The 121,695-nt window shown below is 42.4% G+C and overlaps 2 protein-coding genes across 3 annotated transcripts in view; both read right to left on the bottom strand.

Moving 5' to 3' along the window:
• SLC14A1 (solute carrier family 14 member 1 (Kidd blood group)) overlaps nucleotides 1–10,714 on the bottom strand; it is a 33,820-nt gene extending 23,106 nt beyond the window's left edge. The window contains exons 1-5 of the mRNA XM_006144404.2: nucleotides 10,575–10,714; nucleotides 8,967–9,029; nucleotides 6,763–7,102; nucleotides 2,194–2,350; nucleotides 1,445–1,634 (exon numbers count right to left, since the gene is read on the bottom strand). Of these exons, the coding sequence (XP_006144466.2) occupies nucleotides 1,445–1,634; nucleotides 2,194–2,350; nucleotides 6,763–6,984 (569 nt within the window). The 5' untranslated portion in view covers nucleotides 6,985–7,102; nucleotides 8,967–9,029; nucleotides 10,575–10,714. The remainder of the gene's footprint in view (nucleotides 1–1,444; nucleotides 1,635–2,193; nucleotides 2,351–6,762; nucleotides 7,103–8,966; nucleotides 9,030–10,574) is intronic.
• A 22,609-nt stretch (nucleotides 10,715–33,323) lies between these two features.
• SLC14A2 (solute carrier family 14 member 2) lies at nucleotides 33,324–91,971 on the bottom strand. Of its 2 annotated transcripts, XM_027770261.1 has the most exons (16): nucleotides 91,825–91,971; nucleotides 87,405–87,597; nucleotides 84,775–84,922; nucleotides 83,433–83,567; nucleotides 80,995–81,044; nucleotides 80,313–80,487; nucleotides 54,855–54,977; nucleotides 52,598–52,680; nucleotides 51,158–51,317; nucleotides 50,283–50,472; nucleotides 49,820–49,948; nucleotides 48,458–48,650; nucleotides 45,236–45,383; nucleotides 43,868–44,002; nucleotides 38,136–38,185; nucleotides 33,324–34,347 (listed from the first exon to the last, which is right to left on the bottom strand). In XM_027770261.1, the coding sequence occupies exons 1-16, from the start codon at nucleotides 91,914–91,916 to the stop codon at nucleotides 34,147–34,149; spliced, it is 2,205 nt and encodes a 734-aa protein (XP_027626062.1). In that variant the 5' UTR covers nucleotides 91,917–91,971; the 3' UTR covers nucleotides 33,324–34,146. The 2 variants fall into 2 exon arrangements, with proteins under 2 accessions (XP_027626062.1, XP_006144469.1); XM_006144407.2 differs by lacking the exons at nucleotides 54,855–54,977; nucleotides 80,313–80,487; nucleotides 80,995–81,044; ... (2 more) ...; nucleotides 87,405–87,597; nucleotides 91,825–91,971 and adding an exon at nucleotides 69,663–69,736.
• Nucleotides 91,972–121,695: the final 29,724 nt, after the last annotated feature.

Raw genomic sequence — 121,695 nt, 5'->3', positions numbered from 1 at the left:
TTATTTATTTATTTATTTATTTATTTATTTGAGGTTTTTGCTATAGGGCGTGTGTGCTTGCCAGAAAGACAGAGAGAGACAGAAAGACAGCGAGAAATCATCCCCCAGGAGGGATAGCCACGCTGCAGTTCCTTCTCCTTCATTCTCCTCTCAGGATCTTGGGTACGCACATGCACGTGTCTGGTGTGAGTTTAAGTCACCGGGTCCAGGACTTGAACCGTGGTTGACTACATGGGAGTCCAGCAACATAGCCATTATGCTAACTGCTGGTCCCAGATTAGAAGACAGTTTAACCTACCATATAAAATCACCCTTTCAAGGGAGAAAATCAGCATCCTTGAAATTGATGAGAAAGTGGAGTACCTGCTGATTCTCCCTGAGAACCCCCTTAGGCAATTTATAGAATGTGTTACAAGAGCTTAGTTGTGTAATAACCATCCATTGGGCATTATGCAGAGATCCTGGACACCTGGAAAACTGGCACCCTCTCTGAAGGAACGTGTTAGTCAGGAGCCATCTGCTGTCCTGGTGAGAGCTCATCACTTCTTCCATGGCAGATCAATTTATGGCAGATCAATTTATAAAGTACATGCTGGTTTTTTGTTTGTTTGTTTGTTTTGTTTGTTTGTTTTTTGTTTGTTTGTTTTTGAGAGATTTTTGCTATAGGATGCATGCACTTGCTGGAGAGACAGAGACAGAGACAGAAAGTGAAAAATCACCCCCACCCCCACCCCAGGGAATGGCCACACCACAATCCCTTCTCCTCCATTCTCCTTTGGGGATTTTGGGCACACAACATATCCAGTATGTTTTAAGCTGCTGGGTCTGGGTCTCGAATATAGTTGACTATGTGCGATTCCAGCGATATAACATTATGCCATCTGCTTGTCCTGAAGTACACGCTGATTTCAATTTAATGAAGATATCAGAAGTCTCACAAATGCTCCTAAGTCAGGCTTGCTAACTTGGAATTTATGATTATTCTCTCCAGAAGTTGAGCTGACCTTTGCACTATCTATGAAAAAATAAGTTTGTTAAGCTAACAATGGAAATCAGATATAATGGGGGTTAGTAAACCACTAAAGCTTTCATGAACTCATATATGCATTTTTGCCCAAACAAAATGCTGATGACTAATCATTTTATTAATCTTGAAAGAAGATTCCTTTAAAATCTCTCCTAGGAATAACTTGGAGCTTGGTTCTGGTTATCAGGTACTGCCATGAGAATCTGGTGTTATTCAGTCTGACCCCTTACTCAGACACAAAGAATAATAATTTATGAGTGGTTTACTGATCTCTGACTAAAGGCAAATATAAAGAGTGATGTGGACAAAAAGGTGGTTTCTCCTGGGAAGGGTGTGGCTTTATTATTGCTGCCTGCAGTCACTGGTGCACTCTCAGGTCTCCGAGTGAGAATAGTAGGCTTGGATGGACATGCCTACCTGTCCTGGCTAAGTAACAGGGCTGTCAGAGTAGATACCACTGTTCCCACACAGCCATTGAGAGCCAACCACGGGTTCTGGATCAGAAGTACCACCAGAATTAGGATTCCACTGATGGGGTTGCTGACAAACACCACTTGAGATATGCCCCGCAGAATCCAGTCGATGAACTGGAGTACCACAGGTTTGTCTGGAAGAGATGAAATGAACAGAACTAAGGAAACAGCAAGGCTGATGATGCTCCTGCCCAACTCTACCCTGAGCAAGACATCTAAATCCTCAGGAGATGAAGCTTATGTTTGATATTCCTTTAAGCTTTTTCTCTTTGAATGCTTTGCCTCTTTAGTGGCACCCAGATCCCTAAAAGCATCTTGTTTCTTTATGATCAACCCACACTTCCCCTACTAGAACCTAAGCTCCAAAAAGCACGTAATGTACTTATTTATCCTCTCAGAAGTACAGACTCTTAAGTCAAAGGAATGAATTACAGTAATAAAATTTTAGATTTTATGTATTGGAATTACAGGATGAAGTCGAGTGTCCTCCTTTAATATGAGTAGAAACTAGCCACTGTCTCCACAAAATAAATTTGAAGAAGGTTGCAGATTAGAAGATAAAAAAGTAGAAAAATGGGGAATAAAGAGATAACTAGTTTGGGAATATAACTAGAGATATAAGTGGAAGTACCACCAAACTATTTGCCCTAAAATCACTTCTCCCATCTATCCAAGGGAAGAAAGCACCCATACCTTTAAGCCAGTTGGAAAATTCTCTCATATCACCAGTGACGTAGCCAAGAGCCTTGGGGATGCACCTTCTCCCCTGACGTGGTGAAACTTGGTTTTCACTCTGGTCCAATTTAACTGTAGTGGAGAGGTCCTCCATGGCTATCTCTTCCTTTGGCTCCTTGAGGAAAGGACAGAGTTCATAAATATTCTTAATGGAGAATATTTTAGAGTGAGTAGCTTTGGGCCTGATTAGAGTAGCCACAATGATTTAAAAGCATATGGACTGTGATGTCCCAAGGGACTTAAAAAGCAATGCTTCCCTCTTCAAATATCATCATGGAGGTTGTTATTCAAGTTCATGTGCCTCACTGCCTTTGTCATCAATATATCTTTTTTTTTTTTTAAGAGTGATTTTTGCTATAGGTACATATGCTCACCAGAGAGACAGAGAGACAAAAAGATGGAAAGTGAGAAATCACTTCCTAGAGGGGATAGCCACAATCCCTTCTCCTTCACTCTCTTCTTGGGGTTTTGGGTGCACATGCACATGTGCCTGGCTTGAATTTCAAGCCACTAGGTCTGGGACTCAAACTGCAGCTGGCCATGTGAAAGACCGGCGACATAACCATTATGCCATTTGCTGGTCCCTGTCATTGATATCTTTAATGCTACCAGGAGAAGGGCTATGGTCTTTAATTTCATGCTTTTTTTTTTTTTTACTTAAATAAATATTTAGTACCTATTTTCTGCACTTGAGGAGCACATTTTAGTTGAGAAGACTAAAAAATAACCCATGCCAACATAGTAAGTCAAATAATAATATGGGAAGAGCTGAAGTTAAGTGTTTCAGCTTCATGTTATCAATTAAAAGAGCAAGAAATCAAGTTACAACATAACCTGCTCACTACTGTATGCAGATCAACTACCTTTTGCCAAATGGAGCTAAATTAGCCTAAGTAGCCCTTGTACTTGGGTGATAAATTGGCCCAAAGCAGTCTCCTTAGATACTGAACTGAAACATAGCTTGATGTACAAATTATAGCCTTACCTAAGACTATACTCTGGTATCCTAGAAGCTGAACGTCAGCCAATCGGAGCAGCTGGGCTTCAGTCAATCACAGGCTGCCAACTGACCAGACCATGACACTGTAAGGCAATGCCAACTGTAGTCAATCAGGTTGGTTTTGCATGTCACTGCCTTGATTTATATGTCACTTCACTTTCTTTGGTTATAAATGGAGGCTGCACACATAGTCAGGTAGAATGTTCTGAGCCAAGTTTTGGTCAGAAATGCTGCCCATCTCTTGCTCAAATAAACTGTTTAATGGGTCTCAGAGTTCTTTTTTGACATTTCCAGGACAAGCAGTCTTTTTAAATTAAAATTTTATTTTATGGGTCAGCAGGTGGTGTGATGGTTTAGGTGCTGGGTCCCATACGGCTGACTTCATGATTCAAGTCCCAGACCTGGTAGCTTGAAAATCAAGTAGGGCGTGTGTGTGAGTGTGCCCAAAATCCCCAGAAGTAAATGGAGAAGAAGGGACTATGGAGAGGCTATCTACCCTGGGGGTTTATTTCTCACTTTCCCTCTCTTTTTGTCTCTCTCTGGTGAGTGCACATGACCCAGAGAAAAAAATCCTTAAAAAAAATATTGCACAAAACAAACAAACAAAAATAAGTTTTATTTTAAAAGTCTGAGAGAAGAGGGAACCAGCAGTTAGCGTAATGGCTATGTCGCTGGACTCCCACGTAGTTGACCGCGGTTCGCGTCCCGGACCCGGTGGCTTAAAACTCACGCCGGGCACGTGTGTGTGCGTGCCCAAGATTCCGAGAGGAGAATGGAGGAGAAGGGATTGTGGCGTGACCATCCCCCCCTGGGGGGTGATTTCTTGCTTTCTGTCTCTAATGTCTCTCTCTCTCTGTCTGGCGAGCGCATGTGCCCTATAGCGAAAATCTCTCCAAAAAAAAAAAGTCTGAGAGAAGAAAAAATTTAGAATAGTTTGTGTGGGTTGACACAGCCTAAGAAATTTCCCACCCCACATTGTCAGTTCAAGATTGCTCGAATTTATCTTTACATCATACAACTGCCCTAGGTATTTTTTATTTTTGAAATGTGTTATTGGGATCAGCAGTTACTGTAATGGCTATGTTGTTGGACTCCCACGTAGTCGACCGCGGTTCGCGTCTGGGACCTTGTGGCTTAAAACTCACTCCAGGCACATGTGCGTGCATACGCAAGATCCCAAGAGGAGAATGGAGGAGAAGGGATTGCGGTGTGGCCATCCCCCCTGGGGGGGTGATTTCTCGTTTTTTGTCTCTCTGTCTCTCTCTGTCTGTCTGGTGAGCGCACGTGCCCTATAGCAAAAACCTCTAAAAAAAGAGAAAGAAATGCATTATTAAAATGTATAAGAACAGACAAGAATGATACCCCACAAAGGTACAGAAATAAGAAAAAGTGGAAGTGTACAAAACTATTGTCCACTTACAAACCAAAAAGTTGAAATCTGAGGATTGTACTATATTTGACTGTCTAGGGCATCACTATACTAAGCATGCCTGGGAAGATATGAACACTAACCATGACTTGTCTTCACTATGGAACTATTCACTTTTCATAGAAGTATATACACACTTGAAAAACGACAAGAATATGGTAATATGGTATCTTACAGACAAAAATGAAGGTTTCATGGTGCCAAAGGTAGATACAAAAGAGTATCAATGACACAATTCCAGAGGTAGGCAGAGAGAGAAGGACAATGACCAAACTACCCTGAGTGTGCTGGAAAAAATCCTAACACAGCCAGGTCAGTGTGGAGCAGGGAAACACCAGAAAACCAGAAGACTCCAGAAGACATAACTGGAATGTTAAAGCCGTAACCCAAAAGATACAACCAAAGAAACACCCAAAGCCCGTGCAGATAAACCAGTTCTTCTTGTGGCCAGGCTGTAAGCAAAGGGTCCTCAGTGCTATATTTGGTCCCATGATTGTTCCATTTATCATGTACACCAATTGCTACTAACAGAAAATAACTCTAGTTTTGACTTTTATTAATCTCAGTATGAAAATCAATGTGGGGAACTGATTTATTACTAACGATTACACTTTAGATTGTATTATTTCATTGCTCAACTAAACATCCTGCTTTTTAAACAATGGCAAATGGTTAATCATTGCGCCAAGTCGAATCTATTTATACAGTGCACTTCAGACCAACTCATTTTGTATTAACAAAACAGTGTTTGACACCAACAGCTGAGAGACTTCCAAAGGATCTTTATGTTAAGAAATTCTTAAATTGAAAATTGCTGGAAGTTAGGAATCAAACTAAGTCCATATATAGTCCAAATGGCTCCACAGTTAAAGGTAAAAAAAAAAAAACTGAATAATTAAACATTTATGAAAATAGCCTTTTATTTCACAGTCTAAGTGATGGATGTCATTATTTTCAGGTAGTTCTCTCCTTAAAAAAATCTTATAACTGAAAATGTTGCTTGGTAAGTGCCTTCCTCAGCTACAGTGACCATTCTGAAAGTCATACCAATTTAGGAGACACATGAGGCTTCAGCCCAGGCAACAACAAAAAGCTCAAAGATACTGGCCTGGCCTTGAGTTTCTGTAACTGAATATACCAACGAGGTCCTAAAGTGGCAGCAATGGAAAACATGGAAGTGGTATTTTCCATCAATGATATAAACAAGTATATGGGCTATTTTAGAATAAACAAATTCACCTTATAATTTCCAGCATCTATTTATGTTAGAGGGTTTTAAATTCCTCATCACCTCAGATTTTGGAGATATAGATTCGAAACCTGATAATATAACTGGCCAGACGTGATTGAGAACCTGAATGACCTGAGTCCTCTCTTGAGACGCCCAATGCTAAGATTAAAGATTAAACTACTTTTATCCAAATCCACAGGTCAGTTTAGAGCAGGCTTATTGTGATTTGTGTGGCTAATATCTACATACTGGGATGGGTTGTAGGGCTATACTGTCCTAGACAGGGGAGACTTCTCAGGACTTGGGCATACCCCAGGAACCATTTGTCCTGAACTGCTAAACCATTCTGGAGCTCTAGGGAGCTCTGACCATTTTCTATAGGACTAAGTAAGGCATGAGGACTGGTTAGGAGAAATTCATAACTTAAAGTTGTAGTTCACCAAAGAATTTTAGTATGAAATCTTTGCATTTCTTCTGGGAATGTTAAGAACCCACACATCTTAAATTGGGAAAGCAAAGCAAAGCTATGGAGCGAGGACCTTACACTGATGCGCAAACACGTCAGTTCTCAGTAGGCTATTATGTTTCAACTGAGAGGACCATAAAATAAATGGAACTCTAATCAAATGGAAGAAGGACAAATGTAAAGGTCCAAGCCATTTCCCAGCTTTCGACCAACTTTTGAATCAAGAAAGAGCCAGGCGACCCTTTGGACCAAGATCCCTGTGCCTCTGGTTCAGCCCACATACTGATCAACACAGCTTGGGGACCCTCACATCCCAGGCTCTTCTCAGAAAAGACACATCCACCAGAGCTTGGAGCAGCGCCCAGGTCCCGAGAGGCAGAGGCTGCATGGAGGAAGCATACCTGTTCTTGCGGCCCATCCGCCAGGGCCAAGCTTAGCTGGGTGAAGCCTCCATGTTCTGGCTCACCAGCTTTATTTCCAAAAGGGTCCCTCCAAAAAGGACCATGACGGGCATCAGCAGCGCCACCAACCAAAGATTGTCCATTCATCCTTTTTGTCCGTCCAAGACAAAGGGCAAAGACATGTGAAGAGGCAGGACAAGTGCTGGACCCAGATGAACACATGAAAGGCAAGATGGAGGATGGCGGAGGCTTGCCTGGTGGGTTTCCGGTGGGAGAGGTGTGGCCCTCCCAGGGGGCTTGTAAAGATGAAGGCAAGGCGGACTTCCCCAGCAGCTAGGAGCTTGCAGTGGAGGAGAGACAATGAACCGACTCAAGAGATTGAATATTCATTTTACTTTACTTGGGGGTTAAAAATGGTGGTAAACTATCTCGCACAGAGCCGAAGCACAATTTCGTTCCGCGTTTCTCCACCAGCAAACGGTTGGCCGATCAGAAGCCTGTTCCGGGGGAGTATGGGAATCAAGCTCTGAAATGCTTGAGGCAAACTCTTAGGGCTCTATCTTGAGGTCCAACACCAATGCAAACAAGCTGCCATAGGCTTGTTCTTTACCAAACGCAGAAGAAGAGGGTCTAGTGTGGATTCTGTATTCTGTAATAATATACTACTTCTTATGCACATTAAAAAGCCCTGTTTAAGGCACTGCTAAATAGCATTTTTTTTCTTGTATCTAAGTAAGAATTCTTAAAATTTGAACATCACTCTAATAATAACCAATTCTTAGTTTTAGTCAACAAATAATGCAGTTTTGTGTATATATATATATATTTTTTTTTTTTTTCAAAATTAACTCCCGTTGCATCCAGAATGATCATTTTTCCTTGAGAAGTTCCAGAAGTATGTGTGGCATTTTTTCTTTCTCCCACTTTTATTCATCCCACCTTCCCTCCCCCTGTTCTTTTACTGACTTGGCTTGAAACTTGAAAACTTGCACTCTACCAAAGTGACTCAGGAAAATCCACAATTGTGGAAAGCATTTATAACATGTCTTAGGAAAAAAAACTGTGTGTTTATCCATGGTAAACTGATTAGCTATATACCAAACAGTTGTGTCTGAAGGTTGCATTATGAATATTTTTGTTTGATAAACAGTAACATTAAGAAACTCAATGGTAGGGTCGTCATAATATACAAGACTTTAAAAAAAAAGAAATAAGAAAAATATGAAAGAAAAAAGGGAAGAGAAAGATGAGCAGGGGCCATCACATTCTCTCAGTGTAGCTACCTCCACTCTCTGCCCCTCCTGGTGCCTGCCTTTCCTCCGACCTCCTAAATCACACACATCTTGGAGAACCACATCCTTGAGCTCAACATCAATATCACTAATTTTTCTTTTTAGAGTTTTTGTTTATAGAAGCCTTTGTTTTATAGAAGATGCATGAAAGAGAAGGCTGCGTGGGGAACCATCCATGCACAGCCAGTAAGTGGCAGGCAGAGTGAGCCTCCTGAGTAGGAAAGCCCTGATTGTTCTGTGTCTTCTAGTTTGGGGCCAGACATGTGAATGCCTCCCAAGATTCCATCTGAGTCAACAGATAGACAATCAGCAGCTTCTGTATGCTGGAGCCTGCAGTGTATGCTAGGGCCCATTGATGTGCCTGTCTTAGTGACTGCCTTGAAAATACCCTGGGCTGAGGGCGGAACAACAAAAAGAGGGTTCTGCCATCTGCAATTTCACCTTGCACCCTTACCGGAAGCAGTTACTCTCCACACAAACATCTTCCCGTGCCTCAAATGAGCCTCACTTTCCTGCATCACTGACACGTCTTCAGTGAGGCTTGTGCGTGTTGAAGTTAACATCCCAAGACTATTCTAGAAACTGCACCAGATGAGCTTTCCAGCAGGAGTCAGAAACCACTTTGCATAACCCGGATCACTAATGAAATGAGGTAGTGCTTCCTATTCTACTATGAGGTGTATCAAGAGTTCAACTCAACAGACATTCCCCACTTAATTATATGAAATGAAACATTCTATTGTCAGCTTATCAGAAAGTTGTACAATTGAGAGACCTGAAAATCGTCAATTTTCCATGCCTCAAGTATCACTTTTAAAATAATAGAACGTTTTCGATATAAATAAAAAAGGCATGTAAACATTCATACTGTGTTAGAATAGACTTCAGCATTGTAATTTATGTGGCACTTACTATAATCTCTTTTTAGGTAGCTTTTGGCTTTAAACGGCAGGAGGTGATCAGTTTTGGTAACAGCTGTAATCAGAAACAAAGAAAACGCTGTCAGGTATTTCTGTCTTCTCTCTAAGACACTTTCCTCCTTGGAAAGACACTATTCCTTGCAGTCTTGAGTATCACTTGCCGGGAAGAGCAGCTACAAGGAAACCACCAAATGTGTGTCTTCAGTTGTCGTCAACTAGTCCTCCCAATGATCCACAAGCACAAGCCCTTCAACATGATGGCACACGCAGAAAAGCCCATAAATCTCTAATTGGGAAGGGCCATTCCCAGCACTCTACTTTTTTGTTTTGAATCCAATAGATACTTGTGTCCAACTAAATTATTTCAAGAAAACAGCCCCAAGCCCCTGCTGGCGTCGGCACACTCAGAGTCACTTGGCTCTGTGAATGGATATCTTGCCGAAAACCACGTCAGCTCAGGTGCTGCTTCCACCTTGCTTCAGAAATCACAAACTAAGACTTTGCTTTTAAGCTTCTGGGGAGATTTCCTTTTATAAATCGCTTTCTAGTCTACCAGAACTCTGACTCTACTGCTTCCATTCAGTTCTGACAATCTGAAACACACACACACACACACACCCAGCATGAGTTTTAAAATTGTTATATTATTAAGTGGGGTCATACAATGTCTCTCCTTCATAGCCTGACTTAATGTATATCGAGTGTCTGCACTCTATGACAGAAACTGATTGACTAAAGGATATAGAAGCAGAGTAAATGGGTGTGAATAACAGCTATAGTGTGTGTGAAAGAATAGAGTCTGAGGAAGAACATTTAGAAGAAAAATGGAGAGGCAAAGCATTAATGGGACAAAGAAACGAGGTATTATGTGTTGAAGATAATTTTATAGTTTTATCAACTGGACTAGGGAGAAATGTTCATATGTTGGAATATTCACTTTGTAAGCTAAATAATGTGATTGAATGTATAAAAGAAAATGAAATAAAAATATTTAAATTTTTTATTATCATAATCTTGTTTATATTACATTGAATCACATATAACTTTATAGTGTATTATGTTTCTTTTTCCAGAATGAATACCATTCATATTAGTCAAAACAAAGACATTAAAATCCCTATCATCATCATCCAATAGCTTTTCATTTTTTCTAGATTATTATTATTCCAATTATTTTTTAAACATTCCATCACTATTTATCATTTTGCTTCTAAAAAGACTTTACCCAACATGAAATACTTCTCAGACCTGTCCAGTTGAGAATACTATATACATCATCAACAGGTAATAAACCGTATCTGAATCCCACGAATGTCATGCCTCTCTATTTGCTCTCTTGCTATCCTTCATACTCTTCTCTTCTCCCACCCTGTTCCACACTGTTTTATCATCACTAACTATTTTCACTGCTTTTATGCCCTCCAATATTTCTATCTCTACCATAAAGTGCGAATAGAATCTGACACATATTGAGACTGTTTGAAAAAGACTATCTCAAAAATTGCTTGGAAAAAAAAAGAGGGAAAAGTACAATAATTAGAGAAGGCAACCCCCAAACAGTGAACAGTTGGAAAGTAATAGAAATGAGAAGGGTACTTACACTCCAGCTGGCTTCCTAGTGGCAGAAGGAAATGGCTGATAAAGACCTCTGGGCTCTATGAAAAGGGAGAGTGTTCCAGAGGAGATAGTGCTGGGAGGGAGGGAGGCACCTAACAGTTTTTATACCCAGAGCCCTGCTCTGCATATCCGTGGACAGAGCTTTCCCCTCCCACTTCAGGCACGAATGCCAGAGCGGTGCTGGGGAACTGGTCCCCTGGCTTTGGTACCTGATGTCTCTTTTCCTCTGTTCTTGATAGAGTGCCAGCTGCTTTGCCTTGGTTTCCATGGCATTCTTAGGTCTTTGCCCACTGGAAATCCTACTCAGACTCTTCCTTCTCCACAGTTGCCCCTACCCTTGCCCTGAAATATTTTGGGAAAGATTTGTACCTGGAGAGGATCAACATAGTGTCACTTAAACTAAAAACCATGAGGCAGGTTGCTGCAGAGGGGACTCGGGACCTAAGTGGCTGCTGGTTGCTGAGATGGAATTTTCTCTTCGACTTGACACAATTTCTGCACCAGCGTTAAGAATCCAGCAAGGGCCTGCGGGGTGTAGTGGGAGGGTGGAGAGGATGAGGTGTATACAGGTGATTTCTGTAAACCAACCCCCCTTCACTCCAGTGAGAAGAGAACGACATTGCAAATATTTCCTAGAATGTTCCTCTTTGCAAATGAGAACGCTGGGACAAACTCTGATGCCATTTAAAGGGAGACAAACATTTCATAGCTGGAGATTCCAAAATTGAGTAAAAACAAACAAACACTTTTCTTTCCCATTCTTGTTAAATTTCAGTTTTGCGGCTTGCTCTGTTTTTGGCAGAAATCTAGCTCAGTCGCATCTCTGTGAGCACAGAATGAAAGAAAAAGTCCCACAGAAAGGCAGGCAGGTGTCACAGGTCTTCCTCCCAGCCGGCTTCCCACCCTCCTGGACTTGCAGATCTTCTGGCTTTCAGAGAGGCAGCCAGGGACTCTCTGGCTCCACCCTCTGGACACTTGCCAGACCGCAGGGTTCCTTTTCTGCTTAGGGGTTGGACCAGACCCTGCCCCCCTCCACACCCCCGATGTGTACTTGGGGCCTGGGAGGGAGCCCAGAGATCCAGGTTCATGATTAGAGTTTTGAGGCTTGCACACGCCTCCCTCCATCACATTTTTCCTGGTAAAGTAAGAAAAAAATAAGCTAGGGTTACCTTGAAGGAGATAAATGAAACTCAAAAGGGCAGCTGAGGGACGTGCTTTGGGAATGTGAGGAATCACACTAGTGTTTCCAAGAGTTCCTTATACAAACGAGTCACAATTCATCATAGTATTAATAGTTATAATAATAATATAAATTACCACAAACGGCCAAGCATTCGCTGTCTGTTGGCACTGTGTTAAACACTTTAGAAGCATTCAACATTTAATCATCTCCAGGACTCTATGCAGTCAATACTACTACTCCTATTTTGCATGTGAGGAAACTGAGGCTCAGAGAATTTTAATAACTTGTTCCAAGTCTAACATTAAAGTTTGTGCTTTTACCCACTCCGGTGTTCTTATTTCCAATGTCTACCCATAGTTTGCTTTTCAATAATCCATTCATTAACTTGCTTAGTGAAAGGCTGCATCTTGGGCCACAAAATACAGCCTTGCCATGCGGTTTGCACAAGGTAGTGCAAAGCTCGTGGGATTACAAGTCAGGTAAAGCTGAGTTTGAATCCTGGTTTTGTCCTGTACTAGCTTGGTGTCTTGAGGTATATTACCCTCTCCAGACTTCAGATTTCTTACCATAAAGTGGAGTAAGTTTGCTTTCTGGCACATGGTGGGGCCATCATTCTGTCTGCCTGGCTCACTCAGTATTGGTTTGCCTGGATTCATGAATGGGACCTTGTTGCTGGTTGCTGTGACTTTGGAGAGAATCCCCCACTGGAGACCAGAGAGACAACGGGGCACCCAGTACTGGGAGCATGTATGTGTTTTTAGGTGCTTTTAAATAGGCCTACTTGCACAATTCAATGGCTTTTTCGCAGTTCTTCCTCCAGTACCTCCTGGTGCCGGTATGGAGTACTCTTTTCTGGGTGTTTGTGCCCAAACTTTGTTTTCTGTGCCTCAGCTCTCCTGCTGCTCCTGTGTGTGTCCCGCTCTGTCCCCGATCTCACTGAGTTCACCTTTCATCTCCCTGACTGGCTGTATTTGCAACTGAACATACATAGAGCTTCCCTCTTCCTGAACTTTCTCTGTGGAGAAGTTCTCCTTGGAGTTTCTGCCCCTAGGAAGTTTTCTCTCCTCTCTTCTACCACTCTCTGTCCTAATCTATTTGGATTTCCCAGTGGACTCCTGGAACTGAAAGCAGTGTACAGCTGTACATGTAAAAGAAAATAAGAACTAGATGAAGAAATGGAGGTAATGGAGAACAGAAGTATAGATAATGACATGATTTTAATATTTTTATGGTGTCATCCATTTGTAGCTATACTATTATATATCCCATATGTTATATGATATACATGGTATAATATGTAACATTCATAAGTGTGCATTGTTTGACTCAGACACTATTAAACGGTATTCCATTTTTGGGGGGGAGAGGTTTTTTTTTTTTGCTATAGGGCGTGTGTGCTCACCAGAAAGACAGAGAGAGACAGAGAGATAGAAAGCAAGAAATCACCCCCCTGCCCCAGGGGGGGATAGCCACACCACAATCCCTTCTCCTCCATTCTCCTCTCAGGATCTTGGGCATGCACGCACATACACCTGGCTTGAGTTTAAGCTGCCGGGTCTGGGACTTGAACTGCAGTTGACTATATGAGAGTTCAGCGACATAGCCATTACGCTAACTGCTGGCCCCAGTATTTTGTTTTAATGCTGCTTGATCTATCTATAGGCACCTTCAGTAATTGTGATTGGGTAGCACCCATACTGGAAAAGTTCAAGAGAAGAATGTCACAGAAGGCACTTCTTCAACTTGAGTAGAACTTTTCTAAGTGGGGATAAGAGAGTGCTAGAGGAAAACGTTCCCATTCTTCTCTATCTCCCTACCCGTGACAGAGGAAGCAACTGCCAGACTGGAACAGAACGTTCCCCTGCAGTGTGTTCTGAGCCCAGACGCTTTGGTTTGGTAAACAGTTAGACAAAAAGGCATCAGATGAGAGCCAAAATTCTCCCTGACCCAGAAGGGGTCACTGCCACTTGGAGGGGCACCCATTGCAGTAGTGGAGCCAAGGGGCAAGCAAGCATGTGTGCAAATGTCTCACTCAAACTTCCATCACCAGGTCTTGCCAGGGGATTGCGGGTCATGGCAGAAAGAGAGGTATGTATGTTTTTAGCCTCTAAATGCACTCCTGCAAATAGTTCCAAATAAGGAGTGAAAGGGTCTCAGTAGTAGGGAGCACCTAAAGAGATCCCGAGACTGAGGAATCACCACCCCCGTCTACAACTTTAATCGGGTGTCCACATGTGCTACCTTTCCATCTTTTAAATGAAAATCAGACCAGTGTAATGCCATAATGCAGGTCTCTGATGTCCTCGGTCAGTGCCTGGAAGTGTGCAAGTTGTGCGCTGCACAGATGCACCGTGTTTAAGGGACCACCATTAGCACCCTAGACATTGTGTATTTATCACGGTAAAATCCCTGCAGATGGCCTTAAAATATCTTCAGAAGAGGGGCACCAAGGTACCTTTGCACAAAGGGTCATATTGGCTATCCAAGCCCTGCTAGTTCTGCTATTTCTTTAGAATTAAAAAAATAATAATTTCCCAGTGAGGAAATAGGGAGGAGGGTAGAAGGAGAATCTTTTGACTGTTTTTAGACTTGGTTGAGGAGGGGATTAAAGCATTGGGAAAAATGAGGGCTAGTGACCAGCATGGCCACATTCCCTGAGCCCTCTCCTGAGGATGACCCACAACCCATTAGATTGTTTCCTTGCTGTGAAAAAATGTGATATTGGCGTCAGGTTTAGGAAGTTAAGCTTCATTTTATGATTGTGTGAGGAAGAGAAGGTGGGATGACCTGACACCCCCATTGTATCTGTGGCCAGGGACTAGCCAAAGGTACAGGTTCCTGGCAAAGACTCAGACACTAGAGGTTGAGTGGGAGGGGCTGAGGCCCACTGCCAGCCAGGTGTCCAGGATCCAGGTCACTCACCAGGGGGTCTGGCTGGGACCAGGTGGGTATGTGAAAGTGAGGCTTCACCATGGAACCGGGGAGGTGGCAGTTGGCTTGGGCTCCCATAGTTGTCCCAACCAGAGCCTTAGCATCTGCTGGCTGCACAGTTCTGTCAGCTCTGTTGTTCAGAAGTGCCGTTGCCTTACTCATTGGCAACCAGAGCTAAAGAAGGATTCAACATCTCCTGGCTCTCACCCCTCCTCCCATTCTTCTGGCTTTTTTCCTTACTGTTGGCATCTGCCAAGGCTGGGGTGGGGGCCAAAGGCAAAAGGAACTTACGGGAAGACTATTCAACTGCTGATCCTATCAACCCGCTTGAAGCTGGACCTTACTGCTTCTTCACCGTCTAGCGTGGGTAAGTTGAGGTATTACAATTTAATTGACCACAGATTCCTATCAGAGCCTTAGCAACCCTCAGTATGATAGTGTTGATCTAAGAAGCATGGCTGTGCAGGCACACTACGACAGAGGAGCGTTCAGATGCACCACCGACACGGCATACTGCTTGCTGCTAAAGAATAACCCTGACTCCACATTTTATTCAAAACTCAAATTTACCCCATTGGAATAGTCATTATTATTTGATATAACATCTCTTTGAAAAATCAGCTAAGAATGATGGCACCTTTTTATGTGTGTGTATATATATATATATATATATATATAATTTATTGGAAAATAAAAATTCAATTTCTCATTTAAAGATAAGATATAAAAATGGTGATTGAGCTAGAAAAATGGTTCCTAATTAATTACAACCCCCTGCTTTTAAATAAAAGATGGAACTCCCAATACTGTTGTAATTCTCTCAATGGTGACTTTGTGTCCAGTAATGGAAGAAGCCAGATTAGAGTTCAGCTTCTTGGAACCTTGGTGCCTTCTCTTAACTGAGGTGTTAGCTGGAGAATTTGAAATAAAGGAAGCAATAGGATGTAGATTCCCTATTACAGAGGTAGGGTATGACCATTCTCTTTTGTGCTCCTTTGGTAGAATGGCATATTTCTCATTGTTTTATTCACTTTTCTTTACCTATAGTCTTTTTCTCATTCAATTGATTTTGTTTATTTTTTCCCAACGTCTGAACAAGAGACATATCTGAACAGAGGGTTAGTATTTAGTTATGCCAGGCAGTTGGGATGAATCGATGAATGTGAAGCCAAAGAATTTATTTCTGAGTAGGTTGATTAGCTTGCTAGCCCCCGGAAAGCATGACATACTCAGACACTGCCCAGCTATGCACGAAGTATTGGCCAAGGTCACAGAATGGGCCAGAGGGACATGGATTCTTTCTCTATACAGAAGAATGCCTAAGATGTGGCTTAGGTGATGTTATCTTTGAAAACAAGAGTCTATAGTCTTGAATTAAGCCCAAACATGAAACTGACAATGAATAAAATATTGCCACATGAGGGGAAAATCCTGTCAGCAATTGAAATAAGCATATTGATGTGATAAGCAAAACAATAGCCTCACTATATCTATGTGGGCTTTTAATGTCCAGCATCATTTAGAGGCTTTGCTTCTTCTTTCACAGAACCTGGGTCTATAGAATCTCAGAGGGAAAACTGACTGTCATGTAAGTCTGACAACCAATTATTCGATAGCTTTTTATCTCCATTATATAGAAAGAAGATGCTAACATTACATTAATAATCATCACAGGGACCAGCATATAGTGTAATGGTTATGTCACTGGACTCCCATGTGGTTGACTGTGGTTTGAGTCCTGGGCCCGGTGTCTTCAAACTCACGCCAGTCACGTGTACGTGCATGCCCAAGATCCCAAGAGGAGAATAGAGGAGAAGGAACTGCAGCATGGCCATCACCCCTGGGGAATGATTTCTTGCTTTCTGTCTGTCTGTCTCTGATTCTTTGGCAAGCGCACATGATCTATAGCAAAACTCTCTCTCTAAAAAAAAAAGAAGAAGAAAAAAAATCCATCATAGTTTTAAAAGGAGAACCAAAGTTACCCAAGTGCAACGATGGTGGTAGGTGAAAGACCCAGAGACTTGTTCAATGGCTCTCTGGAGATTTCTCTTTAAGGAGATGGTGGGCAGCTTCAGACTTTAATTTTTTTTCCCCAAGGTTTTTTTTTTTTTTTTTGGAGAGGTTTTTTCGCTATAGGGCGCGTGCACTCGCCAGACAGACAGAGAGAGACATAGAGACAGAAAGTGAGAAATCACCCCCTAGGGGGGATGGTCATGCTGCAATCCCTTCTCCTCCATTCTCCTCTCGGGATCTTGGGCACGCACGCACACGCGCCCAGCGTGAGTTTTAAGCCACCGGGTCCAGGACGTGAACCATGGTCGACTACGTGGGAGTCTAGCGACATAGCCATTATGCTAACTGCTGGTTCCCCCCAAGGTTTTTGATATACAGTGCGTGCATTTGTCAGAAATTCAGAGGGAGATAGTAAGAGGGAAAGTGAGAAATAACTACCTGGGAGGATGGCCGGGCCACAATTCCTTCTCTTCCATTCTCTTCCTGGATCATGGGCATGCACATGCCCTGTGTGTTCACAGAGGTCTCTGGACATGAACCCAGAGCCCTCTCATGTGGATCAGCCTTCAGTGTGTTGAGTTACTACTGCATCACCATCTGGCTCCAGCCCTTCATCTTGGTTATATGAGATGCACTGAAGCCCCTAGAAGAGTCTCAAGATTTTTTTTTTTCCTCATATTGTTCTGTTTATTTCTCCACTTGGTGTATTCTATCCCATTATTTAAAAATAATCCCAATCCTTAAATTAAACCCCAAACATAGTTAATTGTGGCCATTTTCTTTTATACTCCTATAGTAGCTTCACAATAGGTAAAGTATTCTCTCCTATCCCTTTGTTCAATCCCGGTGTGATTCCCTTTCTCCATTTTCTCTTGGCTACTAAACTTTCTTGTCCTCTGGGCCCATGCTATGTTTCTTGTTCCATCCATTCACTCATCTATCCATTGTCTAAGGTATGCCAAACACAGAAGGATTCATAGATGAATGAGATGTTAATCCCGGTTTCAAGGATTTCAGTTTGATGAACTTTTATGTTTTTCGGAATCATTTTTATAGCTCCTAAATGTGTGTTGCCCCGAGTTCTCTGCTCGTTTCTTTCTGCATTGTCACTTTTAAAGCTCCTCTTTCCTTTCCCATTCTACTCCAACTCACTAAACCGTGTTGTTTAACACGTTTATTGTAAAGAGTCCTGGAGAAGGAATCAAGAGATGCTAGCACTAACTTTGGTGAGACTGGCACTCCGTAGGTGCCTCACTTACTAAAAGAGGAGTTGGCCTAACTCGGTAATTAGTAGGCTTGTCTGCACATTAGAATTACCCTGGGAGTTTTTGAAGAATATCAAGAGGTCCCTCTCTTAGAGAGCCTAATGTAATTGGTCTGGGGTGTGGGAGTCGTAAGTGTTCTTGGTCATTCTGAATGTGCAGTCAAGGTGGAGAACCACTGGATTGAATCTATCCAATTCTAATTTTTGGACTCCAATCCCAAACAAGGGTATCGCAGTAAAATCAGATGAAGTTTGACAGACCAGGTTCAAGTTACAGCCAATCATAACACCCCAGGGGAAATGACTTAAACATTATGAGTCTTAATTCCATTGTGAAATTAATGAAGATTAATAATACCTATCTTGCCAAATAGAAAGATTAAATAAGATCATGGCATGTGATAGGCATTCAAACAAAGGTAATTTTTATTATTATTCCCCTTTAAAACAATCCCTGTTTCTGAGTTCCTTATTTCTTCCAATGGTGCCATCATTATCTCAGTTCTTAATCTCAACTAATGCTCACTGAGCGAATAAGAGATGGTAGATCCTGACCATCCTCATCATGAAGAAGTGGTGAAAGTTTAATCTCATTCACTCTGGTTAATATTCTTAAGTTTTGCTACTCATAGTGTAATGCATAGACCAGCCACATTGAGATCCTCTGGAACTTGTTTAGAAATGAGGAATATCATCCTCTCCCAGACTTGAATCAGAATCTGCATTTTAATAGATCCTCATGGCTTTGTGTGTACTTTAGTTTGGGAATGATCAGTCTAAAGCATCCTTGTCCTTGAGACTTGATGAAAAGGGATAAATTCAGGCCACTAGAGTGGTGATGGTTTACAAATTCCAGTGTCTTGGAGACATCTCACCATGGAGAGCCCAAGTGAATATGGTTGTCTTCCAGCTGGCAGCACCAAGCATGCTGTTACACACTGGGCCATGCCTGCTGAGGGCAGTACTCTAGGCAAAGCCATGTCATCCCATCGAACACCATGAAGTCATCCTATCAGCCCTACCCACTGTCTAGTGCTCATTGCTTCACATAGGCTCTGTGAGTGTCTCCTGGCCATCAGTCACCATGAAAGATCATCACAGGTCATGGAAGGGTGATGCTTGCACACATAGGGACAGGGATTCCTCCAACCAGGGAGCTTGGCAGCAGCTCTTGTGGGCCGGCCAGAGGCTTTTGCATCCTGCCATGCCCTATAGGGCTGATAACTCTCTGCACTGTAATAGCAACCTCCCAGGGTCCTAGAGATCTTCCCTAAGCATTTCCCTGGTGGCCCCCACTCCTTGATTCTCTACCTTGATTCCTTGGTCTTTTTAAATGTAGAGTCCCAGCAGTAACTTCTTCCACTCACTCCAGTATACAACTCCTCTGGCCAAAGCCCCCTGAGAGTGAAACTGTAATTTCATAGCATATATTGCAACAATAAAGTTGAATACACTTTCTCAAACACCTGCCTTCCCATTTGCTATCCCTCTTACCAAAGTGCAGGAGTGTCTCCCATTATGACTCACTAAGGAAAGGTGATAATTCAGGTGAGAACTGCAACTATTAGCATGCAATTCCTAATACATCTCTTTCTTCCCACAGCCTTTATCATTATTTGTAAATACATAATTCTGCAAGTCTTTGCTTTATTGAGCTTGCCTACCAGCCTATACGCTTCCTGAGGGGGAGAATCTGGTCTGGTCTTGTTCATTGCTATAGCCCCAGTTTCAGATTCAGTGCCTGGCTCACGGAGGTTCTCAACAGCTTTGTTGATTATATGGATGAATAAATGGGTGAGTGACTGACTCTTGAAGGGTTAGAATAAATTATTTGAGGTGAAAGGAGGTGGGACTTGGTTTCTCTTAAGTATAGCCCTCAGAACAGGGTTTAGCATTGACTGAGACATGTATTTCATGGGGCAATTCCCTGCCATCTGTGACACACACAGATGGCTCTTGCTCATCAAATCCTTCCTAGGCCAACTGGTCCCCCAAACATTCAGCACTCTAGTTTTGTAGCTATACCCCTGCATTCAGAGCCTCTAGCTTGCCTCCAGGGCCCTGAAATGGGTTGGCCCCCTTTCAGATGCATAGATTAGTCAGTTCCAGATGAGCCTAGTTCCAGGTGCATAGCTGAGCCAGCTCTGGGAACACCTGAGGTATTCTGAGGGTGACAAATAGAAAAGTAGTCTGAATCTGCAGTCTCCTCAGTGGAGATCAATGAAGATGATTCAGGTTAGTCCCAATTCCAACTGTCAAATCCAGGCTCAACTCAAACCAAAGAGGTCTGCACTCTTCAAGGACTGGGAATGGATAGCTCTTTCCCCCTTTCTGTCCTTGTCATAGCCTTGGCCAGTTCACTGTCCAAGTCTCTGGGGTCTTGATGTCTTCTCTCAGGCTGGAAGCCATCCTTTGAGGGTCCCTTCCAGTTAGCTGCCATTTGCTCATTCCTGATTTCCCATCCTAATGAAATATCTAGGCAAGTCCTCAGGACTTTCGGGGATGGTGTGAGACATAAGATAGTTCTCAAATCCTTATGTAGCAACAAGACATGGAAAACACTAGGGTCAAAGTTGAGGACCAGCAGTTGCCATAATGGCTATGTTGCTGGACTCCCATGTAGTATACCATGGTTCGAGTCCTAGACCTGGTGGCTTAAACTCATGCCAGGCACGGGCGTGCCCAAGAATCCAAGAGGAGAATGGAGGAGAAGGGATTGCGGTGTGGCCATGCCACCCAGAGGGTGATTTCTCGCTTTCTGTCTCTGTCTCTCTGTGTCTCTCTGGCAAGCACACGTGCCCTATAGCAAAAAACTCTCCAAAAAAAAAAAAAAAAGAAGAAGTCAAGGCTGTATATGATCAACAATTATGTTGTGAGTAGATGAGTGCTTTTTCTTCAGCCCTGAAGGGATTTGTAATGTCATCAGACTGAGAGAAAGACCTTAATGTAGTCTTCCAGGGAGGGGCAGGATGCCTGTCAAAATAAATCAAGAACCACTAGCTTTTAAAGTTCTATTAAATGATACTGGCTAACATGTAATTAAGGGCTAAATTGTAGGTAGACATGCTTTAGAGTTAAAAGAGGGTGGCGAGTAGTAGTTTCTAGAGTAGGGAGAGGAAGATTTACTGAAAATACAGGCCTAAGTCCCTTAAGGCTTGAGTAGCAGTTAGTGAAGGCAGGAAAAGAGAGAATGGCCTTCCGGGCAAAGACCTGAGCAGAAGCTGAGAGAAACCTGGCATGTGTGGGGCTGTGAACAGCCTTGTGATCAGAATGGAGGGTGTGTGCTGAGTCATGGCCCACAAATCCAGCCCTCACTGTGTTCACAAGTGAAGCTTCTTTGTTTTCATAAGCATCAGGATTGACAGAGCATGGGCATTCCTTCCCCATGTGATACAGGACACTGCCAGGCATTGAGTCCCCACTACCCCTCCAAAGGACTCAGCATCACATAAAGGAAAGGAAGAAAAACACACCATTAGAGAAGAACAGATGCAACAATGAAACCCTGAGGTGGTTTAAAATAGCAAAATTCTGCTTTGAGTTCTATAATATGGGAAATAAGAACTAGAGTGCATCAGGGTTTCTCATATAAGGTATTGGGCTGTTGGAAAAGTCATAATGCATTTTTGTATAGAAAAGTACCGAAAAATACGTCATGACTTTTTCGATGACCCAGTGTATGCTCAAGTGATAACAATAACAAACTGTAAGCAAATATTAAACACACAGCAGTTTGAGTCTTCTTAAAGTTTTGGCAAAATGAGCAAAATGGGCCTGTTCTCTATTTCCTGTGCATTTCTATGTTTCTTTGTGATAATGGGAGGGTTTCAAAAACTTTCCACTGGTCAAAAACCTCCTGAAATTTGGCAGATGCTTGACAACTGCAACTGACAAGGTTGTTTCTCTCACTGAGAAGCAATTTCAAAAATAAGACTGACTTGGGAACCAGCAGTTAGCGTAATGGCTATGTCGCCGGATTCCCACGTAGTCGACCGCGGTTCGCAACCCGGACCCGGTGGCTTAGAACTCACTCCGGGCGCGTACGCGTGCGTGCCCAAGATCCCGAGAGGAGAATGGAGGAGAAGGGATTGCGGCGTGGCCATCCCCCCTGGGGGGCGATTTCTCACTTTCTTTCTGTTTCTGTCTGGTGAGCGCACGCGCCCTAAAGCAAAAACCTCTCCCCCCAAAAAAAACAAACAAAAAAACAAACAAAAAGAAAAAAAAAACCCAAAACAGTAGAACAGCTAAATAATGATATACTGCAAGCCCAAGACTGAATGATCTATACCTACAGGCAATGGTATGAACAAGTCTCACATTGAGCGAGTCACAGAAGAGTATAGACTGGATGATGCCATTGGGGAAAAGTTCAAAAAACAGGCTGAACAGAGAGAAGTCAGCATATCAGTCATCACTGGAAGAGCCACAGGGGGACTTCTAGGGTGTTGATAATGCTCTATTTCTTGATCTGGGTGCTGGTTACCAGGGTGTGTCAGTTTGTGAAAATTCACCCAGCTGTATACTTACGATATGTGCAGTCTAATGTAAGTCTATGAACTTTAACACAATTTTTAAAACGACAGTATGAAGTGGAGCAAAGGCATTGGGAATGAGTTTGAGATGCCTGACCAGGCAGGCAGAAGTGCCCAGGAAGCAGATGGAGATGCAAGACTCTGGGCTAAAGAATTAGGGCTGGAGACATTGAATTTAGAGATGGTTTCCACAGAAGTGACAGAGAAGAGAGCATGGAATGCCTTCTGGGACCGGGGGTGGGGTGGGGGAACCAGTTAGAACAGCTCTTGGCCCGTTGGAAGGCAGTGGAGGACAGTGAGGAGGGCCATCTATCAGGCCTATTCAGGGCTTCCCCACACTAGGATCCTCTGCTCAGCTCTGCCAGCCATGATTTTACATTTTGTTTACACAGAAAGCAGATGCTCCTTCATTCCTTTAGATGGCACCATCTCCCATAAAAAAGCTGAAGAAAGGGTTGGCAGGGTGAACTGTCCAGGGTGAAGGGTGGTGTGAGGTGCCAGCCTAGTCTTCCACCTCCAGGGCACGTGGTGTCTCTGACCCTACATTTGCCCTACAAAAGGGACTTGAAGGCCAGCCTGAGGGGTGGTGGGCGATTTTCTGCCCAGCAATCCTTCCTGGGGTACAGGAACCTCTCAAGATCAAGGAGGGATGTTCTAGAATCTCTATGCATACACAGCAGTGACACGGTCTTGCTTGTTGTCCCTCTGCCTTGTGTGGGCTGCTGGGTTTGAGCTTTTCTGTAAGCATGTCAGGTTAGAAGGTTAGGGTGCCATCCCAAACAACTGTGTGATGGTGGGGGTGATATGCCAATAACAGAGCCAGTACATTTCCTCTAATGGAAAGGACCAGGGCAGGGGGCCTCCCCAAAATACCCACGTGAAGCAGAAACACAGAAGAAAAGTATACACATCGGGTCATCTAGCCTACTGCTTAAGGAAGCCAGACCTCACCTGGCCAACTGTGGTTCAAATCCTGGCCCCAGTGGCTTGTAAACACATGTGTATCTGAATCCCTACAGGATGGAGAAACAGAAAAGGGATTGCAGCATGACCATGCGCCACCGAGGGGCATTCTCTCCCTCTTTCCCTCTGTCTTTGTAAGTGCACATGCCCTCAGACAATGAAAAAAAGAAAAACAAAACCTAAAACTGTATCAAGATGTCACATGCACACACTGATGACAAGGTCCCTACCATGAATTCTCAACTATCACACATGGAAGGGCAGAAAGGACGAAATAGCTGGTTGGAGCAAAAGGAAGAAGTCTTTTACCCTCCCCTGAACTCCTGCACCTATTTTCAGGGCCCTCTCTCTGTGATAGGGTGCTGCCCCACCCCTCTATCCTTAGCTCTCCCTACTCCTCGTGGATGGTACCTGGTGTGTCAGTTACCCAGAGTCTTGAAGAATGTACTGTCCTTATTCCCACTCCAGAGACTTTGCCTGGGCTGGTGCCTCCAGCAAGAGGTACTTGGGAGTCAGATGGATTGAAATCCTGGTTCCGGAACTTCTTAGCATCATAATCTATAGATTTGGGACAAGTCCTATTAGCTTTCTTGTCTTTAAAACAGGGATGACCCTCTCAACAGTGTTGATGAGATGGCATGTATTAAGTCCCTACGGGGCTGGTAGGCAAGTATTACAGGTGTTCTCCATCTCGCTTCCATTAACCCCTACCTGGAGTGTCCTTAGGTCCACAACGTCTTATTCTCCAACGCTTACTAGCCATTTCACGCAATTGGGTGGTGCACCTGCCTCCTCTGAACCTAGCTCACGGCCAGGGCTCAGGAGTGCCCAGTGTGGCATCCAGGTGATCTGAGGACTTATGGTTTGGAAAGGAACAGTGTCCCCAGATCCTCAGAGTGACTTCCCTGGAGGCATTATGGCTTCTAGGATGTCTAAAATGTCTTCGAAAAGCTAGTAATTACTTATATATTTGAAATTTAATACCTTTTTTTTTTTTGAGAGAGATTTTTGCTATAGGTCATGTGCACTCACCAGAGAGACAGAGAGACAGACAAAGAGAAATCATCACCTAGGGGAGATGGCCTTGCAGTAATCCCTTCTCTTCCATTCTCCTCTCAGGATTTTGTGCACATAAGCACATGTGCCTGGCATGAATTTCAAGCTGCTGGGTCCAGGACTTGAACTGTGGTGACTTATTTGGGATTCTAGCCACCTTAATCACTACACCACCTGCTGGTCCCAATACCTCACTTTTTTAAAGTATATTTTTCTTTATTACTTCAGAGAAAGGGAGAGCCAAAGAAAGAGAGACAGGGTCTTGCCATGCCAAGAGCTTCCCCCAGACCTCCCAGTCAGCCAGTATTACAGATGTACATCAGTACAACCCATGTATTCTGGTCAAATCAGGATCTGAATCTGGCCTCACACGTGGCGCCAGTAGCACCCTTGGTGCCCTACCACCTGTGCCACTGTGGCTGGGCCTTGACAGTTCATTTTTACATCATCTGTTTAAGCAGTTCGAAATGCATTTTGAAATACAACTCTTGAGGGCCTTCTGGTAATATTGTGTGTTTTTGACCTGGGTGCTAGTTACATGAACGTGCTCACTTATGGCAAATTCATTAAGGAAGTAGTAAGCTTGTGATCTGTTCACTTTTCTGGATGTTATCTTTTAATGTTAAAAATAAAATCACAACTTGTTGTGGGAATACCAAGCCTAGTGACCACCTGCCCTGCTGCTGGACTTCATGACAGGCATTCAAGACTGTGATGACTTAATTGTGGCTCAGTGTGTAGGCAGCTGGACAGAGTTCTCGAGTTAGTCTGAAGGCACTCTTGGAGAGTGTTTTACAAGTTGCCAGTCCAGGCTAAGATTCAAACCGTGCTTGGTCAGGTGGGCTCCGACTCCCTTAATCAGAGCACAAGACCAGCCCATCCTACTAGCTTCAGAAATGAGAGTGGAAGTGAGCACAAAATACCATGAAAGCTCTGAGGAAGGAAACTTTGTCCCAACAATTAGACATGTTTTCAAACTAGTGGATTGGCCATTGAAGACCAAGTAAGAGTATTTTTGGTGGAAAATGTAAGAAAGGGATGGCAAAAATTACATGAACAAAACCAGCATAAAATTAAGGCGTACTGGGTCTGAGGCTCAGGAAGTATTCTAATGTGGAAGAGCTCAGTGTGTGTGTGTGTGTGTGTGTGTGTGTGTGTGTGTGTGGAGGGGGGTCGTGGTGGTGGTGAGAAGTGAGGCTAAAACGTAAGCAGTGGCTGGTGCAGGAAGCACCTTGTCTGTCAAGCTCAGGAACATGGGCTTTAGTCTTCAGGCTGATGGAGCCTCTCAAGGAGGCTAAGTATGAGGGGACTTCAAAAGTTTGTGGAAAATGGAATGAAAGAATTAGTGTATTTTGGTGCCAAAAAATTGAAGTCCATGCATAGTTTTTTTCATAATGTGTGCATTCCATGAACTTTGAGAAAGCCCCTTATAGGAGAGTCTACCACTGACTCCAGTGCCACGAACCCCACGGCCACCTTCACCATTCCATCCCTGCTAGCACACCTCCAGCACCACAGACTCCAATACCACCTTCACCACTACCATCAGTACTAGCACCAACTTCGCCACCACGCACCCCATGACCACTTTCACCATTACCATCGGTACCAATTCCCTATCAGCGGTTCCACCTCCACTACCAGTCTTTCTACTCCCACCACCAACTCTGCTTCCACTACCACTTTTACCACTTTTCCCTCTACTGTCAGAGTACCTGCTACAGTAACGGTCTTCAGAGAAGGAAATATCGTATTGCTAATTAGAGCACACTTAATTAGTAAAGAAACTTGAAATCATCCTTTTTTTTAAGTTTTTTTTTTTTTTTTTGAGAGATTTTTGCTAAAGGGTGTGTGTTTTGCCAGAGAGGCAGAAAGTGAGAAATTACTCTCGGGGGGTATGGCCAGGCTGCAGTCCCTTCTCCTTCACTCTCCTCTCGGATTTTGGGGAGCACACACACAAGTCTGGCATGAATTTTAAGCCATCAGGTCCATTACTCAGACTGCGGTCAGCTACGTGGGGGTTCATTGATATAAGCATTATACCATCTGCTGGCCCCTTTCCTTAAGGTTTTTGCCATAGGGCACATGCACTCGTTGGAGAGAAACAGAGAGCATTAATAAGAAAAGTGAGAATCATCCCCACTCCCTCCTTGGGGGATGGCCACACTGAAATTCCTTCTCCTCCATTCTTCTCCTGGGATTTTGGGCATCCACTCCCACATGGCCAGAGTGAGTTTCAAGCTGCCGGGTCCAGGACTTGAGCTGTGAGTGGCCATGTGGGAGTCCAGCACCTTAACCACTATGCCACCTGCTGACCCCCAATCATACCTATTTATTTATTTATTTATAGAGGTATTCCCTTTAGGGTGTGTGTGCTCACCAGAGAGAGAGAGACAGAGACAGAGAGGAAGTGAGAAATCACCCCCCACAGGGGGGATGGCCATGATACAATACCTTCTCCTCCATTCTCTTCCCAGGATCTTGGGCATGCACCCACATGTGACTGACATGGATTTAAGCCACTGAGTCTGGGACTTGAACTGTGGTCGGCTATGTGGGAGTCCAGAGATGTAACTGCTATGCACTTGCTGGCCCGATATCTCTTTTTTAAACAACTAGCATAGCCTAGAGAAGAAAGCTGAGTGAGCTGAATGAGAAGCATGGGAATTGAGCCAATCTCCTTTCTAACTTACCATCAGTGCTTGGGACGGTGCTTCAAAGAAAGTTACAAGGTCAGGACCAAAATCTACATTCCTGTATACACACATGAAAGACAAGGTTGAACGAGATCTTTTAACAATTTGTTAATAATAAAATAAATTACAATTTAAGATTTCTTGTTTCCTAGCAAAGCTGATCATTGCTTTGCCTCTATTAGTTCATTTAACCGTCAAAAAGATTACAATTACAGGCCCGTATTTAATTCCTTGTAAGGATGATAAACTTGCTCTCAGAGGCATTATCAAATTCCCCAGGCCCTGTAACTAAGAAGCGCTTTTCTTAGCAATGGGGCACTCTCATGTGATCCAGCGTCCTTTTGAGAATCACTGGGTGAAGAGGGGACAGATGATGAGACAATGCTGAAAACAGAGAGAACCTGCTGGTGTTAAAGAGCAGGAAGCGAACGGTGCTTTGTGGGGCTTTTGGGGGTACTCTGGCGCCCTCTGGTGGCAAGTCAAAGGTATGAAAAACAACTCTTGCTCAGTGTGCCTGAGTTAAGCAACCTAATAGGCTATGCAGGGTGCTCAATGTGCAAAAGGACACAGAAGTGGGCAACGGGGATGGAAAAGAGCCCTCTTGGTCCTAGGTGTCTCTCAGCACTGTTTCCCATTCCTCAGGGACAACAGGGCTTTCTCTCTTAATTCAGGCATGAGTGTGGGTTTCAAACTTTGGTGTGCACAGAAGTTGCTGGGAAGCTGAAGGATGTAGATTCTGGGATCCAGCCTCAGAGTTTCTGCTTATTTTGTGTACGGGGGACCTGAGGATCTGGATTTTTAACTGCATCCAAGTGATTCTGATTTTGGTAGTTCTTGGACTATGCTTTCAAAAATTAAAAAAGACAACAACACACTTTAATATTTAGCACTTAAAGAAATCGATAGATACTTCAGCAGCAAACCAAAAATGTGGCTCCTACCCCCAGAGTAATCCACAGGTTACTGTCTGGTTTGTGCTCCGATCTGGTTAAAGATAGAAGTTACAATTCCATAAATGCAAACCCAACTGTGCAGTTGGTTTAATTCTGAAAGATCAAATTAAAACAACATGCTAACATCCAAATCAATAAGTCTATCCTCCCAACACATGAGCTCTTTAAAAGTGTGCTCCTAGGGATGTTAACATGTGGCCCTGAAGAAAAGGTCTTCTCTTACAGCAGGGATGAAAGGTTCATCGAGGCCCATTGACTTTAATGTCTTCAAGAAGCCTATGGGAAGGAAAGATGCTTGACTTTATTTAGCTTAATATACCTGGATCTTGTTGAATCATGCAAATTTTTCCTTCCTTCCTTTCTTTTTTTTTAGTTGTATATTTATTAAGATTCATGACTGACCAGTTTTGGAAGTTGTATCTTGAAAGAGTACAGCTCAAATTTGTTGAGATCCAGAGTTTACAAATGGCATGGTAACAGGCCACCTCTGACCTAGAGTCAGGGGCAACCTACACTTGACAAAATCATGCTCTCTGGGTCTCCTAACACTCAAGATTTTTCTAGAGAATCTTCTCCCTACAGTTGTCCCACAGCCCAGCACCCCTTCACCCCTTCTACTTGAGGGGGTGTGTTGACTGCTCATTGACAACTCTTGGAGGGCTGTGGAAGCCATTCATCCCTGGCCTGCCCCCAGAAGTCCTGCTAGGACTTATCGGGATTGTGGCTGGGACCCCAGGACTTACAGATGCTCTACTGCCTGACTTGCCAACATCCCAGCCCTGTGACTCTTCTTGCCGTTTCTGCTCTGTGACAGTCTCTCTCCAGCATTATGGTGGGTCCTCATGACTTAGTCTGACCCCTCTAGGAGCAAGTTCTAGGGAAGGAATGAGAGCTACCCCCATCCCAAGAAGTTCATGGAAGAGTGGAGCCTTACCACACCGCCAAAATTCTGCCTTTTTTTTTCCCCCCCCCAAATTCTTCCTTTTTTTTTTTTTTTTTTTTTTTTACCCTTTTCCGGTTATTGTACCAGCTGTCCTGTCAGTACTTGCTCTCTCATGCAGCTCCGTGTTCTGCTTTTCTCCACCTGCTTTACCTCCTACTGCAGATGTCTACCTGCACAGGGCTCCCTGCAGCCTGTCTAGAAGGAGTGCCTTCTCCATCCACACCACCTGCCCATCTGTGTGTCCACTTGCAGCAGCGTCTGCTGTCCCCACCTTCCTGCCCTTTCGGCTCCTATCCCTACGTCTGGGACAGTCCTCAACCCCATCCCTGCTTGCTTACAGGGCACACCTGCTGCTCCTCACCAGTGGCCATGCCTCTTCGCCAGGCCAGCTCTGCCTGCGCCTGTGCCTGACTAAAAGGGCAAGGTGGAGGGGCTGGTGACAAACTCACTGTTTGCTCTTCTCTCCTAGGGCAGAGGCTGCTCACTCAGCAGGCTTCCAGGCTAATGTAAAACCTTGCTTGTCTGCTTTGCCAGCTGAGCCGGATGGTTATGGTTAGTGGTTTCATTTTTCTTCATCTAGTTTTTTTTTAGGGTGCAGGGACAGCCCCTAGCAACACTGAGAAAGAGACACCCTTCTGAAGATTCTCTGTGCTGTCGGTGGTCCTCCTGCCTCTAGGCATCCAGCAGTTCTTACCCCTTGGGTGGGGAGTCCACTACTTCCTGTCAAAAACCACCTGGGGCCAGAGGCTGAGGACTGAGGATTTAACATCCTTTATGACAAACTGACTGGCAGCAGTGTGGAGCCCAGGAAACAGAAACCTAGCTGTTTGCAACACTAGCTGCACGGTAGACTCACCCCAGGAGCTTTACAAAAATACCTGTGCTCAGGCTTATAAATATTGGGGACTTCATCTGGGGAAGGTCCCAAGCATCTGAGTCAGGTGATCCTAATCTAGCTAGGACTGAAAACCTGTACAATGATTTTAAAATCTTGACCTTGATTCAGAATTATCTGCAAAATCCAAGAGTTTGTTAGAGCTCTGATTTTTGACTCCCCAAAAATCTATGGATTTCAAATCTATGGGGGTTGAGATCCAGGGATTTCTGCTTTAATAAGCTCTGAGGACAGTTGCTATAAGCATAAGAGTTTGCAGCCAGTCCATTACAATGTTTGGTGGAGGAAGAAGTGGTGGTTGGAGGCAGCATCCTGTTTCTTTTTCTTTTTAAATTTTTTTTTATAATTACTTATTTATTTAATTAATTTTAATTTGACCAGAGAGGGACAGAGTGAGAAAGAGAGAGAAAGAAAGTGAGAAAACAAGTTTCCAAGTCTGGGACTCGAACCACGGTTGACCATGTGGGAGTCCAGCACCCTTAACCACCACACCACCTGCTGGGCTCAACAACATCCTATTTCCAAGTCTATACCAGTGGCAGCTCTTTTAAGTCCAGAAAGTGTAGGCTCCTGGTCCCACGTATCAGCATCATTTAAGAACTCAAAGAAATCCAAATTCTCAGACCCTACCTCAGATCTGCTGAATCAAACTCTGAGAACAGGGTCTTGCAATTGATGGTTAATAAGCTCCTAGGTGGGACCAGCAGATGGCATAATGTTTACATTTCTGGACTCCCACGTAGTTGACCACAGTTCAAGTCCCAGGCCTGGCCCCTTAAAACTCACACCAGGTGCATGTGCATGCATGCCCCAAATCCTGAGAAGAATGGAGGAGAAGGGATTATGGCATGGCCAGCCCCCTACCCCCAGAGGGATGATTTCTTCCTTTCTGTCTCTCTGGCTAGTGCACGAGCCCTATAGCAAAAATCTCTCTCTCTAAAAATAACTAACTAAATAACTAAGTAAACTTCCCTAGGTGATTCCAATATACACTTGAGAATTACTGATCTTTAATGCACCTTGCCTAAAACCATTATATGGTTTGGGAGTCCAAATTATAGAGAGTCCACGAGGACAGAATGGTCACAAAAGACTGTTTGTAGAGACTTGAAGTTATCGCCCTTCAGATGATAGCATGTTAGGGTTAGATGATGTGTACTGTTTCTTTTTTTTTCTTTTTTTTTTGAGAGGTTTTTGCTATAGGGCACATGCTCTCGCCAGAAAGACAGAGAGAGTCAGAGAGACAGAAAGTGAGAAATCACCCACCAGGGGGATGGTCACGCCACAATCCTTTCTCCTCCATTCTCCTTTTGGGATCTTGGGCCCACACACACATGCACCTGGTATGAGTTTAAGCCACTGGGTTGGGGACTTGAACTGCGGTCGACTACATGGGAGTCCAGTGACATAGCCATTACGCTAAATGCTGGTCCCCTGTTTCTGAGGATTATTTTCCTGAATACTATTCATATATGTTAGGAGGAGACTACAGACAGTAAGTTTTGAAGGCAAATTCAGACAGCTGGCCTGCCTGAGATTCTGAATATCTATTATAACCATGCCATTGTGGGTGTGAAACAGATTTCAAAGTAAGTCAGTGTGAATGAATGGAGAGGGAGAGTGGAGATGGGAAGATGTTTCATTCAATTACTCAATCAAGTATTTCTTAGGGCTACTACATGCCACCAATGGGAAAAATTGTGTGTGTGTGTGTGTATATGCATGTACATATATAGTACACAGGGTGTCCCACCCTATTTCTTTTTTTTGAGAGAGAGTTAATAATGTGTCTTAGTTCCTGGGATATTATCTTCATTGGTCTATGAAAGACTCTTCTCCTGAATGTTCGTAGGTATGCATGTCCTTTTATTTTTATACCCTACTCTCCATTCTCTCCTACATTCCAATAAACCTTTTTGTTTGTATGTGTGCTTGCATCTATTGCTATTTTTTGTGCCTGCTCAGATTTGTAGAGTTTGCTGGTTTCTGTGGTGTAAATACTACCACTGTGGCTGATTTCAAGCTTACAGGGTCACTGAATGGCTTTGGGAGAAATGCATTCACTTGCTCCGTTGGCTCTCAGTAACCAATGGAGCTGGCTCCAGCTCTGCACTGTTGATGCTTACTAGAAGTGCTGGGCCAAAATGACTACTCTGGGATCCTGTAGACATTGTACATTTTCATAGGTTGAATTATTTTACCCCACCTATTTCCACTTTTCTTGGCATTCTGAGCCAAGTCAGCTTACTTTATAGGCAAGGATATTGAAATATGTAGAACAGCTGAAGGGTTTTATTAATGGTCAGTCATCAGAATGGCATGCACGTGAAGGGTTTTGAGCTCTTAATAAAACCAGATTATAACACTTTGGTAGAAAATGCATGAAAACTGGTACTTTAATAGTTGTATGTCATCACTTGGAGGTCCTGGGGCAGCTGAGTGAGCTGTGAGCATAAACAGCCTTCTGGTGAAATTTCTGGATGCTTAATCCTCAGAGAGCAGTAATTCTGATCATTAAAATACAGCCCGAGACCTTCTTGGCCTCAAGGTGTGATCACAAACTCAGAGGTAGCCTCTGGAGTGTGACTCGTTCCCTGTTCCTATGTGGAGGATTTGTTCCCATTGAGAAGAGCTCCATTTTCCTGGAGAAGTTGTAATGGGCCTGGTATGGTCTGGAAGAAAAGTTTATGTGGCTCAGTGCTCTTGGGCTGGCAAAAGATGGTCAGGATCTCAGAGCAGGCAGAGAAGTGATAGATGTTGAAGCCAGTTTTTACTAAAGGATGGATTTTGGCAAAATATAATTCCTACTTTAAAGCTGTCATTTCCTCCTTGTCCTTCCCCTACCATGTTAAACTGGAAGTATGCGAGTGTGTGTGTGTGTGTGTGTGTGTGTGTGTGTATGTAGGCCCCGTGATGGTATGACGAGGTTCATTCCCTTCATCTAGGGAAGAAGTAGGAAGACTGGGATTCACGGCATTCCACAAATGAGTCTTGTGGTTTAGGAGCTCCATTTGCTATAGAGTGACTAAATAACAGTTACTGGTCATTCAAGAGTGGTCAGTTGTAAGTTACGGTACAAGGCTGAAAGATTATCCTCTAAAAAGTGAGATGGGTTATTAACAATCCTCCAGCAGCAAACCATGTCCATGGTTATTCTGATCATTTTTAACCCATCCTCATCTCTTCTCAGACACATGCTTAACTAAAAACTTAAGTGAGTGATATATGAGCCTTAAATGATAAGCAGCATTTTAAGAAGACTCTGATACCAATTTGCAAACTTAAACAGTTTAATGAGTGTATAGTGATGAATATTTTAAAAGGAAATACATTTATTTATCATTTGCATGTTGATAAAGATCAGTTTTTATCTTATGACATGTCCAGAAATACTCGTTATGTAAAGGAAGGTGCAATGGCATTTTCAGTCAACTTAGGTTCCTAACCTCATGTCAGGACAGCATCTTCTCTTGACCCCAAAGTAAATCTCCATAGAACATTAAGATTTGCTTGCCTCTTTTCCTGGTAACCTTTCCATCTTTTACCTAACTCAGCGTAATTATTCTTGGTCACATTGATTTTATCCCTTATAAGGGAGAGAGAAGAATCAACACTTCTTAGGTGGAGAGGGATTTCAAGTCTCTCCCTGTCACGAAACCAATAAAGAAATCGAGGTTGAGAGCAGGAAGAACTTATCAAGGTGGTAGAAGGTCATTAGTGTCAGAGCTGGGGCAGAGCTAGCCCTCTTGCCATCTAGGTTAACATACATTTCCTAGTACTGTGCTTTTACTACATTAAACTGAGTTGGGTGACCATGTCACCAATCTTTTGTTCTTGATGACTTCTCTTCAAGGATGTAGCTTATTTTATAAAAGAGGGCTAGTTCCCCTCAAGGGAGCTTTTGTGGAGTGAGTGATGGGTATAAAATCTAAACTAACCGTATCTTTGACAAGTGTTGTGCAATCATAGAACAGATGGGTTCCTAAATAGTGACTACACATACATTTCCTGTGCTTGGAGGGAGAGTCAGAGCAGACAAAGGGGAAGGTTAAGTGTCCTTCAGCCTGGAAAATGGAACAGTCCGCTGAAGGTTGAATTTGCAGTGATGTGCTTTCGAAACAGCCACTTAGGAGACATCGTAGGCCTGGTACTTTGTTATGGTTGATGCCCTTCTGCTTCTTTCCTGTGACAGGAAGTAGATGCGGTTGGCCTCTGGGTAGGTGACTTTGCTGAGTGGGAGCTTGTAGATGGCGGGGTTGTTGGTTGTCAGGAGCAGGAAGGTGAGTGCCGAGAGGCAGAAGGGCCAAGTGCAGGTTGGTAGTCCAAACTTGGGGGAGAGGAAACACATGAGAAGTCTTGGTTATATCAGATGCTTATGCTTGTTAATCAGCTCTTATCAATCACCTACAGCCCTGGATAGAGGTAGCGATACTTTGTGGGCCTTGATAAGGGGTTTTAGTTGATGACCAATATAAATAAAATCATGCCAGGGGTATTAATCTGCATTGCAACAGGTGAGTACACACTCTTCAAACATAGTCATTGGAACCCTCATAGGGTTAATATGCCATCATGTAGAAGTCATCAAGGCATAATAATATGGCTTTTATAGAAGACTAATTTTTTCTTTTTTTTGGAGAAGTTTTTGCTATAGGGTGCATGCGCTTGCCAGAAAGACAGAGAGAGACAGGGACAGTGAGAAATCACCCCCTAGAGGGGGTGGCCACGCTGCAATCCCTTCTCCTCCATTCTCTTCTCAGAATCTTGGGCATGCACACACACATGCCCAGCTTAAGTTTAAGCCACCGGGTCCGGGACTCAAACTGTGGCCAACTACATGGGAGTCCAGTGACATAGCCATTACACCAACTGCTGGTCCCTAGTAGACATGTTTTGTCTTAGAGTGGCTGGCCAGGTTATATTTCCAACTATAGGAATTATGGTCATTTTGTACCTTCTTCCATTAGTCTCTGTTGAAGGATTATCTTTGGCAAGAACTGTTTCTTTTCAGTCATGAATGATGGGACTGGAGATAAGCACCTGACTCAAACACAGCTTGTCATAGGCATATGACTTGGGTCAATAGAATCTCTCTCTTATGAACTTGAACTAAGAGGTACAGAGATGGTGTCCATTAAGTCTTTTGAACTGAAAGGAATTAACCAGTGACAAGTTGCTATTTGGGAACTATGTGTAGCAGAAGGGACCCATCACAGAGAGACAGAGGGAGATAGAGCTGAAAGATAGAGTGAGAGGCAGAGTTATGACATACTCCTGGGAAGCTGGAGGTGGATCATAGTGGTCTCCCTTCTCAAGGGCTTTTCTATCCCCAACTCCCTCTCTTGTGATGTTAGCCTGTGTTTTAGTCCTTGAGATGCCCTAGGGCTTTTTTATTTTTTCTTTCTTTCTTTCTTTTTTTTTTGTCATAGGGTGCATGCACTTGCCGGAGTGAAACAGGGAGAGAGAGAGAGGGAACGTGAGAAATCACCCTCAGGGGGATGGCCTTGCTCCCTTCTCCTCTAATCTCCTTTTGGGATTTTGGACATGCATGTACACACACCGGTATAATTTTCAAGCCACAGGGTCTAGGACTTGAACTGTAGTTGGCCATGTGAGAGTACAGTGTCTTAACCGCCATGCTACCTACTGGCCCTGCCGTAGGGCTTTTTAATACTCCTTCTTACTCTTTAAGATAGCGTGAGTAGATAGTTTGATAAAAAAAGAGCCTATAAATTCAATTATGAGGCAAGTCAAATTATGTCCTCTCTTCCCCAAATATTATTTTATATAAGCAGATAAAACATCAGATAATCCCGTAGGAGTAACAATGCCAGTCGTGTTTGTGTCCAAAGATGGCATCATGGATAAACTTGTGAAGAACAACGATAGCCTAGTATCAGAGTTGAAGCTGTAAAGCATACCCAGAAGTAATAAATCTGACTCCATGGCTCTTTCTAAATCTCTGCTAAGACTGAACAAGATATAGGAATGTTGGGAAGCACTGTTGGGCTCCTTCAGTGGAAAGAATGTGGTCTTGGAGTTCACAACCCAGGTCCAAATCTCAGTTCATGACACCTTGTTATGGTCATTTAATATTCTTTTTTTTAACATTTTATTTATTTTTTATCACCTTAATCTTATTTATATTACATTGAATCATATATAACTGGTCATTTAATCTTTTTGAGACCTATTTCCTCAATAGCAAAACGGGGATAATATCTACTCAGTGAGTTAGTGTCTAGTGCATCCTAAGTACTGATAAACATCCTCAGTATGTTGTCATTATCATTAAGTAAATGGTGGCATTGTAGAAGACATGGTGGAGGTGATTGTGGGAGGTGGGGAGTTGCCATGTGCCAGTTAGAAAGCAAAAGAATACAGCTCATAAGTGGTTTTCTGAGGAGGCCTTGAATGGTCTCATAAATATCACTCAACTTTTTTTATATTCTGTTCCTCAATGAGATTGGAAATTCCTTCCTGGTCAAAGGAAGAACACAGTTCCTTCCTTGACAATGGTCAGAGCACAGTGTCTTAAACATAGCCAACACACAGGAAGTAAACTTGATTTTGTCATGAAAAATGTCTAAAATGAGTGTTATAAACTGTTACTTCGTAAACAGTCACTACTGTAAACACCTATGATCAGTAGACGAAGCTTCCTGTTTGTAGCTCTTCCAGCACCTGCCCAAGAAAGGCACATGACACATCTCTACTCGGTGAACAATTGGTGAATGATAGGATGCAAGAAGCAATGATAAAGCCTGGAGTAGATAGGAGCCCCAGAGGCCACATTCTATCCTCTTGTCCCCTCTCAGTGTTTTTGTTGGTGGGCTATACAGCACTAGCTCTAATCCCCATTGTGAAGGCTCACTGCCTTAGAGTTTTATTTGTTCAGTATTTCTTGAGCACCTGCTATATACTGGGCACTGTAATAGGTACAAGAGATATAGATAAGAATGTGGTAGGGTCACTGTTGTGAAGGAGCACACAGGCTAAAGCTGGAAGAGGATTGATGAGTACTACTAGGTTGTTAAGAAAGTCATGACATGTTTTTCTATGACAAAATGCATCATGACTTTCCTGACAATCTAATAGATTCAGCATAAAACTACGTCAAGTGTTGTGGCCAAGGTGTGCATAAGATGCAACGGGGCCCAGAAGAGGACTTAGTCCTGTGGGGCAGATAGACTAGTATCACCAATGACTCCTGCCCTCTAAACGTGCTAGAAGTTATGGGGCTAATAAAGATGTAGACCAGCTCACAAGCTAGTTGGACAGAAGATCTATAAACACCCCAAAATTTAAATAATAAATATTTTAAAAGAGTTCTAAAGGGTGATATAATAAAATGAGCTTGATTTACAAGATAAAACCTTGAAATTTTTTTAGACAGGATCGTGCTATGTTGCTCAGGTCATCCTGGAGCTTGGGATCCTCCGATCTCAGCTTTCTGAGTTATGGGGGCTCCAGGCACACACCATCCAGCTCAGTCTTTAGGTTGACCTGGGGACTGCACCTGGGCCTCCCATGTGGCCCCATCCAGCTTTCTTTAGCCTGTGGACCACAGCCTCTTAGCAATACATGCTATCATGTCTAGCCCCAAAATGTCCTTCTATAAGGAGCTTCTAGCTCACAGACAATGGGATTAGACTGACCCACAGTAGACATTTAAAGTTTGGAGTTTCAGCTGCTTCTTTCCAGCAGGTGCTAAGGTGAGTAATGTGATTTGAAATAAGGGGGATGGACTGGGACCAGCAGTTAGCGTAATGGCTATGTCACTGGACTCCCATGTAGTCAACCGCGGTTCGCATCCTGGACCCTGTGGCTTAAAACTCACTCTGGGTGCGTGTGCGTGCATGCCCAAGATCCAGAGAGAAGAATGGAGGAGAGGGGATTGTGGCATGGCCATCCTCCCTGGAGGGGGGCATTTCTCCCTTTCTATCTCTCTGTCTCTGTCTGTCTGTCTGGCGAGTGCATGTGTCCTATAGCAAAAACCTCTCAAAAAAAAATAAGGGGGATGGACTGAGGAAGGGTTCTTAGTGGAGGGGTTTTGAGCAGGCTTCAGGAAGCTGAGAGAATATGAAGGCATGTTTTTATCCAATGATGACTTACCACAGATAATATGTTAGCCAGGGCAGCCCCCAGGTAGGCTGCAAACAGTGCTAGAAAAGAACAAAGAAATAGACCAGTAACTATTCAACAGTGCCTCAAACTTGTCTATGTATTCTCTCTCTACATTTTATGCCACAAATGCTATCTCTCAGATTTAAAAAATATTGAGTCATGTTTCCATTGCTTGGCAGCCTTAGAAGTATTAAATTCTATGCAAATGCCGGCACAGCTAAGACAGCAGATGAACTTTGTTAAAAAGGGCCAGAATTTAGCTGTTACAGTTCTCCTGGGTCCCACCACCTTGCATTCCAGTAAAGGAACATTTAACAGCATAAACCATAAATGAAAATTTTACTATACAGCAAAGGCAAGTGAATCCCAGAGCTCCCTACTGAAATATTTCATCACAGGTTATTAACATAATATGGGTTTCAAGGGAGGAGCAGCATTCTATAAGCCTGAGGAACACCAAATATGTCTGCTACCTTGTCTTCTAGGCTCCGCAGAATGCATGACCAGGCTGGCCACTGGGAAGAGCCAAGAGGTAAGAAGCTATTAAAATGGGCCAGCATAATTGGGCTTTGCTTCTAGACCCTAAATTTCTGAGATCATCCCAATTGTCCCTAGGATATTAACAACAGCTAACCTTCATTAGAGAGTTACCACATGCCTAGCTGAAGCAATCCTGACTGTACAGCGCGTTTCTACAGCGTAAGCACTATTATGGCATTATTACTATTGCTTCACAAATGAGAAAATTGAGGCTCAGCGAGGTTAGCTAATGCGATAGTTCTGCCTGTCTTTCAGCTGGAGAAGTCTCTATTTATTTTAAAGGTGGCATAGTAGAGGAGATTAAAGAGTGAGTTTGGGCCAAATGATGGCACAGTGGTAAGTTAACTGGACTCGTATGGAAGAGTCCCGGGTTCATGTCTCGAGACCTCTCTCTTATGCCAGACACAGACACATGTACCCATGATCCAAGTTGGCTGAGGCTAGGAGTCGACCACAGTATGAAGACCTGTTGAAAGTGTCTCTGTCTCTTTCTCTTTCATAGGAGAAATAAACTTAAAAAAATCAAAAAACCAAAAAACAAAACTCCAAAAAGCAACCGAGAACTATGAAGCAAGCTGTAGAACAGCAACAGCCTCGTGGATCATTCCAGGCAGTTTATTTCTCTGCGACAGAAGAGGAGGCAATGGTTGCTTTTGTGTTCACTGAATCCTCACTGAATATGTTTATTACCTAGAGATAATAGAAGGCAGTTCTTACTAGGCACTCCCTAGGTATTAGGCATTGGTCTCATCATGTTAGATGATCCCATTTGATCCCAACAACAGCTCTGTAAGGTGGGTCCTGTTAGTACTGGCATAGAGAGTTCAGGTGACTACAGGGCTGACACTGGCAGAACTTCAATCACCTGGTTCCAGGCCTGGGCTCCTAATCACTGTGCTCTGAAGCCTTCCAGAACTGAGGTGAGACAGCAGGGCATGCCGACCACCATCAAGGCGCCAGAATATAGGGGAGCCATAAGGCCCAAGTGGGATGTTGGGCTTGGTTTATGAAGAGCGGAAAACCTCGACTCCAACTGACTTCTCTGGATCCAGAGCCTCAGTATTTATCTGTGCTCGCCAAGTTTATTTTATTAAATCTCATTTGTTACTTATGTGCTCTTGCTTGTATGTGATCTTAGGGCTTGTGGAGTGGGGAGAGAAGGGAGAGACTAGAAGGATGGAAAGGAAACAAGACATGCAGCCTATTGGGCTGGAGGGAGGACTGTCTGTCCCAGGGGACATGTGGAGCAGGCTGTGGTGCAAGGAAACTTCCATAGGGAATGCCTGGCTGCCCCACCTGTCTGGTCTATTACTGGCTTATGATCATGGGAATGGGCCTAACTGGTCCCAGCCTGGGTTATTCCAGCTGCAGGGAGAGCACTGGCTTTAAGAAGTTGTGTGTGGGACCAGCAGTTGGCATAATGCCTATGTCGCTGGACTCCCATGTAGTTGACGTGGTTCGAGTCCCGGACCCTGTGTCTTAAACTCACGCTGGGTGCATGTGTGTGCGTGTCCAAGATCCCGAGAGGACAATGGAGGAGAAGGGATTGTGGTGTGGCCATCCCCTCCTGGGGAGTGATTTCTCGCTTTCTATCTCTCTGTCTCTCTCTGTCTTTCTGGTGAGGGCATGTACCCTATAGCAAAAACCTCTCCTGATAAAAAAAAAAAGAAAAAAAAGAAGCAGCAGCAGATTTTTCTTTTTTTGGGGGGGAGGGTTGCCATAGGGTGCATGCAAACCTGTAACTTCTACAAACTGGACTTTGGGCCATTTATTTAGCTTTCTTTAGCTTCACTTCTCCATCACTGCAGTAGGAATAATGGTGGCACCCACGCACATTACAGGGTTGTGAGAATTCAATGAGGTGACATGGATCAAGGTTTCATACTCTTGGCACAGTGGCATTTTGGGTTGTGTAGTGCTTTATTATAGGGCTGTCTTCTGCGCTATAGGATGTTTAACTGCATCCCTGGTTTCTATCCACTAGATGCCAGTAGCGTCCCTTCTTCTCCTCTCAATGTGACAAAAACATCATCATATATGGCCCAATGTCCCGGCGGAAGGGCAAAATCTCTTCTGGTTGAGAATTGCCAGGATAACTTCTGACATAAGTTGGTCATTGAACGTGAACATTCCTTAATAAATAAGCAGAACTTGGGGTTGGTAGCTGGGATTTCCTGTAATGTCATTTCCCATTATCCCAGATGTCTTTGGCTTCTCAGACACAAGTTACAGTCCCGGGCTTTGTCACTGCTCCTCCCCTCAGGCCACTACTGCTCTGTTCTGGTGGAGTTTGGGGACCGCTGAGAACAGGAAGGCATAGACCAGGCACCACCATAGCCCTGGATCCTTCTAAAATCTTCAGGACTCCTTAACTTTCTATTTCTAGTGCTCATTCCTTTTTTTCCCCCAAGAGGATAAGGTCAAACCAATAAATGACAACTGATTTTAAAGATACCTGAAAATTAATTTTTTTTTTTTTTGTCATTGGGACATTTTTATGGAAGGAGAGCCAGGCCTGGGTCTGAGTTTCAGGTCATGGAACAACTGCTGGCCTATTAAAAAAATATTAAAGTTAATTCAAATTAAAATATTCGTGTGACATTTATTTCAAAAGGGGTTGTTCTGTCTGATGAAAGGGCTATCCAGACCACTGCCTCCTGGTTACCTTCCAAGGAGGCTGTACACGCAAGTCAGCTGACCTGGTATTCCAGATTATCTGGGATGGCTCCCACTTAGAACATTCTGCTCATTGAACTCGTAAAAAAAACTTGTAGGTACCATAGCCTGCTTTCTCATTTTGGTCTGAAAGTACATTCCTGGATGCTTCTAGGTCTTCCTCTAATCTGTAGGAGGGTTGGGTTTACCTCTTCCTGCAGGCGAGCCCACTTACCTCCCTGAGCCTCAGACACCACAGCTACAGAATGGAGCTTTAGTTTCATCTTCTTATAATGATTTAATCAAGTAATGTGAAAATATTTTGGTAAAAAATCAATAAATACCAGATTTGATTGTGTGGTCTATTTATAGTTTCAAGGATCCAGCCAAGGAGGGCTTAATTTCTTAACTAGTGCCTTCTCATGTTCCCTGGGGTCACTGAGCCCATCTGCAACTCTTTACAGGTGATGTGACTCAGTTTCCTTGACAACTGATGGGTACTACTTGAGTCATCAGAGACATCTGGGACATAGAGATGCTTTGGAGGGACAGAGAGGAGAGAGAGCTTCAGTTTGGAGCAAGGAGGACCTAGGTTCACAGTCCAGACTTGCTTTAACTTGTGCTTGAGTCATTTAATTTCTTTGATAAGATTGGGACCGATGGGAGATGAGAGAGGTGAGTTTTGGGGTACAAAATTTAAGGCAGCTTCTACTCTCAGCAACATGGAGATAGGTCAGGGTCATCACTACTTAACACTGAGAGTGGGCACCTTCTTGAATTTTGCTTCCTAGGTGCCTCACTTATTTCACTGGAGTTCTAGCCCTGCTCTTTGACAAAGTTTTTTAAAGTGAGAATAACAATACCAACCTTGAAGAGTTGGTGTTGAAGGTAAAAATAAGGTACCTCTCTAGGAGCCGGTGTTATGGGAATGCTACCTTTTATTTGGTCAATACAACAACTATGATTTCTTTTTTAAACTGACATATAATTGTATATATTTGTGGGGTATAATGTGATTTTTTTCAGTACCAGAATACAATGATTAGTGATAAAATCATGGTAATTAGTATATCTGTCATCTTGACTTTTGTCAATATTTTGTGTTGGAAATATTCAAAATCTTTTGTAGTTACTCTGAGATAGACAATATATATTCACCTTGCTATGTTTTGTAACACTTGAAATTGTTCCTCTTATCTATCTACATTTTTGTTTTTGGAAATCAGCATTAGTTACTCTTGAACTCACTCCTTCTAGTAGGTCATGTTTTAAAAACCTTTTTATTTATTTATTTTCTTTGGAGAGGTTTTTGCTATAGGGCGTGTGCCCTTGCCAGAAAGACAGAGAGAAACAGAGAGACAGAAAGTGAGAAATCACCCCACAGGGGGATGGCCATGTCACAATCTCTTCTCCTCCATTCTCCTCTCAGGATCTTGGGCACGCAAGCACATGCGCCCGGCGTAAATGTAAGCTACTGGGTCCAGGACTCAATCTGTGGTCAGCTACATGGGAATACAGTGACATAGCCATTACCTCAACTGTTGGTCCCATAGTCATTTTTTTTTTACTTGAATTTCTTCATGTAAGTAAGAACATGTTGTATTTCTCTTTCTGTGCCTGGCTTACTTCATTTAATATAATATCCTCCAGACTTGTCCATTTTGCATCACATGACAGGATTTCATTCTTTTTAATGGCTGAATAGTATTCCATTGTATGCATATATGTGTGTAGATAGATAGCTACACACACACACACACACACACACACACACACACACAGACCATATTTTCTTTATCTGTTTCTCTGTTGATGGACTCTTGGGTTGATTCCATATCTTGGCTATCATAACTCTTGCTGCAGATGTCTTTGGACATACTAATTCTCTTTCCTTTGAATGTATACCTGCTAGTATTTCTGAAGTAACTACAGTGTACTGGCCTTAGGTTGAGAATTTTAGGGTAGCAGAAAATAATTTTAAAGGGAAGAAAGAAACAAGTAGCTTTGCTCCTCACATCTAATTTAGAATTTGTTTTCTGCATCTTTGTGGTGTCTATCATAAAAATGCAAAAAAACCCCAAATTATCTTTTTTTTTTTTTTAGAGGTTTTTGCTATAGGGCGTGTGTGCTCACCAGACAGACAGAGAGAGACAGAGAGACAGAAAGCAGGAAATCACCCCCCGGGGGGTGGCCATGCCGCAATCCCTTCTCCTCCATTCTCCTCTCGGGATCTTGGGCACGCACGCACACGCGCCGGGCGTGAGTTTAAGCCACCGGGTCCGGGACTCAAACCGCGGTCGACTACGTGGGAGTCCAGCGACATAGCCATTACGCTAACTGCTGGTCCCAATTATCTTAATATGTATGGCCGTATCCAATCCAGAACATCTTTTCTAGGAAAGAATATTGGGAATATTTTCCCTAGAGGACTTGTGTACTTGTGAGAAAGAGAGAGAAGTCTTCCTTGCAGGGATAGACACGAGCATTATTAGAAGTCAAAAGGGAATTCTGTGGGTAGTACTTACCGCAGGCAACGGCGAGGAGGTGCGTCTGCCAGGTGATGACATAGAACATGCCTCCTATCGCTATGCACGCAAGAGTGCTGTTGAAGCCGCACAGCCCGAAGTAGATGGACTCAAAGGGGGTCGCGATAGTGAGTGCTGGGAGAGAAGGCGGTGTTGGTGTTGAGTTCAAGGTCTGACGGTGCTCACTTGCCAACCCTGAAACCTACTACAGGCTTCAAAGTACAGAACTAGTTATCCTCTCAGGTTTTTATAAAGGACTTCTGATTTTATTCAGTTAAAAAAAAAAACCCTAAGAAAAATGAATGGCCACAAAGCCACAAGAATATATCAGCAGTCAAGCTTGTGTGGGTGGAATAGACCCTTTGAGTAAGGACTCTGAAGTCTTTAACAGGCCAGAAAATGTCCTTTCCTTACCAAAGGCAAAAACTGAACTTCTCCTTCTTCACTGATATCTTAATGTTCTCTAATGGAAAATAAACCTTTCTTATTATCATTGGAGATAAAGTTTAAGAAGTAAATATGTCTAGAAGAAACCTCTCCCAAACTTTAAATGCACACTAAGGTATAAATGACTAACATATCTTTCTTGAGAGTAGTTTTGCTCAGGGGAGCATGAGAGTACAGTGCTAAAAGCAGGGAAACAGGGTATAATAAAGAGAGGGAAAGTTCACAGAAATCAGCAAGTGGGGTGTTAAAGACACACATCACCATTTTCTTCGCAGACAGCCCAAGGCACTGTCACTTTTTTTTTTTTATCTTTTCTTATTTTTTACATTTAATCCTTGTACATCTTTGGAGCATACAAAATGATTTTCCCAACATGAATACAATAAACACTGCATATTAGTCCAGTCAAAGATATTACCATACACATCTTCCTTAACATATAATTTTACACTTTTGTGTCAAATGTTTTACTTTTTTTCCCTGTTGCTTCCCTCTCTCCTGCCACCTCCCCCCATTGCCCATCCTCCTCCCACACTGTCTCTAGTATCCATAGTTGCTATCCATGCTTTTCTACTTTTCAATCTCTCACTTTCTGCCACAGAGTGCTGACATTTGGTATATATTAAGTGGGGACATACAATGCCTCTCTTGCTTCACTTAGCATTACATCTTTCATATTTATCCACTTTCTATCAAATGCTGGGGTCTCATTTTCTTTTTTTATGACTGAGTAGTAGTCCATTGTCTACATGTGCTACCATTAACAAAAATAAACTCAAAATAGATCAAAGATCTAAACTTCAAACTTCAAACTATTAGATTACTGGTGGAAAACACGGGAAACACTAGTAGGCAAAGACTTCTTAAGTAAGGCACTAGCATTCTTATAGCCCATTAACAAGAAAAAGTGAGGACACAGACCTGCTAACATCCCCATAATGGATCCAATTGCTGCATGCAAGCAAATAAGAGGTGAAGATATGAACAGAGCTATGAGGAAAATGCCTCCAGTCCAGGGGTTATCGCAGCCGTACACTTGGCCAATTCCAACAGGGATGGCTCTCAAAAGCTGTAGGTATGACAGGATCACATGCTTATTAAGTAGGCAAAAGAAACAGCTTGAACCTTAGCTGCAAAAGATTAGGCACCAAACCCTCCACACCAACATTTTATAATACATTTCCAAGATATTTCTCTTCAAATATGTTAACTCTCAAAGAAACAAAAGCTTTATTATCTTAATCTTGAGCGCTTAGAACACTAAGTGGTTAGGATATTGAGCTTCCTTTATTTAGAATGATTGTAAGGCATTTCTCTCAGTGATGAGAAAATAAAAACCTTTCAAGTTAGGGTGTTATTCATTAGAGAAGTAACATATATCTGATCAAAGTTGGGGTTGAAAGCCTCTTATGGCGTAGTGCAGCCGGTTAACCGCACAATCCAAATCCCAGTCTCAGTGGCTTGAGAAACAGGCTGGAAGCATGGATGTGTGTGTGTCCAAAATTGTAACAGGGTGGAGAAATGGAGGAAAAGGGATTGTGGCACAGCCATGACCTATTGCGTTGTTTTTTTTTTTTTTTCCTGACTCTCTGTCTCTCTGGCAGATGGCATGTGCTCTCCGGCAAATTAAAGAAAAACAAACAAAAACCTCTTTGTGATATACTGTTTTTAAAGCCACAGATACAATAAGAAGGCTAAATATTATAGGGGGAAATGGTCCTCTGTGTTTCCAGAAACGATATATCTGGGTGTGGTCAAGTTAGTCTGGTCTGGGTGAGCGATTGAATCAGTGTCCACAGAAAGGGACTGGGAAAGGTGGAGAAGGAACATCTGCTCTTCTGTTAGATAAGCCTGAGGCACACCCTGCTTGGCTCAGTCCTCCCTGTGTCTTGGCTGGTGGGGTCTCTGTGAATATCAAAGCATTTGAGAAAGTCTGATGCCTTGTGGGCACTTGCCCATGTGCCAGAGGACCTATGGACTAGGCTTCTCCAGGGACTGAGACTGGGTCCTGTGCTTTGGAGTGTTTGGCCAAAGGCACATGAGCTGGGGAAAGTACTGGAAGGAGGAGCTCTGGGACAGGTTGAGATGTGCCAGGGTTCACCTCACCCTGTGGGCAGTGAGCTGAGGAGATACAGAGTCCTGGGGCGAGTGAATGTGTGTTATGGTAAGGCAGTTCTCTCAGCCCAGGGCCTCTGAGAGGTATCTGCCTCCTGAGGGTGCAGGGAGTGGAGGTCCTGCAGCTCAAGGGCTCTCACACCACAGTGAGTTACAGAGATAGGAGGATGGCCTAGCAGGCTAGCCCTCTGGGTTCAGCTGCCCATTATTCCAAGACAGAGAACAGAATGGGAGCTCCAGAATCACCACACGAAGGGAAGGAGAGTTTTACACAAGGGCAGTGGCACTGGGCAGTTTCATTCCCAATAGTCACATCCTTGAGGGGCCTCGCCAATGGCTATGAAAACAAAGGAACCAGTGAAGACTCAGAACTGTTGAAAGTTTGATCCTCTCTCTGACATGCACCACTGGTTTCCCAGAACTCGAGGCTCTAATTGTGATGGCCAACAAGACAGAACATACGAATCACCACAACCGTTCAAGTGGCATTTCTTAAAGAACAACCACCAAAAGTTGTATTTTTCTTTCCGGCCTGCAACTTAGGGGTTCTGAAGTGTTTGTACAGGATTCTCCAGGTCAGTTTTCCAGTTTCAGAAAATTCCTACTGTCTTTTCAATGGAAAATACTGCAAGAAAAATGGAAAATATCTTAAACTTGAATCTGCTGACATCACCCTCCCATAGCACATCAATTAGAGTTTGGCCTCCCAGAGACATTCACTGGGAAGCCTAGAATGGGAAGCCTTAGGAGCTGAACTGACAACGCAGTGCCTTTTTTCGACTCCAGCCTGTAAAGGTCCTCACACATCCACAATCAGCAGAGATGGGGCTGCCACAAATAAATCTCTTCCTCAATGATGATGCCTCTTAGTGCAAATGCAAGGCTCTTCCTCCTATTCTGTGTGGCTACCTGCTATGGAATGCCAAGAGAAACCAGGCACTGTTATTTTTGAGACTATGGTCTTTCAACAAACTTAAGTGGCCTCGTGGTTAGATGACGAATTGCCAATAATGACTTTCAGAGTGAGCGCCTGACGTGGGCCTGTTAGTTTAATGGAAAGTGAGAGGGCCCAGTTACCTAAGGCAGAGAATGGGCACATTTCTCCATGCCGATTTCATGCTTTGGGTGTAGCTTCTTATTCATTATCTTGGCCAGACATCCAGAGGCTAGCATCATATGCAGAATACTTGTAAAAAAAATTACAACTTTAAAAGCTCTGTTATGTATGTTTCTTAGGGGAGACACACTTGTACTTTGAAATGGGGGCAAGCCTCAGATGGTGAATGGAATACACTCCAGAGGAGGGAGCAGTGACTTGTTAAGCTACTAGATGGTAACATGATGTATAAATTTTTAATAATGCACTGTAATTGAATTTATGAAAATATACAGCAGAGCTGCATTACAATGAAAGCATCAAAAAGACCTTTTTAAAAAGAAAAGGGGATCAGCAGTTAGTGTAATGGCTATGTCTCTGGACTCCCATGTAGTCGACCACGGTTTGAGTCCCGGACCTGGTGGCTTAAACTCACGCTGGGCGCGTGTGCGTGCGTGCCCAAGATCCCAAGAGGAGAATGGAGAAGGGATTGCGGCGTGGCCATTCCCCCTGGGGGTGATTTCTCGCTTTCTGTCTCTCTGTCTCTCTCTGTCTGTCTGGCGAGCACACGCGCCCTATAGCAAAAACCTCTAAAAAAAAAACCAAAACAAAAAACCCGAAAAAACAAAAGCAAAGAACCAGGGACCTGGAAGTCAGGAGGCTGGAGTTCTAGTCCCAGCTTTGCTCCTCACTAATTCACTGTGTGACCTCAGGCAAGTGCTATTATAGGGCGGGACCAGATATAGCCCTTTTAGCTCTTAGCAAGAGAAAAGAATGGTAGCTCATGCACTGTGTACATGCATAGAGTGCCTTGTGGTGTATAATTATTAATGATTATTCCTCATAGACATTTCTGATGTGTAAAACAAGTAAATGCTACTCTGTCATCAAAATTGGACGGACAGTGCCCTTCCTCTTTCCATAATACCTACCAAAGGCACCTGGACCTCTGACCAGGTGATGTTGGGCACGGAGGACACAGGCTGAAGGCGTATCGTGGGAAAGAAGAGGTTGTAGTGGCCTGTAGCTGCCAAGTACAAGGTCACTGCGATGTTGAAGGGCAATGTGAAGACTGGGAGGTCCCACTTGCTGAAGATGGTGCCCAGGGCACTGGAGAGGATTGGGCTGATGGGGAGAAGCATGAGAGAGGCTGGTCAGGCGGCTGCATGGCTCTGGCACTAGACTGTGCAGCAGGGAGGGATACCTGAGCCTTTCCAAAGAAAGCAGCCTGCTGGGCACCTTCCTTTGAGCCTGAATGTCCTCAGTGGGTTTCCTCTCAGGCCTTCTTCTTGCTCCAGGCCCAAAGAGAGGAAGACTTGCCCAGACTCAACCACAGAAGGAAGGCTTTCTGGGAAAAGTTTTAAGCAGGGAGTCTCAAAATATCGTTGAAGAGTCCTATAGTTTTAGGCCAGTCTTATAGCCTAATGGTTAGGGAAGTTGGAGCCTGCATGGTTAACTGCTATTTGAATCCTGGCCCAAGTGGCTTAAAAATCATGCTGGGCATGCATGTGTATGTGCTTCAAAATCTGACAGGATGGAAAAATGGAGAGTGGATTGTGACATGATCATGCCCCACTGGGGAGAGAGGGCACTTTTCCCCTACATTGTTCGCTGTCTTTCTGTTTCTCTCTGGTGAGTGCACATACCCCCTGGCAATTAAAAAAACTGACTACCATCCCAGGCATAGATGGTAGCCAATGAGATACTGTATACAGAAGACCTAGCATGGTGCTGTTACAGCAAAACATAAGTAATGATTTCCAGAGGATATGTCTAACGTGCAAGCTAACTAAAGCCTATTTTAAATAACTGCTATGTTAAAATCAATTGAGACAGATAGTCATTGGGTTGGGATGAAAATGTTGTTTGCCGTTATAATCCATGTTTCTTATGTTAACAACTGATTACTGCAGACTGAGTAATGGAGATTTATTTAGCTCACAATTCTGGAGGCCCAGAATGAAGGGGCCACATCTGGTGAGGGTTTTCATTTTTGGTGGAGACTCTCTGCGGAGTTTTGAGGTGGCTCAGAGCATTATATAGTGAGAGGGCAAAACTTGTGTGCCTTTGTGTTTCTGCTTTGGTCTCACTCCCTCACTATAAACCAACTCTGGTGACCTTATCTCATTCTAGTCATCTGCAAAGGCTCCGCCTCCTAATCTCATAGTCAGATTAAGTTTCTATCCTCTTAATACCATCACAAACAAATTTAAACACATTAATTTTTAGGGAACACATTCAAACCATGGCAGTTACTCTTGATCTGAACCCACAATCCGAGATGCAAAACTTACCAAGTCATGGACATAACAATGACGGGAAGCAAAAGCCACCAGTAGTAGTCACCTTTGTCTGAGAACACGGCCATCAGCAGCCCCACCAGAATGCCGTTGTAGCCATGAAGTCCTGCTGCGATGGCTGATCTGGTGGGAGAGAAAGGGGGCTAGTGATGTGGGAACTTTGCCATGGTCTTTTTAGTTTTCCTCCTGAGTTGGATTTTCTTCAACTGAAGCCTGACACACATATCTCCAAAGGACCACCCTTTTGGGAGTGGGGAGGAAAGACATCTACCCTATCAACACTTAGTATTTCTATAGACAATGTATTGCTATGGAAAAGTAATCATGGAAGAGTTGTTTTTATTTGTCAGTGCCCTTATTTTCAGGGGTTTCTGAGCTGGAGGTGGGGAGGGAGGGATTGTCTCCAGAGGGAGTGACCTCTTGGCTTCATGCTTGGACCTGGGCCTCAGGGACTTACCTGTCTTGACTCAGAATGAGCGCTGTCAAGGTGGACACAATAGTGCCCAGGCAGCCTGAGATGGCCCACCAGGGGTTCTGAACAAAGAGGCCGGCGATGATGAGGATGCCGCTGAGAGGGTTATTCACAAACATCACCTGAGATGTGCCCCGCAGGACCCAGTCGAGAAACTGGAACACTGGAGATTTGTCTGTAATGGAACCAGTAAGGAAGTCAGTGAGTGCTCAATGTAGGATGACCTGGGTCAGGTCTGCATGGATGGAAGGTGTGAGGGAATCTGGCATCCAAAGTGGATTTGCAGGGAGCAGCTGCCCCACTCTCACTGGCCATAGAAAAGGGTAAACAAAGAGAGAGTGTTAGACTGTCTAGAAAACTTGAGACCTGTTGTCAGCCAGATGCTGTCTTCAGGTTGTTTACCCAGCAGCAGAGATTAAGTGTCCCAAGCTATCTGTGCCCCCATCCCTTCCAAGAGTTTCCACTAAAAGTCTCTTGCTTCCTAGTAAGCATTAAATGTGTGCCCTGAGTTTTGAGAAGATTGCTGAAGAGACTCTACTAGACTAGTAGACATAGATATTCCACAAGCCAGAATGCTGGCTCCAAAATCCCAGTGCTAAAAATTCCTGTCTGCAGTAGTTGGCTGGGATATTGAGAGACCAGATCTGTTATGTTCAGTAACAAGAGCTCACATGCTTAGATGCATTGGCATTTACACCCCAAGACACTACGTCTGTTACAACAGCAAAACTCCCAGCTTCTCTGAGACTGTAGAAACATCTCAATCTAGCCTGTGAGGAACCCCCATGGCAATGTTTCCCAGGGACATCGGGAGGTGACTTTCCCCCGGTCAGGGTTGAGGCCACTCTCACAGGTGTTACCTTTCAGCCCCTCTCCACACTCCTTCATCTCTCCTGTGATGTAGCTGAGGGCTCTTCTGACGTTTTTACCTCCTGCAGCCATGGAACTCTGAATCCAAGAGGTCTTGGAAACATTTGTTTCCACCTTTATCTCAGAGTTCTCCTCCATGGTGTCCAGATCCTGTCCCGGGATGAGAGGCAGTCAAGAATCTCCCATAGTCTGTGTTTTTCACGTGAGAAGTGACATATGTGATTACTCAGGGATAAGGAATGATGCTAAGATTTAAATTTGGTGCTTAGTTAAATTGCTATTTAATCATCTCCCTGTTACTGTAGATTAGAACATCTTTTGTTTTGTTTGACATGTTACCTCATTTAAAATGGACAACTACCATGAGGTATAAGATGACTTCTTTACACTCATCCTGTGGACAAGGGCTTAGGTTTGCAGAGATCCTCATTTGCCAAGGTCAAGATCAAATGATAGGATTAAGATTTATACAACAGGTTTTGTTTTTAAAGTTGTTATTTTTTCGATGAGCAAGAGTGACAGAGAGAGACAGACAGACATATACACAGGCATCCCCAACTGGATCTTCATGTTGTGATCCAGCTTCAGGCAGTTGGGATCACCAGTACACGTGTGTGCCTATTGTGTACAAGGAGACCCTGGGGCCAGACTTGGGACCTTCCCATATGGCCTCAGCACTACAGAGTGTTGTGCTACTACTAGGCCACTGTGGCTGTCCTAACCATAGACTTTTAGATTAAAAAAAAAAAGTTTATTCTGTTTTTTTCCTTGAGTGAGAGAGACAGAGAGTGGATGAGAGAGAGAGACCGACAGAGAGAAGGAGAGAGAGAGAGACAGAGAAATGGGGTCAGAGATGCTATGATCTACTCCTGGTTTTAACCAGACGCAGATGAAAGGCAAGTATGTATTTAATACTCAGGGAATGTTCTGGACATGAACCAGGGACCTTCCCATATGGAATTGCTTTACAGAGTTTGCATTTTCCCTGTGCATCGCCATCTGGCCTCTAGATTTTTATTCTTCTTTTCTTAGAAAAGCATTCTTTTCACTGTACCATACTTGAGAAGAAATTATTTTCTCTTAGCATGCTTAGTCTTTAGAATTTAACTTTCCATGAATATAAAGGTGTACAATTGAACATGTAAAGATTCTGTTTTTAAAAATTGGCACCAGCTTATTTCCTAAATGCTAGAATGCTGGGTTTAGAGAAAGCCTGACAGTAAATAATTCAAACACAAGGAATACAAAATTTAGCAAAGTAAATGAGAAAACAGATATTTTTATCCCAGGTAATTACATTTCTGAAAACGCGAATTCAAGAAAAGCTAGCCTAAATTAGGGAACATCTTTTACGGATTTCAGCTCCCTAATCTGCATAGACTTTGTGCTTGCAAGGCATGGTCCCTTACCGTGGGCCACTCAATACTCACAAGCAGTTCCACTGTGGGCTTCCGGTATGAATAGGGGAATGGGTCTCTGGCTTGTTTCTCCTGGTGTTCACCTTTTCCAAATACTGGAGTTGGGAGGAAAGAGCATGATCAGTTAGGCCACTTCACCTCTGGCACCTTTGTAGCTAATTGCTTGCAAGGCCCGAGTTAGAATTTTTGGCATCTTCCTTTGCCACTCAAGAAGTGCAGAACCATGGAGTCTTGTAGCTGGAAGGCCCCTTTATCTTTCACTGGCCGTGGACCCATTCAGACCTTCCCATTGGGGAAAAATGTGCATCTTCTTGTGAATAACATTTTACAAGGAATTTATGGAGTTCAAAAACTCCACCAACTTTTAATTAAGAAATCCTGATTTAGCTCAACCTATAATTTTAGATGAGAAAACAGAGCCCAGAGGGACAGTGACTTGTCTGTGATCCATGAATTCAGGGTTTGTTTTCCTCTAAAAATGGAGTTCTTATGGCTGTACTAAGAAGGGAACTTAGATGTTTTTGCAGTCCCTGACTTCCTCCTCAAAAGGAGTCATACAGGATCTGTATTTGAATTTGGCTATGACTCTCCCAATCTGAATGACTTAAGACTTTTTTTTTTGGGGGGGGAGCATGTTTTACTCTGAATTTTAGGCATTTTAGTAACAACTGCTTGTTGGATTAGGACAAGTGGTATCTATGTAGTTCATTGAATCAGATTTGGTATATCCTTGTAATTCTATAAAACCTTTGTAATGTGGTTTTAGAGATGCTTTTTATTATTACAGATCATTTATTTTTAAAGATTGTTTTTTTTTCCCTACGGACAAAGTTCACGATTTTGGACGGTTCAGTATTGATGCTCTGGCTCCCTCTGGTGGTTAAGTGTGAGAATGTCAGGCTGGTCTCGGACCATTTTTCCAGATTGAAAGTGCTGTTCGCTTTCTGCATTCCTGAGTCTTCAGGCTGTCTTAGCACTAGGAGGAAGGCATCAAAGGCTCTATACACATTTGAAGGAGCAGGCACTGCAAACACCGGTGTGTGGTTGGGAAGTTACACCATGCAGGAAAAACAAATGGATTTTGGAAACTTTGAAAGGGAGAACAAGAAGAAGAAAGGATTTGTCCGAACTTGAAGGCCAGTGTGTGTGATACCCTGCCTGACCCGCTGGTTCTGTCTGATGCTTCCCTCTGCTTGCTGGAGCTTCAGCAATTCTTTTTTTTTTTCCCTCCAATCTTGAATGAGCTTCAGAAATTCTGATAACGTCCACATCCGAGACCCTCTGCATGGGGCTCTCTACTATGTCTACCTCCAACTCCAGCCCCCAAATGCTATCATGTGAGGAGGAAGGTAGTTAATGGTCAAAGACAAATTCCTGGGCTAGAAGGATCTTTGAGATATCTTCTTTACCTTCTGCACCTTGCACATTTTTCTATACCCACTCCAGTCCCATTTCTCTGGATTTTTGGTATGAAATGAGGTTTAAACTAGAGGAAGACAGCCACTAGTGCATCTTCTGGGAAGCATGTGATATAAAAAGAGCATTAACCCAGGAATCAGTTTTACCCCTCCTCTCCACTCCACCCCCTCCATGGTGGTCCTCACCAGTTGTGTCGCTCTGGGAAACTGTGCTCTTTTTCTGGCTATTGGAGGTGGAATTAAACTATTCCTCTGTTCTGATTTTGTCCAGGTGGCTCCAACCTTGCAGCTGGTGGGGAGATTCCCCCCAGACTCTCCCTGTTTGCCACAATATGTCCTGAGCTTTGGTAGCCCTCTGGACTCCTCCTTCCCTTTCAACCTTTAAAAGATCCCTCCCCACCATGGTCGTCGTCTTGTTCTCTTGCCATCCCTACCACTGCTGTAAGGGGAACTTCTTTTAATCTCTCACCTCTTGGACCCATGGTTTTGACCTGATTGCATTTAGATTCTCATAGAGAGCTGTACAAGGGCTTGGTGCCCACCTGCACTGCTCCCAAGATGTGTTAAGTCTCTGGGATGATTTGTAGTGATTCAAATGTGCAGCCAAATACGGATGCTCTGGCTGAGCATACATATCAGAAGCCACTGCCTGACTGAGCTCAGTCCCCCCTCAACCCTGGGGGCATCTAGATCCCAGGAACTGGCTTTGGTTAGAGATCTGGTGGAAGAACTGACCCTTGTCAGATGGTAGGAGTCTCCCTACCGCCCTGGGGAGTAGGCGGTGTCATTATCTCTATTTTGTTAGAGACTAGAAAGTTGGGACTCAAGTGTGGTGTGGGGCAAGTGCGCACCTTTGCTCCTTCTCCGAATGGATGACCACTCAATGTGGAACACACTCCTGTGCTTGGGGAGCACAGCCTCCGAGCCCTCCTCAGCCTTTGGGCACGCTGTAGGACGCTGCTCCCTACCACCACCTAGGCAGGGCAAAAGGAGGTGTCAGTGTCAGGTCAGTGTCCCTCCTGGCCCCACCCTGAGAGCCTCCCAGAGCTAGGAAAGTCATGCCCAGAAACTGGAAGTAGAGAGCAGTGAAGCTGCAGCTGGAGTGGTAATTGTATCAGTCTCTGCATGGAACACCCACTTCTCCATTTCTCCCACTCAGAACTCCACTTCCTCTCCCCACAGAAACCTAAGTAATATCTATGATGAGAGAGGAATGAGTCAGTCTGCCTCATTTCCCAACAAGAAGTACTCTAAGACCCACTTAACTGCATCTTGGACCGGTATGAGCAGGAGACTTGGGGCTGCCTCCCTGTTCACTGCTCTTCAGCCAGTGCCTTGTACTCCATCTGGGGAAGGGAGTTCTAAAGTTTCATATTAGAATCCCCTGGGTGCTTTAAAGCAATGTAGGAACCCTACCCAGACTAATTAAAAAAATAATATATTTAATGTTTATGGTGTTTAAAAGAAGGCTCTAAAGTACAGCTTGGGATGAGAACTACTGATGCAGGTACTTGGTACTCAGTATGTGGTCCCTGGTCCAGCAGCCTCAGCATCAGCTAGGAACTTGTTAGAAATGCAGCATCTCAGGACTTCCCCAAGACTGATGGAAATAGAATCTGTATTTCTACAAGATTCTCTGGGTGATTTCTGTGCATATTAAAGTTTCACAAGCACCAATCTATGTGGAGCTAATAGTCCTGAGTCTGTAATCAGCTGTAAGAAACCCTCATGGGCATCTGAAGGCATGGTGATTAAGACAATTGGATCCCACATGGCTGACTGCATGGTTCAAGTCCTAGGCCCAGCAGCTTGAAAAATACACATCAAGGGTGTATGAATCCATGCCCAAAATTCTGAAAGAAGAAATGGAGGAGAAGGGATTGTGATGTATCTCTGGGAGGTGCTTTCTCACTTTCCTTCTCTCTCTTTCTCTTTCTTTCTGGCTAACACACACATTTCTTAGCAGATTTTTTTAAAAAGAGAAAAAAAAAAAAAGGAAAGAAAAGAAAGAAGCAGCTAGATTCCAGCATCCTGTCTATAGGTCAGTGTTGAGCCTTAACTCCTGAAGTTGGACAGTGCCTCTCAACTCAGCACTTTTGAGACACTGGGAATGTCAGCTTGTCCTAGGACACTTCTGAAGACAGAGTTCATACAGGATAAGGACCAGATGATGTGTGGAACTCTGTCTTAGTGCCAGTCCTCAGCACATATCTGGCAGGCTGGAAGAGCACTTCAGTTGGCCCACTGATTTTTGTTCCTAATTTGCCTAGTGTCGGCTACTCCTGCACCCCCTTGCAGAGCTATATTTTGACCTTAGCATCGTAGACTCAGAACTGGATGGAGCTTCAGGATTAGCATTTACCTTCTTTTTGTCCAGATATATCAATGTACCCAAGTAACACAGCTCATTAATCATGCAAAACCAGGAATTGCACCCTGGCCTTTTGATTCCCAACTCACTGCCCTTTCGACCTGATGCTGCCCTGTACTGTGCAGCCCAGACCTGATTCATGCAAGAAAGAAGCTTTCCTTTTAGTCTGGACCTGGTCTTGGATATTGGAGCTATGACCAATCTCATTTACTAATCTGTGTTATTTTTCATATATGTGAAGATGGTACTTCAGTTTAACAAAACAAGACAACATCTACCTGAACTTTCAGAACCATAGAAGGTAGTCATTGGTAGTATAGTCAAGCTTTTTTCACTGAGGAATCAGCTTCAGTGACACAGATAGAGAGAGCTGGTCTTGCTGACAGTCATCTCTGGGTGGGTGAGTTAGTCTGTGCCAGGTAGGGCTGAGCCCATCCATCTGATGAAGCTTGCAGATGGCCTGCAGAATGCCAGGAGCTCAGCCTCCACTCCCAGGAACTCCACGTTTAGCAGCTCAGATTCTGCACCTGCTTAGATCCCAGGCAAGTGGAGCAAGTCCACCTGTTATGTGTTCCTAGAGTTAATGGCCTAGCCACACGAAATAAAACCAAAAAGCACCCTTCTCACATGGCATTGCAATAGTGCTGGCCTCAGACCACTCAGGGAGCACAGTGGTCCCTCAAGATGTGCCAGTCAAGAGCTGATAATGAACACTGGGGACAGAAACCACAAAGAAGATTGGATATAAAATACCAAACTCCCTAAGATGGTGAAAAATGAAGGCAATAGCAGTTTACCACTGGCCTTTGGGACAAATCTCAGGACTTTCATAAGGATAAAGTCAATTTCAAGAATATTAAGAATATTATGAACATGTCATCAAATATTCTAGAAACGTACCATTGGCATGGGGAGAGAAAGGAGGAAACAACCTTGACTGGAACAGAAGTCTCTAATTTCCACATGGTGTTTTGCAAATCATCTAATCTCATCGACAATTTCCTCTTTTGCAGGCATGAAATCCTTCCAGAAAGAAATATACAGATATTGTAGAGTTGATCCTTCAAACCCAACCTAAATGATGACAGATAACTCTTGGGATACCTGGCATTTATTTCTTGTATTGTTAGGAAAATGAGATAATGCTTACAGAATGCTCTGAAAATACTTTTTCAGTGTGCGTGCATCAGGTACATCCTTAGGAAGGATATGTCCTCTGATACATGCAGGACGGCTCCTATCCTTAGATCACACCTGGCATTTTATGTCTACATGTATTGACTCTTAACTTGCTATGAGTAAATTATGTACCCTTGTCTGTCACCTTTATAGGATGGCGAGATTCTTGACAGACACGCTTATACTAGTGTATGTTGGTACTCCCAGCACCTAGCATGAATCTAGTGCACCACAGACCTTCAGAAGTATTTGTTGAATAAATTAATGAAGGATAATTATCCTACACATTTTAATTTCTGAATGATATGGTGAACAAAGTCATTGGTTATTCAGGGCATGAACTATTTTTTGTCTGATGATGTCTCCTATGGTAGATGTTAAATGCTTGATTAATATTGAAATAGAGATGAGAGTTTTTTATAGATTCATAAAAGTTGTAGTTGAGTTGTGTGAGATTTCGGAAGTTGCAGGTTAAGGACTGGTTATTTTAAGTGTTAAATGGATAGAAGAGTGGAAGATTACAGATAGTAATAAAATGGTTGATGGATACCAAACAAGAAGAAGACCCAGAAATCTCGGAAGAGTAGCGAGAAGAATCCAGTTAATCAGAGAGAAGAAAATGGACCATTAAAGATGAAGACCTAGCTCTGCATATTTTGGTACTCAGACATTACATAAGTTCATTCCACCTGGCCACATAGCCCTAAGCTTCATGGAGGTGGGTTAGCAATTTATAGTACAAGAATAAATTTTGTTCACTCATGTTTTAATCACTTTTGTCCCCTTAACTCCTCCTCTTCTCCAATATCAAGCACACATTGAAAATTGCACTTGCATGCCATGGGACAATAAACAGATGATGTTGTTTACAGCCAGAGTGCCTGGGCTCAGGGACTTTGGCCACAACAAACCCTACCTGGCTATTCAGTGGACCGAGGGAGTTGTTCTCAGCACAGCTACATCGTGCTGTGTCACATGGGGTGGGAAGCTCTGTCCTTGATGACCTGTGGGTAAGCCTTAGCAGCTGAGAAACTTCTCACTATGCTTGGCCGGTATAGGAACAGCTGCTCTCTCCTCCTGTAACAAGCCTTATTAAATGTCCCAATGCATGTAGCTTCACACTGGGGAGTGTTAAGGACCATTTCAGGGGCATGGTCCCTGCCCTTGAGGATTGCTACCATCCTGTATTTTAACAGGCAAAAGTTCAGCAAATCTTTCTTCTCACTGAGATGAGTAAGAGCCGTTACGAGCCATAAAGATTTGTCCAGGAATACTTTCTCTGGGGAGTAGGGAATCCCAAAGTACTCATTGCCTCTACTGTCTTCCAGTGTGCAGGAAATGCTAACTGCTCAAATACTAATGGTAAAAAGCAGATTTCACAGATGAGCTGCCCTGTGGAATAAAATTTTGAAGCTGATTACAATTTCTTTGAGGGGATTAAAACAATTCAAGCCATATGAGAGGACTTCAAAAGGTTCATAGAAAAATGGAATTAAAGCACAACTATGAAATGGTTTGAAATCCACATGTAGCTTTTTCACAATACTGTTTCCATGAATTTTTGAAGATCTCTGTGTACATCTTTGGCAAGGGGAAAATGATCTGGTCTATCTCACTGGAAATCAAGCTTTACCCAGACAGGTCTGTGCTCACGCACCTTCTGCCAGTTGCCTTTCTGAGGTTTAGAACAGGTTTTATTCTCTCCTAATGGTGAATCAGTGCTGTCCATATATTACTCGCAATGTCCAATATAGGAAGCATTTAAAAACCACCACTGAGACCCTTTTGTCATCCCTCCCAGCTCTCTGGGGCTCTTTCTCTGCTGACCTGCTATTTGTGGACAGACTTATACACCACAAACCAATTTCACAGATATATGCCAGAATGACTTAATTTTTTTTTTTTTTTTTTTTTTGCAGGACCAGCAGAAGGCGTAATGGTTACATTGTGGACTCCCATGTAGTCGACCGCAGTTTGAGTTCTGGACCTGGCTGCTTAAAGCTCATGTAGGGTGCATGTGAGTACATGCCCAAAATCCTGAGAGGAGAATGGAGGAGAAGGAATTGTGGTGGTGTGGTCATCCTTCCTGGGTGTGTGTGTATGATTTCTTGCTTTCTATCTCTCTCTGGAGAGTACATGTGCCCAATAGAAAAAAAATCTTTCTAAAAAAAATTTGGTAGAGGGCACATGTAGAGGGCACCAGAGAGATTGGGGAAGGTGGTAGTGGTGAGATAGCACCCTCCCATCCCACCAATTGGGAAGGTTGCATTGCAATCCTTTCTCTTCCATTTCTCCTTCTGGGATATTGGGCACATATGCATATGTGCCCGGTGTGTTTTTAAAGTCACTGGATCCAGGACTTGAGCTATACAGTCAGGCATGTGGGGTCCATCTGCCTTAACCACCATTCCACTGGCTGGCACCAGAATGACTTTTTCTTTTTTTTGAAATGACACATCACATATAATTTGATTTTTTTTTTCTTTTCTACAAACAAATTTGGACAAGTGTTTCCCCAAGTGGAAATCAAGCTCTGCACTCTGATTTGTAATTTTCAAGGCTATACTGTGTGTGTGTGTGTGTAGAGAGAGAGAGAGAGAGAGAGAGAGATAAAGAGAGAGATGGATGCTTGTGGGTGGTAAATAGGATAGTGCCTTTTTTTTTTGGAGAGGTTTTTGCTATAGGGCACGTGTGCTCACCAGAAAGACAGAGACAGAGAGACAGAAAGCGAGAAATCACCCCCTGGTGGAGGGGATGGCCACGCAGCAATCCCTTCTCCTCCATTCTCCTCTTGGGACCTTAGGCACGCATGCGCACGTGCCCGGTGTGAGTTTAAGCCACCGGGTCCGAGACTCAAACTGCAGTTGACTACATGGGAGTCCAGCGACATAGCGATTACGCTCACTTCTGGTCCCAGGATAATGCCTTTTATTGTGAAGTTGTGTTTACCTCATATTTTCGAAAAACATTCTATAAACCATCAGAAGAATTGAATGTTAATATTAGAAAAGTCTTTTGAGATTGTCTAGTCCAGCCCTCTCATTTTACAGATTGGGTAACTGAGACCAAGAGAAACTGGCATGACTTGTCCAAAGTCATATAACTACCAATAGAACCAAGAGTACATAATGGTTCATTCCATCCCTTGCCCTGTAGCCTAAGGCTTATTTTTCTAAACTTTTCTCCTCTTTAGAGTTTTGTTTTAACTCTATCAATTCAACTCAGTTTTTGAATATAGTGACTCATTTGCTGTCCTAGAATTAATTTCTCTTTGAATTCTCTTTACTCAAGAAAAACTCAGAAGTCTTCCTGAGACTTCCTAATATACCTGGACTGGGGAGAGGGTTAAAAGATGGATAGGATCAAGAGGAAGGCCAGATCCATGGGACTACCTGAATATAAATTATTTGGCAATCCCAAATTCTTAACTAATTAGCCATTTTTTTTTATTTGTTAAGAAGATGGGATATGACTCACTTAACCCTGAGGTATGTAAGACTCCCCTTGTAGTAAATGTTTCAAACTCCCTTTCTTCTCCTTCCCACACTGCTGACTAGTTGGTCAATGGACTAACCTGGAGTTTGTTTCTTTTGGTATCTTTGACTCTTTTCATGGGGAAGAGATTACTAAGCATCAATGATCCCTCACTTAACCTCATTACCCATAATGATAACCTGGTAAGTGAAGTTAAAGAAGTACTAAGATTGGAGTACCCCTCTGTAACTAGGATAACACTTTTTAATTTTAAATTTGCTATAGGGCACATGTGCTCACTGGAGAAAGACAGATTGTATGTGTGTGTGTGAGACAGAGATAGAGGGAAAGTGAGAAATCACCCTCCCCCTCCCTGGGGAGTTGACCACACCACAATCCCTTTTCCTCCATTCTACTCTTGAGATTTTGGGCATACAGATGAATGTGCCCAGTGTGTTTTTCAAGCTACCAGGCCTGACCTCAAAGTGTAGAGATGGCCATGTGGGTGCCAGCCGCCTTACCCACTATGCCACCCAGGTGGACCCAAATGAGGTAACATTTCTTTCTCTAGAAAGACCTTGCACTTCCCTCCTGCCATTTTCAATCCAGCTGATACCCTCAGGATTGCATGTCTACATTGTAGTCACTCTGATCTTTCTCCTTTCAATCCATTTTGTGTGTCAGCTGCTAGACCATCTCACGGTGACCCTCTATCTCTATAACCTATTTGATTCCCCATTGCCGAGGCTTAATGTTCAGAGACCTCTGCCTTCAGAGTTCAGCTGTCTCACCATATGGCTAACTGTCCATCATCTAGCCTCATTCCTTCCTCCCCGCCCCCCAACACACACCCTGCAATGGCACCCTGGCCTTGTTACTGGTCCTTTGTGCTTCTTCCATTCCTCTTCTTGCCTAAGTTCTATATAGCCTTCAGGTGTGGTTTATGTTCTACTCTCTTCATGAAGCCATCCTTGGCACATTTGGCTGTGTGGGTCTTTCAAGTCGTTGAAGCCCCATTGCATTTGGAGGAGGTACTCTAGATTACATTTTTTTGGGATGTTTGGGTCCTGCACCCCCTTGCAGAGCTATATTTTGACCTTAGCATCGTAGACTCAGAACTGGATGGAGCTTCAGGATTAGCATTTACCTTCTTTTTGTCCAGATATATCAATGTACCCAAGTAACACAGCTCATTAATCATGCAAAACCAGGAATTGCACCCTGGCCTTTTGATTCCCAACTCACTGCCCTTTCGACCTGATGCTGCCCTGTACTGTGCAGCCCAGACCTGATTCATGCAAGAAAGAAGCTTTCCTTTTAGTCTGGACCTGGTCTTGGATATTGGAGCTATGACCAATCTCATTTACTAATCTGTGTTATTTTTCATATATGTGAAGATGGTACTTCAGTTTAACAAAACAAGACAACATCTACCTGAACTTTCAGAACCATAGAAGGTAGTCATTGGTAGTATAGTCAAGCTTTTTTCACTGAGGAATCAGCTTCAGTGACACAGATAGAGAGAGCTGGTCTTGCTGACAGTCATCTCTGGGTGGGTGAGTTAGTCTGTGCCAGGTAGGGCTGAGCCCATCCATCTGATGAAGCTTGCAGATGGCCTGCAGAATGCCAGGAGCTCAGCCTCCACTCCCAGGAACTCCACGTTTAGCAGCTCAGATTCTGCACCTGCTTAGATCCCAGGCAAGTGGAGCAAGTCCACCTGTTATGTGTTCCTAGAGTTAATGGCCTAGCCACACGAAATAAAACCAAAAAGCACCCTTCTCACATGGCATTGCAATAGTGCTGGCCTCAGACCACTCAGGGAGCACAGTGGTCCCTCAAGATGTGCCAGTCAAGAGCTGATAATGAACACTGGGGACAGAAACCACAAAGAAGATTGGATATAAAATACCAAACTCCCTAAGATGGTGAAAAATGAAGGCAATAGCAGTTTACCACTGGCCTTTGGGACAAATCTCAGGACTTTCATAAGGATAAAGTCAATTTCAAGAATATTAAGAATATTATGAACATGTCATCAAATATTCTAGAAACGTACCATTGGCATGGGGAGAGAAAGGAGGAAACAACCTTGACTGGAACAGAAGTCTCTAATTTCCACATGGTGTTTTGCAAATCATCTAATCTCATCGACAATTTCCTCTTTTGCAGGCATGAAATCCTTCCAGAAAGAAATATACAGATATTGTAGAGTTGATCCTTCAAACCCAACCTAAATGATGACAGATAACTCTTGGGATACCTGGCATTTATTTCTTGTATTGTTAGGAAAATGAGATAATGCTTACAGAATGCTCTGAAAATACTTTTTCAGTGTGCGTGCATCAGGTACATCCTTAGGAAGGATATGTCCTCTGATACATGCAGGACGGCTCCTATCCTTAGATCACACCTGGCATTTTATGTCTACATGTATTGACTCTTAACTTGCTATGAGTAAATTATGTACCCTTGTCTGTCACCTTTATAGGATGGCGAGATTCTTGACAGACACGCTTATACTAGTGTATGTTGGTACTCCCAGCACCTAGCATGAATCTAGTGCACCACAGACCTTCAGAAGTATTTGTTGAATAAATTAATGAAGGATAATTATCCTACACATTTTAATTTCTGAATGATATGGTGAACAAAGTCATTGGTTATTCAGGGCATGAACTATTTTTTGTCTGATGATGTCTCCTATGGTAGATGTTAAATGCTTGATTAATATTGAAATAGAGATGAGAGTTTTTTATAGATTCATAAAAGTTGTAGTTGAGTTGTGTGAGATTTCGGAAGTTGCAGGTTAAGGACTGGTTATTTTAAGTGTTAAATGGATAGAAGAGTGGAAGATTACAGATAGTAATAAAATGGTTGATGGATACCAAACAAGAAGAAGACCCAGAAATCTCGGAAGAGTAGCGAGAAGAATCCAGTTAATCAGAGAGAAGAAAATGGACCATTAAAGATGAAGACCTAGCTCTGCATATTTTGGTACTCAGACATTACATAAGTTCATTCCACCTGGCCACATAGCCCTAAGCTTCATGGAGGTGGGTTAGCAATTTATAGTACAAGAATAAATTTTGTTCACTCATGTTTTAATCACTTTTGTCCCCTTAACTCCTCCTCTTCTCCAATATCAAGCACACATTGAAAATTGCACTTGCATGCCATGGGACAATAAACAGATGATGTTGTTTACAGCCAGAGTGCCTGGGCTCAGGGACTTTGGCCACAACAAACCCTACCTGGCTATTCAGTGGACCGAGGGAGTTGTTCTCAGCACAGCTACATCGTGCTGTGTCACATGGGGTGGGAAGCTCTGTCCTTGATGACCTGTGGGTAAGCCTTAGCAGCTGAGAAACTTCTCACTATGCTTGGCCGGTATAGGAACAGCTGCTCTCTCCTCCTGTAACAAGCCTTATTAAATGTCCCAATGCATGTAGCTTCACACTGGGGAGTGTTAAGGACCATTTCAGGGGCATGGTCCCTGCCCTTGAGGATTGCTACCATCCTGTATTTTAACAGGCAAAAGTTCAGCAAATCTTTCTTCTCACTGAGATGAGTAAGAGCCGTTACGAGCCATAAAGATTTGTCCAGGAATACTTTCTCTGGGGAGTAGGGAATCCCAAAGTACTCATTGCCTCTACTGTCTTCCAGTGTGCAGGAAATGCTAACTGCTCAAATACTAATGGTAAAAAGCAGATTTCACAGATGAGCTGCCCTGTGGAATAAAATTTTGAAGCTGATTACAATTTCTTTGAGGGGATTAAAACAATTCAAGCCATATGAGAGGACTTCAAAAGGTTCATAGAAAAATGGAATTAAAGCACAACTATGAAATGGTTTGAAATCCACATGTAGCTTTTTCACAATACTGTTTCCATGAATTTTTGAAGATCTCTGTGTACATCTTTGGCAAGGGGAAAATGATCTGGTCTATCTCACTGGAAATCAAGCTTTACCCAGACAGGTCTGTGCTCACGCACCTTCTGCCAGTTGCCTTTCTGAGGTTTAGAACAGGTTTTATTCTCTCCTAATGGTGAATCAGTGCTGTCCATATATTACTCGCAATGTCCAATATAGGAAGCATTTAAAAACCACCACTGAGACCCTTTTGTCATCCCTCCCAGCTCTCTGGGGCTCTTTCTCTGCTGACCTGCTATTTGTGGACAGACTTATACACCACAAACCAATTTCACAGATATATGCCAGAATGACTTAATTTCCCAAATAAAAGCCAAAAGGACTTAATTTTTTTTTTTTTTTTTTTTTTGCAGGACCAGCAGAAGGCGTAATGGTTACATTGTGGACTCCCATGTAGTCGACCGCAGTTTGAGTTCTGGACCTGGCTGCTTAAAGCTCATGTAGGGTGCATGTGAGTACATGCCCAAAATCCTGAGAGGAGAATGGAGGAGAAGGAATTGTGGTGGTGTGGTCATCCTTCCTGGGTGTGTGTGTATGATTTCTTGCTTTCTATCTCTCTCTGGAGAGTACATGTGCCCAATAGAAAAAAAATCTTTCTAAAAAAAATTTGGTAGAGGGCACATGTAGAGGGCACCAGAGAGATTGGGGAAGGTGGTAGTGGTGAGATAGCACCCTCCCATCCCACCAATTGGGAAGGTTGCATTGCAATCCTTTCTCTTCCATTTCTCCTTCTGGGATATTGGGCACATATGCATATGTGCCCGGTGTGTTTTTAAAGTCACTGGATCCAGGACTTGAGCTATACAGTCAGGCATGTGGGGTCCATCTGCCTTAACCACCATTCCACTGGCTGGCACCAGAATGACTTTTTCTTTTTTTTGAAATGACACATCACATATAATTTGATTTTTTTTTTCTTTTCTACAAACAAATTTGGACAAGTGTTTCCCCAAGTGGAAATCAAGCTCTGCACTCTGATTTGTAATTTTCAAGGCTATACTGTGTGTGTGTGTGTGTAGAGAGAGAGAGAGAGAGAGAGAGAGATAAAGAGAGAGATGGATGCTTGTGGGTGGTAAATAGGATAGTGCCTTTTTTTTTTGGAGAGGTTTTTGCTATAGGGCACGTGTGCTCACCAGAAAGACAGAGACAGAGAGACAGAAAGCGAGAAATCACCCCCTGGTGGAGGGGATGGCCACGCAGCAATCCCTTCTCCTCCATTCTCCTCTTGGGACCTTAGGCACGCATGCGCACGTGCCCGGTGTGAGTTTAAGCCACCGGGTCCGAGACTCAAACTGCAGTTGACTACATGGGAGTCCAGCGACATAGCGATTACGCTCACTTCTGGTCCCAGGATAATGCCTTTTATTGTGAAGTTGTGTTTACCTCATATTTTCGAAAAACATTCTATAAACCATCAGAAGAATTGAATGTTAATATTAGAAAAGTCTTTTGAGATTGTCTAGTCCAGCCCTCTCATTTTACAGATTGGGTAACTGAGACCAAGAGAAACTGGCATGACTTGTCCAAAGTCATATAACTACCAATAGAACCAAGAGTACATAATGGTTCATTCCATCCCTTGCCCTGTAGCCTAAGGCTTATTTTTCTAAACTTTTCTCCTCTTTAGAGTTTTGTTTTAACTCTATCAATTCAACTCAGTTTTTGAATATAGTGACTCATTTGCTGTCCTAGAATTAATTTCTCTTTGAATTCTCTTTACTCAAGAAAAACTCAGAAGTCTTCCTGAGACTTCCTAATATACCTGGACTGGGGAGAGGGTTAAAAGATGGATAGGATCAAGAGGAAGGCCAGATCCATGGGACTACCTGAATATAAATTATTTGGCAATCCCAAATTCTTAACTAATTAGCCATTTTTTTTTATTTGTTAAGAAGATGGGATATGACTCACTTAACCCTGAGGTATGTAAGACTCCCCTTGTAGTAAATGTTTCAAACTCCCTTTCTTCTCCTTCCCACACTGCTGACTAGTTGGTCAATGGACTAACCTGGAGTTTGTTTCTTTTGGTATCTTTGACTCTTTTCATGGGGAAGAGATTACTAAGCATCAATGATCCCTCACTTAACCTCATTACCCATAATGATAACCTGGTAAGTGAAGTTAAAGAAGTACTAAGATTGGAGTACCCCTCTGTAACTAGGATAACACTTTTTAATTTTAAATTTGCTATAGGGCACATGTGCTCACTGGAGAAAGACAGATTGTATGTGTGTGTGTGAGACAGAGATAGAGGGAAAGTGAGAAATCACCCTCCCCCTCCCTGGGGAGTTGACCACACCACAATCCCTTTTCCTCCATTCTACTCTTGAGATTTTGGGCATACAGATGAATGTGCCCAGTGTGTTTTTCAAGCTACCAGGCCTGACCTCAAAGTGTAGAGATGGCCATGTGGGTGCCAGCCGCCTTACCCACTATGCCACCCAGGTGGACCCAAATGAGGTAACATTTCTTTCTCTAGAAAGACCTTGCACTTCCCTCCTGCCATTTTCAATCCAGCTGATACCCTCAGGATTGCATGTCTACATTGTAGTCACTCTGATCTTTCTCCTTTCAATCCATTTTGTGTGTCAGCTGCTAGACCATCTCACGGTGACCCTCTATCTCTATAACCTATTTGATTCCCCATTGCCGAGGCTTAATGTTCAGAGACCTCTGCCTTCAGAGTTCAGCTGTCTCACCATATGGCTAACTGTCCATCATCTAGCCTCATTCCTTCCTCCCCGCCCCCCAACACACACCCTGCAATGGCACCCTGGCCTTGTTACTGGTCCTTTGTGCTTCTTCCATTCCTCTTCTTGCCTAAGTTCTATATAGCCTTCAGGTGTGGTTTATGTTCTACTCTCTTCATGAAGCCATCCTTGGCACATTTGGCTGTGTGGGTCTTTCAAGTCGTTGAAGCCCCATTGCATTTGGAGGAGGTACTCTAGATTACATTTTTTTGGGATGTTTGGGCAACAGTAGAGTTTTACATCGATAGTTATGATGCACATAAAATATTAAATAAATGCTTTTCATTAGAGTGAAACTACTTGAAATGATCAATTCTGGATAACTAAATGAAATATGAGTCCAGATATTGGCAGAAGGAAACTGAGACCCAGAGAGAAGTAGCTAACTAGGGGGTCACACCACTTATTAGGTATAGAGCCAGGTTTTAACCTCCTGGTTTTGATTCTTTATTCCTGCATTGGAGTGTTTTCAAATGATACCAATGACTTTGCAACTTTAATTTAAAAAACTGTACATCCTTTTGAATAACTTCATGTCCCAAAAGCAAATTTACAAAATTTACAAAACAAAACAAAACAACCCACTCGTGCATTATTACATTTGTGACACCCATTGAAATGCCAAAGAAAGTTCTGGGTCATTATATACTAACTTCTCTGTGGCAACGTTTCCATACACCCTTTCTCCATATTCTCTTTTATAACCTTTTCCTTTACCCTCAATTATCTATGGCAGACATAGCTAATGGATCATAGCATTCCTTTCCAATAAGTTTAGATACAGACTCAGAACCTTCTTAACACAATAAGTCAAAAAAAAAAAAGAAAAAAAGAAAAAAGAAAGAGAAGAAAAACCCAATACTAATTAATCAGAACTGGCACTTGAGAGCAAACTTACTTTTTCCCCTTTAACCTTACAGAAGGGTGTGAATGTTGTATATATTTGAGAGAAGGTGTACTTTAAGGCCAAGGTATTGACAGTGGATGGATGTGTGGCCATGGGTACATCCAAGTCTCACATAGCTTTCCATCACAAAGTTCACCAAAGTTCATGTCTTTTGGTGCTAGTTTTTCAGGAGATCATGCACCTTATAGACTGTTCATTCTCTGATCGGATAATTTCAATGACCTAGAATGTTGTTTTTATGGAATGGTTATCTGTCTTCCAGAAATATTCGTTCTTGGTAGCTACACAGAATAAGTCTACAGTAATTTAAGAGGGGCATATCAGAAAGAGGCACCAAGAATATGAGCTGATGAGGAGCTGGGCTAAAATGTTCATGAATCCTGGAATGGTCCAGTTCTGTTGACATGTTTGAACAAGGCGTATAGGACTTGTGGCGAGAGGTCAAGAAACCAGGAACAGGTGCCTTTATCCCAGAAGTGGTAGGTAATAAATGATTCCTGGGAAGAAAGTATTTAGTTCTACCTCATTAGCAGAGGTTGGATCCCAGAACCTCAATTCAATGTGATACAGTCCTAGGAACTATACTGATATCAGAGTTGTGTGTCATAAAATTATGGAGAGAACAACAGATAATATAAAGGCGTATCCAGTGGGCAGGTAAGGTGGGTAAATGGATTTGAGAGCTGACTGATTAGCCTGTTCCATTCCCAGGTAAGCAAGAAAGCTTAGGGTTGTGAATAAGGATGCCTGAACTTTTGGTGTAGGCTCTTTTATAACCTGGACAAGTCTCAGGACAAGCCATGATTTCCTTATTTATGAAACAAGAAGTCTGAACCATAAATATTTAACTGTCCTTTCAGCTTGAAGTTTCCAGGATCTGTATTCTCACTAGTGTTCTTAGTGAGATTCCTGCCCCAGGACAGTCTTCCCCACATGCAGAGAGAAACAGAAAAAGACCAGCCTTTTCTCCCCTCTCCATTTGAAAATCCAAATGGTCCTGTTGGCTGGGGGTGTACATGGTTCATTTCTCTCCCCAAGGATCTCTTACCTGGGCTTCTTTTGATTTCCTGCAGGGGCTGGAAGAATCTAGACCATCAGGACTCAGAAAGAAGCTTCCTTCTGATTAGGTGGTGTTTCTGGTCTTCAGCTCCAGGTACTGTGACTTCTAAACCTGAAGTTCTTTACTTCCCCGAGCCCTCCATCCCATCCCTTTGTTGATTCTCTTTAAATTCATAACTTGCACTTTTAGATGTATGCCTGGTACACGTCCTCCAGTTGAGGAAAAGTAACATGGAGGAGGAGGGAGAAGAAAGACAAAGGCACCTCTGTAGCTTATTCACACTCCCGCTGGCCTTCCTACGAAAAGACTGCGTTCTATATTCCCAGGGGAAGATGAGTTCCAGCTACCATGGTTTCCCCCACCTGATTGGATCAGGCAGATTTTCCTTAAAGGAGCAGGGCTGGAATGGTTGTCTCTATTCTCATTATATACATTCTTCTCATTAAAATTCTAGCTCTAGTATTTGCCTTTAAAGCAATTATCTAGGTGTTGCCTTCTCTTGGGGCCAATCTGCCTTCCAGCCTCTATAATCGTTCTTAATTCTCAGTTCAGGCATCTCAATGGAAATTTCTATAGCCCTATATTAGATGATGTCTTTCTGGTTCTGTGGAAATTTTCAGACCTTTCTTTCTAACTGCTGTCCTGGGGTTTCATGGGGACCCTCTCAGAGAAAGAAGGGTGTGACTTGACCCCTGCCTCTGGAAAGGACTCTGAGGTCTATATATTAGGGAAGCTGGCCCTCTCAAGTCTGGTGAGGCCGTGTGTCTGGTGGACTGGAGTTTGGGGAGGGGGCCCAATTCAAACATGTTTTCTTTGGCTTTGTGAGAGTGATGGGTTGTCATGCATCAACCTCCACATGCATGTATGGCCCCCACCCTCAACATACACTCAGTGGTGGAGTGTGGGGTGGCCTATTCAGGTCAGAAACAAAACCTCACACTGAGGAAATTAGCTACACCTGAGTAGACAATGCCCCTACTGACGTCAAAGGTCCCCTGCCCACTGTGCCAGGTGTTTTGGAACTGCTGAAGAGGGTCCTGATTACAGAGGTTTTCTGAGGAAGTAAAACAAACAAAAGAGGAAGGAGGACCTCAGGAGCTCCACATTCCAGGAGAGGTGAGGAATGGTGTGGGGAGTCTTTCTTTGGCATTGCTAGCTCAGGGCCCCTCTGCTGATGACACCCGACCCTCCTCCTTCCTTGGCCCAACTGCTGGTTGGCCTCTCAGCTCAGTCCTGGATGTTCATTCCTAAGGCTCTGGCCTCTCCTAATGGCTCCTGAGCTTCTTGTGGTGAGTTCACTCCACCTCCCTAAGCATCCAACTGCCCGAGACCTGACAGGGAGGTAGCACCCATAAGTCACATGTGACTAGTTTTACTTTTTTTTTTTTTTTTAGAGATTTTTGCTGTAGGGTACGTGCACTCACCAGACAGACAGAGAGAGACAGAGACAGAGAGCAAGAAATCACCCCCCAGGGGGGATGGCCATGCCGCAATCCCTTCTCCTCCATTCTCCTCTCAGGATCTTGGGCACGCATGCACGCACGCCCGGTGTGAGTTTAAGTCACCAGGTCCAAGACTCGAACTGTGGTCGACTACATGGGAGTCCAGCTACATAGCCATTACACTAACTGCTGGTCCCACATGTGACTAGTTTTTTGTTTTTTGTTTTCTTTTTTATTTTTTGAGAGGTTTTCGCTATAGGGCGCATGCGCTTGCCAGACAGAGACATAGAGACAGAAAGTGAGAAATCACCCCCCCAAGGGGGATGGTCATGCCGCAATCCCTTCTCCTCCATTCTCCTCTCAGGATCTTGGACACGCACCCACACGCGCCCGGCGTGAGTTTTAACCCACCGGGTCCGGGACGCGAACCGTGGTCGACTTCGTGGGAGTCCAGCGACATAGCCATTACGCTAACTACTTGTTCCCCTACATGTGACTAGTTTTAAAAGACAGAAGGTATTCACCCCTGAAGAAGCCATCTAGGAAGTTTACGTGTGTTTCATGAGCTAAATGGAACTGTAGTTCTTAGAAGTGTAGTATCCATTGGGAACCAGCAGTTAGCGTAATGGCTATGTCGCTGAACTCCCACATAGTCGACCGCGGTTCACGTCCCGGACCTGGTGGCTTAAAACTCACGCCGGGCGTGTGCGTGCATGCCCAAGATCCCAAGAAGAGAATGGAGGAGAGGGGATTGCAGCGTGACCATCCCCCTTGGGGGGTGATTTCTCGCTTTCTGTCTCTATGTCTCTCTCTGTCTGTCTGGCGAGCGCATGTGCCCTATAGTGAAAATCTCTCCAAAAAAGAAGTGTAGTATCCATCAGACGTACTAGACAGAGGGTAGGACAATCATGTGGTGTCCTGGAAAGCAGAAGGCAGAGATAGAATCTCATCTTCAGAGGGTCCTATCAAAGACTGGAGCTTAGTAACCAATGGCTTTTCAAGAGATCTATTTAAGCCTTTGAACTTTTTCCTTGGAGGCTTGGCCAATTAGAATTCACTTCATAATGAAGTTTTCCTCATGTTACTCATGGCTCTCCTAACTCCACATTTCCAACCTTCTAGAGGGAAGATACCCACATTAACCATGAGGGCCTAAATGTAGGGAGGTGGATCAGATTCCTCCAGGGGAAGGGCCAGAGTCCACATGGGGCTGGAGGTGCTCCAAAAAGCTGCTTCCTCTGCTTTGTTCTTTTCCAGCAGCCTGTATTACTGTTGAAGGGGTCTGGGGATTCCTAGTGATAAATTCACAGGTTACAAAGGACCTGTCATTCTCCCCTCCACCCTTCCTGGGGCTTTGGAATCTCAGAGTGGAAAGGTTCCCTATGGATTCCTCTGCCTTCCCTGAATGGCTAAAAGCAAGAAAAACCAGGCAGGACTAAAACATCTCACATAATATGTGAATGTATTTAAAGTTACCAAGTGGGATTGTGGTTTATTGAGTAGAAATCATGCCCACACTGACATTCAAGGTCCCTACCTGGTTTTAGATGATCGTTGTCCCCAAGCCCTCACAGACTTAATGTCCAAAAAAAGGGACTCATCCAGGAAGCACGAGCAAACAGGTACACTGATTTGATGTAATCACAAATGAAGGCCAGGAAGACCCAGTTTCTCGATGGGTAGATAGGAAAGAATTGACCATGAAAAGATTTCCCTTAGAGGGGGAAGTAATGAGAAAGATGTCAAGAACAAGACTCACTTAAATGATACTGATTCTCCAGGTGTGTCCACACAAGTAATCATATTGGGCATTTTGGTAAATTGACCGAATATCTAACTGGTCAAGCTCTAGCACAAGTTGTAAAGGCAACAATGGTATATTTTTGATACCTCTAATTGCCTTGTTCTTATCTTTTTTCCACCTCAGTGATATTTCTTCCTAATTTCTCTGTAAGAATTTAGGCTATGCAATCACAGAAAGTTGGAGTTAAGAGAGAAAGGCTGCAGAAGTCTTATCTTCTGGCCCCTTACCCAAAGCAAGTGTCCCTATGAATTATTCAGCCCCTGCTCCTCAATGCCCAAGCTGGGAACTTAGACTCACAGGAGACAGTTTGGCATGTAACTCCATTGTTAAAGAGTATTCCTCTTCACTGATTGAAAGTCTGCCTGACTGTCACTTCGAACTAGTGGCACTTGCTCTATGTCCTGGAGTGATACTTTGTGCATATGTGTTACTTCATACTGCAGATGGCCATGGCCCTAGCTATTTCTCCTCTTCTCCAAACCAAATATAACCATCATCATCACCATTATACCTATGAGACAAGAGGGCTCCAGGTGCTCATTCCCCAGTTGGTCCTTATCTCAACATGTCCACCTTTGCCAAAGGCCCTCTCAAAATGTGCCATTCATGTTTTCTTTGTACTGTCACTTCCTTTTTCAACAAACCTATTCTCATAAACAGCTCCTTCAAGCTAGGATGCAAATGATCGGTCATGCTTACTGTGTTAACTTCCTAGGCGTGTTTATATTTTAACAGGTTCAAAACCTTAAATGGAAGGGATGTCTGAGAACACTTGGATAGTAGGTAGTGGTAAGAAGGGAAAAGAAAAGATACAGAAATGTTTCTAGAACCCTTAAAATTATGTGTGATACATTTCCTAAACAGAAGACCAATGCAATCAGATAATTTATTCAAGATAAAAACTGGTGCTGTCAACTGAAGTGGGCTTAGGCAGTCCGTGGTACCATCTTCATCTTCACCTTCGGTGAGATAACTTGCCTGGCCAGAAAAAGTCCCTATAAAATGAATTCCCTGAAGGCAAGAACCAGTTAGATTCTCTCCCAGTTTATTGTGAAGCCTGGGCCTGAGTAACATATTAATAGTTCCTCATGCAAGATCTTCTGGATGAATGAATGAATGAGACCAGGCAATAAGACAGAGTTTCCCAGCTTGGGAGGGTTGTAAAATGGTCTTGGGAACTAAAACAGGGGCCCATATATGACGGAATAAGGGGAATGTCCTGAAATTTGGGACTATAAATTACCAGAAGCTGTACCTGATTTCTGGGGCAAAAGGAGATAGAGAACAATCAAATAATGTAAACACACATGGGGAATCAGTTTCAGCGCCCATACAAAAGATTCTCTGGAACTTAAAACATAATGTTTGAACTAAAAAATTCAGCATTATTTGTTGAATTGAAATAAAGAAAAATTGCCTTTGGGATCTGAATTAGTGGCCTGGGAGATCAGGGAAAAATATCTTAAAGAAAAGAAAAGAAGATAAGCAAGTGGGAAAGGAAACCGAGGCAGTCTAACTCATGGATGCAGGAGTTCCAGAGAAAGAGAGAAAAGAAAAGATGGAGGAAAAGCAATAATCAAACAAATGTCAGAAGAAAAGTAGTTGAGCAGAAGCAAGATCATTTCACAGGCTGATAGGCAGGATTGATGAGAAAAGACACACTGAGGCATTCATAAAGTTTCTGAATCCCAAAGATAAAAAGAACACTTCATGATTACCTAGAAAGAAAGAATAGGTTATCTACAAAGGACAGAAAATGAGATTGGCATCATATTTTCCATTTTTCAAATTTAGAAGCCAGAAAATGAAGGAATATCTTCAAATAACTAAGGGGAATGCTTGTATCTGAGGACCTCACATCCAGCCAAAATGCCATTCACTTGCCAGGGGAAGAAACTGTGAGTATGACTCATGTTCTCTCACATATTATTTGAAGAAAACACTCAAGAGTACATTATAATTAATCATAAATGAATCACTCAGAGATTGTATAACAGGGGAAGATGAAGAATAAAAGAGTGAAAAAAGGTAATGTGTCTAGTGCAGATAGGAAACTTCAAATGGACAATGATAGAATTGCTGGGAATGAATTAGATGGGCTAAGTAAAGATTCTGGTAAAACAAAGAAACATATTTCAAGGGGAAAATTAAAAATTATAATTTATCTTGGGACCAGCAGTTAGCGTAATGGCTGTGTTGCTGGACTCCCATGTAGTCGACTGTGGTTCGAGTCCCGGACCCGGGGGCTTAAACTCACACCGGGTGCGTGTCCAAGATCCCGAGAGGAGAATGGAGGAGAAGGGATTGAGGCGTGGCCATCCCCCCTGAGGGAGTGATTTCTTGCTTTCTGTCTCTCTGTCTCTCTCTATCTTTCTGGTGAGCGCATGCACCCTATAGCAAAAACCTTTCAAAAAAAAAAAGAATTAAAAATTATAAATTATCTCAGCAAAATTTAGGGATGGGAGATGACTGAAAAAATAAAAGTGTTTTAAGAAATGGGGCATTGGGGAAACAGTGAAAGTTTTATAAAGGCTTTTGTTCCTTGAGGTAGGGAAGGAGGTTTGGAGAAATGGAGTATCTTGTCAGCGTAAACTGTTCGGCACCTTGTATTTATTTAATATAGGGGAATAGCTTTTGATTACAAGTGTTGAGAAAGGGGCAGTAATGACTAGAGAAGTGGAAAACAGCAGACTTCCTAAATTAACACAGGGAAGAAAGACAGATGATAACATGATCGAACCTGCAAAATGAGAAAAAGGAAAAATGTGAAAGCAGCAATGAAAACTAAGCAGTAAAAAATAAAGACGGAGGAAATAAAACACCATATTGGCGGTTATACTAAAAAGAGGTTGAATTAACCTATTAAATGATAAAAACACTAAGATTAGGTTAAAAATAAAACATTGTTAGAGAGGATTAAAGAAGATATATGAACGAATTTATAACATAAAATAACCTGGACTTTTCCAGCCCAGCATTGTAATCAGTAGAGATTGCAAATGAGCAACCACACCAGAGGATTATCTTGAGAAAGTCCTGTTGTCAAATTTCTTAGAAGCAGGACAAAGGAATTAGGAGTCTCTTGTAATGAGAACTACATTCTTGGGTCTCATCTCACCCCAAATTCCTATGTAGTTTAAAAAAATAACACAATTACAATTTGAATAGCTGGCATGTAAATATTTTCTCAAAAATATTTAAAACCGTACTGTTTCTGCTGCTATAGTCACAAACAAAATTATAAGAAATATTTTGAACATTATCTTTAAAATTCAGTATTTTGAAATTTTGAAAGTTGTTTTTTATCTGAAGAACTATGGAGTGTGAGTTAAAATTTTTTGATATGTAAAGTAAATGTTTGTGGAAAAATATAAAAATAAAATAAAAAACATTAAAAAAACGTTGTTACATGTTATTTTTAAGAAATATAGTTACAAGAAAATGATAAAGTCTAAAGAAAAAAGTTAAAAACAAGTGATAAAGACAAAAATAAAAGGATAAAGCAATATCAGAAAAAAGGACAGTATGGTAACCCTAACACCAGATTAGTTGGAATGAAGGTTAAAAGAATTATTTGAGTAGTTAGTAATGTAAAAGATAAAATTTATGAAGAATTAATGATAGTCATAAATTAATAGGTATCAAACAATGTAGTAGTCAAATACATAAGGCAAATGTTTAGAAACGTGAAGAGAAGTTAATAAAACTCTACAATTATAGTTGATTTTTGATAAATTCTTTTCAGAATTAAAACTCAATATACAAAAAAAATAAGAACATAGAGGAGTTGAATGATACAATTAATGACTTCATTTAATATACATTTCATTCAAATAAAAAAATTGCATTTTGTATGTTCAAAATCAATCAGGTACTTGGAAAAAAAGAAAAATTCATATAACTTTAAAACAGAGATTTGACAGGCTGTATCCTTTGTTCATAATATAATAAAACTATATATAAGAAGTTAAAAATACCAAATGATTCCAAGGTGCTAGAAGTTAAGAAATACAGTCTTAAATAATATTCAAATTACCAAATAGAAATAAACCTAAAATTATAAAATATTTAAAAACTAATGAAAGTAGAATTCTTTGTTCCAAAACCTATAGTACACAGTTAAGGCTGTATTCAGGAAAAAATTAATTGCCTCAAATGGCTTTGTTGTTAAAGGAGAAAGACCTGAAATAAACTTTACATCAATTTTAAAACAGGAAAAAAAATCATTTAAATAAACTATAAGAAAATGAGAAAAAATCAATTAAGTAGACAACAAAACAAGAAGAAAGAGCAAATAAAAGAACAGCTTCTTTGAAAAAGTCAATGCAATGGACAACCTCCTTACAAACTTAATTAAGGAAGAGAACAAAAGTACATAAGATTAAAAACGAGAAAGGAGATAAACGACAGAGCAGAGATTGAGCTGATTATATAAAAACACTGAGTAACTACGGCAACAACATTTTAAAACTAAAGAAAGTGGATTATAACTTAGCAAACAGATTCTCAAGGGTCACCCAAGATGAAGTAGAAAGCTTGACTATGCCAATTATTATCAAAGAGATTAGAAAGATGATTCAAGATCTACCATTTTAAAATGCAGCGTAAGAAGGCTGTGCCATGGCTGACAGTAGGATTCATCAGTGTTGTAGGAGAGGAGATGAAAATGGGAGGAAGAGAGGTGAAATCAGAATGAAAGGACATGAGAAGATTGGGGGAAGGGACAATGGGCACAGAGATGAACAAGGGGAAAGTGTTTGAGACACAGCTTGTTCTATAATTCCTTCTTTCCCAAACCCACATATCTTTAATGTTTGCATATTCATGTTCAACATGGACATAATCAGATGTACAACCAAGAGCTGTTGCCAGTAGTTGGGGTTATAGTAGAAAAACAGCAAGTGTATGGGTTCCAAAGCCCTTTTCCTTCTCTTGTGGTGGCCTGTTCTCACACAGTGTCACGCTGATGATGTGAATCTGCAAGTTTAAGGATCCTGCACCTACTCATGCAGCTGGTCAGTGAAATGGGGTTGCTCTGGTGAGGGCAAGACAGGATCATTTCAGGGAACTCTTCATTTTCTATGAGATGACGTGGAGAGTGGGAAGGGAAGTGAGAAAAAGGTAATCTTGTCTAAGTGAGCTGAAGTAATTTTTCAAAACCAATTAATTTTCCCCTTATGGGAATCCAATAAGCATGGTTAAAAGTTCCCATTCAGATTCAGTCTTTGGGTGGAAAGCCTACAAGGCTTAATGAAGAGAGGAGGAGATATTTTAGGACAATGAATGGGGTCTCTGGTTCTTATGATCTCTTATTAGAATACTTTGATAGTCTCCCCTCCATTGTGGGTAACTGAATCTCCCCTGGAAACCTGGGAAAGAAATGGAGCTCCTATTCTCCATTATAGAGGGATTCATGCATCACAGTATGGTGGGACCACTTGACCTTTATACCTGGACCTTCCAATCCTGAGGCTCTTGACTCTTTTGGCCTGGAAATGCCTGCACTGGAGGGTCATTGTTTTTTCTTTCTCCTAATTGTATGCATGAGGGGCATGGAACAGTGAATCTTAACTGCACATCATTGAGTCTGCCAATTCTCTGAAAGAACTTTAGTGCAGGTTGTCCTGATTCTAGTCCTGCTAGTCTTACTTTTCTGGGTGCTCCCTATTTCCCAAGAGTCTCACTGTCATCCAAAATGGAAAGCACCTTTGTAGCTACATCTGTTGCAAAGGACGTGGTAGTGTCCTGTTAGGTCTGCATATTGTCCACTAGCTCCTGACCGTTCTGTGACTAGTCTCTATTAGTGATCTGCAAACTACAGCTCATGGGCCATCTAGCCTGCTGGTGGTTTAATGAGGTTCTACTGGAACACGGCTATGCTCATCATTTACACCTTGTCTATAGCTGCTTTTATGCTAAAACAACAGAGTTGAAACTCTGAAGAGGATGTATTATCTCTAGAAATGAAAAAGTTTTGTTCTTTTTAGTTTTTGCTATAAGATGCATGTGCTCACCAGAGACAGAGCGAAGATTTTATATATATATATAATGCGTACACATGTGCCCAGCATGCTTCTCAAGCCACTGGATCTGGGACTCAAACCATGCAGTCAGCCATGTGGAATCCAGCCACCTTAACCTCTGTCCCATCTGCTGGCCCTAGAAATGAAAATATTTACTTTTTTTCTTTTTTTCAATAAGGCATGTGTGTTCACTGGAGATAGACTAAGAGAGAGACAGTGAGAGGGAAAGTGAGAAATCACACTCCATGGGGGATGGCCATACTGCAATCCCTTCTCCTTCATTCCCCTCCTGGGATTCTGCATGCACACACACCTGGTGTGAGTCTTAAGCCCCCGGATCTGGAGCTCAAATCACTGCTGGTCATGTGGGAGTCAGCGCCTTAACCACCATGGCACCTGCTGGCCCTGATCTATATATATTTAAAGACTATGCAAGCTGTTGGGTTTAGTTGAGAAGTCAAAGTATGAAACTCATAGATAATTGATTATCTTTCTATAATTAGGACTGGCCATTTGTTTTAAGTATCACAGACCTCATAAAGCCTCTAGCACCCATTAGCAAATAGAAAAATAAAAGTTTCTCAAGCTTGTCACACACTGAGCTTAGGTACTTTCTTCAATTAAAATCTCTGTTCAGAATTGCTGGTTTGACCTAAACCAAGAAATGCTTGTCCTCTATAATAATCAAGTTGTATACTCAGTTCTGATTTATTAATTCCTTCCCTCTATGGAATATCATCTTGCGTCTTACTCAGACTATTGAACGTTTAAGTTTCCTTATTTAGAAACTTCCAGCGTCCTAATCATTCCTGTTTTGATTTCAAAATTCTGTCAGTATGACAGAGTTGAGACTTTGAAAAAGAGATGTACCATCTCTTTCTCTTCTGTGTAAAGCTCTACATGCCCATCAGCCACCAGTTCTGCACACCAGAGAACCTTCGTTTCCTAGCTTATGACCCTTGTCTTATACTGACTCTGAGTCTAAGAATCACTCAACAAGATAAGGTTTTACAACATCTATCATTTAGTTAAACATGCTATGAAGATGATCTCTTAATCACTTTCCCAAAAAACTAAAGTTTAGAAGTCAGCAACATATAAATACATTCCTCACTTCTAACTCTGGCAATCTTATTACCAACTTTCTTTAATGTTGCACAATGGATTGTTACGGAGATTTGGGCAGAGAGAGAGAGAGAGAGAAAATCAACTTCAGGGAAAGGGAGTTAACAGGTGTGTTTGGTTCCACACAGGTGTGAAGAGAAGCAAGGAAGGTGAGTACTGTGGCAGATTGGCCTAGAATTGAGAGCACAGGGTGCAGACACCAGTTCTAGACAAGAGCATTTCTGCCTGGAACTTGGCTAATCACCGCTGGGAGATTTCTCTTCCTCGCTGCTCCTCATTGTCAGGTAGTAGATGCGGTTGGCCTCTGGGTAGGTGACTTTGCTGAGTGGGAGCTTGTATATGGCAGGGTTGTTGGTTGTCAGGAGCAGGAAGATGAGGGTGGAGAGGCAGAAGGCCCAAGTGCCTGGTGGCACACCAACCTGCAAATAAAGGCATAGGGGTCTGAAGGATGTTTCTAGGCTCCTCTTTGGGCCGAGGACCAAGGAGGAGAAGAGAGAAAGAGGTGCTAGGGGGTGGGGAGTTTCTCCTGGTGAAAGTATTGGGGTTTCCAGACTCAGAATGTCAGAGATGAAGGAATTTGACATGTTAGTATCTTTTGGCACAGTAAACAATTTTTAATGAGGGAACTAAAATTGGCCTTGGAATGGTCTCCCATTCCAGCCATATGCTCCATTTGCCCATCCATTTTATCTAATGCTAGTCACACTGCCATCTCTTTCTTTCAATGCCCATACCCACTCCCTAGAGGCACCTGTACTCCACTGCCAGTCCTTCTCTGGCAAACCCTAGATAAGCCTTGACAGAGGCATTATATGGAATACCAGTTACTATAACCCACTGAGGATTCTTTCGTGGGATCATGAGTGTCTGGAAGCTGTGGTTGGGGAAGCCTCTTTAGGGGAGCATTCAGGAGAATCCAAACTTACCACTGACATTATGTTGGAGAGGGCTGCTCCCATGTATGCACAGAACAGGGCTGTGGAGGAAAAGGACCATCAGAGTCAGTTTCCCAGAACCTGTCCCTGCTGCTCCCCCAGTCACTGCTGTGACAGAACAGGGATCCCAGACCAAGAGCAGGGGTCCTACCCTCTCTCCTGCAGCTTCAGTGTCTTCACTGTGCCCTGCCATCTGCCATGCTTGCCTGATATTATTAGGTATCTTTTCTGGTAGGTATGGCCCATTTCCCTCCAGGCTCTGCATTCTTCGAGGGCAGAGATTAACATTTATACAAGTTGAATGTTCCTTATCCTAAATGGTTGGGACAAATGTATTTCAGATTATGGAATTTTCTCCCCCAATTTTAAAGTACTTGCATATACACAATGAGATATATTGGAAATGGGACTCAAGTCTAGTCACAAAATTCAGTTACATTTCACATATACCTTATATGTAATATAAATAACCTAAATATAATATTTTTGTATTATAGTTGTTTTCTCTCCCTCTCTCTCTCTCTCTCTCTCTCTCTTTTAGAGAGATTTTTGCTATAGGGCACATGCTCTCACTGGAGAGACAGAGACAGAAAGTGAGAAATCACCCCCTCAGAGGGGATCCATGCTGCAATCTCTTCCCCTCCATTCTCCTCTTGGGATTCTGGGCATGCATACACATGTGCCAGGCATTAATTTGAAGCTGCTGGGTCTAGAACGCAAACTGCAGTCAACCACATGGTAGTTCAGTGCCTTAACCACCATACCACTTGCTGGCCTCTGTATTGTAGTTTTGATTGCAACCTGTCATATGAGGTCAAGTGTGGAATTTTCTACTTGTATTATGTTGGTGCTCAGAAAATTGGATTTTGAAACATTTTGGGTTTTGGGTTTTCAGATTAGGGATGCTCAATTTATATATCTCTTCATTGCCTCTCCATTTCCATGGTAGTCTTACATAGAGTCAGAGGTCAGAAAGCATATTTTGCTGACTTTGGGGGTGAGCTAACACAGGCTAGATGATTATCTGGCAAGAGATAGAATAGTCAGATTATAGAAGCTCTGGCTAAGGTCCCTCTTGTCCCAGATTCTGAGCTGCTTGATGCTGTATGATGCTCACTGAGTCTCATCAGAGCTGAACCCCACTGGTCTCTAAGCCAGTCCCCAGGATCCAGTCAGTTAGGAGGCTTACCCATACCACTGATGCCTCTGGACAAGCTCCTTCTGCCTTGGTGTCTCTGCTCTGTCTTCTTTCCAGAACACATTTCCCTCTCTCTTGGTCTACCCTACTCCTATCCAAAAGTTTTGTGATAAATTCCAGTCTTTCCCTGAAGCCTTCCTAGATGGCTCCAGTCATAGAAATCAGCCACTTCTTTGAAGGTCTATGACAGTTACACTGTGAACCCCAAAGTATTTGGCACTTCTTACTTGACAATTATTTACTGAGCCCACTGTCTCAGTGCCCAGCCTCATTTCGGCTGCTGATGGCGATCCCAAGAACATGGAAGCCATTTATAGTCTCCACACGTAAGTGGGAAAAAACAAGAGAAAAACTGTTCTGGATACTATCCCACCCTTTACTTACCTCTAGTTTTATTAAAGTCCTAGCCTGCTGTTTTCAGAGAAAGTAGTGACTCCAGGAGAGAAAGGTTAGTGGAAAAATGGGACTGGGATTTAACCCTCCCTTCTGCCATGAATGGCTGTGTCTGAGAGGAAATTAATTAAATCCTCTGAGTCTCATTTCTTCATCTGTAAAATGGGGACGGCAATCTATGCCTGGTGGTCTTGGGAGGAGTAGGTGAGCTCATACACAGAGCTCTATAACCTCTATAACACAGAGCATGGTGCTGGGATGCAGATAACAATAAGGAATGTAGCCAGTTTCTCTTAGGACAGTGCCTTCTCTAGTTACTCTATGGAAATGAGCATCTATAACACTATGTTAGCATTTTCTGAATCTTCAGGGCTTCCAGGTAGATCATCTTACTGGATCTTTCCAACAACCTTTGTGGGCGTCACAGCCTTAATAATTACTCATGCAATTACTTTACTTTTGCTAGACCATAGCTTCATAAGGATGTGGTCACTTCTGTATTTTCCATGCTTAAAAGACACTTAGTGGTGCTCTATAAATAGCTGTTGAATGAAGAGTTATAAAGAACAGGAATGCTACCAGTAACACAAGGAACTGCACTTGTGATGTAAACTTTACAACATTGTGTAAGTGTAACAGCATAAGAGGTTCGTGACCCCATTTGATAGAGGAAGGAACTTAAATCCCCAGCTTTTAAGGGCAGCACAGGAATCAGGACCTGAGCCACTGGATCTTCTGCTATGGGTGCCCAGTACTGATTAGTGATCAGCGTGGTCACCTAACCAAGATGGAAAGGACTAGCTAGGATGACTTGGTTATCAGCTTTCCAAACACCTACCGCAGACAAGGGCCAACAGGTGGGTCTGCCAGGTGAGAGCGTAGAACATGCCCCCCACGGCGATGCAGGAGAGGACGCAGTTGTAGCTCCAGAGGCCCATGTAGATCATCTTGAAGGGTGTGGCCACTGTCAGGGCTGTAGACAAGGTGTGGATTTTCTGGCTAGTTCTGGGTCACAGAACAAAGGCCACCCTATGTCTGGGTCAGGACTTGGGTGGCCTCCCTTCCATTTTTCACCCCACACTTAACCCTGCCCATGAGGATCCTTCACAAATGCCATCAGGCCTTAAAAAACCAGTTATGAGTTGGGCACAGTGGTCACCAAACTTCTTCCACAGTCATAAATTTCACACAGGAGTATGGCTACTTCTGGGGTGAGGGGAGGCCAAGGAGGTGGGACTCCAGGCCTCCTCCTGCTCCTGTGGCCAGAGCAAATGCATTTTTAGCAGAAAAGATTATAATGTAAAAAGCTGTTTTAAATGGTTCAGAAAAATTTTGTATCTATGTGGAGGTTTTCAAAAAGTTCATGAAAAAAATGCATCTTATGAAAAAACCATGTATGAACTTCAAAATTTTTTGCACCAACATAAACCTATATTTTGATTCCATTTCTCTATGAACTTTTTGAAGTCTCCTCATACACATAGAGATACATGTAGATAGAGAATGATACAGTAAAGGGATAGGATGTGAACAAAGGTGAATCTGGACAAATAATTTATGTCCTTGTATTATTTTTATGAGTGTGAAATGATTTTCCAATTTAAAAAAATATTAAGTTCTCCTTCCAAAAGCCTTCAGAAAACATTAGAATAAATAAAAAACAGGCTTATACTCTCAGTACCTCCTACCCAATTTCTAACTATTGTCAGAAAGAGCATTTACATATGTAAATGTGTGTGTGTGTAAATATGTGTGCATGTGTATATATATATGTGTGTGTGTGTGTGTGTATGTGTTTAATCACATTTTCTGAATGGCAATCTAATTCTGAGAAAATTTTTCCTTTTAAATTAATCGAAATTTCAATGTGCTGGGCCATTTTCACTCAGCTTGGTCCGTTACTGCTCCCCACCCCCACCCATGTGACCCTTCTCCACCCTCAGCTCCCAGGGCTCAGTGCAGGCTGACTTGGTGTTCAGTCTTCCTGCATCTCTCTACACATTCTAGCACTGCAATTTGTTCCCTTTGAAAACTCAAGAAAGGAAAAAACAAATCCCTATTCCTGACATTGCTTTAAAGCTCTGAAGAGGATAAGCCTAGAATATTTGCTCTGTTGGGGGAGAAATGACCTCAATAAAATTATCCCAAGGACCTCCCTGCAGCCAGGGGTGCTATCCTACCTGCTAATATCCCCACGATTGAGCCAATGGCTGCGTGCAAGCAGATGAGTGGTGAAGAGATGAACAGAGCCACCAGGAACACACCACCTGTCCAGGGATTATCACAGCCATACACCTGGCCGACCCCAATGGGGATGGCTTGTAATAGCTGCAAAGTCAACAGAATCCAGGTCACTGGAGCATAGGTCAATAATACAGAGACCAGGCTGCAGGGCCAGATTTGAGCCATTCCTGCGGAGAGTAATGAGGTAGAACAGGAGGGTGACTGTACCCTCCATTGTGCCAGAGAACATAGGGGGGCATGAACTGGAACAAATAGTTCCTCACTCTACCACTTACCAGGCATCTGAGCATTCTTCATGCAAAGCAAGGGCCCCTAACACAGGGGAGGGACATGGATGCTTCTGAGGAACACATGGCTTCTGCTTTGATAGTAGAGGCTTTGAGAATAGGAGCTCAGGGTGCTAGCAGATCTTTTTAAGACCTTCTAAAATCCTAGAATTATCCTAGGAAAATTAGAAATAAATATTCTAGGCCATTTTGAAAATGACTTGACCAAAAGCTACTTAGTCTGTTAGCAAACAGGCCAGAGCCTCTGAGCTTTACTCCCTACCACCCTTGCTGTCTTTTCATCACACCACTGTTGCCATGTCCTCTGCTGCCCATTCTGTGATATCCTGGGGATTGTCAGCCCCAGGGAAGGAGAAGGAGGCATCTTTTCTATCTGGAGGAGTGCTTAGCACTGTGGAAAGATACTATGTAAAACATCTGGAGGGTGGTGTGAAACTAAAATATCCCTGAGCCTGAGAGTGATTTGGTGATGTTGGAACTGGGTATAACCAATTTGGCAGTGTTGTCAGATAGTCTCCCTTAGGCCACGCTGAATTGTCCATATTTTTGTATACCTTTGAGGGCAAAAAGTAAAGGAGGGAGAACAACAAAGTAGGGAGAGCCTGAAAGTTGAGCTCTAGCGTCCAGGGGACTCTGCATGAACTCTTGTGTGACCCTGGGTGTGCTGCTTCCTCATTTTGAGCTGTGACATCCTCCTCTGTAGCATGAGGCTGGCTTGAAAAACAATCTTCTCGCTCTAAAACTGTATCTCTTCTGTATTACCAGAGTCTAAGACCTCTTTGAGGATGGGGCTCTTTATGGCTGGGTACATAGTAGGTGCTTACGATGTAAATATTGACTAGCTCAGTGGTTCCTAAATTTTGTTGTACATTGGAATCACCTGGGACTAGCAGATGGCGTGATTGTTACGATGTTTAACTTCCGTGTAGTCAATCGTGGTTCAAGTCCAAGACCTGGCAGTTAAAAACCCATGCTGGGCATATGTGTGTGCGTGCCTAAAATTCCAAGAGGAGAATGGAGGAGAAAGGATTGTGCTGTGGCCATTCCCCTATAGGGTGCTTTCTTGCTTTCTGTCTCTGTCTCTTTGTTGAGTACACATGCCCTATAGCAAAAATCTCTCTCAAAACAATAAAAAATGAAAAAAAATACTGATGCCTGGCTCATCTAATACATTTTTATTTGATATGGGGCATGACAAGGGTTTTGGGTGAGTTTTATGTGCAATGGAGTTTGGGGCCCATTGGATTATTTACAGATACTAATCTGCTATTGTAAATATTGGAAGAAACTGTATTTTTCCCTTGAAATGAAATTTCATACTTTTGAACAGCTTGATTTAGTTCTTGAATTAGTATCATTTCTTTGGGCCATCATGTTGGAGGAGTTCCAGAGAGTGCTTAAGCTTTGTCCACCCTTGCCTCTGAATGGCTGGCCTTTTAATAACCAAATACTGTTTGGGATGGAGCCTATAACTTGTGAAAGGAATGGCAGGGTGGGGTCTAGTTTTATTTGTAGGAACTCAGAAAACACTTTGTACAAGATTAGGGAAGCATAAGTGTGGAGAACAAGTTCGAAGTCTATTCAGTACATATACCAGGGCTTGCCAATGTCTGAAGAAGTGATGGAGTGCTGAGGGAGTCAACTTCCACCTTTCCTTCAGGATCACGGGTTTCAAGCCCACACAGTCAAGAATGAGAGGAATGAGGGAACAAATGGTCTTGGAATAGAGCCTGGGTTAAGAATGAAGCGTCCTCCCCTGGGATCCACGTTTTTGCCTGGTGAACTGTGCATGAGGTGGCCTGCCCTCTCCTGCATGCTGCTCTCTGGGCCATAATGGACACCCTGATGTGAAGGGCAGTCAGGTGTGCAGTGGAAATTTACTGAGCACCTGCCTCTTCTGTACTCCTTATAATTCTTGTTTAACAACAAATGGGCTAAACAGAAGGGAAGTCTTTCTACCTGTTGTTTTTAGGAGAGAGAATAAAATGATTCTTTAAAACTCAGATTGTGATGGGGGAAAGAGAAAGAATTGGGCTGTCAGAACTGTATTCACAAAATCTGAAAAAGTGCCTGGCACTGATTAGATGTTTGATAAAGGTTTGTTGAGAAGATTTACGGATGTGGCAGCAAAGGGTGTGTAAATCTGGTTCTCTGCTGAGGCCCGTCATCTGAAAGAGAAGCTTCTAGAAAAACTGACAGGCTGAGTAATCCACAAACTGGTTAGTGAGAAGGTCTGCTACAATCTAGGAGTCCCAGCTCATCACTACTGGGTATCTTACCAAGGGCATTTCAACCTCTGTCCAGGTGATATTGGGCACTGAGGACGCAGGGTCCACCAGTGTTGTAGGAAAGAAGAGGTTGTAGTGGCCTGTAGCTGCCAGGTACAGAGTTACTGCGATGTTGAAGGGCAGTGTGAAGACTGGGAGGTCCCATTTGCTGAAGATGGAATTCAAGGCACTAAAAAGAACTGGGCTGAAAGTGGGAGAAACAAAGGATAAATCACAACTCATTCTTAGACCAACACTGTCCTTTTAACTCTGGTTAGTGTACCATCACTGTTCCTGCTCCTTGGCACAGACATTCCTGATTCTTATAAGACTCTAGGGGTCTATTGATCTGGAATTGGTAATAAATTGGTAATGAAGTTTTTATCTTTGAGAAATACATTTAAAAATATTATAAGTTATTTTGAATAGTACACTTTATAAAATAATTTAACTATTTTCTTATTTCCTAAATCAAATAAACCAGGCAAAATGCAGTCCTTAGAAAATGTAATGTATTGCTTTTAGACCATTAAGATGTATAATGGTTATTGTCCTGGGTTGTGGTAATGTTTTAGGAGTCAGACAGTCTCCAAATGAGGCTGTTATGGCTTGAAGGTAACATGTAGGCTTAGATTCAACAAAAATACTCTGAGCTTTTCTGGGTATTGCCAAGTAAATATGGAAGTACAATATGACCCTATGTCTTCCTGGGCTCTTCAATATGGCCCTATGTCTTCCTGGGCTCTTCCTTGAAAAAAGCATGGATTTTGGAGACAGAGCTGTGTGCAAATCCTTATTCACTCCTATACCTACAAGCTGAGCAAACAACCTTAGTTCATTAATCTCCTTAGTGTCAATTTGTTCTGAAAGAGACAAGTCACCCTGATACCCCACATCTCTCAAACTTAGTAAGCTGCTGGACAAAACATGAAATTGTACAATCTGGTTGAATGATCTATCTTTAATTAATGACCATAAATCTCTAATAGTCACTTAGGACTACCCAAAAACCCTTTTACACGTCCCTAGCAAATTAACTCCCTACTTTGCTGAGGCAACTATTTCACATTTTCACCTTTCTCCTCAAATAGTTACTGTCTGCTTCCCTTTAGGCTCAGCCAACCACCTAGCTTTACTTCATTAAGAAAATGGAAGTGACTAGATGAGCAATGTTTTATCTTCCCAACCATAAAATCCACACGATGTCTGCTTTGTTCTCACATATTCTGCCTCTCTGCCTTTTCCATATAGTAGAAGTGTCCTTCATCAGGCCAGTTCTTATATTTCAGATCCAATCCATCTCAAGGACTTCACTCCTGCAGTTCTCTCCTCTCTTTCTCATGCAGCTTCAATTTCCTTCTTTTCTCTGGGACATTCTCATCAGTACAGAAGTTACTCTAGTATCTTCTAAAAGTCCTCCCCCTTCAACCCGATGTCCCCTTTAGCTTTGCCCCATTCACAGTAAGACTCACCAAATGGGTTAGCTATCTTTGCTATACCCAGACTTTATGCTCCTTATTTTTCCTGAACCTCTTCCAATCAGGTGTGTGTCCTCATTATGCCATTGACTTGTCCAATTTACCAATGATATGTATCTTATCAAATCCATGATCATTCCCTGTCTCCTTCATTTGACAGTGGGACCCTCCTGTGTTGAAAACTTTTTGTCTAGGTTATCATGACATTGGACTTTGTTTTCTTCTTGCCTGCTCTTTCTTAAGTCTCCTTTGATGTTTTTTTTCTTTTCTTTTTTGGATGCAAGCATTTAGCCCTATGAATGAAATGCCTTCTATATGCTTCTGCCTTGCAAATTTTGATCATAGCACTAAATTTCAGATATTTATATCCAATGATCTTCTCAACATCTTTACTTAGAAGCTAAAGTATAGTATATTCAAGTAGGAATTTTGATTTAGATTAATTTCTCACCATCAACCTGTTTTAGTCTTAGTCTTCTAAGGTGCTTGGCAAAGTATAGCAGTATAGTGAATCTGTTTTTCCTTTTTCTCCCTTGTACTTCATAGCCTCACAGCAAACCCTTTGCTTTTCTCTTCCTTAAAATATACCTCAATCCCAGTTCCTTCTTGCCACATTCATAGATATCACTCTACTTCAAATCACTCTCATCTCTCTGTGGGTTATAACAATGCTACAGCAGATGCCTGACTAAGCTGCCACATCCACTCTTACTTCATCCATTGTCCACATTGGAAGCAGAGCAATTTGTGAAATTTAAGCTATATTCCAACAACCCATTGCTTAAAATCTTTTCACTGCTTCCCATCACTGCTATGACAAGAATCAGAAGGCCTGCTGGATGTTCAGAGCATACAGGGCCCAACCCTGGTTTACTCTCAGCCCTCACCTCTTGCCGCTCCTCCATTATTCACTGGGCCTCAGCCTCTATGGTCTTGTCTCTGTTTCTGGAGCACGACATGCTTCCTAAGTTAGGCCTTTGCATGTGCTACTTCTTCTGCTTGTGACATCCTTCTAGAGCTCCAGATGGCAGATGCTGTCTTATAATTTAGGTGGCAGCTCAAATGTTCCCTCTACAAAGTGGCGTTCCCTGACCACCTATGTCTGGAATCTGTCTCTGTCCCACTTACTCTGTTTTGCTTTCTTCATAGCAGTTATTATATCTTAAAATGACTATTTTTGTTAACTAGTTTCTGAGTTTATTTCTATCTTTGCCAATAAGAGGTAAAGGTCTAAGAGGATAGAGGCTTTTCCTTGCTCACAATTATCCCCAGCATCTAAGATCATCTCTGCATTCAGCAGATAGCCCCAGGCACTCAACAAATATTTGTTTATTGGATAAATCTGGAAAAGAATGCAACTAACATCTACCCTATGGATTGCATTTCAAGAACTACAGGAATGGATTAATGAGTATACTGGAGTAGTAGCACAACACTCAGCCCAGACAGGGTGTGAGAGTGCTTTGACTTTTAAATTGGGAAGTGGGAGCAAAGGGAACAGAAGGCTGATGCAACTAGTTCAACATGGCTGAGGGAGGGGAGGGGCCTGTGCTGAGGGGCTTGATCAAATGTATGCAAATGAAGAGAAGTTCTCCTCCTCACAAGGGGTACATGGTAGGCCTCAAGACAAATCCTCACAGAAATGACAGCCTTGGCTTTATGTCCCGATGGATTAAGGAAGAAAAAACAAAACCCTAAAAAGAAAAATAAATTGCCCAGAATGCTTAATGTAGTAATTTATTTGCAAGCACTACTAAAAAGTAATGAAATAGTACTTAAGCTAAATTAAACTAACTGGTTTTAGTAACTCCACACTTTGAAACCAAACACAGACATTTATTTCTTAGAGATGTTAAAAATAAATTACCATGTCTGATATATCGCCAAGAACCAGCATAAATCAAAGTCTGAGAGTTGAGAGTAAGGTGGTGTATATATGTGAAGTCAGGGGCTGGAGGACAAAGGTTCACCATATAGCTGGTACCTTGCTGAGACCTTGGACACTCTATAGATCCGCTGTAAATTTAAAAGAACTGAGGGTTGTATGCGTAAATGGCTAGCACGCCCTGCATTCAATGAATATTTGTTCTCAGCTCCCTTTCATCTTGCCTTTTTTTATTCTAGCTGCAACATGAGGTGATTGTACAGCAAGATATCAGCTCATACTTCTAGTGCAAAGGTTTTGTGCTTCACCCGTAAATGTGCTGTCAGCTTTTAGATCTTGGTAGGCACATAATAGATGATCTCCTATAATCTAGAGTGTAACAGTGCAGACTTTGGGTTCAGAACACCAACATCAAAAAAAATGTTATGAACTATTACTTAATCTCTGCATTCCTTAGCCTTTTCCCTTCTATAAATTAGGGACAATATTAACCCTTCCTTGTTTACCACTGTGCCTACCTTGTAGGAACTCACTCAATAAATGGGAGCCTTTATTGTTAAGTCTATCATTCTGGGCTATCCAAGTGGTATGGTGGTTAAGGCAGCTGGATCCCACCTGTCTGATTGTGAGGTTCAAATCCCAGACCTGGCCCCTTAAACAAACACGCTGAGTGTGTATGTGTGTGCATGACCAAAATCCTGAGGAGAAGGAATTGTAACAAAGTCATTCTTACTGGGGGTGATTTCTCACTTTCTCTCTGTCTCTGGTGAGCACAAATACTCTATAGCAAAAAAAAAAAAAAAAAAAAAAGCCTATCATTCAAGGAAGACTATCAACACAATAGAAAGCATGTAGTCATTTGCTGCTTTAAAGGGTCCTGTTAGTTCATAGCCCTGACTATTCCCTTGTGTTGCAATCGAACTCCTGAGCTTTACGTTGTCTTACCAGGCAACCCATGTGGCTAGGAAGACACGCACCTCACGTCTGTGCATGTCCTATATTTGTCTAGTATAAAAGATAAGCACCTCAAACGTGTGGGTCTGTGAGCAGAAAGAAGAAAACTTCTCACCAGGCCATGGCTGTGAAGGTCACAGGCAGCAGAAGCCACCAGTAGTAGTCTGTCTTCTCAGAGAACACGGCTATCAGCAATCCCACCAACATCCCATTGTACCCGTGGATTCCTGAAGTGATGGCAGACCTGGGGTTGAAGGAAATTACTTTTTGTTTAAATTTGGTGATGCTTACTGGGGCTCTCTCTCCTGGTACTCAGAGAGAGAGTTGCTTGATTTAGATGATTCCTTTAGTTATTAATCATAAAAAAATTCAGCTCACTCAATGAATATTGGGTAGGCACATAGCACCAGAATCCTACTAGATGACAACACACACACACACACACACACACACACACACACACTCTTCACTCTTCATAACTCTGTTTTATCTGTGGCTAAGCTCTCCTATGCTACTCAGGGAGAATCCCAGACTGCTAGGTATAAAAGGAGCCTAACAGAATTCGTTTTAGGTATGAGAAGGAATTGTGTGGGGAGAGGAAGACAGAGCAAATGTTCTGAGTGCTTTATGCACAATGCTGTGTGACTGGAGTTGGGCGCTTCCTCTCTCTGCAAGTCTGCAACAGAGTAGATGCACTGAGGCAGCTCTGGTCCATTTGCCCCTTCTCCATGTCTCAGTGAAAAGGGACCCAGAGGAGGAGTAGACTTCAAGTTCAGTCTATTGTCTTTTTCTGTTTCAGGAAAAGCCTGTGTGTACCTAGACTTACCCTGGTTCTAATAAACATTCTCCTTGACCTATCCAATGAAGGGAGTGGGCTGCCCAGTCCTTGCTGGAAATTGAGCCTCATGCTCTGTGGTTTGTCCCGCACTTGCCTCAGTTCCATGAGGGCTGGAACTAGTTTGTGCATTCAGTGCTGCTCCTGTCCCCCCATCCCAGTTCCCATCAATGTCCACAAGGTCTGGTTCAGAGGGTGCTCAGCTGGGATTTGTTGAATGAATGTGAATGTGTGTTAAATATTCTTACCTGGCAGAGGATTCTGGAAACTCATGGCTCCCTAAGATGGAGAAAGGGAACTTTACTTAGAGGAGGGCTCTTGCCCAGTGGAGGCCATGACATAAACCTGGAAGGGGGAGCAGCTTTCACCTCTATAGTGACCAGGAGTTCTACTGACCAAGATAGGGAGAGAATGTGAAAATGGCAGAGGGCAGAAGAGTATCTAGATAGTCTCCAGCAAGGACAGCTGTGTATACAGGCACTTTGTTGTGGATGCTTGTACAGATGAACACCATGATTGATAGAGTTTAAGACAAAGACATATAGAAAAACTCAGTCCCTCAGCCTGCCTTCCAAAGCTTCCCTGATGGAAACCACACTACCTAGTACTCATTAGGTAGGTCTGGTCTACACCCTCCCTCTTTCCCCCTTGTAAGACTAAAGTATGTGAAGTGACTCTTTGAATGATTTGGCAAGTTTCCCAGTAGTCTGTGGTCAGGAGCAAAATCAGAGAATCAGATTGTCTGAGCAGGAAGGGGACTTGGGTTCATCTGTATTGAATCACAGATCTCACAGAGGAGGAAAATGGACCAACAGGGAAAGTGCTTTACTGAGGTCACTTAGCTAAGGAGGCAGTAGGCTGGATAGTGTTCCCACTGGGTAAGTTTCAGCAAATAGTGGTGAATCAGTAAGATAGGAGTTGAGCCTGTCAGGGGGCCAATTCTATGTCACCTTCCCAGTAGGGAAGTTGGAACAAGGGATAGAGGATCCACTGGATGAAACACAGAGATTTTGACTGGAGCCCATTTTTATCTCATCCATCAGACCTACACTCAAAATAATGCAGCCTTTCATCCATCCAGCCTTGAGTGGCCTCTCAGCTTACTAGAATGGAAGTGATCATCAAGGCTACCTTAAAGATGATTGAGAAGCTTCCCACCTGAGCTGAGGAGTCACGAATTTGCCTTGGTGGAATGTGAAATATCAGATGGGCAACATTGGTTATTACACAATCAGTTTCAATCACTTCGGCTCTGGGCTCGCTAAGGGGCTTTCTGGCCATGTTGTTCATGCGGGTGTCACTATGGAACAGCATAATCTCTAGCCTGGAAGATGCAGATCATGTGTTAGAATCCTGCTACTCACTGGCCATAGCAGCTAGGGCAAGCTCCCTCCACTCCCACTCTCCTTTCCTTCACCTGCAAATGTGACTATATTGCTTTCACTGCCTGCTCTGTGGAATGGTGGTAAGAATCACATGTATGAGACACAGTGAGAGAAGCCTACTGTAAAAAATACACTTTATATTTTGGCATAGCTCTCTCTCTCTCTCTCTCTCTCACACACACACACACACACACACATACACATAAGCATACACAAACACCCACACCTACACACTCCATATAGAAAAACTAATTTTCACGAAATATTTACTGTACTATACATGGATTACTCAGACCAGTTTTACTTTATTCTATTGTTTTAATGTTTTAAAATGCTGTTGATAATTAATACATGATCTGCAATGGGCTGGTGATCCTAAAATTGAAAACACTAGGATATGGGATAATCTGGTATTTCTCAAATCTGACATTTAGAAGCACCTTATAAAAACTTCCACTTCCCAGATCCACTGACTCAGAATAGCAGCAAGAGGAAAGGGGAATGGGAGGGGCCCAAACTGTATTTCTTAACAATCACCCCAGGTGATTTTGACCATGGGAAAAGTTTAGGAGCCATTAGAATAATATAGCACAAAGTCTAGGAAAGGGTTAAGTTCTATAAAATGCTAGTTGTTACTGTTACCTGATTTTGCATCTGCTAGTACCTGGACCTCATCAGAGCTGGTTCCTCTTCCAGTGTCTGCTTCTATGCCTCTTGTTGCTCCTGTTTACTCTCCCTTCTAGATGACCCCCCCCCACTGTCCTTCTCCCTTTTCTTGTCTTTGCTGCCATCTCCTATATTTGATGTTTCCATCTCAAGGCTGCCTTCTCTGATCTTTCCAAACCTTGGTGATGTTTGTCTTCTCTGTACTCTATTATATACTGTCTTGGATTATTCCAAGACATTTACTGCTTATTAATCTTGTCTCTAAATAGACTGCAGGCTCTGAGATAAGAACAGCCTAGGTGTTCCCTTGCACCTCCCTCAGAGGGGGAGTGTTTCCAGGAGGTTGTAGAATCACATGGAGCCTGATGCTGTCACTTTCTGTGAGTAGGAGGTTTCATTCTGTAAAGATCTCTATGACTTGCTCAAAGTTGATCCTTGGGAGACTTTGGTGGTAGAATAAGGTTGGTTGACTACTCAGGTAAACTACTTATCCTGCTTCTGGTTATACAGAAGGACCCACCTGTCCTGACTCAAGGCGAGGGCAGTTAAGGTGGAGACCACTGCCCCCAGGCCCCCAGTAATCGTCCACCAAGGATTCTGGATCAAGAGCCCTATGAAGATGATGAGCCCACTAAGAGGGTTGTTGACGAACATCACTTGAGCAGCTCCCCTCAGGATCCAGTCTGTGAACTGAAAGGCCAAGGGCTTATCTGCAGGAGATAGACAGAGCCATTAGCAGGTCCAGCCTGTGTCACCCCACTGGACTACTGGTTGGCATAGCAACCAAGATTAACATAGGAGCCATGACATTTCTCCACATTTAACTTGGCTGGAGGGGAGGGAGGATTAAATACTCCATTGGAGGATGGGGTAGGAAGAAGTTGGCGCCCAGCCCATCTCTGAGTGGCCCAGAAATCAGTCTGCAGTAGGTGGTAGTTTTTGCCATACAGACTGAGACATCATGCTGAGACCAATTTAACACTGTTCCAGCCATTGGCTTGGTTGGCAAGGAAGCCCATGAGCATTCCAAGGGGCAATTTATTGGTCCAAAAAAAAGGAGTGGGGAGGGAAGAAAACTTTTTTGTGTGTAGTGTTGTATGACTCAGTTAAGGGCTGGTATCTGAGCAGTGAAAAAAGTAGCCTGAAGAAAGGAAACTGGGAAAGAAATTGTTTTAACCCAGCTGTGAAAATCATTATTGAGCCTGGGCCCAGAGGAAGCCAGGTGTAGAAGAGGGGACATATATTCTGCCTCGTTCTGTTCTCTGGTTTGGTTTCCAGGACAACCTGTGCAGGTGGGGGGCCAAGTGGGAGTAGGGAGATCTGGTGTTTGTTGAGGCATTTAGTTCAGGAAGAATTTAAAAAGAAAAAAAAATCCTGGAACTCTGGGGAGGGTGATGCCAATATATTCTTGGCATGTAGCAGGCTCATAACAAATGGCTGTGGAACAAGTAAAGAAATGACCATTCAGCTTGTTTACAAATGGCTTGTATGTGGTTAATGTGGTCATCCTATATTCCATATAGAAATGAGCAATTGGCAAAGAGCTAAAATCAGTGAAATGCATTTAATTCTGGTACTGTGGGAATTCCAAGTTAGTGTGGTATATTATGCCCCAAGAAGTCAACTCAGGACTGGAGCTGCCTGCCTCTCACCCCCGACTGTGCAAGCCCTTGCTGTAAGTGAGAGAGAGAGTATCTTCCTCAGTTCAAATAAAAGGGAGCATTATCTTCCTGACCTGGTGGGACTGTCTTTTCCCCAGACATTTGCCTACCTTTCAGCCAGCTCCTGCATTCCTTCATCTCGCCTGTAAGGTAGCCCACAGCTTGGAAGAGGCTGATCCCCCTCTGGCCTTCAGATCCCCGATGGCCCACCTCACTTTCCCTCCTTTTACTCCTTTCATTGGGTTTTTCCATCTTCACAATGTGGCTATCTTCACCAGGTGACCGTAGATCCTTTCAGAGAAAGTCATAACAAGACATCATATAATACATGATATCGTTTATTGAGAGCAGGGGCATATGAAGATAGAGGAAGTGGTTGGTTTTTTTTTTTGATAAAGAATTATGAAACAAAAGATGAAACACATGTCCATTGTCTAATGCTGTCCAGAGTGCCTCAAGCTAGCCTGCTCTTCTTCATTGTGGGGCTTATTAACATTTTGTGCCATGGATCTCTTCGGGCAGTTTGATGAAGCCTATGTACTTTCCCCCCCTAGATTAATGTTTGCAAATAGGTAAAATAAAATGAATATGATTCTAAGGAAAAATAATTATACTGAAATGCGGTTAACCACATTATTAAAAATTATGATATGCATGTATGTGTGGCAGATCTAATACCTATTATAACTACAAAGAAATAATGAGTGAATGTATGGGACCTCTTTACCCCAATTTAGGACAATTCTTTTTTTTTTTTAGGTATTAATAGATATTCAAAATGCACTTTTTAATTTCAAAAATTTTAGTTTTAATAGGTCAGTATCAAAAAAATTTAAGAGAAATTTGCTTAAAACTTAAAGCCAGGAAAATGGTTAGGATTCAGCTCAAATAGTAGGCAGATGAAGCTATCAACAGTTCAAGAGAAGACAAAAATCCTTAAATATGGAAACAAAAACATTGAAGAAAATCAGTAATGTTTTAGTCTAAAGTAAAAATATTCTATTTCACTAGTTTAGACTCATGTAATTAACCTCTCTTCTATTGAATTTACAGTGTTACTGTGGTCTGATCTTTCCATTTAAACTCTGCAAGTTAACATTCAACTCCAGACTTGATCCTAGTCTACAACTGATTACCTATGTCAAAATTTAAATGTTTCGAGGATGTCAGTGACAATGGTAAAGACTTCTAAAAATTTTTCCTCCATACAAGCAATAAGAACACTGGAAAAAATTATGCCTGAGATGGTGGATAACATTTAGGGAAAGCAATAGGCTAATGCAAAAATTTAAAATAAAGATTGGGGAATGAGATGTCCAAAGGGGTTTATAATGCATGGGCATATTCCTGCGAATCAAGAAGGTCTCACTCATGCATAAGGATGTGCACATGTCCAGGATGGTGTGCATGCTCAGGAAAGACTTGGGAAGTCCCTAAGCTCTCACTTCTCTCTGACTTCAAGTGTTTATCCAAGCAGGAATTAGAAGCTAAGGTTGGGCTGAAAACTGCCTGGCTGAGTGTTAAGGTGTGTCCCAACATGCACACAGATAACTCTCAGCAAAGAGTGGGAGGTATATTAATTTAGGCCTCTAAGGAAGTTATTAGCTGAGCACTTATCTAACTGATCAGAGAAGTTGATGGCTATAAATGGCAAAGAACAAAAATTGGACTTAATTAGAATTAAAAACCTTGCGCTTCAAAGAACACTGCCAGGAAAGTGAAAAAGTCAGCCTACAGAGTGGGATAAATTATTTTCAAATAATAAATCTGATAAAGGTCTAGTATCAAGAATATATAAAGAATTATCACAATTCAAAAATAAAAAGGCAAAATAACCCAATTAAAAATGGGCAAAGGATTTAAATAGACATTTCTTCAAAGAAGATATTCAAGTGGCCAAAAAGCACGTAAAAAAATGCTCAATGTTGGGACCAGGAGTTAGTGTAATGGCTATGTCACTGGACTCCCACATAGTTGACCACAGTTCAAGTCCTGGACCTGGTGGCTTAAACTCACGTCAGACACATGTGTGTGTGTGCCCAAGATCCCGAGAGGAGAATGGAGGAGGAGGATTGTGGCGTGGCCATCCCCTCCGGGGGGGGGGGGGCGGGGTTTTGTGATTTCTCGTTTTCTGTCTCTCTCTGTCTTTCTGGCAAGCGCATGTGCCCTATATCAAAAACCTCTTCAAAATTGAAAAAAATAACAATGCTCAATGTTATTTATCATTATAAATTAAAATCACAACTCACAAAGCTAATTGAAATCACAATGATGCCAGTTCACATCCAGCTAGGGTATAATAACAATAAAAAGGACATAAAATATCAAGTTTTGGTGAGTATTTCGAGAAATTGGAAACTCATGCACTGTTGGTGAGAATGGATACTGATGCAATTCTTTGGAAAGCAGTTTGGTGGTTCCTTAAAATGTTATAAATAGTTATTGTAAGACCTAGAAATTGTATAGCAAGCACATACCTAAGATAAATAGAAACATACATCCACACAAAAACCTATAAATGGATGCTTACAGCCACAATATTTAAAATAGTTCCCAAATGGAAACAATGGAAATGTCTATCAACTAATGAATGGTTAAACAACATGTGGTATATCCATTCAAACAAATATTATTCTGCATAAAAAGGAATAAGGTGTTGATTCATATTATAACATGGATGAGCCTGAAAACAGTACACTAAATGAAAGAGGTCAGTCACAAATGGCCAAATATTATGATTCCACATACCTGAAATGTTCAGAATAGGCAAATCCATAAGGACAGAAAGTAGATTGGATATTACTAGGGCCTTTGGAGAAAAGTCAATGAAATGTGTACTTTAAGGGTGAATTTAATTATACATAAATTATCTCATTTAAATAATCCCTTAGCAGTCTTGTGCCCTTCTCTACTATATCAGGAGTCAGTCTACCTCTGTGCCACTCAGTTCAAAGAGTAAGAGTGGCTTGCATTTTTACAAAGGTCTTCCTTTTGGGGACAATAGGGTAGTTCAGGGAAGCATGTTTAAGGGGAAAGATTTTGGAAACTAATTGGAAGATTGTGTGTATGTGTTCTCTACTTGTTTTATAAACCATGTTTCATGCAGAGCCACATTTTTCTATCTAAGGCTAACTAGAACCCATTGTGGGTATAACCATGAGTGATTAGGGGCAGAATCTCCCAGGGTGTTGGCACTTCCTTAGAATATAAAAATGTCATTGTAAACCTGGAAAATCAGGATAATTTACCCCTTTTCCCTCACCCACTTGTGAGAAGAACATTTCTCACCTTTTCTTCAGGCATTTCCAGGAGAGGAAGAGCTGGGTGTGTATCCTGGGGGCTTGAAGGCCAGCTTGGGCTGGTAAACTCTGCCTCATAGAGTTTGTATCTGCTGGAAGGAGGCTCTGGCAGAAGAGGGCTGCTGTGGGTGTCAGACATCTCCTTCAGGGGGCGGTTGCTCATCTATCACGCAGTGAGAGGGAAAAGTAAAGAACAGTTTAGTTACTCAACTAATGTCCACCAACTAATGAATGGTTAAACATGTGGTATATCCATTCAAACAAATATTATTCTGCATAAAAAGGTGTTGATTCATACTATGATGTGGGTCCCATAGGGACTTAAACTGAGAACTCAGGAGGCATGAGGTCTGTCCTGGAAAGTGGGCAGTGACATAGGTAGGACCTACTGTTCCTAAAGCTTGTGCTGCCACAGAGGCCTGAAGCCATTTCTTTGCCCATGTGACCTTTACATTTCTTTACCCTCCCATTCTTTAAAGTCCATTTTTGCTGTGAAGATTTTCTTAACCATCTAGTTAGAATAGATGTCTCTTCCTTTTTCTGCACACACACACACACACACACACAGATCTTTATCTCTACATCTATCTATTTACTTTTCATATTGCCCATTGTACCATATTACTGTGATAGTTAGTTGTACATATATTCTTCCTTTGAAACATACACTTAGATCCAGTACTGATAAGAGTCTAAGAGAAATTCATTTTCTAAATATCTATGAAAATTGTATTACTGAGAAGTATTTCATGTTGGGTAGTCTTTTTACAAACAAAATGAGAAATAGTGACTAACTGTTTAAAAAAATAATTGGAATGATAATAGTAATAATAATCAGGAAAAATTATTAAAAACTATTAGATGATGAAATGGGGATTTTAATGTCTCCATATTGACTGATACGCATGGTATATCTTCTGGAAAAAGAAATGTAATTCACTGTAAAGTTACATGTGATTCAATGTAATATAAACAAGATCATGATGATAATAAATAAATAAATAATTAGAATAAAAAAACTTGTGTTGCTTATAATTGACTTCCGGTCCCTCTGACCTTGGTGCCCTTTCCAGCCCTTTTTTCCTTTTCCTTCCCCAGGAGAAGTCTGAAGCTCTGGGATATCCTACTAGAAGCTCTGTGCTTCCAACCCGAAGGCTTTTCCTCCTCATATGGGGCTCCTTTTCCTTTCACCACTAGGCTAGTGGGGCTTATACCATGACTTATTTTTAGAATGTCCTTTGCCCAAGTTTCTCAGTTTTCTGGTTTGATCAGGCTAACTCTTGGTAGGGTACTTCTCTTCATCTCATTCAGTCATTGTAGCCTCCTCCAACTCAGTTGTGGCTTTATTTCCTTCATTGTTTTTTGAGAGGTGATTTGGGTCTGTATGTAGTCTTCTCTCAATATAATCTAGAGTTTTCTCCATTGCTCCATGCTGCCTCACCTGAGTTGTAGGACAATCTTTCTCAGGTGATGATTGCAGATCTCCAATATGGGTGCCACCATAGTGGACACAGCTAAAGGATTGCAGAAATTTTTCCCAAAGGTGAAGAAGTCTCCTTTCTGTCTATATATTAGTGATGCTTCCCTAGGCTATTGCTTCTCTGAGTGGAATTCTTGCTCCCCAAAGTTGCTTCCAGATCACTGCTCACCTTGCTTGTGCAAAACCCCTCTTCTTGGAGGCTTATATCATCTGAGTGTACCATCATTTCTAATTTCTCATAGCTGTGGTACTGGCTTTCTGGTCAATCTCTCATCCCATGAACACCCACCAGTCATCTTCATCTCCACTCGAGTAATTTTAATCAATCTTGATGTCCAGGCAGACAACTAATCATCCCATTGTCTGGATTCTCAGAAATCTTCCTCTCATTTCCAGGGACTCTTTCCACCTCTTCTTTTCAGTCACTAATTTCCAGTCACAGGTATGGCATACTACTACCTCTTACATCACACACATTACGGTATCTCAAAAGTCAGATCTCTTCTCTGGTCACTGCCTTTTGTACTTCTAGCTCACTTTCCCAAGAGCCCCCTTGTTGACTATATGGAGACTTTTAATCTATTAGCTTCACTGGCCATATCTTCCCCTTTCACCTTGACCAACTTAGATTTCATGGCTCGTCATTTTACTTCTTTAAATCCCTTCCTACTTTCTCCCTCCATTATGCTTGTGGGTGAAACCCCAGCCAGGATAAACCCCACTCCCTATCTTTCCATGCTTTCATGAACAACTGAACATGGCTAGAGAACAACTGTGTAAACTGGGTAGATTACTTTCCCTTTAAATTTATTTATGCCATTCTCAGATGAACACTTGGTGCTCCCTTTTCTCTCTTTAGCACACCTCAGTCTGGTTACCACTAATACCTTTGCTGGGATCTCTAAGACCTCTGTGTTGGCAAATTCAAACATGTTTCAGTCCTCATCTCACTAGACTTCAGTGATATTACATGAGTTAATTATCACACCTTGACACACTTTCTAGCCTTACATCTCTTTCCTTGGCTGGCTCCTGTTTGTGTAAGTATGAGCATACTGCAGAAGTCTTTCTGGACCATCTCCTCTTCATCAGTGCACCTACCAATGGCTTTATAGTCCATCTATATGTCTATGACTCTCCAAACATAGTTTTATCCCAGTTTGAGCACTGACTTCATAGACTCAGTTGTCTACATTTGTCCATAGATGTTGTAGAAGTAGTTTAAAGTTAATGCATGGAAACAACTCAAAAGGGTGCCTTCCCAAGTTCTGTCCTCATTCAGAAGTCCCAAAAAAAAGTCCTCTCCTGATTCCAAGCTGCCCAGGAGTCAGATTTAATACTCCCTCTCGTTCACTCTCAAATCCAGTAATTCCCTTTTTAAAATATACCTTTATGTTCATGGTCACTGTTAGCTACCATCACCTCTTCCCACTTCGCCAATAACTTTCATTTGGACATTCCCCTTCTTTTCTCACATGAGGTGGGTCTTCAAAAAGTTTGTGGGAAAATAGAACAAGTTTATTCTGGTGCAAAAAAAAAAAAGTTGAAATTCATGTATAGCATTTTTTTTTTTTTGAGAGATTTTCACTGTAGGGCGCGTGCGCTCACCAGACAGATAGAGATGTAGAGACAGAAAGCGAGAAATCACCCCCCAGGGGGGATGGTCACGCCGCAATCCCTTCTCCTCCATTCTCCTCTCGGGATTTTGGGCACGCACGCACACGCACCCGGCATGAGTTTTAAGCCACCGGGTCTGGGACACGAACCGCGGTCGACTACGTGGGAGTCCAGCGACATAGCCATTACGCTAACTGCTGGTTCCCTAGCTTTTTCATAATATGCATTTTACATGCAGTTTTTGGCGACCCCTCATACATCTCCTCCAAGGACAGAGATGTCATATTAGTGTTCAAATTCACTCAAATCAGTTTCCTGCCTAGAACTCTAAAATAGTTTTAGATGAAGAAACATGCCTTTAACATGACAGGCAAGGCTCCGTATCGCTGAGCTCCACCATGCTTTAGAATGTGCTGTGCTTCTCATGCCCCATGACTCTGGGCTCCACACTGGCCTCCTTTCGGTGCCTGGGACTCTGGCACACTTTTCACCATAGGGCCTCTGCAAAGGTTGGCACATCAGCCCAGAAATTCTCTCCCAACTCTTTACTTGGTTAACCTCTGCTTTCCCTCAGGCTTTGTCTCAATGTCACTTGTAAGAGAAGGCTTCCAAGAGGTGCCCCTCTCCTCCATGTTCTGCTCTCAAATTATTTCATGGGGCCCAGTACTTTTCCTTATAGTGGATTTGCATAATTTGTTTGTATAGTTTCTATATCTCAACTAGAACTTGAGATTTGTTGGCAGAGAGAATTCCTCTGTTCTGTTCACTGCTATATCCTCAGCTCCTACACAGTCCCTACCTAGTATTTAGTAAAGGTTCAATAAATAAAAAGTGTATGAAGGAAAGAAGGAGGGAAGGCGGAAAAGAGGGAAGGAGAAAAGGAAGGAAGGAAGAAAGGAAATGGAAAAGGAAACAGCAAAGCAAGGCTACAGGTGACAGCTTCAGTGGGAATACTTCCTCGTAGAATTTTTCAGGTCATCTTGGGTCTCAGGCATCTCCAATGGTTAAGAAGAGTGTGAGACCAACCTGATGCCCTGAATTTTCAGGTAGCAGACCCCTTTTTATGTCTGACACCTGTCCACACTCCCAGAGGAGATCTTAAACTGTAGTTAATTTTCACATGGTTCTGCAGGACATTGTGCAGATCTAATCAACACTTACACTGCAGTAGCTCTGGAATTGGGGGCCTTTTCCTCTATTCTGACTCTGTCATTGGGCTTCAGGGAGGGTGTGTAGGGGGAATGCTGGAAAGATTTAGGAGACAATGAAACCCACCAAACCTGAGAACCTGTTCCTCTCCAATACGCTCTCTCCCTCTAGTGGGTAAAAGGTGATATAGCATCCCTGGCCCATAGGTAAAAAATCTCCCTCTAAGGCAACCGTATGAAAAACAAGTGGGGAGCACTCAGATATCTAGACACATGATCTGTGTGACACCATATATCTGGATGAACTAGAAATGTTCTAGGAAGAGTTCACGTTAAATTAAGTGACTGTGAAATTCATTAAAACTCCAACTGAAAAATGTTATAATGAAAGTTTTTTTCTGAACATATTTCATTGCATCTATGATGTTATCAGCTGTAAGAGATATTATTATTTTCTGTATCACCGAGAAAAACAGAAAATGCTTCACTCATACTTACAAGATGCATCTTTATTTTACAAGTGTTGGAATATGAAAACTGTATATCATATAATCAAGGGAAAATTGGGGTTCTTAAAGTGACTGGGCTCAGATATACATGTTGGAGTTGAAAATGGATACATTGAAGAATTATCTTCTAGTTACAAGGCTTTAAAATTTTTTATTTCTTAGTGGAAAAAAAATGTGCGTATTATGGCCCTTTCAAGAAGAGGGATGCTACTTTGTTAATTTCAGGATTTACACCAAACAGCAGGCAACCTGACACATAATAATCCCTGATAAATGTTTAATGAATAAGGAAATAATGACTGATTGCACAAGGGAAGCACTCTCTAGAGGACTCTCCACAAAGCAGTTTTTCTCCACTTTTGTCTCCTTCCTATATGCAGGCTATACTCCCATTCACAGAGAGAAACCAAGGCCTAGAAAAGCAAAAAAACAAAGTTTCTCATATGTAAGCTTTCTGTACTTCCCAAAGCTTACCTCATTATGATGTGTATAGGGAGCAGAGACCCAGAAAACTAGCAGCTTGCTGCAGAGTTGCAGTTAGGCCCAATCCCCTACCCTGAGCTCTTTGGTTACTTCACCTGCCTTGCCTTTGCCCTGCTGGGGCATGCAGAGCCAGGATTGCTGGCCTTTGAGGCTGCGTCCAGGCCCTCAGCCCAGAGTACTGTTTCACAAGCCACATATCCTCGGCAGGAACAATGTGCTCACATCTCCTCCAGGGAACATAGTATTCCTTTGCCATGGAATTTTTATCCCTTTGAACTGGGGAAATTTTGACTTTGAGGTAGGGGTGAGATGGGTAGCAAAAATGACCTTGTAAGGAGAAGGCTGTGTGGGCAGAGCTCAGGTTGCCTGCAGATGCTGGCTTGCCGGGCTTCACCTTGTTTTCTACCATCAGAGGCTCCCCTCGGCTTTCGCGTCTGCCTCTTTGGAGGGCAACATAGGATTCTTAGGACAATAAAATTGCTGACTTGGTTCCTGGCACATAGTAGGTGCCTAATGACTTCAGTTTCCCCTCCTATGCTCCCAAATGAAAAGGAAAGATGGCCTGAGCAGTCAGCTGAGGTACAAGCTCGCTGGTCTGAAACAGGATGCCTTTCAAAAGTTTTCATGAGGCGTCGCCACTTGTTAGAACTGGATATGAAATCCCTGCCCAAGCCACGTCCTGTCTGAAGGCCTCAGAGCTGTTCCCAGCCCAGCCCAGCCCAGCCAGTCCATTAAACCTGTTTCCAAGAACACATAACGATCTGCTTGGCAGCTCTCACTCTCCTTGGCTGCCCACCTCTCTTCTCCCTCAGAAATAGACAGGAGGGGCTGTTTGGACCAGCCCCACAGCTCTCCAAAAAGCCAGACCTTGAATGTTTTGGCAAAGGGCTTCCCATTAGATGGTTCCTCTGTCTTCTTTGTAAGAACTCTCTTTGTTGAGTACCTGCTGTGTGCCTGTGGGCTTCTCTGGAAGTAAAAAAACTGAAAGGCCCAGGACTGGCAGAGGGTAAGCCTGGGTAGAGACACCAGACTCAGTGTTCATGTAGGGACTCAGCTGAGCAGGCAAGAGAGAATGGCACACTCTAAAGACAGGGCTCAGAAAACAAATACATGATTTGGGTCAGGCAATGCCAGCACGGTGCCTGCTGGAGCATGGGGAGGGGTGGAACAAAGACAAAACCAGGGGATGAGAAGGCAGACTGAGAGGAATTTTTGGTGCCTATGTTTGGACCCCAATTCTTTTTCAAAGCATGAAAAATGTGGCTCCTAAGCTACGGACACTCTAAAGACAGGGCTCAGAAAACAAATACATGATTTGGGTCAGGCAATGCCAGCACGGTGCCTGCTGGAGCATGGGGAGGGGTGGAACAAAGACAAAACCAGGGGATGAGAAGGCAGACTGAGAGGAATTTTTGGTGCCTATGTTTGGACCCCAATTCTTTTTCAAAGCATGAAAAATGTGGCTCCTAAGCTACGGTACTTATTTTTAAAATATTTTATTTATTTATTATTATCATAATCTTTTTTATATTACATTGAATCACATACATCTTTACAGTGTATTACACTTTTCTTTTTTTGGAGGTTTTTTTTTTTTTAGAGGTTTTTGCTATAGGGCGTGTGCGCTCACCAGACAGACAGAGACAGAGAGACAGAAAGCGAGAAATCACCCTCCAGTGGGGATGGCCACGCTGCAATCCCTTCTCCTCCATTCTCCTCTTGGGATCTTGGGCATGCAAGCACATGCGCCCGGTGTCAGTTTTAAGCCACCGGGTTTGGGATGTGAACCGCGGTCGACTACGTGGGAGTTCAGCAACATAGCCATTACGCTAACTGCTGGTCCCACACACTTCTTTCTTCAGCATGATTACCATGCATGTCAGTCAAGACAAAGACATTACTATCCACATCATCATCATCAAATAGCTTTTCATCTTTTTTTCCAGATTATTATTATTTATTCTTATTTTTTAAAATAAGTTCAATCATTATATATAATTCAGCTTGTATAAAGAATTTACCCTTTTGCTATGTAAAGTAAATGTTTGTGGAAAAATGTAAAAATAAATAAATGAAAGAAAAAAAAGAATTTACCCAACATGAAATACTTCTCAGACCAGTCCAGCAGAGAACACATGTATACATGTTATCATCAACAGGTAATAAACCATTTCTGTGTCCCACTAATGTAATGCCTCTTTATTCGTTCTTTTGCTATCCTTTTCTATACTATTCCCTTCCCCCCATTCTACATTGTCTTCAGCATCCATAACTATTTTCACTGCTTTTATGCCTACCAATATTTCTATCTCTACCAAAAAGTGCAGAAAGTCAGTATATATTAAATGGATACATACAATATCTTTCTTTCATAGCTTAGCTTGCTTCACTCAGCGATAGATCCTCCATATTTGATCACTTTCTATCAAATGCCAGGGTCTTGTTTTCATGGCCGAGTAGTATTCCATAGAGTATATGTGCCACACTTTTTCTATCCATTCATCTGTTTGTGAACATTTGGGTTGGTTCCACATCTTAGCAATTATAAATAATGATGCAATCAACATTGATGTGCAAGCACTTTTCCGACTGAGCATTCTCCTGTCCTTTGGGTAGATACCCAGAAGTGGAATTGCTGGATCAAATGGTAGTTCTATTTGTAGATCTTTGAGGAACCTCTATATCGTTTTCCCCAGTGGCTGAACCAGTTTACATTCTTACCAATAGTGTAGGAGAGTTCCCCCTTCACCACATTCCCCCAACACTTACCACTTTTTGTATTTTTAATCTTCATCAGTATGATGAAGATTAGGTGGTATCTCATTATAGTTAGGTGGTATCTCATTGTAGTTTTAATCTGCATATCCCTTATTATGAGGGACGCTAAGCATTTCCTCAAATGCTCTTTGGCGGTTGGTATGTCTTCCCTAGAGAGAATTTTGTTCAGCTCATCTTCCCATCTTCCACCCCCTCCTCTCCAAGTAAGCCGCTTGAATTTCCTGTGTATTCTGGTTATTAGTCCCTTGTCTGAAGCATATTTTACAAAAATACTCTCCCATTCTGAGGGCTGTTGACTTACACTAATCACTGTGTTCTTTGCTGTCCAGAAACTTCTTAATGTGATATAGTCCCACTTGTCTATCCTAGGGATTATTTAAATCTTTGCCTACCCCAATGTTTCCCAGAGTTTCCCCAGTGTTTTCCACCCGTAGTTTTATAGTTTGAGGTCTTAGGCTCAGATCTTTGATCCATTTTGAGCTAATTTTTGTTAATGGTGAAAGATGGAGATTCAGCCTCATCTTTCTGCAGGTAGATACTGAGTTTTTCCAGCATCATTCGCTAAAGAGTTTTTCCTTTTCCCACTGGATTGACTGGCGTCCCGTGTCAAAAATCTGTTGGCTGTAAGTTTTGGGGTTTATTTCTGGGGTCTCTATTCCATTCTATTGGTCCACCTGTCTTTTTGTGCCAATACCATGCTGTTTTGATTATCACAACTTTATAATACATCTTAGGGTCAGGGACTGATATGCCACCCACTCCACTTCTGCACAGGACTGCTTTGGCAATACAAGGTCTTTTATGATTCCAGATAAATTCTATGATTGTCTTTTCTAGATCCGTGAAGAATGTCTAGCATTTTGATTGAAATAGCATTAAATATGTAGATTAATGTGGGTAGAATTGCCATCCTGATCATGTTAATTGCTCCAACCCAGGAGCATGGGATGTCTTTCCACATTTTTTAAATGTCATTTTTAGTATCTTTTTATTTATTTATTTTTAAAGATTTTCATAGTTTTCTTTGTAAAGGTCTTTGACTTCTTCAGTTAAGTTTATCTCTAGGTATATTATATATTTTGTGGCTATGGTTAAAGAGATTCCTTTCTTTAGCTCTACTTTGTTCTTATATAGAAATGCTTTTTTAAAATTAAAAAACAATTTATGGTGAAAAAGTGTGTATTTAGAATTAACCAGCTGGACTCAGTTTAGATGATCTCAATTTTGTTGGCAACATCCAAAGCATCATAATCAGGAGCCAGTCACACATATGCCTTCTTCTTTCCATCAGGCCTGATTAGAGTGCTGACCTTGGTCACATCAATATCATAGAGCTTCTTCACAGCTTGCTTGTTTGATCTGGTGCTTGTTGGCTTTGACATCCACAATGAACACAAGTCTGTTGTTGTCTTCTATCTCCTTCATGGTCAAACTTGTTTCTCCTGGGGGTGCTCCTCAGAGGATATTTGGGCTGCCTCTGCAGCTGAAGACTCTTGGGCCTTTGGAAGGTGGGTGATGTATGGATTATTATTTTTTAAAATGTGGCTGTGGATGCCTTTCAGCACTGCCTTCTTGGCCTTCAAAGCCTTTGCTTTAGCTTCAGCTTTGGGAGGGGCAGGAATTTACTTCTTCACTTTCGGCGCCATCTTGGTGAAAAGGCTACTGCACTTATTTTGAAATTCTTCTGAGAGAGACCAGCAGATGGCATAATAGTTATGTTACTGGATTCCCTTGAAGTTGACCATGGTTCAAGTCCTGGACTTGAAAATCATACTGTGCGAGTATGCATGCATGCCCAAGATATGGAGAGGAGAATGGAAAACAAGGGATTGTGGCATAATCATCCCCCCTGAAGGGTGATTTCTTGCTTCCTATCTCTCTGTCTCTCTGGTGAATGCATGTGCCCTATAGCAAAAGTCTCTCTCTCTCTAAAAAAAGAAATTCTTCTGACATTTTTCTCCAAAGACCATCCATTCCTGGAAATGGAATGCTGGGCCTAATGGGCAGGGGCTGTGGCCTCTGTGGCTGGCTCTTGATACCATGGTGGGAAGATCTTGGCTAGGAGGAGCTGCTGGAGTTGTTGGTATGAATTAGTGCAGTTAAAGCTCTCTCTCCCCTCATGATTAATTTCGTTAAAGATCTTGAAATTGTTGCAAGAATAGTCCCATATATTTCTACAAGCATAGTGTGGGAAAGGATGTACTGCTCCCTCTCTCAAACAGGGACCCATTCTCTGGTTCCTCTGACAAATGGGTGTCTCCTGGGGTCTCACAACCCCATGAGGTAGACTGTTCTCATTATGACAATCTTGATTCCTAGAATCCCTTGTATCTGTGGAGTTGACACCAACTCCTTGAGGTTTTTATCCCTTGCAGGTTCCAGTTCTATTCATTGTGTCTGCATGGGATATATGATCTCCATTCCCTCCCAAGAGCACTTCAGAGATTGATCTTAAGCCTTCTTTCCTCTAGGGCAGCCCTCTTGATTTTCCTTTGGTCTGGCTCACTTGACAAGGCTCCCAGACTCTGCCATCTTACTAGTAGAATCACAGTGACATCATCACTCTGAGGCACCTTGCTGAGTCAGGCTAGGGCCTGGGGCTCTGGAGGAGCTGTGATGAACCATGAGCCAGTGGATGCTGCTGAAACGGAGAAATCAGGTGTGTGGGGCTAGGTGGATGTTTGGTTAGGCTGCTGGGGGATCACACCCCAGGGAGAGCAGAGAGGGGATTAAGCCAGGAGAGGCGTAATCCTTGGTCAGGTGGCACATAAACAGGCCAGTAGCTAGGCTTAGGTGAGAGGGGCCTTTCCCAGGGCTTGGTTGTATGAAGCTGGCTAAATGCTGCCATTATTAGGGTGGCTCAGAGCTTTCTTAGGCAGCTCCAGCTAATAGAGCTGATCTGGGCTGAGAGGAGGCTGACTCACTGGGGCCAGAGCATCAGGCTGCAGGGTGTAGGAGCCAGAGGCAGCACAGCCTACTCTCAGCTATCTGTAGACTGGGGTTAGAGATGGGCCTGGGGCTGCATCTTTCTGGGTTCTCCTGCAGGGCCAGGGCTAGGGCACTGTAGCTGAGAATTAACCAGGTACTTGCAGAAAATCTGTAGCCCTCAACAGAAAGGCTATGAGGAACCTGCTGAGATTGTGGTGAGAGGTGTGAATAAGAGACCAGTTCCTTGCTACTTGAATTGGGCACATATACCCTTACTGCTAAGGAATAAAGGGGATTTTGTTTTTGTTAACTAAACATAAGGATCAGAAATGGGCTCAGGTGTTAGGGAGATGGGCAAGAAGCTTAAATAATATACTGCAAGGCCTAGGAAGTTTAACTCACCCTGTTGTAATGTTGTAGGGGCACTATGTTCTGACATTCTGACAAGCTGAGTTACTTCTCTTGCCAGCTCACAGAGCCTATGCCATGCTTGCTCTTTTTTTTTTTTTTTTTTTTAGAGGTCTTTGCTAAAAGGTTTTTTTTTTTTTTTTTTTTTTTAGAGGTCTTTGCTATAAGGTGCGTATACTTGCCAGAAAGACAGAGAGACAGAAGCGAGAAATCACCCCGCGGGGGGGTGGGGGGGAAGGTCATGCCACAATCCCTTCTTCTCCATTCTCCTCTCAGGATCTTGGGCACATACGCACATGTGCCCAGCATGAGTTTAAGCCACTGGGTCCACTACTCAAACCGCAGTCAACTACATGGGAGTCCAGTGACATAGCCATTATGCCAACTGCTGGTCCCAATTCTTGCTCTTTTCCACTGACTTTAGACAGTCTTCTCTGGTGATTCCAGGCAGGGAGAGAGGCATATCTCAGAGAGACACCAATAAATGGAGGCTGGGAGCTCTTCATCTCTATCATAGTGAGTTCTCGGCTCTCTGTCATTACCATTTATGTTCATACCTCATTTCTTTCTTTCTTTCTTTTTTTTTTTTTTTTTTTTGGAGAGGTTTTTGCTATAGTGTGTGTGCGCTCACCAGAAAGACAGAGGCAGAGAGACAGAAAGCAAGAAATCACTCCCACCCTAGGGGGGATGGTCACACTGCAATCCTTTCTCTTCCCGATCTTGGGCACGCACGCACATGCGCCCAGCGTGAGTTTTAAGCCACCGGGTCCAGAATGAGAACCGTGGTCGACTACGTGGGAGTCTAGCGACATAGCCATTACGCTGTTGGTCCCTGAAAATATTGTTTAATACCAATTTATCTGTTGGTATTTTTTCAGGACTATTTCTCATGCATCTCAACTTATATTTGAGATAACTTTAAAAAGTCCAGGAAGACTTACACCCCTAAACATGCCTTGTTCCCTTCTGCCAGCCTTGCTTGGAATTTTGTCAGTAGTTGATTCATCCCTTGATTGAAACCTCTTATACTCTGCAGCACAAATTTATAAAGTGATTACACTCCTAAGAGAAGTGATGCATCAGTTGCCTCACAGGAAAGCATGTGCCAGTTATTTTTCTCCAGAGAAAGAGTTGTGGTAATAGAATACATTACAAAAACCTAAGGCCTGTACATCCCCAGGGGGGATGGCCATGCTACAATCCCTTCTCCTCCATTCTCCTCTTGGGATCTTGGGTACGCACGCACACACGCCTGGTGTGAGTTTTAAATCACTGGGCCCGGGACGCGAATGGAGGTCGACTATGTGGGAGTCCAGCGACATAGCTATTATGCTAACTGCTGGTCCCAATTCCCTGTTTTTCTTGAGTGCAGCTTCTTGCACACAGTAGGTGCTCAATAAATATTTGATGAATGAAACATTCACTGGAGTTCAGAGACTATGAACTCTATAAATTCTGTACTATTTGAATGATCATTCATAAACATTTCATGCATTACAAAGCACTTTCCTGCCTCTAGCTACAATTGTTTTCTCAAATAATTCCATCATGGGAGGGAAAATGTAGATGGTATCATTTTTCTCGTTGGACAGAAAAGTGAAGCTACCTGCCTGAAGTCACACAGCAAGCTAATGCAAAAACTAGAACTGACTCAGCCTCCAAATGCCAAAAACCTGTTTTTTTTCTGCAGCGGTATAACCAACTGCTTTGCTGTGGGTTGTCCTTGAGGATGTCTCTCTTCTCTCATGCAGTCACCACAGGCTGGCAGGTCCTGATTCTCCCTGGAGATTGGCTTTTGTAGATGATGTCTGTGGTCTGTGGATTCAATGTACATGGTGCACATCTCTTTCCAGGCACCAAACCAGGCAAGCTGGGTCTGCCCCAGTGCAAGCTGTGGTGGTGTGTAAGCTTTTCCTTCTCTTCCACAGGGACACAGTTCTGCACTTGACCTCCTCAAGGGCTTAGTATGGCATGTCTTTTAGGCCCTTGAGCCACCCCCGCCTTTTCAACAAAATCTTGATGCTTTTTCCTGCACAGATGTTATTTTCTAAAAGCAACACTGATTTGGAGTGGGGAGGAAGGGCTGTCTTGGGAAGGTGTGGAAATTGGGACATATCCCACCAGATGCTGTCCCAGAGGCCTCTTATTTAGGTAAAACTCAGAGGCAGATGATTATGGAAGGTGGGAGAAGGGCAACTTGAAGACAGAAGGGAGGTGTTTAGAAAGGAATGGGGAGTGTTGTGTTAAATCTAGATTTTTCTTTTTCTCTTTTATTTCTTTTTCTTCTCTTTCTCTTCTTTCTTTCCCTTCCTTCTTTCCTTCCTTGAGAGAGAAAGAAAGATGGTCACTATCAAATTTTCTAAAAGCAACACTGATTTGGAGTGGGGAGGAAGGGCTGTCTTGGGAAGGTGTGGAAATTGGGACATATCCCACCAGATGCTGTCCCAGAGGCCTCTTATTTAGGTAAAACTCAGAGGCAGATGATTATGGAAGGTGGGAGAAGGGCAACTTGAAGACAGAAGGGAGGTGTTTAGAAAGGAATGGGGAGTGTTGTGTTAAATCTAGATTTTTCTTTTTCTCTTTTATTTCTTTTTCTTCTCTTTCTCTTCTTTCTTTCCCTTCCTTCTTTCCTTCCTTGAGAGAGAAAGAAAAATGGTCACTATCAACAGGGTCTCTTTCCTTGGTCCTCCTCCTGCCTTCCCAGCCAGCTAGGATCATAGACACATGCGCCTGGTGTGTATAGGTTGACCTGGAATCTGAGCTCTTATTTTCCTCATGGTGGGGAGGTACATTACAACTGCACCACAGTGCTTGGTCCATCAGGTCTTTCTTAAACACCAACACAGGGGTTACTGGGGCTGTGTTCTCCAGCACAGCATCCTGGTGTGCTCTGAGCCTTTACATGGTCCTTCTCAGCAAGATATAATGTGCTTGTACTTTGGACTCATCACAGACATGCCTTTCCTCAAAATGGGCCTCATTTTACATATTTTCTACACATGAGGATCCTGAGCTCTCCCTTTTAGCCTGACTTGGTGGAAAACTGGGCAGTGAGTAGTGGGTGATATTGTCATTTTGCTGATGTCTTTGGGTGCTGGTAGAGGCCAGGGTTAGAGCAAATCAGACCTGGAGATAAAAGAAGATCATCAGTGGACTGTGTGTAGTCAAACCATCAGAACCAGCCTGGAAATCCAGAGTTATGGAGTCCCATGGGCCCGTTAACAAGAGTTGAAACCTAACGTAAGAGAGGTGTTCCTTTCAGATCATCCGCAGTCTTGTTTTTAGAGCACTTTTCCCTTCTGCTTGATATGAACAGTTCTTGTTTTAAGTCCTGAAGGCAGAGATCTTCATCCTTGACAGTATAAAGGCATCTTCATCCAGGTAACTTTAAAAATTGTTGATGCCTATACTTAGAAGATTCAAGGTTTCCACAAATAAAAAACTTCTTGAAGTAATAAATGAATAAAGTGTCAGGATACAAAATCAATATCCAAAAATCTATAGCATTTCTATACACAAACAAGTTGGATGAGGTAGATCTAAAGAAAGAAATCCCTTTTACCATAGCCACAAAATGTATAAATGTATACCTAGGGGAAACCTAACTAAGGAAGTCAAAGGCCTTTACAAAGAAAACTATGAAAATCTTAGAAAAGATATTGAAAATGATATAAAAAAGTGGAAGGACATCCCATGTTCCTGGATTGGAGGAATTAACAAGATCAGGATGGCAATTTTACCCAAATTAATCTACATATTTAATGCAATTCCAATAAAAATGCCAGAGACATTCTTCACAGATCTAGAAAAGACAATCATAGAATTTGTCATGAATCATAAAAGATCTCGTATTGTCAAAGCAATCCTGTGCAAGAAAAGTGGAATGGGCAGCAATTCACTTCTTGACCCCAAAGTATACTATAAAGTTGTGATAATCAAAACAGCATAGTACTGGCACAAAAACAGACAGGTAGACCAATGGAATAGAATAGAGACCCCAGAAATAAAACCCAAAACTTACAGCCAACAGATTTTTGATAAAATCTGTGGGAAAAGGAAAATCTCTTTAGAAAATGGTGCTGGAAAAACTGGGCATTCACCTGCAGAAAAATGAACCTAAATTCCCATCTTTCACCATTAACAAAAATCAACTCAAAATGGATCAAAGATCTAAACCTAAGACCTCAAACTATAAAACTAATGGTGGAAAACACTGGGGAAACTCTGGGAGACATTGGGGTAGGCAAAGACTTCTTAAATAAGACTCCCAAAACATGGGCAATAATCCCTAAAATACACAAATTGTATTGTTTTCCAGCCACTGTGGAAAACAATATGGGAGTTCCTCAAAGATCTACAAATCGAACTACCATTTGATCTAGAAATTCCACTTTTGGGTATCTACCCAAAGGACAGGAGAATACTCAGTGAGAAAACCACTTGAACATCAATGTTTATTGTGGCATTATTCATGATTGCTAAGACATGGAACCAACTCAAATGTCCATGAACAGATGAACTGATAGAAAAAGTGTGGCACTTATACTCTATGGAATACTACTCAGCCATAAAAAAACCCAACAAGATCCTGGTATTTGATAGAAAGTGGTCAAATATGGAAGATTTATTGCTGGGTGAAGCAAGCCAGGGTATGAAAGAAACATACTGTATGTATCTGCTTAATATAACTATCCACACTCAATGGTAGAGATTGAAATATTGGAGGACAGAAAAGGAGTGAAAATATTTATGGACACTGAAGACAGTGTGAAACAGGGGTCAAGAGAGAAAGGAAGAGTGTGGAGAAGGGAAGAATATATAGAAGGAAAGCAGGAGAAAAAATAGAGAAGCATGATATTTGTGGGACCCAGAAATGATTTATTACCTGTTGATAATAACACGTATAGTATTCTCAACTGGACTGGTCTGAGAAGTATTTCATGTTGGGTAAATTCTTTTTACAAGCCAAATGACATATAGCAATTGAATGTTAAAAAAAAGAATAATAATAAAAAAATTAATCTGAAAAACAAAAACAAAAACAAAACAAAACAAAATTGTTGATGCCTGGGTCCCTGCCCAAGAGATTCTGACTTAGTTGGTCTGGGCTGCAGTGGAGACTCTGAAAGTTTTAAAGGCTGTCCAGGTGATGCTCATGCAATCAAGACTGAAAACCCTGGACCTGGGCCTTTGTCTCTACATCCCTGTTACCCACATTTTACTCCTTTGTTACTCCAGGTGAGGGCTGAGGATCAGCTTCACCTGGGAACTTATTAGAAATGCAGGCTTGGGCCAGCAGGGGGCATGGTGGGTAGGGCAGCTGGATCCCACATGGTTGACTCTGAGAATTGAGTCCTGGACATACAGTTGAAAAAAAAAATGCCAATACATGTGCATGTCTAAAATCTTGAGAGGAGAAGTGATTGAGATATGCTCCCTCCCTCCCACCCCCAGTGTGGAGGGGTGATTTCTCACTTTCCCCTCTCTGTATCTCTCTCCAGGGAGTACACATGCCCTTTAGATAAACCTAAAAGAAACTAAAAAAACACAAACAAAAACAAGAAACAGGCTTTCATCCCCACCTCCTACCTCCCACTTCCAGAAGCCTATTCTACATTTGAAGAAGACCTCAGGAGATATTTGTGCTCAGATTGGCCTGAGATGCACCAGAACCTAGGGTATAGCTGGGCAGTGTCTTGATGAAAGGTGATCTGTGAGTATGAAAGGTACAATAGGTACTAGATGGTGGAAAAGGATAGAAACAGTTTTCATTTATTTTAGTATTTTTGGTTAGTGGTCAAACGTTTAGGAAAGAAGCTAAACCAGATTAGATTTAGCTACTGCAAAAACAAAACAAAAGCTAGATTTATGACTTTAATTAAACACCATGTGTGTCTTCTATCTCCAGATGAACAAAGGTGGTAAACACCCCAGCCTTTTTCAGCATATGTCTTGGTCTGTGGAAACTAAATCTCCATTTCCTATGCAACCTGCTAGGAAGCTAGTGCACAATTTCAGAAATAAAAATGTTTCACTTATTGAAATGGAGGCTTGTTCTGTTATCAAAATATCTAGACAGATATCACCTTTGCCTTGTAAACCCTTACAAGACCCTAGAAAGGAGAAATAGGTAGGTTGTTAATTTGCCCAACAATCAAAGAGGACAGGAGCATGGGCCCTTTTGACACATGTTGGAGGTGAATTAAAGTTAGGCAACTTCAGTTATGGCGCCCTCCTGCAGTTTTGGTATAAACTTTAGTGGGGAGTGCTGGGGTTTGGAGTTATGGATGCTGGAACCGAGAACACTGGCAACACTGTAAGTAGTCACATGCTCAGTCTGTATGACACCAATGAGGAGGGAACTGGGAAAGCCCCACCTGGCCTGGAAAGGGACATTTTGTGGAGGCAGTGAGAAGAGAAATAGAGTGGAATTGGCAGAAGGAAAGAGAAAAGTGGAAGAATCAGGAAATTATAGAAGGACACAAAAAAAGAGGAAAGAAAAATCAGGAGAACTGAGATAAAAGAGAAGAGGGCAGAGAAAATGAAGCCACAGGGCAGAGGTTGGAGGGCTGGTGGGAAAGGATATGCTGAGAAAGGGACAAAACAAGAATGAAGAGGAAATGGGGGTGAGGAGACAGATGGGTGCTCCTGAGTCATTTGTCTCTATTCTGAAGGGAACAATAGCCTTTCAACTGCCAAAGACTCCTTGGTGGTAGTCCTCCTTCCTTTCCTCTATGAATAATGTAAAGGATGGAACTGAAATCTTCCCTGAGAAGAAGCACGGGGGCTCTCTTTTCCACTGTTCTGTGGTCTTTGGTGAACCGGCTGGACTTTGAAGTAGACAGTCCCTGGACCATTTACCCAAGAAGGAAAACCAGAAGGGACTTGGCATGGAGATGGGAAAGTAAGAATTTTTGCTTTATTCTATGCTTTCTCCTCCCTCATGGCTAATCAAATTTACAAATGAGCTTTCTTCAGATTCTTAAAGCAGTCACTCCGGGTTGCATTAGTTGAGTATTAAGGAATGCATGCATTTTGGAAGTGGCTGAAGACACTTGCCAAGATGCTTGTCATCTGACCCCTCTGAAGTTGGACTGAGGTAACGGGACTGATAAGTTGGCTATTTTTAAACAGCCAAGACTCTGAAAAGATGGAATTTGTCTGGACACCAGTGGAAAATAAATTGAGCTTATGAAATTGCTGACGATGTGTGTGCTAAAAGAAGGGTGAGTGTTGATGAGCGAAACCCATTGGGACGGTCAGAGGGGTGGAACAAAAAGCACAGATTTGGGAGTGCAGCCAATTTCCAACTCTGCCCCTTTCTCTGGCGCCATATTGGGCACAGATTCCTCCTCATCAGAGAAGACAGGACGGTAAGGACTACCTCATAAGGCAACATGCAGAGGCTTAGCATTCTGCCTGGTATGTAGGGTCAACAAGTGTCAGTTCTGTCTCCCTCCTCCCATCTTTTCTGGAGTTGTTCACAACTCTAAAGACTATGATTACTGGGGATTTTTATAAGATTGGATTTGCTGAAGTAAATATTTAGGAAGGTTAATCTCCCTAAAGCATTGATTTCTCTACAGCAGATCTTGTGTTGGGCATTCATTCAAAAGTGTTTATTGAGCACATGTATCAATCACAGGAGATTTATCACAAATAAGAGCAAACTCTTTTTGTTCTAATGGAAGCCAGAAAGTAACTGTAAATTCCCAGGGGTGGGCTGTAGTGATTCTCCCTGGAAATGGAGGTAGAGGATGGAAGTGGAGGGGCATATTTTGGTTGCCTCTTAAATATCACTAATATTTACCAGGTAAAAACCAGAGATGCTAAATATCCTGTACTATGCAGTGTGAGTCTTGTATGGCAGGATATCACCCCATTCAAAATGTCCATTGAGAAAGCCTAACAAACCATGGATAGATAAACATGAAAACCCCAAACTTGCCTAATGGTAAAAAGATTTTTAATATAATTGGTTTCTTAAGCTCAGCCTTCAAAAGAGTTTTGATCTGGGTGTTAAAGGGTCCTGTTTTCTTTTTTGCAGATTTTACCATCACAACCCTCTTTTCTTTTCTTTTTTTTTGGAGAGATTTTCACTGTAGGGCGCGAGTGCTCGCCAGAGAGACAGAGAGAGACATAGAGACAGAAAGCGAGAAATCACCCCCCAGGGGGGATGGTCACGCCGCAATCCCTTCTCCTCCATTCTCCTCTCGGGATCTTGGGCATGCACGCACACGCGCCCGGCGTGAGTTTTTTTTTAAGCCACCGGGTCCGGGACACGAACCGCGGTCGACTACGTGGGAGTCCAGCGACATAGCCATTACGCTAACTGCTGGTTCCCACAACCCTCTTTTCTTGAGGATTCTCTTTCCACATAATGACTCTGTTGCTTTTTCAGTCATATTCCTAATTCCTTTTTTTGCACAAAGTGGACGCAGCCAACTGTGAGCTAAAGGGAAGTGGGAGTTGATCAGGATTCCAGAAGGTGCAGAACTCATTGATCAGTGATTTGCCTTCTACAAGGGGTCCAACTTTGGCTAGGGGTGTGGTTAGGGGGCCACAGATTTGGGAGAAGATAAATGGCTCATTTGGAGACAGGGATCCATTGTTTTGGCTTCATTAACTCCATACCTTATCCCGTCAGGACAAAAAGCAGGTGAAGCAACTCCTCTGAACACTGGTGCCCCATTTATAACCTCTTTAAGGGCATTTGAGGCCTTAGAAATGGGAGACATGCAGTAAAAATGAGATGACAATATACTGCACCAAATAATCATATTCTTTAGTATCATTATTATGTTCATAAAATTCTATATACTCACTCTGAACATTTCAAGTACCAAAGAGTACAGTACAAAGAGGATAGTGAAAATATTGCTGTTTCCCAAATGCAGAAATGGCCATCATAAACACTGGGAGCTGTCCTTCCAGACATCTCAGTGTGCAATCAGAAGGAAAAAGAAATGAGCAGACAGAAATAATTTTCTAGGAGCAAGATCAGGCCATGTGAGCTATCTCTTAAATATAAATATATTATATTAAATTTGACATGAATTTATCAAAAGAAAAATCAATTAAAGTGAAACTAAAGTTGCTAAATGCTAGATAAACGTTTATTCATTGCAAGAAATATTTTTAGATTTTATAACCTTTTGTGACTAGGAAAATGGAAAAACTATTTTGAAAAAATATGAGAACTTAGGAACCAGCAGGTGACGTGGTAGTTAAAGGCACTGGACTCCCACGGTTCAAGTCCAGAGCTTGGTGGCTTGCTTTCTCACTTTCTCTCTCTCTCTTTCTCTGTCTGTCTGACCAAACTGAATAATAGTAATAATAATAATAAACAAAGTTAAATAAATAAATTAAAAAAAATTTAAAATGTGAGAACTTAGTGTCATTAAAAAAAATTCCAGGTTTTATATTTAGGCAGTACCAATTACCTTCTAAGAAAAATGAGAAAACTGATTTTATTTTTATCAACTTTTATGAATTTATTATTCATTATTTATTTACCAATAATTGTATTTATTGATAAATAATATTTTATAAATAATTAAACAATTAGTATTATCCATTAATAATTTATTAATTTAATGAGTAATGATTTAAAATTAAAATTAAAAAAATTAAATTAAATTACAAATTGAAATTAATATAATCATTTGATAAATTATTTACAAATTAATTTGTATACTATTAATTAATCAATGGTACTTATTGATATATTAATATTTATTTATAACTAATTATTATTAATAGTATTTGTAATAAATAGTACTAATAGTGTTAATTAACAGTATTAATGGCATCAATTTATATACTATTAATTAATTAATATTGTAACATCCTATAATTATAATTCAGAATAATTACATATATATGTTTTATAAATATAGAGCAAGTGAGTGAAAGTTTATGTCTACATGTATGTATCTTCTGTGTATAAAGGAATTCAGTGACCATCATTAGTTATTTTATTATAGCTCATGCATACCTAAGTTCTTTATTTTATTTCATTTTGTAGACGGCAACATTTTATCACATCACACATTCACGTTAATACATAATCCATATACGTATGCTTGAAAGAAGGTCCATAGATGCTGTGCCCCTTGAGTTGGTCCATGTTTGGGCATGCTTACATGTTACATAAAGAAAAAAGTTATTCATTTTTCAGGTATTTTCTGAGTGTTTCATGAATGTACTCCAGAGTTAAACTGTTGGCAGAGATAAAAGTATCTCCAAGGATACTGTTGCTTTAAGATATTCAAAATCGCTACCAAATATTATAGTAACCAAGAGAGCAAATATTGGGCTACCACCTCCAAGGTGGTCCTCAAAGATCCTCACCTCCTGGTATTCACAGAGCTGACCTGTGTAACCAACAGAATATTGCAGAAGTGATGGCTTGTGACTTCAGAAGCTAAGTCGAGAAGCACATTTCCCCTTCAGTTTTGCACTCTTGGGTCATTTGCTCTGGGAGAAACTGCTGCCCTATAAGGGCAGCCTTAGGGATTTCCTCGTGGAGACAAACTGAAATCTCTTGCCAACAACTATCATCAACTTGCCAGTCATGTAAGGAAGCCACTTTGAGAGTGGATCCTCCAGCCCTAGTCAGATCTTCAAATGACCTTTGCCCTGGTTGATGACAGCTTGACTGCAATCTCATTAAAGACCTTAAGCCAAGATGACCCAGCTCTGCTGTTCCTGAATACTTAGCTAAAACCTCAGAGAAGGATTCTCTTCAAGGATCTGATTAGTTCATCTCAGTGGGAATTTAGAAAGT

This window comes from Tupaia chinensis, unplaced genomic scaffold (assembly GCF_000334495.1).
Source record: "Tupaia chinensis unplaced genomic scaffold, TupChi_1.0 Scaffold000119_1, whole genome shotgun sequence".
In the NCBI taxonomy this organism is placed as follows: domain Eukaryota; kingdom Metazoa; phylum Chordata; class Mammalia; order Scandentia; family Tupaiidae; genus Tupaia; species Tupaia belangeri.
The sequence above is the reverse complement of the archived record's forward strand: the minus strand, read 5'-3'. Positions and strand labels throughout refer to the sequence as shown.

What these genes read in the sequence shown, in the direction of transcription:
- SLC14A2 (XM_027770261.1), bottom strand. Translation starts at nt 91,916, where the DNA reads ATGTTGGTGGGATTGCTGATAGCCGTGTTCTCTGAGAAGACAGACTAC. An exon ending in GGAAGAGAAATCTCCCAGCG is followed by an intron (nt 54,978 to 80,312) that starts GTGATTAGCCAA and finishes TGCCCTGCCTAG; the next exon opens with GTGGTGGTAGGGAGCAGCGT. An exon ending in CATTATGGGGATGTTAGCAG is followed by an intron (nt 44,003 to 45,235) that starts GTCTGTGTCCTC and finishes CTTCTCTCCCAG; the next exon opens with CACTCACTATCGCGACCCCC.